At 38.2% G+C, this 144,179-nt stretch overlaps 2 protein-coding genes across 3 annotated transcripts; one reads left to right on the forward strand and one right to left on the reverse strand.

Moving 5' to 3' along the window:
* The first annotated feature begins 1,689 nt into the window (after window positions 1–1,689).
* On the forward strand, window positions 1,690–65,015 carry LTN1 (listerin E3 ubiquitin protein ligase 1). Its single transcript, XM_043593794.1, has 32 exons — window positions 1,690–1,965; window positions 2,844–3,090; window positions 3,172–3,284; window positions 8,119–8,322; window positions 8,824–8,922; window positions 9,430–9,660; window positions 12,037–12,089; window positions 12,803–12,983; window positions 20,750–20,923; window positions 21,493–21,683; window positions 22,429–22,564; window positions 23,636–24,445; window positions 26,419–26,460; window positions 28,978–29,167; window positions 29,654–29,893; window positions 30,703–30,856; window positions 31,627–31,771; window positions 32,267–32,453; window positions 33,941–34,100; window positions 34,967–35,071; window positions 38,382–38,524; window positions 50,637–50,772; window positions 50,971–51,115; window positions 51,987–52,200; window positions 53,060–53,297; window positions 53,633–53,707; window positions 56,024–56,210; window positions 59,308–59,479; window positions 60,552–60,772; window positions 62,145–62,339; window positions 63,027–63,194; window positions 63,688–65,015. Exons 2-32 carry the CDS (start codon window positions 3,057–3,059, stop codon window positions 63,748–63,750), a joined length of 5,406 nt encoding a protein of 1,801 aa, XP_043449729.1. The 5' UTR covers window positions 1,690–1,965; window positions 2,844–3,056; the 3' UTR covers window positions 63,751–65,015.
* A 31,193-nt stretch (window positions 65,016–96,208) lies between these two features.
* Window positions 96,209–116,294, reverse strand: N6AMT1 (N-6 adenine-specific DNA methyltransferase 1). 2 transcript variants are annotated; one of them, XM_043593795.1, is made up of 7 exons: window positions 115,951–116,131; window positions 113,910–113,996; window positions 112,092–112,182; window positions 108,024–108,107; window positions 105,106–105,247; window positions 103,926–104,046; window positions 96,209–96,489 (listed from the first exon to the last, which is right to left on the reverse strand). In XM_043593795.1, exons 1-6 carry the CDS (start codon window positions 116,097–116,099, stop codon window positions 103,928–103,930), a joined length of 672 nt encoding a protein of 223 aa, XP_043449730.1. In that variant the 5' UTR covers window positions 116,100–116,131; the 3' UTR covers window positions 96,209–96,489; window positions 103,926–103,927. The 2 variants fall into 2 exon arrangements, with proteins under 2 accessions (XP_043449730.1, XP_043449731.1); XM_043593796.1 differs by lacking the exon at window positions 96,209–96,489 and having other exon boundaries at window positions 103,696–104,046; window positions 115,951–116,294.
* Between the last annotated feature and the right edge of the window lie 27,885 nt (window positions 116,295–144,179).

Raw genomic sequence — 144,179 nt, forward strand, 5'->3', positions numbered from 1 at the left:
CATATGCTTGTGAGTCCATTTCTGGGTTCTCTGTTCTGTACCATTAACCTATGTGTCTGTTCTTGTGCCAGTACCATACTGTCTTGATGATTACAGCTCTGTAATAGAGCTTGAAGTCTGGAATTTTGAGGCCTCCAGCTTCGGTTTTCTTTTTCGGGATTGCTTTGGCTATTTGTGGTCTTTTCTGGCTCCATATACATGTTAGGAGTGTATGTTCCTGCTCTGTGAAGAATGCTGATGTTATTTTGTTGGGATTGCTTTGAATATGTAGATTGCTTTGGGTAGTATTGACATTTTAGCTATATTTGTTCTTCCAATCCATGAGCATGGAATGTTTTTCCATTTTTTCATGACTTCTTCAATTTCTTTCATAAGCTTTCTATAGCTTTCAATGTATAGATTCTTCATCTCTTTGGTTAGTTTTATTCCTAGGTATTTTATGGCTTTTGATGCAATTGTAAATGGGATCGATTCCTTCATTTCTCTTCCTGCTACTTCGTTATTGGTGTATAGAAATGCAACCTATTTCTGTACATTGATTTTATATCCTATGACTTTGTTGAATTCATGGATCAGTTCTAGAAGTTTTTTGGTGGAGTCTTTGGGTTTTCCACATAGAGTATCATGTCATCCACAAAGAGTGAAAGTTTGACTTCCTCTTTTCCAATTTGGATGCCTTTTATTTCTTTGTGCTGTCTGATTGCTTAGGCTAGAACTTCCAACACTAGGTTGAATAACAGTGGTGAGAGTGGAACATCCTTGTTGTTTTCCTCACCTTAGGGAGAAAAGCTCTCAGTTTTTCTCCATGGAGGATGATGTTGGCAGTGGGTCTTTTGTATATGGTATAAATTTTATTTCAAGCCTTGTTTTTCCATTTTTTAAATTTATTTTTTAAGTAAACTTTACACCCAACACAGGGCTTGAGCTCACAATTCCAAGATCAAGAGTTGCATGCTTGGGGTGCCTGGGTGGCTCAGTTGGTTGAGCTTCCTGTCTCTTGATTTTGGCTCAGGTCATGTGGGATTGAGCCCCATGTCAGGCTGAGTGCTAGACCTGGAGCCAGCTTAAGATTCTCTCTTTCCCTCTGCCCCTCTCCTCCTCCTCTCACACTCTGTCTCTCTAAGAAAAAGAAAAAGAAAAAAGAGTTGCATGCTCTACTGACTGAGCAAGCCAGGCACCCCTATCTTAAACCTTTTCATTTTATATTTGTATTTTTTCTTAGTTCCCAATGGCATTAACATAATTACATATTTGCTTTTTTAAATCAGATAGGAATTTAGATGAAAACTCGTCCTTTTCAAGTAGAATTCTATGAGTTTTGACAAATGCACATAGTTGTAACCATTACCTCAATCAAGATACAGAATATTTTCATCACTTTCCAGAATTCCGTGTATCTTTGTAATAATTACTTATTTGATTTGATTTCACAATAATAGTACTGATACTATTATGCTATTATAATTACTGAAAATAGTTTAAGAATTTTTTAAGTGTTTTTGTCAGGTATATTCCATATAGATATATAGTCAAATAAATGTGCTCTAGAGTCCACTGAAATAATTCCTCTTTGTGTTACAAAGCCATCAACTTTGATATACAGGTGTATTTGTTTCACTTTGCTTTTTTTAGGGACAGTTTCTAAATTTTTTTACTTTTGTGCTTAAATCCTGTGAAGTATTTACTTGATTCTGAATTCCAGTCTACAGAACAAGCTATATTTAGGGAAGTCTGGAGCTCAGAGGAAGTGTCCCACGGAACTAGGAATCAGACGTCTCAGGGGAAGGTTCCTGCCTGGCTGCCACTGCTGGTACACCTGAGGTGCACAATAAGGGTGATAGATTCTTGGAAAAAAGAAGAAGATGCAGAGTGAAACCAACTGCCCCTAAATGAATTGATGCTGGTGGAGCAAAGCAGTACTGTTGGTTTGATGCTAACAGAACGGAGCAAGTCGCTTCTCCTCATGTCAGTATCGTTCTAGTCCCCACTGTTGATGGAGTCTAACAGGAAGCCAGTTGAATAAAGGAGAAATAGTTTGTATAAAGGGGTGAATGTGTGGACATGAGATACAATAACTAGCAACATTGAAAAAGCAAAATCACTTAGTACAAGATCTGTACATTTCAAATTTTTATAGACTTCCAAAAACTGCACTTAACACTTTTGATACGAAAGGGGGGGATTTAGAGAATATTACCTGGAGCATAACTTCTCAAGTTTTGTTTTTTTTAACTTCCCAAAATTTAACAAGACCTGGGAATCATGTTAAAAATGCAAAATCTGGGGGTGCCTGGGTGGCTGAGTCGGTTCAGCTCATGATCTCACGATTTGCGGGTTCAAGCCTCGCTTGGGGCTCAGTGCTGACTGAGCTAGCTCCAAGCCTAGAGCCTGCTTCCATTCTGTGTCTCCCTCTCTCTCTCTCTGTCTCCCCTCCCCCCACTTGTGTTCTGTCTGTATCTCTCTCTCAAAAATAAATAAACATTGGGGCGCCTGGGTGGCTCAGTCGGTTAAGCGTCCGACTTCAGCTCAGATCACGATCTCGCGGTCCGCGAGTTCGAGCCCCGCGTCGGGCTCTGGGCTGATGGCTCAGAGCCTGAAGCCTGCTTCCGATTCTGTGTCTCCCTCCCTCTCTGCCCCTCCCCCGTTCATGCTCTGTCTCAAAAATAAATAAACATTAAAAACTTAAAAAATAATAATAATAAATAAATAAATAAACATTAAAACATGCGAAATCTGATTCAATAGTCCTGAGGTGGATCTGACAGTTTGCATTTCTAATAAATGCCCAGGTGATGCTAATGACTGCATTTTAGAAGGTTTAACATTTTGCTATCTTTCCACAGCCACGACCATGTCATTCTTCTGCTACCATAGGAGAAAAATGTCCTGTTCGTGACTCACACCAGTTTCCTACCCGCTAAATAGGGGACAAACCTAGCCCCCGGACAGCGCGAAAGGCAGGATTTGGAGGATCGGTGCTTGGCTTGGCCTCTTATTGGGCATGGATGACGTCACTCGGCCAGGCGTGGCTCTAGTTGTGACGTTTCCCAAGGCGGATGGTCAAGGACGAGGCGGAAGGCGGGAGCGGAAGTGAGGAGGCGGGAGGGCGGGGTGGGTGGCGGAAGGGGAGGGCCGGGGAAGTCGCTCCAGTGGGTCCTTTTCCGGCGCTAGGGGCCGGAAGTTGTGGCCCGGCGGTGTCAACCTGGGAGCTGCAGGCTGGGAGTGTGGCTGAGACCGCGACTATGGGCGGGAAGAACAAGCAGCGGACCAAGGGGAACCTCAGGGTGAGTGCGAAGTGGCTCGGCCGACCGGGAGGAGTTCTCTCGAAGCGGCTGGCTCCACCACGCGCGCGGCCGGAGGGCTTGTGGAGCGCGGTTGTGGGGAGGCGTGTGTTTGCGTGTCGAGTGTGACCTCCCGGTTATGTGTGCGTCCCCACGAGCGGAATGGGTTGCCTCCGAGGAGATTGGGGATTTGCGAGAGAAAAGATGGTCCATGCCAGAGCTGTCTCCGCCTGAGCACAGACCCCAACAGTTTCCATTAAGAAATGGTTCAGTGTCTATATCAACTGGAAGGTTACCTGGCCGGGTAGCAGGGGTTCGGGTGGGGGGAGTGGCGTTAGGAACAAGGGAGTTGGGTAGGAAGCATTTAAAGTGAGCCTGGTGTGCGGGGCATCTCGATTCATGTCGCCCATTTGCTCAAAAACCTGGGGCTCCCCACATTCCTCGGGGTAAAGGCCAAATCCCCGACGATGGTATGTGGCCTGCCTTTGGCCCCTTCGTGTCTCTGGCACCATCTTCAACGTCCTCCTCCTCGCCCCCTCCATCCAGCCACACTGACCTCGTCACCGACCCTTGACCTTGCCTGGCAGGCTCCCCAACGCTCTTTTGTTAGGTGGCTGCAAATATTGCCGGAGACACCCCATTGAGCTCTCTCATGATCGCCTGTTTTTAAATTGTAGCCCTCCTCGCACTCCCTGTGCTCCTCTCCTGCTTTATCTTACTCCTTTGCACTTAGGACTTCTCACATACCGTGTAATTTACTGTCTCCCTTTATGTACTGTCTTGCTTCCCTGGGATGTAAGTATTATGAAGTCAGGTGTTTTCATGAAGGCTGTTGTTATTCTAGGAGCGTAGGACAAGGATTGGCATAGAGTAGACGCTAGCTAAATACTGTTTAAAGAATACCCACAAGTGGATTAAACCTACATGATTAGGGATGTCATAATGTATTTTTATGGTACTAGGTTTGTTATGGCACAGTCCAATTTTATGGAGTGCTTTTTCCCTGTTTCTGATCAAATTCTAGTGATATCAGTACAACATTGTCTTAGATCTGTCATGTAGTCTGTTTTTGGCAGATAGTACCAACAATAATAGTGACTTGCCTTGTGCGGGTACTGCGTTAAACACTTGCATTCTCATTGGATTTTAGTTTTTTTATTTAAATAATTCTCTTGTTTTATTTTTTAAGTATTCCAAATATGAGGGAAAGTTGCAAAAATATTAGAGTGACAAGCCATATGTTCTTTACCTAGAATCACCAGTTGTTAATATTTGGTGACACTTGTTTTCTCTCTCTAAATATGTGTGTTTTGCTGAACCATATGAGAACTAGTTGCATACATCATGACACTTAGCTCCCGAGTACTTCAGCAGGTATATTCTAAACAAATGCCATTCTTCTACATAACCTTGAGCAATTACAACATGCGGAAAATTTAACTTCAGTAAAATACTATTATCTAATAACATAGAACACTATTTAGATTTCTGTAGTCATCTCAATAATGTTCTCTATAACTTGTTATGAGATACAGCATTTGAAAAAACACTGAAGGTCCAATCAAGGATGGAGTGATTCCATTCAGTTATTTAGTTCTAGGTAGTTTTCCCGTGTTTTTTTGTTTTTGTGTTTTTTTTTTTTTCTTCTGCTGCTGCTTCTTTTTTGAGGGTAGTTCTTCTATAACAGGGACAGTCTGGAAAAGTCTAGGCCACTTGTTTTACTTAATTTAGAATTGTCTAATTGTTCCTTTGATTAGATTCAGGTTAAACAGTTTTTGATAGGAATGCTTCATAGGTGATGTAGCATCATCAGTGGATCGGGTGCACATGATGCTTGCGTGTCTTATTAGTGATGTTATTTAATCACTTGGTTAATGTGATGTCCATTATAAGAGTATCTTTTTCTACTGGCTATTAGCAAATAACACTAGGAGTGGTATTTTGAGACTGAGAATAACCTGTTCTCTCACAAACTTTCACTTAATTGTTTTAGCATCCTTTGTTGATTTCTTGCTGCAATCAATTTTAATGTTTTAAAAACTATATTTAATTTTGACAGTAACCCAAGTAACAGCTTAGTTGCTTTTTTTTTTTTTTTTTCACTTTAAAGATAATGGTTCGGAGGCTTAGAGGAATTAATTTACCTACGTTCATTAGCCAGGAAGATGCATAGTTGAGGTTTGAACCTCAGAGTGGCAGTCTTTCATTCAACAGAAGACTTTGAGTACTGAATGCCATGTGTTCAAAGATGATAGACAGATGTTTCTTATTCTTGAACTGTTAGTCTGATGAGAGACATATAAGTAAGCAAATGATTATAATATATTAAAGAACTATGATACAGGTGTGAGTAGAAAGAAAACAGTGGAACAGAAAAAGAATGGTAATTGACCTGAGGGAGACAAAGGTTGAAAACAAGAGTGTGTTTTGAAAGATGAGTAAGAGTTTGTCAGGCAATGGAAAGAAAGAAAAGGTTTTCAGGCAAAGAGAAGAGATTGCACAAACATCAGATTGTGAAGGGCATAACCTATTCAGAGAACTGTGAATTCACTCTGGGACTGGAACATCAGTGGTGGCAGCAAAATTGGGAGAGGAGGGGAGGACCTGTGACAAGGGAAGAAAGAGTGTTGGGAGATACACCTTGGAGAAGTGGAGGCCAGATGCTGAAAGATCTTGTAAACCTTCCAGAGTTTGGCCTTTAAACTGTAGAGTCAGGATTGCCACCTCAGATACCTCTAGAAGACAGGCACAAAGGAGTGAAGTAGGGGCGTGCCTGGGTGGCTTAGTCAGTTAAGTGTCCAGCCCAACTCTTGGTTCTGGCTCAGGTCACGATCTCACAGACGGTTGTGAGATCGAGCCCTGCGTCTGGCTCTCTGCTGACAGCGTGGAGCCTACTTGGAATTTTCTCTCTTCCTCTCTGCCCTTCCCCTGCTCTTGTGCGCTTTCTCTCTCTCTCTCTCTCTCTCTCTCTCTCTCTCTCTCTCTCAGTAAAAAAAAAAAAATGAAGCGCATGTAGTATAAGGAATAAAATCAAGGTTCTTAATTTTTGAACTGTGGGTATAAGCATTTAATATACAGTAGAGGAAGTAATAAGAAACAGTAACTATTTTAAGCTCAAAGTAAACATTGAATAAAAAGACACAATTAGCCTATTTTAAAAATAATTTGTTACTTTACCATTGGAAATTGGAAATCTCATACCTTTCTTCACTCAGTTACCTCTAGCAGCTCTGGTATTTCAGGTCAGTTCAGAATTTAGCCTTGACTCCTTTAGCTTTTAGCATTAACTAGTTTTTTATACTAGTTCATTATTCTGTTTTATAATAAAACTTTACAAATGGTATTATAGATAAAATTCTGATGTCCCAGTGTCATCATACTTAGTTTTCAACATTGTATTATAATTCACTAACTTCCTTTGTAGCTCTTTATTCATGTACCAATATTGAGAAAGGCAAACTGAATAATGTTAGTTCATTTTAATAAAGTTCCAAAATAGAGAACTTTTTTTGAAATTAGTCTTAAATGCTACTATTTTGAAAAAAAAAATGTAATTCATGTTATCATTTTCATTTCTGGTCATTCAGTTTAGAAAGTAGCCGAGATTATTCCTTGACAAATGAGTTTCCCAAACACAATTTGACTAGGTATGAGCAAATTGAATCACCTTTCAGCCATTCTTTTAGAGAGGTCAGGAACAGATGAATACGTGGGTTGTAACGTCATGCTAGACATTGAACTGAGGCATTTTTCTATTAGCTAACAATGGATATGTTTAGTTTCTTTAGCAGTTTAAATGTTTTCTTTATCGCAATCAACCTATTAACTTTTTGTACTAGGAAGCTACTATATTGTGTATCGATTTAACAAACCACAGGCTATGGTTCAAAGGAATGTATCATATATCCTGACCATTGTATTGATTTTATGTCCATAGTAATATAATTTGTGACCATTATAGCTCAAAGAAGTTAGAGTAACTTTGGGTATGTAGAAATGAGTGTGTCTGTCCTCAAGGAACTCCTAGTCTTAGAAATAGCTATCGTTAGATTGGTCCCATGGTGATTGTTTAATAAATGTTTGTTGAATGGATGAAAAGATATAATTCATTTATGAATCAATTTTATATCATTACATAGTACACATTTGTGTGTATATACTCTTTATACAAATTTGGAAATTAATTTTATAAAGTAGTATTTATTCTTACTGTATGTGATGCATTCTGAGTTTTAACATTTTATTCTATTTTTTTGAAATGCTGTCTTGACCCATTAAGTTAATATCATGAGCCACTAATGGATTGTGTCCAGTTTAATAAATGTTTTTCTGATGTTTAGCAAACCAGAAAATGGTTCCTAGGATAATTATTAATAGAGTCTTAGTGATGGGAACATTGCAGTGGATGAAATCTTAGGCTAGGAGATAAAAAGTTCTTGGGGCTCCTGGGTCACTCAGTCAGTTAAGCTTTCGCCTCTTGATTTCAGCTCAGGTCATGATCTCTTGATTCACAAGATCAAGCCTCATATTGGGCTCTGCACTGTCAGCATAGAGCCTGCCTGGGATTCTCTCTTTTTCTGTGCCCCTCCCCTAGTCGTGTGTGTGTGTGTGTGTGTGTGTGTGTGTGTGTGTGTGTACACTCATGCTCTCTCTCTCAAAATAAATAAATTTAAAAAAACATTTAAAAAGAGAGGCTTTATTAAAAAAAACTAGCAAACAAAACTTTTCAAATAAAAGCTTGTTCCTCTCTGGGAATTGTGAAGGATAAGAACTCAAAATTAAATTTTGAACTCTTCCTAGACTCTGAATCTCCCCCCGCCCCCCACTTTCTTATCAGCCTTCAAACAGTGGCCGAGCTGCAGAACTCCTTGCCAAAGAACAGGGAACAGTGCCTGGATTTATTGGTTTTGGAACGTCACAGAATGACCTTGGCTATGTTCCTGCTATTCAGGGAGCTGAAGAAATTGACAGTCTTGTAGATTCTGATTTCCGAATGGTGCTGCGGAAACTTTCTAAGAAAGATGTCACAACAAAGTTAAAAGTAAGTTTTATGTTGTTTTTATAAAAATGATCAAGAAAATTCTTTTGTTAGAACAACGTGTCAATTGGTATATTTTATGTAAAGCAAAATGAGCAATCATTTATCACTAATAAGTTCTTTTACAATTGTCCTTTTTTCTGACACATAGACTTAAGCTTAGTTTACCATTTATCGTCTGGATTACAAATTTGTCGTTCTGCACTTACTTGAACCATTTTGGAATTCTGGCTGTGCAGTTTTTCCCATTAGAGAATGGGAAATTTGACCTTATAATATTAAATTGAGTTTTTTGTTTGTGTATATTTTATTTTTTTAAAAAATTGAGAAGCTTCTATCATAGTATGCTGTGAAGGAACCCTTCAAATTAGTCCCATATGGCACAAACAGAAGCAGTGCATTCTCCCGTTACATAAAATAGACTGTTTCTAGCACAGAAAAGATCTAATGAGTAGCCAATATTATGGCGGTTGATTCTTAGTAATGTTGCTAATTTACTTTCAGGCTATGCAGGAATTTGGAACCATGTGTACAGAGAGAGACACAGAAGTCGTAAAAGGAGTTCTTCCATACTGGCCAAGAATTTTCTGCAAAATTTCACTTGTAAGTGTTAAAAAATTACACTAGTTTATTTCGTTGTACAGTTTTTGATTGAAGTCATGAGAACTATTACACGTACATGATTCATTTTTGGTGAGGAGTATAAAATGTTATGTCAATATTATGCAATTTGGATCATGTTAAGTTGTATAAAGTGTATTTGAAGTCTGGGTTTTCAAAACTGATGTGATTACTAGAGGATTACCTAGATACTTTCTAGTTATAGTAAATTCTGACAGTTTAACTTCTTTGTATATTTGCTGGAAGAGAATGAGAGTGAATTGCTTAATATTGAAGGCCTAACCTTGAATAGTCCATCTTGAATAGTTTTTATCATTGCGAGAAGGGGAAAAGGAAAGATTAATCAATTTTTTTCACATAATAATTAATTTTAGTTAAGCTCTGCACATAGGTGAATTCTTACTAATGGGTCATCGTAGCATATCTGGAAATGTCTGTATATGTTTTTATGGGTTAGAGCTATTTTAAACCATATTATATTTTCAATAGGATCACGATCGCCGGGTTCGAGAAGCCACGCAGCAGGCTTTTGAAAAGCTTATCCTTAAAGTAAAGAAACACTTGGCTCCTTATTTAAAAAGTTTAATGGGCTATTGGTTAATGGCTCAGTGTGATACTTACACGCCAGCTGCATCTGCAGCAAAAGATGCCTTTGAAGCAGCTTTCCCTCCAAGCAAGCAACCTGAAGCCATAGCATTTTGTAAGGATGAAATTACAAGTGTAAGTTCTTGGAGTGATTCTGTATTTTTTTTCTCAAGTATTTAAGGGATATAGGCATATTATAACAGCAGCTCTTTTGCCTGGCATTATAAAGGAACGAGTAAGTGAAATATTTTTAATGGAAGTTTGCCTTTCAAAAATGGTGTTTAACAAAATTGACCATTTTTGATTTTTAACATAATTAGCATTTTGGATTGGATCTTTCTAAGTTATTTAAATTTTTCATCTTTAATTTATATAAATCCTAGTCATACTACCTAAAAATTTAGGTATATACTTTATGATACATAATCTGAAAAAAGAGTACGTCTAAAAAAAAATCTAAATTTAAATCCTAAAAATAAATGTAAATAAAAATAAATCTATACCCTAAAAAATAAATCTAAATTTATTTTTCCCCATATTGCCATATCAATACAAGTATACAGATATACTTCATTCTTTCTGTTGGTTTTCTGATATTCCTTTGTATGGATGTACAACAGTTTATTTAACTCCTTTTATATTATACATTTGGGTTTTCCCTGTTTTTTATTATAACAAATACTGCGTCAGAGAACATTTTTGAATAGATTTCTTCATACCCTGTCGGAGTGATAGTAGAATTTCAAGTAACCATATATGTTGGGTCAAAGGATGAGGACATTTAAAAATATTTTTATATTGATAAATTGTCCTTCAAAAGGCCATATAAATTTATATTGTCATTAACAGATACGAAAGTTTCTCCAACACTTGGCCAGGGTTCTTGCAACACTTTTGCAAGACTGATATCAGCCATAACTTCTGTGGCCTTCGGTTTGTATCTTATACTGTCCTTCATTTCTTCTCCCTTTATCTGCTATTCCTAATATATGGGTCGGAAAAACCAGACAACTGAGTTCATTAGTATTCTCTCAAGAAATAAAAGTAGACGTACTATGAATGATGGGGAAATTGAGGATTTTAAAAAATTCATGCTGGCATTCATTCCTTTATTTAGTACTTCTGTGTTTCCATAGCACCCTGTGTCTTTTTTAAACACCATCCCTCATTTCAGTTAGTCAGCCTCTCTGTGGCTTCCCATTATACTTACATGTCCAGATTTCTTATCCTGGTCTATAGGGCTCTGCATGGTCTGGTCCCAGCTTACCTATCTGATCTTTTCACCTAACTCTTCCCCTGCACACACACACATGTACATTCTAGTTCCCCATTTAAGTTCTTGGTTCTTCCATTTTTCATTTTCCAAGTTTACCAAGTTTGTTTTTCTAGGGAGAGGGTTTATAGCTTTAATCATATTCTCAAAGGGAGTTCTCAACCCAAGAATCATTGGTATATTTGAAATATCAAGTGATAAGTGTTGTGAGAGTGCAGTGTCATGAGTTTGGACACTAAGAGTTTAAGAAAATGGATTTTGAGACAACCATTTTGGCTATTCATAGTTTTTTGTTTGGTTGGTTTTTTGTTTCTTGACTTTGTTATGGATGGATAACTGATCATTGAATATGTGGATTAGTTCCTGCATTATTTTTCCCTTAGTTGGTTATGTCACAGTTCCTTACAGATATTGGGCTTGAACTTTCCTAAGTTCAAAATCATTTTTTTAGAGAGGGGTTAGGCCATTGAGACCAAAATGTCAGATTTACAGGCATTATGTCATACTGTCTATAAGAACATGGGCTCTGGGTTTCTGTCACATTCTGTCATTAGTTATGCATGACCTTGGGTAAGTTTCTGTGCCTCTATTTCTTTATCTATTAAAGTAGAAATTAACTTGTACTTCATTGAGCAGTTGTGAGGATTAATTTAGTTAACGGATGAAATGTACTCAAAGCAATACCTGGCGTATGGAAAAGTTCAGTAAATGTTAGCTGTTATAGTTGCTGATAAAAGTGATACTAGAATAGTGAGTTCTCTAGTACTGCATGCTGGAAGTAGGCAGACTTACCCACTTTGAATGGAACCTTAGACTTTCCTCCATGATGGAACAGAGCACAATGTGTGTTCTCCCTTATGTGCAGGGAGATGCTCAAAAAGAGAGGAGAGGAAAACAGCCTGAATTTCTCTTCCAAACTTACTAATCGGGAATTCTACTTCACTGCTGTGTACAGGAGGAGTGGAGAGACGAGAGACCAGGAGTATTTAGGGGAAGATTCTTGATGGGTACTGGAAATGTTCAGAAGTACACTCTCTTTCTTACCCCAGTCAGCCTTAGGGATTCATAGGGAAAGAAAAATAGGTAAAATTCAAACCTTTTAGTTTTGCTGCTTAATTTTGCTAATTTTGCGGGGAAGGGGTAAGAGCTTTTAAGTAAGATGAGGTTTATGCTCTAACTGTTCACCATTGACAGTTCAATAAAATCTCAAGGCTCATGGGATTTTTCCTCCTGTGTAGGTGCTACAGGATCATCTTATAAAAGAAACACCTGATACACTCAGTGATCCACAGTAAGTTGTGTTATATCTATGTAAGTCACGTTAAGGATTGGCTTCGCTCATCCGTAACAAGATGGTAATTTCAATGTGACATTTTTAAAAAAGAGATTCTTAAAGTAGATATGAAAATACTTACTATAATGCTATATGCCAGGTGCTATTTTAAGTGTTTTTACTTGCAGTTATCTTGCTATTTAACTTGAATTATCTGGGCATTACACATTTGGTTGTTTAAAAAGAGATGTTTTTATATTTTTCCCACATTTACCGTTTAATTGTCCTAGCAGGAATCATTTTAAGGTCCGGTTGAACTAGTGGAAGAACTCTGAATAGTTCTGTTGAGAGTGGTAAAATCACCCATTTACTTTTGCGTACTAGTCAAACTGTTAGGAGTCCCTAATGGCAAGTAATCCTAGATGCACTGATATCCATTCCCTAGACTCATCCTATTACTTGCTACTGAGAACAGTATATTGCCCACTTTTTTCAAGCCACAGCTTTTCATCTACTTTCCCCTTGTATTAGTTGAAAAATATGTGATTCAAATTTTGTGTTTGTTTGTGTTTTAAGGGAGGAGGGTTGGCACAGGACGAATAGAATGCAGAAATAAAAATAAAGCAACTTTTGTAGATATTTAATGATAAAACATTTAAAATAGAAGTGCCAAGTATGTAGTTTGGTTTATGCTCAATTCTTATATATGTTTATTTTCTTTTCACATCAAGAACGGTTCCAGAGGAAGAAAGAGAAGCTAAATTCTATCGGGTTGTAACTTGTTCCTTATTGGCATTAAAAAAATTGCTTTGCCTCTTACCTGATAATGAGCTTGATTCTCTGGAGGAAAAATTTAAGTCTCTTTTATCACAGAATAAGTTTTGGAAATATGGAAAACACAGTATACCTCAGGTATCTTAATCTTTTATTGTAAACATCTGTGACTCCTTTTTTCCACCCTGATCTTGTTAGTTTATGTTTGTGTTTTATGCTTATTGTTTAGGTTTAAAACTCTGCAAACACATCTTTGTCGTTGGACTGAATTGCCTCTTTTACTGCAATGTTATTGTATTTTCACTTTTTTATTTAGTTATTTAGACTTCAGAGTTGTATTATCACACTGTTCTGTTCATGGTACCTTAAAATTGTTGGTGTGCATGAAGGTCTTCTAATTTCATGCATTTTTTTTTTCTCTTATGTCTCTGTCTCCTTCTCCATCCTCCGCTAGCTAACCATTCTAAATGTGCTTAGTGTATGTCCTTTTGTATGTATAGTTGATTCTTCTTATTCATGGTAATTAGCTTATATGAAGAACCCATGAATATTGACTAAGTGAATACTGCAGCATTACTCTTAGGGGAAATATAGGATTGGGTGCCTGTGAGTCTCTGGTCACAACATTTTTGTCAGTTGGTCAATAAGAAACCTTGTTTTGTGTGTGTCTCTGTAAAGACATCTTATTAATAGATATTGTTGATTCATTAACATTGACAAAGACAACAGCACTAGAAGTCATGCCTGAATGAAGCTTCTGTAACACTTTCTCTATTGGGTACATCACTGCCTTTTGGAATGTATTTTTTACCTGTGCTTTTTAAGAACTAAGTACTTTTTAACTTTATTTTTTTTAAGTTTATTTACTTGGGTGGGGTGAGGGAAGAGAGAGAGAGAGAATGAGAATTCCAGTAGGCTCCATGCTGTCAGCACCGAGCCTGATGCAGGACTCCATCTGCTGAACTGTGAGATTATGACCTAAGCCAAAATCAAGAGTTGGATACTTAACTGTCTGAGCCACCCAGGTACCCCAAGTTCTCAGTACTTTTTTAAAAGTACAAAAATACTTTAAATCTATCATGTCCTCATATGAGTATTTGATCAGGCCTTCTAAATACTATGTAGGATTAAGAAATTCGCATCCCTTCTATTTTACCTCTGCATTCCCTCAGTGATAGATGCACTGATTGCCTTCAACTCCCTGCTGTCACAGACAGTGCAGCAGTGAACATCTTCATTCATGTGCCTTCAAATCTGCAAGGATTTCTTTTTCTGAAATTCTCTTAGCTTTTGAATTGCTGAGTCAAAGAGGATATGCATACTTAATTTTCTGAGTGATGCCAGATTGCTCTCTTGAATGGCTGCATTACTCTACACTCAACCATCATTGCCTGATGAGCCCTGTGTATCCTTATATCCTAGCCAGGACTAGAATCCTTAGTTCCCTAATTTTTATCAGCCTAATAGGGTTTCAAAAAAAAATTTTTTTTTCATTACTCTGCTAACTAGTGACTTTTAGGATCTTTCTATAAGCTTTTTGAATTTTGGTGTTTCTTCTATAAACTACTTGTTTATGTCTTTCTCCCCTTTCTTTTGAAGTTTTCTTTTTTTATTTTACTAGAGTTCTTTGTGTATCCTAAATACTTGTCCTTTTGTTGTTTTTAGGCATTGCAAATAATCTCCCACTTTGTTACCTTTCCTGTGTCCTCTTTAGAAAAACATTGTAATTTTCATGTAATCAAAATCACTGCTTTTGCCATATGAAGGCCTTTCCCACTTTTAAGCCAGAAAAACATTCTTGTATTTTTAATAGTTATATCTTTTTTTAATACCTTTACTTTTCATGTGAAGTCTTTGTTTTTTTAATACATTTTTTTTAAGGTTTATTGATTTTGAGAGAGAGAGAGAACGCAAGCAGGGAAGGGGCAGAGAGAGAGGGAGTCACAGGATCTGAAGTAGGCTCCAGGCTCTGAACTGTCAGCACAGAGCCCAACGCGGGGCTCAAACCCACAAAACACGAGATCATGACCTGAGCCGAAGTCGGACGCTCAACTGACCGAGCCGCCCAGGCGCCCCTGAAGTCTTTAATCCATCAATAAATCTGCTTTTTTTATACAGCATTAAGTAGATACCTAGTCACCTTTCTCTTCATGTGTAATAAGTCAGTATTCCTAAAAATCACCTAGTGAACTATTCATTCTTTCCCTATTGATTTGTGGTCCTCCCAATATGGTACATTAAATTTCCTTGGGGCGCCTGGGTGGCTCAGTCGGTTGAGCGTCCGACTTCGGCTCAGGTCACGATCTCGCGGTCTGTGAGTTCGAGCCCCGCGTCGGGCTCTGGGCTGATGGCTCAGAGCCTGGAGCCTGCTTCCGATTCTGTGTCTCCCTCTCTCTCTGCCCCTTCCCCGTTCATGCTCTGTCTCTGTCTCAAAAATAAATAAACGTTAAAATTTTTTTTAAATTTCCATATGTTCATAAGTTTGTCTCTAAACTCTGCCTTCTGGTCCATTGGTCTTTGTTTCTTCTTATGCCAGTGCCAGAAGTTTGTATCCATTCCATTTTAATATCACATGTTAACGTGACATTATGATGTATCCTGATAACTGCTCAGGTGAATCACTTTTTTTGTCTTCATCTTCAAGATTGACCAAATTGTTTTAGAACTTCATTCTTCTGGGCATCTGGCTGGCTCACTTCGTAGAATATGTGACTTTATTCTTCCCTATAAATTACAGTAAATTTATTGAATTCCTCAAAAAAGTGAATGATTTGGGGAAGCTTGCTCTCTTTATAAAGTTACTGAGCCTGATGTTACGATGAACCTGTCGTATCCCAGTGTATTCAGGTATATAAAAAATATCCTAGAATAATTTTTTTTTTTTTAACGTTTATTTATTTTTGGGACAGAGAGAGACAGAGCATGAACGGGGGAGGGGCAGAGAGAGAGGGAGACACAGAATCGGAAACAGGCTCCAGGCTCTGAGCCATCAGCCCAGAGCCTGACGCGGGGCTCGAACTCACGGACCGTGAGATCGTGACCTGGCTGAAGTCGGACGCTTAACCGACTGCGCCACCCAGGCGCCCCAAAAATATCCTAGAATAATTTTTAAACCAACTTTATTGAGGTATAATTTACTCACAACAAAATGTAACCATTTTAGGCATAGAGTTTAACAAGTTTTGACCAATGTATTTACCCATCTACATGTAGGTACCCATGTAACCACTACAATCAAGATACTAAACATTTTTATCACCCAAAAATGGGTTCTTTGAGTCATCCTTCCCCTTACTGTAGGCAACCAGTGACCTGCTTTCTGTTGCTACCGACATACAGGTGTTCATATAAATGGAGCCAAATATTCTGTCTCAGGCTTCTTTTGCTCACTATAATGTTTTTAAGATTTATTCATTGTTGCATGTATTGGCAGTCCATCCCTTTTTATTGTTTAATCTCTGTTATGGACATGGATTTTCATTTTTCTTGGGCAAGGGGAGGAAATTGATGGTTCATAGAGTACATATGTGTTAAATTTGTAAGAAGGTGTCAAACTGTTTACCAAAGTGGTTGTGTACTTTTGTCAGCGGTGTATGAGATTGATTTTGTATCAATTGTTTTCATTTAGGTCATCTTCATGGGTGTGGGATTCAGGGATCAGCAAACGATATATACAGCTTATGGGTCAAAATGTGGCACACCTGTTTTTGTAAATAGTTTTTTGTATTGTCTGTGGCTGCTTTCATGCTAATAAAGCAAAGCTAAGTAGTTGGAAGAGAGACCATATGGCTTACAAAGCCTAAACTATTTTACTGTCTGGCTCTTTAAAGAAAATGTTTACTGACCTCTGGGGTAGAGATTTTTTCATTGTGATTTTAATTTGCATTTCCCTGATGGCTGATGATGTTGGACATATTTTAACATGCTTCTTGGCCATTTGTATATCTTTTTGAGGTGTCTAAGTCTTTTGCTCACTTTTGAATTTAATATGTTTTTTTTATTTCTAAAGGTTCTACTTGGTTTTTTGTATTTTCTATTTCTTTGATGAATTTTCCTTTTGTTTTTTTTTTTTAAAGACTTTTTTAAGAGCAGGTTTAGGTTCGTAGCACAATTGAAGATGCAGATTTCCCATATATGCCCTCCCATCTCTTCCCCTCCCAGATGCCTAGCCTTCCCCATTATAAGCATCCCCTACCAGAATGCTACATTTGTAACAATTGATAAACCTACATTTTTTTTAAGCAAGCTGTATGCCCAGTGTGGCGCTTGAACTCACAACCCGGACAAAAGTCACATGCTCTACAGACTGAAGCCAACCAGGCACCCCTGAACCTACATTGATAACTGATGAAGTCCAGAGTCCATAGTTTATTTACATTAAGGTTGATTCTTGGTGTTGTACATTCTATTTCTTATTTATTTATTTTTATTCATTGTTCTCTTTTCCTTTACCTCACGGAGTGTAGTTTTAATAGCTGCTTTAGAGTTCATGTCTGATAATAACATCTGTTCTTCTTGGGATTGATCTCAGTTACGGTCTTAGGAAATGGGATCACGTTTTCCTGACTCTTCATATTTCAGTAATTTTAGATCGTATCCTGTTCAGACACTTGGGCTGTACTCTGAAAGTTATGTTTTAGAGACTGAATTGTTTTATTTTGCTCCCAAGGGTGTTGATATTTTTGTGTTGGTAGACCGTTAACTTGGACAGACTCTAACTGCAAACTGTCATGCCTGCTGCGGACAGCATCTCAGATCTCAGCTCAGTTCTTTCCGCCTTAGCTTCGAACTGCTTTCACTTTACCCTGTGCATGGTTCAGGAGTCAACTATAGTTGTTTTAGACCATAAACACAGAAATGTGGGGGTTCCCTTCGCGCCCTCCTAGAGTTCCTGCCACTCTCTTGCCTCGTTGGTTACCCTGGGCTCTTCTTTCTGGTTCTTCCAGTTCCTCCAACGAGGCTTTTTATTGGAGTTGTAGCTGTCCCTGTGCCTTTGCGGTGGTGACCGAAACCACCTTGCAGGCACAGCTGCACAGAATGCAAGCTCTGTTTGTGTGGATTGCCTTCTCCATATTTTGATTTCCCATATTTTGATTTGTCTTCAGTTTTTTGCGTTTTATTCCCAGAACCTATGGTTGTTCTTGGTAAGAAGATCAGTGTATCAGTCTTTTTACTCAATATTCTTTTGCTCACTTACCTATTTATTTATCTCTTTTGCCCATTTTAAAATTGAGTTTTTGGTTTTTGTTTTTGAGTTATGAATGTGCTTTACTTATTGTGGATGTAAGTATTTTGTCAGATAAAGAATCATGAATGTTGTCTTTTAGTCTGTGGCTTAACTTTTCATTTTGTTAATGGTTTTTAGAGAGTAGGTTTTTAATCTTTATGAAGTCCGGTTTGTCAATTTTTTATGGGTCTTGCTTTTGATTTCTTATCTTTAATCTTTGCTTACCTCAAGTTTGCAAAGATTTTCTCTGTTCTAGAAGTTTTATAGTTTAGTTTCATTTAGAATTAATTTTTGTGTATGATGTAGTGGTAAGAGTCAAATTAATTTTTTTTTCATAGAAGTATCCCATTTGTTGAAAGATTGTCTTTTCCTTACTCTGGCACCTTTGTCAAAATTCTGTTGACCTTATATCTTGGATTTAAATTTTAGACTCTTTATTCTGTTCCATTTATTTATATGTTTATCCTTACACCAATACCATATTCTCTTAGTTATTATTTTTTTATAATAAGTCTAGAAACCATCCAACTTTGTTCTTCTTCCAAAATTTTTAGGCTATGTTAGGCCCTTTTCATCTCAGAGTAATATTTTTATAATATGTTCCATCCTGAACGTGTTTATGGTTTTGTTGCTATTGTGACAGTCACTATGTTTTTTAATTACATTTTTTTGTTTCTACTGGTAGATGTATACTATGCTTTTGTATGTAAATTGTATAGTCAGCAACTCTCCCAAACTCTTGTTCTGATAGTGTTTACATCTTTTTGGATATTTTTTATAGCCTGTTATTTTGCTATGATTATAGCTACATGTTTGAGTTACTTTCCAATTCTTTTTATTTTTTCCTTATCTGTGTGTGAATTAGGTCCTCCACTACCATGTTGAGGCATCCTTTTCTTGTTCCTGACTTCAATGGAAATAGTTGTAAACTCTTATGTTGTGATTATGATGCTTGCTGTAGATTTCATAAAGTTTAAGATTGCAGAAGTTTGCTGAGTATTTTTGTCATAAAATAATGATGAAATTTTCTTGATTGCCTTTCTCATATGTTTAAATGATCATATTATTTTCCAGCCTAGTCATGCTATATGTTTATCTTTTTAAATACACTGCTAACATCATTTGGTAATATTTTATATAAAATATGCAGAAATAAAGTACTTTGTGGGGTTAAATATATGTGCATGTGTATTTTTTTTAATCCCAGAAAACATTATTATTGTATTCTCAATCTTCATTTAGATTTATCTTCATATTTGTTGCTTTATTTGCTCATTATTCTTTTTTCCATCTCTTACCTTCCCTCTGGAATCATCTACTTTCAATACAGAAGGTGTCTTTGAATTTCTTTTTGTGTTGGTCTGCTGATGATGGTCTTTTTTTCTCTATCAGAAGATGTTTTTATTTCACTCTTTTTTTTTTTTTAAGATTTTATTTTTTTTTTAAGTAATCTCTACATGCATCGTGGGGCTCAAACTACAACCCTGAGATCAAGGGTCTCATGCTCTGCTGACTTAGGCAGCCAGGCATTCCTTCACTCTCATTCTTGAAATAGATTTTTACTGGGTACAGGATTGAATATTGGCAGTTAATTTATTTTTGAAGATATTCCACTGTATTCTGCTTTACATTGTTGTCGTTGAAGTCATCTTTCAAATCTTACTGTCCTTCCTTTGAAGGAAGTTTGTCTTTTTCTTCTGCTACTTTTATGGTTTACTCTTTGTTCTTGTGGGAGTTTTGTTGTTGTTGTGTTGTGTTGTTTTGTTTTGTTTTGTTTTTTGCAGTTGCACCATTCTGTGTCTCAGTGTGGATTTCTTTTTATGTATCTTGCTTGGGATTTGTTGGAGTTCCTGAATTTGTAGAATGGTGTATTTCACTGGCTCTACAAAATGCTCAGCTGTTAACCTTTTCAGATATTTCCTTTGCTTCGTTCTCTCTTCTCTCCCTTTGGGATTCCGTTTAAATATATGTTAAACCTTCTTTATCTTGTCTCTTACACTATCCTTGGTGTTTTTTTACCTTTTTTTGTCTTTCTGTGCTTCTTGGTGGATAATTTCTTTTGTACCTTCAGTTCACTTTCTCTGCTCTTAAACTGAAAATTGAATTTTAATCTATCATCTGTCTTTCTGCCTATTTTTAGGAATAGGAATTGTGCTTCTTACTTTTTCACATCTGTGCTTTTTCTGAGATCCTTTTCCTTTCAGATTTCTATAAACTTGTATTTCTTTAAATATAATAAGAACTGTTGATAAGGAATTTGTAACTGGTAAACCTAAGATTTAAAGTCTCAGATCTCTGTGTCATCTTTTGTTTCTGCTGATAGTGACTCATGGTTTCTTAGTTTTTCTTTGGCTGTATTTAACTTGGTGTGGCCTAGTATATTAATAGGAATAATATGAGGCCCAGGTGAACGCCTTGGCCATTAGAGAGGATTTGTATTTGCTTCAGCCAGAGAAATTGAAAGTTGAATTCTTTCTGCCTTCACTTTTATGTGGTAATTCCTAATGTCCTTTCAGCCATTTGATACTCGACGGAAGATTTAAAGATATTTTTTCTAGCCCTTTTAGTTTTACTAATGGGAGGGTTAGTATGAATAACCTATCAGCTATTAAATTAAAAATCTTATCATAGCTCTACTAGGCTTTAATTTAATCCAGCTTTTCATTTTTCGTTTTAGATCCGCTCAGCTTATTTTGAGTTAGTTTCTGCTTTGTGCCAGCGTATTCCACAGTTGATGAAAGATGAAGCATCCAAAGTGAGCCCATCTGTTCTACTTAGCATTGATGACAGTGACCCCATTGTATGCCCGGCTCTCTGGGAAGCTGTACTTTATACACTTACAACTATTGAGGTGTGTAAGAAAGGTAACATTTAGTACATTTGAGATACTTGTCTTAGTTTGTATTTTAGAAGCCTTAGATATGATGTGAGACAGAGCCTATCAGATGATAATACCTAAAACTTACTGGAAAATGCTTTCTTGGAAATAAAATACTTAATCCAAAACTTGGTATAAATCTTAAACTGACCATAAAATTAGCATAGAGTTTTTGTTTTACTTTCAGTTTAGCCAGCCAGTATCAATTATTCTTTAAACTTTATGTAGTCCAGTGAAGTCAGTTTATCTGAATCTTATATTTAAGATTAGATATTAGTGTCCCTTTTGGAAAGCAGCTTTTATATAAATCTTTTAAGTTAAATAAGTATTTCTGATCAATGTTGTCCTCACTATGTGGGGTACATGATTACTATATGTAATAAGTTTCTTAAAATTTACAAGTTTAGTTTTCAGTGGTGGTGAGAGATTTTATCCTCTTTAGGTAGAATACTTGATATTTACTTTTGACAGCCTGTGTGTGTCTAAATTGGGAGAAGTATTTTATGATCTCTAATTATTCTTACCATCTTTTCTTTGGTTAGGACTGTTGGCTTCATGTAAATGCAAAAAAAAGTGTGTTTCCAAAGCTGTCAGCTGTGGTTCGTGAAGGCGGTCGGGGTCTGGCTACCATCATATATCCTTATCTTTTGCCATTCATCAGCAAACTCCCTCAGTCCATTACAGATCCAAAGTTGGATTTCTTCAAAAATTTCCTCACCTCTGTAGTTGCAGGGTAAGGAGTTTCAATTCTTGATCTTTAGAGCAGAAGAGATTTTTCTTGGTTTCACAAATGGGTAAAATGACATACTCATTATGGTCTTTCTTATTTAAATTTCTCCAAATTGTTTTGTTGTTCATTAAACACTTTTAATTAAACTTTTCATAGAATTTCAATTGAGATTTTTTTCTTGGGTGCTTTCAAGGCTTCAGTGGTCATGCACAACAGAAAGTGCAATGACTATTGTAAGGGCCTTAGATTGAAATAGACTTTTTTTTATATGAGCATTTTTTGGTATGTTGATAAATACAAATGTCCAAATGGTAAAAATGAACCAGTGAAGAGTTTAAAACTTCCATAAGCTTAAATATGATAGCTATTTAAAGTCACAATTAAAAAAAATTATTTCAGTGTATTTGTTGAACTTAATAAAAGACACTCGCTTTTATTAATGCTTACAGAACTGTTTTTTCCTACACTCTTAGCTTTATTTGGTTAAGTCGTCTCTTTGAAATTTGCAGATGGACTTGTTCCTGACTGGAAAATAAATATGTATTATCTTATTTTGACACCTATTTGAAAATGTGCTTTTTTCCACACCTTTCCAAGTTCCTTTTGTTCTTAGGTTTTAGTTTAAGAATTTTGTTTTAAAAAATCCTCTTCTTTTGGTGTGATGCCTTTTCCATGTGTTTATTTTGGTGTTTCTGAGTTGCTTATTGTTTTGTGAAAGAGTAAGCTGTAGTTGTTTATTATTTCTTAGGCTGTCAACAGAGAGAATCAAAACCAGCTTTTCAGAGTGCTCAGCAGTAATATCAGCTTTTTTTGAATGCTTACGTTTTATAATGCAGCAAAACTTAGGTGAGGAAGAGATTGAAGAGATGCTCATCAGTGATCAGGTATTTATAATGTAGAAATCATCATGCCCCTGCACACTGACTGCAAAGTATCAAGCTCATTGTATCTTGTTGCCGTTTTTAAATTAGGCTTTATAAAAATTTCATTCTTATAATTTACAAATTGAGTAATGTGTACTTCTGACCATACAAATAAAAATTCTGTACTGTTGTTGCTAGAATAATACCATAATGCCTGAGTACTAATTAGTCTCTGGATATGCAAGCCTTAACTTTTATAGAGTCGCAACACAAAACATAATTTTGAAGATGCTATTTGTGATCTTTTTTTGTTGTTGTTGTCGTCGTTGTTTTTTTTTATTTTTGAGAGAGACAGAGCGCGAGTGGGGGAGGGGCAGAGAGAGAGGGAAACACAGAATCCAAAGCAGGCTCCAGGCTCTGAGCTGTCAGCACAGAGCCTGACATGGGGCTTGCACCCACAAACCATGAGGTCATGACCTGAGCCGAAGTCGGACGCTTAACCAACTGAGCCACCCAGGCACCCCATTTGTGATCTTTTATATTAAGTATAAATTACGCAATAATCATCTTGTTACTTCTAAAATATTCAACTACATTTATTTTTTGTGTGTGAACAATTGTGCTTGGTTTTTAGAACCAGTGATGAGAGCAGGTTCTGGAATATGGTTCCTTACGTTAGGAAATTAATGAAATTATATAAGCCTAGATCCTAGTTTATGTCTCAGTTAACTTATCTTTGTAATTTAAGGAAAAGAATTCCGAATTCTGTGGGTTCTGTCTTTCACATTGGTTTAGAAAAAAGTAAAAAATTGGATTAAGTTCAGAAAATGCAAAGAAAACTGTATTATTTGTTAATGATCAATAATCTTGGTTAACTATATCATAAAAAGTAATTTAGGGGAATGCAGTGAAATTATTAACTTCTTTGTATGATACGAAAATGATCTTCAAGTTAACTCTTCAGAGTTTTGGGAGGGAACATCCATGTTTTTCAGTTATTAAATGTGGAACTTTATAATGTTTTACAAATACTTTGTTTAAATTTTATTTCCCCTGAAAACTGAACTTTTATATTTCTGCCTTCTCTTTTAGTTGATTCCTTTTATTGATGCAGTTCTCAAAGACCCAAGATTGCAAGATGGGCAGCTATTTAACCATTTAGCAGAAACCTTAAGTTCCTGGGAAGCCAAAGCAGATGTGGAAAAAGATGATAAAATAGCTCACAGTTTGGACAAAGTACTACTGAATTTTTGGGAAAGACTGTCAGAGATCTGTGTGGAGAAAATCAATGAGCCAGAAGCTGATGTGAAATCCGTGTCAGGTGTTTCTAACCTGTTACAGGTCCTTCAGAAGCCGAAGAGCTCACTGAAGTCAAATAAAAAAAAAGTTGGTAAGGTTAGATTTGCTGACGAGCTGCCTGAAAGTAATAAAGAGAACGAAAAATGTGTCTCCTCCGAAGGCGAAAACAGCGAAGGCTCTGAATTAATGACTGAACTTTCTCTCTCTCATAATTGTTCAGACCTTGTATCGCCACTAAGGAAGAAACCTTTGGAAGACTTGGTCTGTAAACTAGCAGCGATGAGTATTAATTATGTCAATGAGCAAAAGTCAGAGCAACATCTAAAGTTTCTTTCCACTCTGCTCAGCTCTTTCTCTTCAACCCAAGTATTTAAAATGCTACTAGGTGATGAAAAACAGAGTATTGTCAAAGCCAAACGTCTTGAAATAGCCAGACTTGTAGAAAAAAATCCTGCTGTACAGTTTTTATACCAGAAACTGATAGGTTGGCTAAATGAAGATCAAAGGAAGGATGCTGGTTTCTTGGTGGACATTTTGTACAGTGCCCTCTGTTGCTGTGACAATAATATGGAAAGAAAGTATGTCTTGGATGATCTCATTGAGGTATTATTGTTGTATATCTCTTTAAACTATAGTGGCTTACATCGCTACACTAATTATAAGTAAGTAGAATGATTCCTGCATGGAGGTTATTCTTGAGTCGTTTCTTGACTGTTTAAAGAAGAGCAGTATATTCTTTCCAATTTTAGTCTGTGTGCTGACAAAGTAAGCACAGGCAAGCAGTATATTCTTGATTGTGATGGGGAAGTGTGTGAGGCTTATGGGTATGTGTTGAGTAAGTATGGTGAGGTGACAAATGCTCGGCAATGAAAGGCTAAGTATTTTAGTCCATACTTTTTTTTTTCAATTTACATCCAAGTTAATTAGCATGTGGTGCAATAATGATTCAGGAGTAGATTCCAGTGATTCATCCCCTATGTATAATATCCATTGCTCATCCCAACAAGTGTCCTCCTTAATGCCCCTTACCCATTTAGCCCATCTCCCCACCTACCACCCCTCGAGCAACCTTCAGTTTGTTCTCTGTATTTAAGTCTCTTGTGTTTTGTCTCCCTCATTTAAAAAAAAAAATTTTTTTTTTTTTTTAGCATTTATTTATTATTGAGAGACAGAGAGACACAGAGCATGAGCAGGGGAGGGGTGGAGAGAGGGGGAGACACAGAATCTGAAGTAGGCTCCAGGCTCTGAGCTGTCAGCACAGAGCCCAACGCGGGGCTCGAACCCACAAACTGCAATATCATGACCTGAACTGAAGTTGGTCGCTTAACCAACTGAGCCACCCAGGTGCCCCTTCTCTCCCTCATTTTTATGTTATTTTTGCTTCCCTTCCCTTATGTTTATCTGTTTTGTATCTTGAATTCCTCATATGAGTGAGGTCACATATTTGTTTTTCTCCGACTGACTCATTTCACTTAGCATAATACCTTCTAGTTCCATCCACGTAGTTGCAAATGGCAACATTTCATTCTTCTTGATTGCCGAGTAATACTCCATTGTATTGTAATACACACACACACACACTGCGTCTTCTTCATGTATTCATCCATTGATGGACATTTGGGCTCTTTCCATACTTTGGCTATTGTCGATAGTGCTGCTATAAACATTGGGGTGCATGTGTCCCTTCAAAACAGCACACCTGTATCCCATGGATAAATATCTAGTAGTGCAATTGCTGGATCATAGGGTAGTTCTATTTTTGATTTTTTTGAGGAACCTCCATACTGTTTTCCAGACTGGCTGCACCAGTTTGCACTCCCACCAGCAGTGCAAAAGAGATCCTCTTTCTCCGCATCCTTGCCAACATCTGTTGTTGCCCAACTTGTTAATTTTAGCCATTCTGACTGGTATGAGGTAGTATCTCATTGTGGTTTTAATTTATATTTCCTTGATGATGAGTAATATTGAGTATCTTTTCATGTGTCTGTTAGTCATCTGGATGTCGTCTTTGGAGAAGTATCTATTCATGTCTTTTGCCCATTTCTTCACTGGATTGTTTTTTGGGTGTTGAGTTTGAGAAGTTCTTTATACATTTTGGATAGTAACCCTTTATCAGATATGTCATTTGCAAATATCTTCTCCCATTCTGTCAGTTGCCTTTTAGTTTTGCTGATTGTTTCCTTTGCTGTGCAGAAGCTTTTTATTTTGATAAGGTCCCAATAGTTCATTTTAGTCTATACTTTAAAAAAAAATTTTTTTTAAACGTTTATTTATTTTTGAGACAGAGAGAGACAGAGCATGAATGGGGGAGGGGCAGAGAGAGAGGGAAACACAGAATTGGAAGCAGGCTCCAGGCTCTGAGCCATCAGCCCAGAGCCCGATGCGGGGCTCGAACTCACGGACCATGAGATCATGACCTGAGCTGAAGTTGGACGCTTAACCGACTGAGCCACCCAGGCACCCTAGTCTATACTTTTAAAAGCTGGAGTAGCTAGAAATGTTTTAGCTTTTTTTGTGATTACATAGTGACTTCTTTCCTTCTAAAAATTTATTTCTAACTCTTTTTTCTCTTTCAGGGGAATCTGAAATGGAATTCTATTCTTCAGGTCATTGAAAAGGTATCTTAGGGATTTTTTTTTCTTTTCCTCCTTTTTTTGCATTTATGAGTACAGAGAAGTTAAAACTAGTCATATTCACATGCTGGTATGTGGTCAAGTGTCTGTGTTAGAAAACTTCTTTATTATTGTAGCTTTCTTCCCATAACCTGGGAAGGCTTTGGGTTTAGGTGTTTACCTTTCTGTAGTATTATTTTTCTGGTTAGGAATATCAGCAAAGACTGAAAAGGCTCTGGTAAATCCAGTATCTTCCTGGGAAGATAACAAAGGGAGAACTAAATATTTGGTTATCTTTAAATTAAGACTACAGGTTTCTACTCTTATCGTAGTTATTTTTTCTTCTATAGAAGTAGATTGAGAGGTTTTAGCTTTGGCTCGAACACCTCAGAAATTAAATTTGTCCTGCTTTGGAATACTATACAGACAAATTAAAATCTTTCAGACTTTGTCTGATTGCCACTTGACTAAATAAGAAAATTAGTGATGAAAATAATGAAAAGAAATCAAGGAACATAAGCAATTTAGAAGTTTTAAAGTATTTTTTCCCCAATGAAGATGTAAGTGATATAACACTTTTCAACCATAGAAATGGGGGGATTTTTTTTGCACTGTGAAGTTACCTAAAATTCTTTTTTAGCATTTTTTATTATTTTTAAAATTCACATACACAGATAACTCCTTAATTTACAAGTTTCTTTTTAAATTATGGTAAAAGCCCATAACAAAATGTACCATCTTAACTCTTTCTGAGTTTACAGTTCAGTAGTGTTAAGTATATTCTCATTGTGAACCAGTCTCCAGAGTTTATCTTGCAAAACTGAAACTCTGTGCCCGCTGAACAGTGACTCCCTATTTCCCTCAATAGTTTATTTTTACAAAATAAATACAGAATATTAATTTACTGGTTTTCAATGAGAAATAGAACGTATGAAGTACAGCATTTATATTAGTTTACCCAGTACCTTCTCTCTCTGTAGGCAGGTTACATGAAAAGCCAAATTATCAGAAATCTACTTGGTAAGTCTAGAATTAGAGCAAAGGGAGTTAGTAATTTGATAAGAGAAGACTGATACCCATTTGCAACTTAGGAATGTGCCTGCTGGTTAGCTCAAATACTCCTAACCTTTGGGAAGACTATTTTCTTCCTGGGCAGTATTTAGAAGTTCATGGCCAGTGTTTGCCTCCTGTACTTCCATGACTAACTGATGTCTCCATCCCCTTAAAGCTGGTGAGGTTCTTTCTATGGATATGTTAAAATGAGTATTGTACATCATATCTTTCTAATTTGAGAGACATTTTACTCAAAAGTTTATTTCCTAGATTCAATAAAATAAATGGGTTTTATTTAGTAAACTGTGTTAGGAAAACCAATATTATAGCCATCTAAACTCCAGATTTCTTTGTTTTTATGCAACTTTATACTTTATGATCAGAGTCATAAACTCAGCTTCTTTAAAAACAACCTGCATTTTGTAATCAGAAAAGGCCGTTAGTGATTTTCTAGGTTAATCTTCATTTTTAAAATAGGAAATAGGCCCAAATTGGTTAAGAGATTTGTTCAGGATCATAAAGCCAGAAGATTGGAAAAGCTTGGGCAAAATAAAAGCCCAGGTTACCTACAGTTTTTTAATAAAGAACAAACAGTTTTTAGGCACTACCCAATCCGCACTTGGTTTTTTGTTTTTTTTTTCCAGATTGCTTTGAAATGAACCAAGTTGCAAATTCCTTTCTTATCAGCCCTTAAAAGAAGCTCTGGGAACATGGATCAGCATGCTTTTGGGGGTGGATTTACAGTTTTTTGTGTGTTTTTTTTTTTTTTTTTCCTTGCTTCCCCACCCCATGAAAATAAACCAGTTGCTGTTAGCTATCTGGCCCCAGTTACTATTGCAGAGAATTTGGGGAAATATGTCCCATTGTTCATATTGAAGTATTTACCACTATTAAATATTGTTCTTTAATTTTAGTAAAATTAATGAACAAAAATGTAATACATAGAGCATTTTAAAATCTGTCTGCAAAGTTCATCCGTTCGTTATTCATTGAACATATCTGCAGTGTTGATAGCAGGTATCAAAGAAGTTTAAGACAGTCTCTGCTCTCAAGGAACTTACAATCTCATTGGAAACAAGACATACACAGATGAAACATTATAAATAATAATAAAATCCAGTAAGTGCTTTAGAAATTCAGAGAAAAGCAGTTACAAGTATGGGCTTGAGTGGATGGGGGAGCCTTCATAAAGCAGGTTGGCTTTGTAATGATTCTCAAAGAATGGATGGGATTTTGATAAAGAAGAGAGAGAATATTTGTGGTTGGGAAAATAGCCTGAACAAAAGCCTGAAAATGTATGTAAGCAAGGCTTAGTGGGGAACAGAGACGATATCAGCCACCTTAGAACTTGAGGAGGAGTGGGGGCTAGTGTTGGGGTCATGATGACGAAGGGAGGTAATATGGTACAAGTAGTATAGGCAGATATGCTTTTTGATCTTGAAAATGTTTGCTTTAATTTTATGGTTTTAGGCATGTTCTAGTTCAGATAAACATGCTTTAGTAACTCCTTGGCTAAAAGGAGATATCCTTGGAGAGAAATTGGTAACCCTGGCAGATCATCTTTGTCATAAGGACTTGGAATCCACAGTATCTTCTGATTCTTACTTCTCGGAGAGATGGGCTCTTCTAAGCTTGGTATTATCCCAACATGTTAAAAATGGTAAGCAGAAATAGGGCTTTTGTTTTTTAGTAGGCAATAAAGTTTTCACTTTTGGAAGGGATTCCATGTTACAAAGTCTGTATGTTATTGGTTGAGAATAACAAGACTTAATTCATGCAGCTATTTTAATTTTGTAAGCACCCTAAATATTTAAGCCTTGTAGCATGACTTGGAAGACATTTTAATATTTTTAAAAAGTTTTACATTTTAAAGGGTTTTGAGTTTAGCAAAGTTATTCACTAATTGTATAGAGCATTGTGCTTTTTTATTATTTTTTTAACTTAATGTAAAACTGCTCTTTTACATGAGAGTTTTTATATGTGAGAGATCAGATTGATTTGTTGATACAATTTTCTTTTGTCCAATACATCATTTTTTTTTAAACACATGGAAAGACTTAAGTGGTTGTTAACCCAAAGTAAGATTTTAAAAAACACACTGTTAATATTTTTTAATTTTTTGTTTGTGTGAACTTTTTTTCTCTAGATTACTTGATTGGAGAAGTATATGTTGAAAGAATTATTGTTAAACTTCATGAAACTTTATCCAAAGTAAAGGAATTGTCAGAAGCTGAAAATAATGATTCATCAGTGTCTTTTATCTGTGATGTGGCCTATAACTATTTCAGCTCAGCAAAAGGATGCTTGCTAATGCCATCCTCTGAAGACTTATTATTAACTCTCTTTCAGTTATGTGCTCAGAACAAAGAACAAACACATTTGCCAGGTAATAGCCTACTGCTCAAATGTTTTGTTGGGAATCTCCGGCTCTGACCTTCATAGTGTAAGTGCCCAGGCTTTATTAATTGAATCATAATGTACTTGAAAGTTGAAAGCATTTTGAGTAGAGGGCTACAAATCTTAAACACTTTCAGCTTTAGAAACCAAGTCAAAGGTATATGTAGACCTTATGTCTAAATTCTTTCTTGATATCAAAGAAACAGTTTTGGAAGGGGCTATGATAGATGAGTTAGAATCTTAGCCCTTTCACTTAGGAGCTGTTGTTTGGCAAGTTGTTTAATTTCTTGATGCTCCAGTTTCCACATTCATAAAGGAGGGTATATTAATATGTCCTTCTCTTATTCACTCTTGGTATATATCAAAATAAAACTGAAATTGCCTTTGTAAGGACTATATTGCCTTATATGTTGAGACTTAATTATGAAAGGCATTTTAAAAAACACTAGTATCGATAGAGAGCCCTCCTCCCCAACCCTTTCTTTCATACTACTCTGTTCGGAAAAGGTGTAATATTTTTCACATCTCCAAAAGGACAATGCTCTTGTAAATAAGAGTAGAAAAGAGCTAACTTTAAAAATCTTAACATGTTTACATTTATATGGCATGAGCTAGTTTGTATTATTGCATATTTATGACATAGTTATTTTGTTTTGGCAATTAAATGGTAATTTTATATTTTCCATTTTTAACGGTACCTTAAAAATCTCAGGTCTGCATTGAGCTATTTCATACATTTTGTACTGGTTATAGTTGCTTCGCAGGGATTACAAATTACTGTTGACATCTTGATTTTAGACTTTCTTGTCTGTAAACTGAAAAATACTTGGCTCTCTGGTGTGAATTTATTGACCCACCAAACTGGCAGTACATGTAAACAGAGTACCTTCCTATGTTTGTCTGCTCTGTGGCTGAAGAACCAAGTTCAGTCTTCATCTTTGGATATCAAAAGGTAACTTTTTTTGTACTCATTTGCACAGTATCTCTTCAATACCTGATCACTGTCTTTAAATTACAGCCTGTCTATGAAAAATGACTTGTTATGTAAGAAATCTACGGGACTCTTAAGACCCAGACAAAAATATTTTTCCAAAAGGAATTTGTTTTAATGATCATCAATTTAAACTCAATTCAAGAATGATTTGTTATATCTGCTGGACTCCTAATTTATGCTGGTGACGTGATCGTAGTGCTATCCTGTGTCTTGTGGGCTGGTATGGATTATAACCATAACCTCCCATGACTACCACACATCGTGGTTATTCTTCATTGTTTAATTTTGGGGCCCTGGTAGCCTCTGTTTTAAGATGTTGAATTGCAAATATATTTCACACCACATACCTAAATCCATTTATAGAAGTGAAAACGAAGAGAAGGCATCCAGAGACTTTTAGGGTTGGGTCATATCTTTTTCTGATCGTCATGGCTTCTCCCCCCATATAATGAGGTAGTTGTGTTTCTGAAATACCTTTTCCAAAATAAGTCAAGTTCCCTTCATTCTGATACAGAAGCAGCACTCAATTTCAAACTATAAATGTTGTATTAAATCCCCAATTTGATGGTGTGTATGTCAGATACAGGGTAAAGGACTTGCTTAGTTCCATTTTTACTGGTCTTTTTGTTCAGGTAAAGTGTTCCCTGCCATAGTATTTAGTGTATAGCAGAGTGCTCAAGTTAGTCATAGCATAACCATGATTGTCACATTGTTTGCATTATTTTCAGTCTTCAAGTCCTCTTGTGTGCTGTTGATGACTTGCTAAATATGCTTCTAGAAAGTGAAGATACTAATCTTCTGGGAGTTTATATTGGAAGTGTAATGCCAAGCAACAGTGAATGGGAAAAGATGAGACAGTCTCTTCCAATGCAGGTATGTTTGAGATTGGACAGTGCTTATCTCGTTCTGAAGTTTGGACTTCATGCAAGCTTAAACATTTTAATTTTATTCTGGAGAAGGGAAAAAATTGAACAAAATGAATATCTTTTGTTTTATTCTTGGGAGAAAAAAAGGTAAATGAAACGAGTATCTTGCTTTGCCTTTATGTCTCTGAATGCTCACATATTGGATGTTTGTTGTTTGTGAGACACTGGCAGTTGCCACGGTACGAGGTGAATTAGATCTAGTTCTGTCCTGAAGGAGTCTTAAAGAAATACACATGTTGATAATTTCCTGAAGCAAAACCCAAACTTCTAGGCTTCTGTGATTTTATTGATAAACTAGTAATAACTTCATTTTTGAAGTTATTCTAATAACATTGTGAAGATTGATAAGCTCATTTTTGTTCCCTGTCTTACTTGCAGAGATAGTAAATAATTTAGAATATCTAATGATTTTTGTATATAATTGAATGTATTCTTTTTACAGTGGTTGCATAGACCTCTTTTAGAAGGAAGATTGAGTTTGAATTATGAGTGTTTCAAAACAGATTTTAAAGAACAAGATGCAAAGAAACTTCCCAGCCATTTGTGTACTTCAGCATTATTGAGCAAAATGATATTAGTTGCACTGAAAAAGGAAATAGTCCTAGAAAATAATGAGCTTGAGAAAATAAGTAAGTATATATGAGCATTCAGATATAATAGCATTGTTTTGAAATAATTTGTATTAAGTATAATTTTGAAATACTTTTGATTACTCTGCAATTTAAATCTTTAAAAAATCAAGAATCTTCTATTCCTATTAACTATTGTAGTGATGAGAAACTTGAGGTTACTTAAATGATGAATGGTAAATTGCAAATCGGATGAAAACATACTGAAATTTTCTATAATCTTGTTAGCTGTAGAGCAGAATTTGTTACAAGATCAGTTACTTAAGCTGGCGAGACATCAGTACTAGGTCCTATGGCACATAATTCTAAAGAAAATGGTTGAGTTTAGTGTTTCATCATGGATTGTGATTTAAAACACTATACCTTCGTGTTGATAGGGATACATAGGTATGTATGTAGATATATATTTTTTTCCTGGCAAGTGGAGGGCCAAATGTTGAATCCCATGGGGATTTAGGACTTAAAATTCCCCCATTCCAGGAAATGGTGTAGAATTGTAAGTAGCAGTGTGACCTAAACAAAATGGTGTTAAAGGTAGAAGTTTTGCATAATTTCTCTGTCAGTCTTGTTTGTAAAACTTCAGCTGTAACATAGTTACTAGAGGGAAATATATGCCCTGTGGAAGAAAGCTGGAATACTTCTTGATTTGCCAACTCCACATGCAGTAAAGGGCAAGGAGATTAGCCTGCAGTTGCAATAGTGTGTTTTTGTGGCGTGTGTTACTAATTACAAACTGACAACATTATGTATTTAAGCTTCTTATCAACCCTGTCAGATATTATTATTATGGTTTTTGTTACCTGGTTTTCTTAGCTTGACTTGATTAGAGGTACTTAGCTTGTAAGGGATAGGATTAGATTTTTAAACCAGGTCTCAAGTCTTCTGACTCCAAAGTCCATAAATGGCTTTATAAAACAGACTTGTGATAATTGGGTGTTAAAACCTATGATGTGCTAGGTTTTGTGAGAGATTCTTGGTCATTTAATTCTCACAGCAGTCCCTGAGCTAGATTTTAGTATTCTAATTGCTGACTATGCACACAGCTCAATTTGAGTCCAGACCAGTCTTTCACCGAGGTCCATGCCCTGTTTACTATATCATGGTGTTTCCCATTTCTTAACACATTGGCTTGAACTTCTCATCTCAGGTCTTGGGGCCCTTAGTTGTTTGTCCTGTGTGTAACTTGTTACCACCTGTGGCAAAAAGAGTAGGAAATTCTTCCATTATCTCTGGTAACTTAGGCCTGTCACATTGTTCACTGATTAGAAAAGGGACCAAATAAGATTTGGGAGAAGAGTGGCATTTTGTATCAGACAAATGTTCTCAGTTTTCGTTATCACTGAACATCTCAAAGCAGATTTAGAAATCAGTTCACAGATATTTTGAGACTGGCAGGCGTAGCAGTATTTGAAAATGGGGCAGTGAAATGAAAATGATCAAAAGTTCCTTCACAGAGTCCGCTTGATAATGTGTTGTCCATTCTGTAGTTGCAGAACTGCTCTATTCACTGCAGTGGTATGAAGAATTAGACAATCCCCCTATTTTTCTAACTGGGTTTTGTGAAATGCTTCAAAAGATGAATATTACATATGATAACTTATGTGGACTTGGTAATACCTCTGGCCTTTTACAGCTGCTATTTAACAGGTAAGAATCCCTTTCAGCTTCCGTTTTTATATGATTGTTTTACTGGCTTTTGGCTTTGTTTCTGTAAAATGTTAAGCTCACTTCATGCTAATCTTTCAGAGGGTTGATTTAAATTAAACCCAGTTCTTAATAATAAGTACTTCGTGGATTCTGAGTACTTGATTTATTCATCTAGGGAGATATTTGAACTTTGCCTGTGTTCTTAAATCCATAGATTACATTGAGGAATGGGGCAGATGACAATGAAAGACATAGAAGCCTTGTAGAAGTTGTTTTGTCATCTGTGATCCATCCTTCCCGCTACTCTCAAACCTTATACTTTGCATGTTGTTACAGATATGTCTTAAGATTATAAACACAAAACCTTCCCCTTAATTGACGGGAGTTTATTGAAGTTACTGTGTTGAACTGCCTCTCTTTGTTTTTCACTTGCCTGTGATGTTTTGAATATGCTTTGCCTTATCAGAGATCCCAGGCTGAGCTTTTCTCTGCAGTCTCCATCTACATACTCTAGGACACTCAGAACTTTCCCCCAGTAGATATGAATACCTCCTTGGTTCTTCAACATTAACCAGGCTTGGTGTCCTCTGGGATATGTCCTTTTTCTGGCTACCGTCTCTGATCCTCAAACCTGCTCTCCTCTATTAGGATTTGAAGGGCTTTGGGATGAGAGCTCAGTACGAGTTGTAAAGGAGTGTTGGAAAGCTAGGCTCCCAGTCTTTTCAGTAATGGCAGCTATTCGGGGGCAAAAGCCCTAAGTGAATTGATACCCTCACAAGGTGATTGATTTAATTCCGTAAAAGGAATCCAGATAAATGGTAAAAGTTGTAAACACTTTGAAAGTGGATTTTTTTTTCTTTTTTTAGATCCATGGAAAATGGCACCCTTTGGTCTCTTATTATTGCTAAGTTGATCCTTTCCCGAAGTGTTTCATCTGATGAAGTAAAACGGCATTATAGGAGAAAAGAAGGGTATTCTGATTTAAAATGTTTATACTTTGTAATTTGCTGTATTTGGTCACTTTGGCAAGCCCAACTAATGAATAATCTCTATATCAGTCAAGGAAACAAGGTTTAAGAAATGCGGAAATTCGAGGAAATGAGATTAAAGACTTTAAAACAATTTAAATTATTTTAGGTTTGGGACACACCTTCTCATTTATAAGCATTTTAAACTTTATAGTATTTTGTTGTGGAATTTTGTACTTGGTTTAAAAAGGTAGCATTTTGTTAACTTGCTCTCTTTTCCTCAGAAATCTTTTTGGTAGAAATCTTTCTTTTACCTCTCCCTAATATCCTTCTTCTGTTACTTTATTTGCTGTTTGGAAGTGATAGGGAAAGTTACTTACCCTTTGCTTTAGTAAGGATCATCCTATTGAAATATATTCTAGAAATGCAATAAATGTGTTCTTAAGACAAAGAAATAGATTGTGGGGTTGGGCATACTAGAGTTCTAGAGTTGGTCATATTAGAGAGGCTGAACCTCAAACATTTAGTTGAAATTTACCAAGAGGCATTTTGAATTTACTGGTTTACCAAGAAGAATTCTGAAATGATATGTATATGATCTTGTACACTAAAATCATGAAATAAGTTTCAATTTTTTCTTATTTAAAATTTTTTTAAACTTGTTATTTTAAGGTAGTTATAGATTTACAAGCAATTGTAAGAAATAATATAAAGAGATTCCATATACCCTTCATTGAGTTTCCCCTCAGTGGTACTGTTTTGCATAACCTTAATACAGGTTTACAATAAGAAAATGACATCAATACAATCCACTGACCAAGTTTACATGTACTTATTTGTGTGTGTGTTCTGTGTAGATCCCATGTGTGACGCCACCACAGACCAATAGACAGAACAGTGTTACCACAGGGACCTCTTGTGTTACCCTTTCACAGCCAGGCCACCTTTCTTTTTCCCATTCTCATCTCTTGCAACCAGTAATCTGTTCTTTTTACCATTTAGTTAAGTTATATAAATGGAATCATGCAGCATATGATCTTTCGATATTAGCTTTTTTATTCAGCATAATTTAATTTTTCTGATTATGAAAGTAACAGGGAATTAACTGGAGACGTATTAGAATTAATTACTAATATGGATATATATACTTGACAGAAAAATCAGAAACTTTCTTTTTTTTTAAATTTTTTTTTTCCAATGTTTTTTATTTATTTTTGGGACAGAGAGAGAGCATGAACGGGGGAGGGGCAGAGAGAGAGGGAGGCACAGAATCGGAAACAGGCTCCAGGCTCTGAGCCATCAGCCCAGAGCCCGACGCGGGGCTCGAACTCACGGACCGCGAGATCGTGACCTGGCTGAAGTCGGACGCTTAACCGACTGCGCCACCCAGGCGCCCCAGAAACTTTCTTATTCAGTAGTAATAATTAAAAATGTCATGGGAAAAAAGATTCTATTCACAATGACAACAAAACTATACCTAGAAATAAATTTAACAACAAAAATGCAATTATGAAATTTTAGTAAAGATTACAAAAAAGGTAGGAAGCTAAATTGTAAAAATGGTTGTATCGATCTGTAATTGCAATGCAATCTCAATAAAAATTCCAGCAATATATTTTGAAAAACTTGACAAACTGCTCTAAACACAGTATGCATTTGAAGGAAAAAATGCTCAAGAATAGGTAGGAAAATTCTGAAAGATAAAAGTGAAAAGGAATTGTCTTACCAATACAATAATTAAGCAGAATTAAATTGGTGAATAGACAAATCAGTGGATCAAGACACAGAATCCAGAGACTGAGCCATAGGTGGCCTTTCAAGTCAGTGAGGTGAGTGGGGTGCCTGAGTGGCTCAGTTGGTTAAGCATCCAACTTTGGCTCAAGTCATGATCTCACTGTTTGTGGCTTCAAGCCCCACGTCGGACTCTGTGCTGATAGGCCAGAGCCTGGAGCCTGCTTCGGATTCTGTGTCTTCTTCTCTCTCTGCCTGTCCCCCACTTGTACTCTGTCTCTGTCTGTCTCTGTCTCAAATAAATAAATAAATAAATAAATCCCACAAATCGGTGAGGTGAGTGAATATTAGATGATGTTAGGAAAATTGGATATGTGTTTGAAAAAAATAGTGAGGTGCCTCTCTCTTACATTATACACAAGACTGAAGTCCAAGTGAAAGCTAAATGTAAAGAGCAGACCTATAAAAGTATTAAAGGAAATTAAGAAGCTCTGTATAATCTTGATATGGGGAAGATCTTAAGCAAAGCACAAAAACCCAGAATCTATAAAAGAAATGATTTTGTAAAAGTGAAAACTTCTGGCAACCCACGAGCCCAACGACAGATGAATGGATAAACGAAAATATGGTATATACATACAATGGAATATTATTTAGCCTTGAAAAGGAAGGAAATTCTGGCACATGATACAACATGGATAAACCATGAGGACATTATGCTAAATAGAATAAGCCAATCATAAATGACAGATATTATATGGTCCACTTCTGGGAGATACCTAAGGTAGTCCGATTCAGAGAGACAGAAAGTAGAATGGTGGTTGCCAGGGCCTGAGGTGAGAGGAAATGAGGAGTTCTTGTTTCATAGGTAGTTTTTTTTGTTTGTTGTTGTTGTTTTAAGATTTTATTTCTAAGCAATCTCAGAACCTGGTGTGGGGCTTGAACTCACAACCCCCAAGATCAAGAGTTGTATTCTGTATAGACTGAGCCAGCCAAGTGCCCCTCATGGGTAGAGTTTCAGTTTGGTGAAAGGAAGAGACTTCTGGAGATTGGTTGCACAGCAGGTGGAATGTACTTACCACTACTGAACTGTACGCTTAGAAATAGTTCATTTTGGGGGTTGCCTGGATGGTTTAGTCAGTTAAACATCTCTTAGTTTTAGCTCAGGTCATGATCTCACGGTTTGTGAATTGAGCTCTGCGTTGGCCTTTGTGCTGACAGCACAGAGCCTGCTTGGGATTCTCTCCCTCTTCTCTGCCCCTCCCCTGCTCATTTTCTCTCTCTCTCTCTCTCTCTCTCTCTCTCTCTCTCTCTTAAAATAAATGAACAGTAAAAAAAATTTTTTTGATAAATAAAAATTAGAAACATGTAAAAAAGAGAAGCAGTAAAAAATATCCACAATCTCATCATTAAGAATCAGCAGCTGTCAATCTCTTTTCATAGTTTCTTTTTTTTTTCCTATACAGTTATTTTATATAGTGGAGTTATTAGTTTTCTTGAATATTTTGAAGGGCAGGAATTTTGTGAAATAACTGCATATTTAGGATAAATATAATTCATACTTTTCCTTTCCTTTAAACAGGTTTTTCCCACTAACGGAAGGCAATATGCATACCATTCAAAGTCTCTGTCCGTTTTTGTCAAAAGAAGACAAGAAAGAATTCATTGCTCAATGTATACCTCCCCTTTTGGCCTGGACTAAGGAAGATCTTTGCAGTACTAATGGTTAGTGCCTGATAATAAATATTTCTTTAATTATTGCTTAATATCTAAATCCAGATCTAGCAGAGGTAAATTGAATTATAGCTGATTTATTCCTACTTTATACTTTGCTACATAACACGTTGACAGTCAGTAGTATGGGTGTCTTTGGGGAGTGGCTGTTACCACTTTGCAGTACAGAAATGCTACAGCCTTAGGGAAGACTAAAACCACAGGTATCAACAAAAAAACCACCAATGTCCTCTAATTATTTCCATGTATAGCATTTTTAGCTATGCTTAATTTCAATTTCTCCCTAGTCAACCACTGATTGAACATATAAAGGTAACAGAGAGAATAGCTTTCGTTGTAATTTAAACCTTTTTGGGCACTCTGTGCTCTATTAGTTAGTTTGTTTATTAATTTAATAAACATTTACTGAACATAGCTCTGTGGCAGTTCCTTTTGTGGAAAGGACAGACATAAAGTTATATCGTGGTAACCAATGTATCAGAAAAATGGCCTGTGTGTCAAAGCAGCAGAAAACAAGTTTCCCCGCTCTGCTTTGCAGCATCAGTGGCGATTTCACAAAGAGAAAAATTTAAGTGATGAAGGATAGTTTTCTGTGTGGATATAATTGGGGATGGGCATTTCAGGTACACAGAAACAAAAAAGTGTTGAGTTCAGTTTGGCTGGCATTTCAGGAAGAAGGCTGGGGACAAAGGGTGTTAGGATGTACAAGAAGCTGAATTTCGAGAAAATAGTAGGGAAAAGGCCTAACATTGTAGGTTAAGGAGTTTGGACTTTAAGAGGTAGGCACTGAGGAGCTGTTGGCTCAAATTAGGTAGGAGAGTAGTAAGACTATCTCATTAGAAAGATTATTGTAAGGGGCACCTGGGTGGCTCAGTCAGTTAAGCATCTGACTTCAGCTCACGTCATGATCCTGTGGTTCATGGGTTCGAGCCCTGCGTTGGGCTCTGTGCTGACAGCTCAGAGCCTGGAGCCTGCTCCAGATTCTGTGATTCCCTCTCTCTCTGCCCCTCCCCCGCTTGCACTCTGTCTCTCTCTCTCTCTCTCTCTCTCTCTCTCTCTCTTTCTCTCTCTCTCTCAAAAATAAACATCAAAAAAAAAGAAAATTATTTTGAGGGGCACCTGGGTGGCTCAGTTGGTTAAGCATTCAACTCTTGATATCGACTCAGGTGATGATCTCAGGGTCATGAGATTGAGCCCCACGTTGGACCCAGTACTGAGCATGGAGCCTGCTTGGGATTTTCTCTCTCTCTCTTTCTCTCTCTCTCTCTCTCTCTCTCATTCAAAAAAAATTATTTTGATAACTGTGAAAGGTGGATATGAGGGAAGTGAGATTTGGGTTATAAGACAGAAACTGTTGGAATAGACTTAATGAGAGATAAACAGTTTAAATCAAGGTATAGATGGAAGAGAGGATTTGGAAATGAAAGAGATTAAGGAAATAGAATTGGCATGGCTCTGTGATTCTATATCTTAATTGGATAGAAGGAAATACCATTAGTCCTCACAGAAAACCTTTGTTGTTGTTTTTTAAACCGTGCATGAGAGAACCTTTAAAGGAGACTTGAAGGTTGGGAGGAAGATAGGGCAGGGGTATACAGGGAGCCAGTGTTAAAATTTGAAAACATTAGATTACGGTGACTCTGGAATAATACTCAAATGGAGATTGTCTGTTGACTTGATGGAAATACTCCTTTCAAAGCCCACGTCATATAGGTGGTAGTCTAATTTATAAATAAGAATGAGCTTGTCTGGGGAGAGTGAAGAGTGAGAAGAATATCAAGGGAACACCAGTACGTAAATATAAGGGGTGTATGGGTGGATGGAGACTTAAGAATAAGGGCCACAGATAAAGAGAAGCAGAGAAGTTTTAGGTAGTATTCATCACCCGTGTTAAATGCCACAGAGGTTCAAATAAAATTCAGGACTGAAAAGTGTCCATTAGCTTTGGCATTACGGGAATGAAGAACGGTGAGAAAATAGAGCCAGATAGTTCTAAGTGTTCGGTGAAAAGGGATGTAGAAAGAAGGTGAGAACTGGAGGCGAATTCAAGGTCAGAGGGAAAACAGGTGTAGAGGAGGAGGAATAGAAAATAGAGACAGAGTCATTGATGATAGTTCCCACTGAGGAGATGAGAGGGATGGGATCTAGTTAGAAGATGCTGACCTTGTGTAGGTGGAGTGACTTTCTTCTGAGAGAAGTTAAGGAGAAATGTGGGGGCGGGGGGTAGATGTGAATAAAGAAAACATAGGGAACTTCATGTGTTCCTTACTTAATGTCTCTTTGGGCTCAGTCATTTGATGAGTGGAAGCTGGATTGCAGATTTTAAGAAGGTAATGAAAGTTTGAAGTAGTGGATGAAGAATATGCCTATCGACAAACATTTGTCAAAAAGAATTACTTTATGGCACCTAGGGCCAGCTGATGTCAAAAACAAATTTTTAGGGCAGTAAGCTTTATAGTTGCGTTCGATTAAGGCTGGGATTTGCAGTCGTGGAACGGGGGATGCAGTTGGACAGGCTGTGTGGAGAGGAGAAGAATTACCTAATGGGAGTGTGGGTGGTTTCTCCCGCACAGGTTATAACTAACCGAAGGATGGCAGAGGGGAAGCAGGGGCAGGAGACAGGGCTGAGTGTCACACAGACCACAAGGTGCCTAGCTGTGTGGAAGCCCTTGAGGAGGAGGAATGTTTTTGAGATTTGACAACTGGGTTTGCTCTTTCAGCCAAAGTAATGAAACAGAATTAGCTAATGTACTTTTCTCTCTTTAGTTATTAGAAAATCCATTGTTTCTGATTATACTTGAGCTGCCTATTCTATTTTGCCAGGAAGATTAAAAAAAAAAATTCTTCCTCTGCCTTTAAAGGAGGATTAAATACATTATACATTTTTCCCCCTTTTCTTCCTTGGTTCCCTTTTACCTACAGGATAAAAACCTAAGTCCTTAGTTTGGCCTATGGAACATTTTACAATCTTATTGCAACTGATCTCTCCAGTTTTACCTCTTTTTGCTTTCATCCTGGACCCTCGCCATGCTGAAAACTTGTGGTTTCTTTAAAAAAAAAATTTTTTTAACGTTTGTTCATTTTTGAGAGATGGAGAGAGACAGAGCATGAGTGGGGAAGGGGCAGAGAGAGGGAGACACAGAATCTGAAACAGGCTCCAGGCTCTGAGCTGTCAGCACAGAGCCCAACGCGGGGCTCAAACTCACAAACTGCAAGATCATGACCTGAGCTGAAGTCAGATGCTCAACTGACTGAGCCACCCAGGTGCCCCAAAACTTGTGATTTTTTTTTTAACATTTTATACTTTTTTTTTCAGTTTTATTGAAAAATTGATGTACATAATTGTGTAAATTTAAGATGCACAACATGATGGTTTGGTTTACATATATTGTGAAATGATTACCTTGGTGGGTTCAGGTCACATCCATCTTCTCAGATATAATAAAAAGAAAAGAAAGGAAAAGAATTTCCTTCTTGTGATGAGAACTCTTAGGATTAACTTTTACCAACTTTCCTATATATCATACAACATGTTGTACATTACATCCCTAGTACTTCTTTATCGCATAACTGGAAGTTTGTAACTCTACAACATCTTTCCTCCAAGCCCCCTCTCCTCTGATCTTCCACCTCTGGTAACCACAGTCTGATCTCTTTTTCTATGAGTTTGGGTTTGGTTTGATTCCACTTATGAGTGAGATTATATAGTATTTGTCTTTGACTTATTTCACTTTAGCATAATGTCTTCAGGGTTCATTCATGTTGTCACAAATGGCAGGATGTCCTCTTTTTTTGTGACCGAATAGTTTTCCATTCTATATATATCTACCACAACTTCTTTTCCATTTCATCCATTGGTGGACACTTGGATTGTTTCCATGTCTTGGCTATTGTAAATAATACTGCTGTGAACATGGGGGTGCAGATATCTTTTGGAGTTAGCATTTTTGTTTCCTTTGGTTATATGATGACCTTTGAATAATGTGGGTTTGAATTGTGTGGGTCCATTTATATACATGTTTTTTTCAATAAATACAATACTAGAAATGTATTTCCCTTATGCTTTTCTTGACATTTTCTTTTCTCTAGCCTTACCATAAGAATATAGTTAATACAAATAGCATGTAAGATATGTGTTAATTGTCAATGTTATTGGTAAGGCTTCCAGTCAACAGTAGTAAAGTTTTTGGGGAGTCAGCAGTTATATGCAGATTTTTAAGAGCATGGGGTGGGGAGATCAGTGCCCCTAATTCCCACCTTATTTGAGGTTTAACTATATTCCCAGAAATGGAATTACTAGATCATATGGTAGTTCTGTTTTTAATGTTTTGAGGATGCTGCCTATTGTTTTCCATAGTGGCTGTATCATTTTACAGTCCCACCAACAGTGCACACAGAGTCCATTTTCTTCACAGCCATGCTAGCATTTGTTACCTATCTTTTTGATGATGGCCCTTCTGGTAAGTGTGAAGTAATATCTCATTGTAGCTTTAATGCATTTCCCTAATGACTAGTGATGTTGAGCATCCTTTCATATATCTGCTGGCCTGAAATATATTTCTTTGCAGAAATGTCTGTTCAGGTCCTTTGTCCTTTTAAAATGGGCTGTTTTTTTGCTCTCAAGTTGTATGAGTTCTTTATATATTTTGGATATTAATCCCTTATTGGATATATGGCTTGCAAATATTTTTTCCCATTTGGTAGATTGTCTTTTCACTTTGTTGATGATTTCTTTTGCTGTGCAGAAACTTTTTAGTTTGATGTAGTCTTATTTGTCTGTTTTTTAATTTTGTTACTTGTGCTTTAGGAGTCCTATCCAAAAATTAATTACCAAGACCCATGTCAAGGGGTTTTATTCCCCTGTTTTCTTCTAGGAATTTCATAGTTTCAGGTCTTATATTTAAACCTTTAATTGATTTTGAGTTAGTTTTGCAAGTAATGTAAGATATGGGACCAGTTTTATTATTTTACATGTGAATAGCCTATCATCCCAGCACCATTTATTGAAGAGACGATCTTTTCTCCATTGAGTATCCTTGGATCTCTTGTCATTTATTAGTTAGTCATATGTACTTGGGTTAATTTTCGCCTCTCATTTTTCATTGGTATGTTTGTTTTTATGCCCTATTATACTGTGTTTCAGGAAATGTGATGCTTCCTGCATTGTTCTTTCACAGAATTTCTTTGGCTATTCTGGGTCTTTTGTGGTTTTGTATATATTTTAGGAGTGTTTTTTTACTAGTTATGTAAAAAAATGTCATTGCCGTCTTGAATAGGGATTGCATTGAATCTATAGATGGTTTTTGGTAGTATTGATAGTTTAATAATATTAATTCTTCTAATCCATGAACATGGGATACCTTCCCATTTATTTGTTTCTTTGATTTCTTTCATTAATATCCCATAGTTTTCAAAGTAGGACTTTCATTTTCTTAGTTGAATTTATCCCTAAATATTTGGTTTTTGATGCTGTTGTATATGGGATTGATTTACTGATTTCTTTTGCAGAAAATTTGTTGTTATTATATAGAAATGTTACTGGTTTTTATATGTTAATTTTGTATCCTGCAACTTTACTGAATTCATTGATCTAACCGGTTTTTGGTTGAGTCTTTAGGATTTTCTATATATTAAATCATGTCATCTGTAAAGAGACAATTTTACTTCTTCCTTTCCAATTCTGACCTTTTATTTCTCTTTCTTGCCTGGTTGCTTTAGCGAGGACCTCTAGTACTATGTTGAAAAGGAGTGGTGAGAGCAGGCACTGTTGTCTTATTCCTTATCTTAGAGGAAGAGCTTTCAGCCTTTCACCATTGAATATGATGTTAGTTGAAGCCTTGTCATATATATCCTTTACTATTGTGATATGTTATTTCTGTGCCTAATTTGTTAAAAGTTTTTATTATGAATGGATGTTGAATTTTGTCAGATGCTTTTTTCTTTGTGTATCGCAATGATCATATGATTCTTTCATTTTATTACTGTGATATATATATTGATTTGCATATGTTGAAACATTTTTGCATTCCAGGGATAAATCCCACTTGGTCATGGTGAATGATCCTTTTAATGTGCTGCTGAATTCAGTTTGCTAGTATTTTACTGGAAATTTTTCATCTATATTCATTAGGAGCATTTGTCTGTAGTTTTCTTTTCTAGTAGTATCCTTTCCTGATTTTGGTATCAGGATAATGCTGGCCTTATAAAAGGAACTTGGGAGTATTCCCTCCTCTTCCATTTTTTGGAAGAGTTTGAGAAGAATGAGTGTTGATTTTTCTTTAAATAGTTGGCAGAATTCATCAATCAAGCCATCTGGTCCTGGCCTTCTCTTCATTTTTGATTAGTGTTACTCAGATGTTCTGTTTCTTCCTGATTCAGTCTTGTTAAGTTGTATGTTTCTAAGAATTTTTCCATTTCTTCTAGGTTGTCCAATTTGTTGGCATGTATAGTGCATAGTAGCCTGTTATGATCCTTTGAATTACTGTGATATCAGTTGTAAGGTTTCCTTTTTCATTTGCAATTTTGTTGATGTGAGTCCTTTTTCTTTTTTATTCCCTTGGGTAGTCTGTCTAGGGGTTTGTCAGTTTTTTCTTTTCAAAAACTAACTCTTAGTTTGTTAATCTTTCCTATTATTTTTCTCTTCTCTCTTTTATTTCTGCTCTAATCTTTTTTTTTTTTCTTCTGCTAACTTTGGGCTCAGTTTGTTCTTTTTCTAGTTCCTTAAGTCATAGAATTAGGTAGTTGATTTGGAGATCTTTTTTGCTTCTTAATGTAAGCATTTATTACTGTGAACTTCCTTGTTAGGACTGCATTTGCTGCATCCCACAAGTTCTGGTATGTTGTGTTTCCATTTTTGTTTATCTCAAAGTTTTAGTTCTGCTTTAATTTCTTCTTTGATCTATTGGTTGTTTAGGAAAGTGTTAATTTCTTTATGAATTTTCAAATTTTCTTCTTGTTACTGATTTCTAGTTTGATGCCATTGTGGTCAGAGAAAGTACTTGGTATGATTTCAGGGTTTTTTTTTAATTTGCTGAGACTTGTTTTGTGGTCCAGCCTATGGTCTGTCCTAGAAGAATGTGTATTCTGCTGTTGTTGGATAGAACAGAAGCATAAATGTTCTAAATAAATACATATATGTTAGGATATAGGAGTCTGTTTTCTTCTTTTTATGTGTGTTAGGTCCATTTGGTGTTGTTTAAGTCCACTGTTTACTTACTGATTCTTTGGATAACCTATCTTTATTGTTGAGAGTGCAGTATTAAAAGTCCCCAACTGTTACTTCTATTACTGTATTTTTCCTTTAGCTCTGTTAGTTTTTGCTTTATATATGTAGGTATTCCAATGTTGGGTGCATAAATATTTAGTATTATACTATCTTCTTGAAAAATTGACCCTTTTATCATTATAATGTCTTCATCTCTTTTTATCATTTCCAGTCTGTTTTGTCTGATATAAAGTAAAGGCACACCTTGTTTTGTTGCACTTTGCTTTATTGCACTTGGCAGATACTGGGTTTTGTTTGTTTGTTTTGTTTTTTGTTTTTTTGTAAATTGAAAGCTTATAGCAACCCTCATCAAGCAAGTCTATCAGTGCCATTTTTCCAACAGTATTTGCTCACTTCATGTTTATATATTTTGGTAATTCTTGCAGTATTTCAAGCTTTTTCATTATGTTTTTTTCTGGTGATCAGTGATCTTTGATGTTACTATTGTAATTATTTGGAGGTGCCATGTGCTATGCCCATGTAAGACATCTGACTTAATTGATGAGTGTTGTGGTGTGTTCTGACTGTTCCACCAACTGGCCATTCCCTGTCTCCCTCTTCCTCCTTCGGTTTGCCTGTTCCAGGCCAGTTAATAACCCTACAAGGACCTCTGCCTGTTCAAGTGAAAGGAGAGTCACGTGTCTCATTTTGAATCAAAAGCTAGAAATGATTAAAAACCAAAACAAATCAAAAGCTAGAAATGATTAAGCTTAGTGAAGAAATCATGTTGAAAGCCAAGATAGCTTGAAAGCTAGGCCTCTTGCACCAAGCAGCTAAGTTGTGAGTGCAAAGGAAAAATTCTTGAAGGAAATGAAAAGTGCTTCTCCATTGAACACATAAATGATAAGAAAGCAAACAGCCTTACTGCTGATGTGGAGAAGATTTAGTGGTTGGATAGAAGAACAAACCAGCTACAACATTCCCTTTAGCTCCTAACTTTCTGCAATTCTAAGAAGGCTAAATGAGGTCAGGAAGCCACAGAAGAAAAGTTTGATGCTAGGAGAGGTTGGTTCATGAGATTTAAGAAAGAAGCCATTTTTATAATATAATCGTGCAAGGTGAAGCAGTAAATGTTGATATAGAAACTATAGCAAGTTATCCAGGAGATCTAGCTAAGATAATTAATGACAGTGACTATACTAATAATAGATTTTCAATGTAGACAAAACAGCCTTCTTTTGGAAGATGCCATTTAGGACTTTGATAGCTAGAGAGGAGAAGTCAGTGGCTGGCTTCAAAGAACAGGCTGACACTCTTAGGGGCTAATGTAGCTGGTGACTTTAAATTAGAATCATTGCTAATTTACCATTGTTGTTACAGTTTGCAGGTTTTTTTTATATTATATAATTGCTAGATTATTGTGGTTATGGTTATTTTTAATATGTTTTATTTTATTTATTTTTAATGTTTATTTTTGAGAGAGACTGCACAGGGGAGGAGCAGAGAGAGAGGGAGACAGAGAATCCGATGTAGGGCTTGAACTCACAAACAGTGAAATCATTATCTGAGCAGAAGTAGGGCCTTTAACCAACCCTGAGCCACCCAGCTGCCCCATTTTTACTATATTAAAAAAGAAGAAACCTTTTAACTAGAGTTGTAAGTGAATTATGTACCACTGTTGTCATATTGTAGAATTCAACTCTATTTATTTACCATTACCAGTGAGATTTATGCTACCTTGTTATGTTTTATGTTGCTAACCAGTGTACTTTTACTTCAACTCAAAGAACTCCTTTTAGCCTTTTTTGTAAGACAGATCTGATGGTATTGAACTCCTTTTGCTTTTGTTTTATCCAGGAAACTTTCTGTCTCTTCTTTATTTCTGAAGGACAGCTTTGCTGGGCATAGAATTCTTGGTTAGCATTCGTTTTCTTTCAGTATTTTGAATGTCATCCCATTCTCTCCTGGCCTGAAAAGTTTCTTTTGAGCAAACCATTGATACTCTAATGGGAGTTCTCTTATATGAAATTTATCATTTGTGCTATTCTTAAAATTCTTTTGACTTTTGACAATTTAGTTATGATATGACTGAGGGTAACCCTATTCACATTCAATTTATTACCAAGTAATTATCCTCATGGATCTGGATGTGCATTTCTCTCTGCAGGTTCAGGAAGTTTCAGCCATTATTGCTTTAAATACACTTATTGTCCCTTTCTCTTCTCCTTCTGGAATTACCATAATGTGAATATTGTAGTTGTTTTCTTTTTTCATTGTGTCCCATAATTCTTATAGGCATTTTCTTTCTTCATCTTGCTTTTCTGACTACATAATTTCCAGTGTCCTATTCTCAAGGTGTCTGATCCTTTTGCATAGTTCAGTCAACTTTTGAAACTATTGAATTCATTTCATTTTACTGTATTTTTCAACTCCAGGATTTCTAGGGGGTGTTTTTGTTTGTTTTGTTTTTTATTTTTTTTTTTAACATTTATTTATTATTGAGAGACAGAGACACAGAGCATGAGCAGGGGAGGGGTAGAGAGAGGAGGAGACACAGAATCTGAAGTAGGCTCCAGGCTCTGAGCTGTCAACACAGAGCCCATCGCGGGGCTCGAACTCACGAACTGTGAGATCATGACCTGAGCTGAAGTCAGTTGCCTAACCAACTGAGCCACCCAGGCGCCCCTCTGTTTGTTTGCTTTGATGGTTGCTGTTTCCTTACCAAACTTCACATTTTGTTCATGCATTGTTTTTCTAACTTTGTTTAGTTGTCTTTTCTTGTAATTTGCTAAAAACCTTAAGAGAATTATTCTGAATTCTTGGTCTGCCGGTTTAACTGATTTCCATTTCTTTAGGGTCATTTGCTAGAGCTTTAGTAGTTTTCTTTGATGGTGTCAGATTTATCTGATTATTTGTGATCCTTTTTTTCCTTACGGTGGTATCTGCACATTCAGTTGTGCTCCTCTTCCAAACGTTATGATTTGTAGGTTGGTTGTGGCAGAGATCGTTCTTTATCAGTCAGCTCAGTTTGGGTTTTCAGGTGTGTCTGCTGGCACCGTCCTTTTGTAAGTAGAGTCTGCTGTTAGTCTGCTTTTGGACAAGGCTGTTTGAGCTCTGAGGACAGGCTTGGGGAGAACAGTTGGACAGAACTGTGGCTTGGTTCCGTACCTGAGGCTGTAGGAGGGTGCTGTAGTTGCCTGGATTCTCTGGTCAGACTCACTAGATAGTTAGGACTGGGTACTGTATTCGTAGCAGATTGGGCTGTGAATTAGCTTTCCTGCCTTGGCAGGGCAGCAGGACAAAGTCCAGAGTCTGTGCAGCTCACTGCTGGGGGACCTGAATTGGCAAGAATGTGCACAGAATTCCCTTAGGAGGTGACGCCCTGCAGATGGGGGAGGCCGCGGCTTCTGCTTTCTGTCCAGGTGTCACCTTTTGTAACCCAGTGGACGGGTTATGGAGCTTCCCGTGTGCTCTGGTTAGGTTCTCTGGTCATACCGGCCAAAGGCTGTATTTGGCAAAGCGTGGAGCTACATATGAAGATTTTCTGCCTGGGCACAGTGACAGAAGTAGCTCTGAAGCCAGTAAGGCTCTGATTGTCTTAACCCAAACAGAAGTACATCTCAAGTTCCCTGACTGAGCAGGGCCACTGGCTTTGCTCTGTAAACTGTCAGCTCTGCTCGCCCGCCTCTCACTTGTAGTGCTGCTGTGCTGTACAGCTTTCGGGAATTTTTGCTAGCCCTCCGGTCAGATGGGGCCTAAAGACTCTCCACGTGTGGGGCTACGTCTCCACTCCCTTGCCTGGCTGGGACGGAGAGAGGCCGCTTTAGGCTACTCTTCAGTTTCCCAAACACGTTCTGTGATTGGCAGGGGCCAGGGGCTACCCTCAGCCTGTCTGGGAATTAATCACTGTGCTTGTGTATAGCAGGGGAAGCCTCAGGGCACAGTACTGCCTTTGCTCTGGGGCGATTAGCCCTGCTCAGCCCCCTCTTGGCTAGAGTGCCATCGGGCCACACAGCTTTCAGGAGTTGTCTCCGGCCCTTCTGGTCTGATGGGGCTGGAAGATGCTCCACGGTGGGTGGGGCTGTGACTCAGCTGCTTATTTGGGCGTGGGTAAACTGGGCTCTGGGGTGGGCAAAACTTCCAGGATCAGAATCAGGCAGATCTGTACCCCACTGTGTTCACTGGTCAGAGTGCACCCTTGTCCTGGTTCTACAGATAAAAAAACCCACTGGTGAGGATTACAACTGGGCAATGCAGCTGTGAACTTGGTCTGCCAAGATCTATGTGCTGGTTGTTACAGTCACCTCCCCATTCTTTGTCACAGACTCCCCACAGTCCCAGTGGGGCAAGATCAGAGTAGGGGCTCCCAGAAAGCAACTCAAAATAAATGAGGCGTGTTGGTTTTCCCCACTGGGTTCTCTTTTCCTACCGAAGGAGCCAGAGTCTCAGGGGAGACCGTGCCACACGGTGCTGCACTCTCCTGGGAAGGGGCAACGCAGTCAGGGTAGAGCTGCTTCTCTTCCCTTCCTAATGCATATTGTGTTGGCCTCAGAGGTGTAGGGGGGCTTCAGCCTCAAACCCATAGCAGTCTCTCAGTGATGCCTTGTTCTTGAATAGCTGTTAGCTGTTTTTCTTGTGAGGGGGAGCAAAGTCAGGAACAACCTATGTCACCATCCTCGGTGATGTCTCTCCTGTTCTATACTTTTTTACAACTTTGTGCCTTAGCAGGAGTGTCCTACTTGTTTATCCTTTGATAAGAGAGTGATCATCCCTAGTTTTTTTCAAACACCAGTTTTATCAGAGAAAGCAATAATTTCTACATCTGTAAGACAAGACTTTTGTTTAAGGCAATATGTATAGATAGATGTGGGTTAATTTTCATTTTGAATTTTACTTTAGGAGGTTTTGGACATCTTGCCATTTTCAACTCTTGTCTGCAAACCAGAAGCATAGATGATGGGGAGCTATTACATGGTATATTAAAAATTCTAATATCCTGGAAGAAAGATCATGAAGATGTTTTTCTTTTCAGTTGGTAGGTGATATTTTATACTGTGTTCCCCACCCCCCATTACAATGTGTATCTAGAATTGCGTATCTTATAATCACAGTTTTGTACAGTAACAAGATGGTAAACATTTAAACCAGAGTTTTATAAGTAAGGTTTAAGATAAAATAGTTTCTAATTGAATGTGCATATAATTCTTTTGTTTTGCTTTTGTCTTTATCACAGTAATCTATCAGAAGTAAGTCCAGAGATACTAGGTGTGAATATAGAAATAATCCGGTTCCTTTCCTTGTTCCTGAAATGCTGTTCATCTCCTTTGGCAGAGAGTGAATGGGACTTCATCATGTGCTCCATGTTGGCTTGGTTGGAGGTAAATTAACTCGATGTGTCATCACCTCTGTTGGGTCTTCATGCATATCTGTATACTAGAACCAATTACTAATCTTACTCTTCAAGTAATGATAGTAATTAGCTCTTTTGCAAACATTTAAACACTAAAGATGTATTTGTCACCAGGTACTGTTTGATAGAACAGTAAAGTGATAGAGTTTTAATGTCTGCCAGTATCATTGAGTGACCAAATCCCCTGCTATTAAAGTGTTCTCTCCATCAGCTCATTTTAACATAGTATTTGTAGTGCAGCCCTTGCAGGTTTTATCTTTCGTGACTATTCTTTTGATCTTTTTGACTCTTAAATTATTCATAAAATGTACTGTGTCAGTAATAAGTTAAAGATAAAGTAAATTCAGGGGAATTAGTGTTGTTTTTATGACACAAAGCAAGTGTGATGTTTACAGACACACAAAGCAATTCATCAGGGTTAGACTGTTCCGAATCTCCCCTGCGTTTGCTACTATGTGTGTGGCTTAGGGTGTTCAAATCTGACCTGCTTGAGCCTCAGTTTACTTGTTTTAAAGTAGACTTAATAATGCCCAATTAGTTAGACTCCTGAGATTATAAATGTTTTTAATATATTTTACTTGGTAAATGGTAATTGATATTTTCTTTCATAGTTTTAGAAATAAAAAAAGAGTATTTCAGAATAAATTGATTGATTCTGATTCTTAGTACTTAATTAAAAAAAAAACTATTTTGATGTAAAATGTGTGTCTCCAGAGACTCTACACTTCAGCTGCTTTTTATTTTAAAGTTTAGAGAAATGAAAGAGCCTTTTCTTTGTTGCCTTGATGTGTGGTGTTCTGGCAGACGTCTGCTTACCTATTATATTTTTGTTTCTTCAGACAACAAGGGAGAATCACACACTGTATTCTGTTCCACTTGTACAACTGTTTGCCTGTGTCAGCTGTGATTTGGCCTGTGAGCTCAGTGCTTTTTTTGATTCCACAACTCTGGACACCATTGGCAATCTCCCCGTGAATCTAATCAGTGAATGGAAAGAATTTTTTTCCCAAGGCATCCACAATTTGCTTTTACCTCTTTTGGTGACTGTTACAGGCAAGTGGAAGGGGAATCATAGTGAGATTCATTACAAATGACTGGTTGAAAACTTCAAAACAAATACTTTGGATGTTTAAGTCAAACAGTACAGAATAGTTAAGAAAAGAGCCTGAGAAAAAGCTTGGCATCTAGAAGCATCACATATGCTTCTGCTTTACAGTCAAGAATTGAAAAATAACAAATTATCCAAAGTCTATTGCATTAAAATAATAGTAATTCGGATAACATGAATAGATTATTTATAACTCAAACTTCTCTTTTTTTAATTGTTTTCAATTTACTTATTTAGCACAAGTGGGCTAGGGGCAGAAAGAGAGGGACAGAGAGAATCCCAAGCAGGCTCTGCACTGTCAGTGCAGAGCCCCAGGTCGGGCTTGAACTCACTAACCATGAGATCATAACCTGACCCGAAATCAAGAGTTGGGACATTTAACCGACTGAGCCACTCGGGAGCCCCAAACGTCTCTCTTTTTTAATAGAAGTTATTAAACAGTTATGATCACCTGTTAAAATGACAGTTTCTAGCTAGGACAGTACTAATGTTTGTCAATTTTTAACTTCATTTTCTTAAATGACATTTGGGGACGCCTGGGTGGCTTAGTCAGTTGAGAGTCTGACTTCAGCTCAGGTTTTGAACTCGTGGTTCATGGGTTCAAGCCCTGCACTGGGCTTTGTGCTGTCAGCACAGAGTCCACTTTGGATCCTCTGTCCCCATGTCTCTCTGCCCCTTTCCCACTTACACTCTCCCAAAAATAAACATTTTTTAAATAATGACATCTGACATTCTGTGAATCAGTCAAGCTGTATTACTTACTTTGTGTTGGGATGTGCATATTTCTTTCCTTTTTGTCATCAGGAGAAAGCAAAGATACATCTGAAACATCCTTCCAGAATGCAGTGCTGAAGCCCATGTGTGAAACATTAACATATATCCCAAAGGACCAGCTATTGAGTCAAAAACTCCCTTCAAAATTGGTTGCTGGCCAAAAAACAAACTTACCAGAATATCTTCAGACTTTGCTAAATACTTTGGCCCCATTACTCCTCTACAGAGCTCGGCCTGTGCAAATTGCTGTTTACCATATGCTATACAAGTAAGAATTCTTCCAATTGAATTATTGTGGTGGTGGTATAAAAAATAGAATATATTAGTTCTCTTAGTCATTAAAAAGTCAAAGTAAAAAACCAAAAACAAAACACTAAACTTGATCATGCATTTTAATAACAGGGATGCCAAAGTTTTGATCATGTAGGTCACTATTCTCCATACACAGTTTTCCATTTAGATAGCCCTGGCCATTGTTGGTTATTTCAGAAAACAACCATTTAAAAATATCCTCATTACAAAGTAAGTATTGGTCTTTCTGCTCTTGAGCATGATTTAACAATGAACAATTTAATATAATATGAAATATATTCTGACCCGCAGATTGATGCCTGAATTACCACAATATGATCAGGATAATCTGAAGTCATACGGAGATGAAGAAGAAGAACCAGCCTTGTAAGTTTTTTAAATAATTTTTTTAATTCTTATAATCTACCTTGTAACTTCAGAAGATTGATAAATGCAAAAGCTCGAAATTTAGAGTATATATTCAATATATCTTTTAAAGTTCTCTGTAAGATATAAATGAAATCTAGAATTCAGCCAGAAAGATAGTTTCTCTCCTTAATTGTTCCTAAGTTATATTTTCAATTTGCTACATTTTAGCAAAACTTTCTTTGACCACATGATAGGTGTGGAAACTGTATCAATTCCAATATCTATTGAGCACCCACTTTATGCAGAGTAGTAATTAAATGCTAACGGGAGACTATGGTGTTGAGTAATCCTTCTTGTCCTTAAGAAATTTATAATCTGTTATAGACAGTATTCCTCTATGGTAGTAGCCAGTATGTGGCAGGTGGTATGGAAGAGGATAGGCAGCAGGCTGTCAGAGAGACAGCTGCTGTGCACCAGCAGGGAAGACTTTTTCTGGAGGAGGAGACATTGATGCTGGATCTTTAAAGTTAAGTAGCACTTCAGCAGGGCGGGGAAGGCCATGTAAGTTAAGGGAATACCACGTGCAAAGGCATAAAGGCATGAATATTCAGGATATGTTTGGGGGTGTTGAGTAGTTGCCACTCAACACATTTTTTATTGTCCTCCACTGGAGTGGAAGCTCTGTGAAGTCAGGAATTTTGTCTCTTGTTCCCGACTGTATTCATAGCACCCAGAATGGTTCCTGGCCTAAAGCAGACCCATAAATACCGATCATTTGCTGAATAAAAGGATAAGTGAGTGAATATGTAGAGTAATCAGGGAAGATATGGTGGAAAATAAAGCTGGAACGGTACTTAAGATAATAAAAGGGCCTTAAAAATTACATTTTCTGGGGTTGGGGGCATATTTGGTAGAAGATGGGAACTGTACCAGCTGATTCTGGCTATAGTATGAATCAAATTATACAAAGAAGCAAGCAGACGTGGAGACCATCCTAGAAACAGTAACAGTACATGGAGGGCAGTGTGGAAAGTGGAGAGATATCTGAGTTGGTATTTGTCAAATCTAGTCACTGTCGGTGTGGAATAGAGAAGGGTTGGTACATGGGATGGTGGTGTTGAAGGTAAAAACCTAAGGGCAGAAGCTTGAAGAAGACCTGTGTTTATGGGCTGGGAAAAGGAGGCCACAAGGAAAGAAACATTACAGAGGTGAGAGAGAACTGAACTACAGTGTCAGAATTTGACAGGATATACATAAGTATTTCACTTTTTGAGAATCTCCTAAGTTTATCCGAAAGTGTTAAAGAGTGCACTAGTTTAGGAAAGAAGAAAATTAACTTACATTGTCATGAGTTAATTTGAATATTGAATTTACTTTCCTGAAAAGACATACACCGTCTTACGCTTTTTTGCCTTTCTAGGGACCGGGTAGGAGTCGGTATCCCTCATCATTCCCCTTCCTATAGCTGACGGACTTGAGACCAATCATTTAGCCTTTGTGGCTGTGTGAATTTTTTTTTCCCCATCCATAAAACAGAAGGTTGAAATATATCTTTTCTAAAAGGGTCTTTCTTTTAAGTGCTAACTTCTAGAGCCTATATTTTATAGTATATTTCATATATTTTTAAAATATACAAATATGAAAAATATTTTACATGTTTATAAATACAAAACTTATGTTTTATGTTTATATTTTATGTATTTGAGGGTGTCTGGGTGGCTCAGTTCGTTAAGCGTCTGACTCTTGATTTTGGCTCAAGTCATGATCTCTGGAGTCCTGCTTTGGGCTTTTTGCTGACAGTGCAGAACCTGCTTGGGATTCTCTCTCTCCCTCTCTCTCTGCCCCTCCCTTGTTTGTGGTCTCTCTCTCTCAAAAATAATAAAGAAACTTTAAAATATATATATACATCCTATGTATTTGTTAAATAAATATGAAAAAGTATATATGTATTTTATATACATTCATACATTTTATGTCTCCCAAATTCTGTAATTGCCATTATGCAAAATTAGAAGTTAAAACTGAATTATAAGGTGGACTTAAAAAAATTTTTTTTAAGTTTGTTTATTTTGAGAGAGAGAGTGTGAGTAAGCATGAGCAAGGGAGGGGCAGAAAGAGAGAGGGAGAGAGAATCCCAAGCAGGCTCCATGCTGTCAGTGCAGAGCCAGATGTGGGGCTTGAACTCGTGAACTGTGAGATCATGACCTAAGCCGAAATCAAGAGTTGGAAGCTTAACTGAATCACCCAGGAACCCAAAAATGGTTGTGGGAAATCATCAGTTTTTTAAAAGACAAGTTATGGAGGAAATTGTGGTGTTTGACCATTGATTCTTAGGTCACCACCAGCAGCGCTGATGTCTCTTCTTAGCACTCAAGAGGACTTACTAGAAAATGTTTTGGGGTGTATTCCTGTTGGACAGATAGTTACTATTAAGCCACTGAGTGAAGACTTCTGCTATGTTCTGGGATATCTCCTCACTTGGAAATTAATACTTACTTTCTTCAAAGCTGCTTCATCTCAGGTAAATAAAGATACAATAACTTTTGACAGTTCTGTCTTCTATGTGTTTCTTTGTTACTGTCCTAAACCCTTTGTTTCCCCTCCTTTTGAAAAACAGGGGGAAATGCCTCACATTTTAATCTAATCTTATCTGGCTAACTTCAGATATTCTGCTAAATTTATTTCTGTCCCTTACTTCCTGATCTCCCCTCCAACCCCCCCCCCCCCCCCCCGCCAACACACACAGTTTTTGCAAAAGTAATTAATCTCTGGAATGTGCTTGAATCAGTTTTTTTCTAACTGAATGTAGCCACCAAGTCCTTTTATTGCAGGGAACAAGAGTTATATAATTTAATTTTGTATTGCCATGGTAATAATTTCAAAAGAATTCTATCTTGCTGGTTTTTTCTTTGGTTAGCTTCTGACTCTTGTGGAGGTTCTAGTCAAAACATCATTGAGCATATACCTTATTTGAAAATCAGTGTTTAGAGAAAGATCTGTGAAAATGTTACCTGTGTAATTCAAACTATTATTTCTCATTGGTGAAAATATCTGAGAACTCTTTTGCCCAAATTCTAGCAGCCACTAGATGTCTCTCTTGTCTCATGTTTAGGAAGTAAGACCTCATTGTCTAGGAGGGAAGCTGGAAAAATCTACTACAGTTGTGTGTGTGGGGGGGGGGGGGTGGTTTTTTTTTTTTTTTTTCCTTTTCACTCTTTAGGCAGTTCCCCATTTTAAAAGTTTTAATCAAATACTGATTGAGTCAGTTTAATAAACTTAGGACTTTTTAAATATAAACAGTGGCTTTTTGACAGTACGAATAACCGACAGTTTATTACCTCATATTTAAGATGTGACTAAATATGGCATTCTTTTCAAATGTGATTTTTTTCAGATTTCTTAAGTTATAATTTAGGTTGTTGCTGATAGCTCAGATCCTGATACAAATACATGAACAAATGCATCTTTTTATTTTTATATCTAAGGGGAAAGTCAAATCAGAGAAGCAACAGTGATCTAGATATTTAAATCGTTTTATTTTTCTGGGGTGTCTGGTGGCTCAGTAGGTTAAGCGTCTGACTCTGGGTTTCAGCTCAGGTCATGATCTCGTGGTTCATGGGATCGAGCCCCATGTCTGGCTCTGCACTGACAGTGTGGAGCCTGCTTGGGATTCTGTCTCTCCCCTTCTCTCTGCCCTTCCTGCATGTTCTCTCTCTCTCTCAAAATAAATAAATAAACTTTAAAAAAATAGTTTTATTTTTCTTCAAGCCTGCCACTTAATGTTTGTGACTTGAGATAGTTTTATTTGCTGGTGATATAGTTCAAGAACTCCTTGTTGGGCTTTTACATTTGTTTCTTAAAATACTGTTGATCTCTAAAAAGTTGGAGGAAAGTGAGGCTTCCACGTGTAGGAATTTTGTTCTTATTGTCTTATATTCAGAAATTTAGAAAATGGCCATGCACAGGTGCCTGGGTGACTCAGTTGGTTAAGCACCTAACTCTTGATCTCAGCTCAGGTGATGATCTCACAGTTCATGGGATCGAACCCATGGGATTCATTGGGATTCTCTCTTTCTCCCTCTCTGTCTGCCCCTCTTCTACTTGAGTGTACTCTCTCTCTCTCTCTCTCTCTCAAAATAAATAGTAAACTTAAAAAAAAAAAAGAAAAGAACTAGGCATCACTTTTTTCATTAAACCATTGACCTACATGTTTAGGGAAAGCTCTACAAAGAATTGTAGAGCAGTACGTACTGAGCCTGGAACTTGAATTGAGCTGTAGATATTAAACCAGAATAACTGATGTTAATAGCACTAATTAGATAAATTCTAAAACAAGCTGAGGATTTTTTTTTTAAAAACTTACCAGTCCTAAGTCTGGTTTTTTAAAAATTTTTTCTTACAAACAAAACTCCCAGTGAACCAGATTGAACTGGAACAAAGCTATGCGTATATGTGTGTTTCATGGCTTTACTGAGATGTATTTCACATACTATCAAATTTACTTACTTAAAGTATACAGTTTGGTATTTCTGCTATATTCACAGAATTGCGTAAATATCACCACCATCTAATCTTAGAACATGTCAGCACCTGAATTAAGGAACCTTTACCCATTTGCAAACTGTGCCATTTCCTCTCAAACCCTCCAGCCAGCCCCTGGCAGCCACCAATCTATGTTGTATCTCTGTGGATTTGCCTGTTGTGAACATTTCACATATGTGGTCTTTCATTGTGTCTGACTTATTTCACTTAGCATGATGTTTGCAAATTCATGCATGCTATGTATGGCATGTATCAGCACTACATTCCTTTTTTCAGTGTTTATGAGAGAGAGAGAGAGAGAGAGAACGCGCGCACGCACAAGCACCAGTGGGGGAGGGGCAGAGAGAGGGAGATAGAGGATCCAAAGCAGGCTCTGTACTGCCAGCAGAGAGCCTGATAGGGGGCTCAAACTCACGGACGGTGAGATCATGACCTGAGACCAAGACGCTTAACTGACTGAGCCACCCAGGTGCCCCAGTACCACATTCCCTTTTATGACCGAATAGTATTCCATTGTATCAGTATACCACATTTTGTTTATTCATTTATCCACTGATGGACATTTAGATTGTTTCCACTTTTTGGTTATGGTGAATAAAGCTGGTGGAGTGTTTGATATGGTGTGAGGTCAGTCATAAAAATGGGATTAGTTTTAAGCAGGATTTTGAAAGATAAAGGCCTATGGTGCAGAAGGGGTATGTGGAAGACTTGGGAGGGAGAGGGAGAAAATCCCCTGGGGAGTGGGGAGTAGATTTTGAGAGACTCCAAGTAGAGGTGAACTTGCTAACAGGGAGATAGTTTGAGAAAGATGTTGGAAGCATATGTCTAATAATGAGGGGATAGTGAAAACTTCTGCTTGTTTGTGAAGAAAGAAAGGGAGCAGTGCCATCAAATGACATGTTTGGAAAGTACGAATGTGGCACATACTTTGTAGGACTCCTCCATGTAATTCTAAGTGTTCAAATTAATGCCTTTTTCATTGTGTTGTACAATCTATTCTATTTTGGTTTGTTCTTCTCTACTGCTTCTCTTGGTTTAATTGGGTTTACTAACAAAAATTCTTTACTCCCCACCAGCTTCGGGCTCTGTATTCAATGTACCTTCGAAAAACAAAAAGTTTGAATAAATTGCTCTATCACCTGTTCAGGCTGATGCCAGAAAATCCGACTTATGCAGAGACAGCTATTGAGCTCTCTAATAAGGAGCCTAAAACATTCTTTACGGAAGAGCTCCAGTTGAGTATTAGAGGTAAGACGTGTGTTTGTGTTTTTTCGTGGAGACTATGTCCATATTGGGTTGTATTTATTATGCTTTATTCTTGCAAGTTTGGAGAATAACCCCAAATGTGAATTGTGGCCACAAGAATGTTGAAGGACACAATTTTCCATATTCATTTAAATAGGACATACACTTAGATCTTGTGGGTAAGGGTAAGAATTTACATTTTTGAAGCCTAGTTTGTTGAGACTGTTATCTTTTATTCTGTAAGCCAATATTCTGTAAGCAACTATATGATAATGTTTTATAAAATAATAATATATACTTATAAATGAGTAGTCTTATAGACTTATAGTCTTAGATAAGTCTTATAGTCTTAAGTCTGTGGTCTTATAAGTCTTTATAAGTAAATAGTCTATATTTATAAGCATAATATATACTTATATATAAGTAGCCTTCAGTTGGGAAAACAAAGATGAATGAAATTTATTTCTTTCACTCCATGAGCTCAGATTTTAGCTGAGGGGATAGATATACATGCATCTAGTTGTACTATAGTGTTTTAAGTGGTTTCCTTGCAATTGGAATTTTTTAAATGCCTTGGAGATCTGAGGAGGGTACTATGTCTTACGAGTATTGAAGTGGATATTCTAGGATTTTTGTATAACACATCAGTGAGCTTTGGGGAAAGTGTAGGAGCCAAACTCCTTTTCATAATTTATAAGAAAGACAGTCTTTAAACTTTTCCTCCTTTTTATTTAATTTTTTTTCCACCCCCGGGGGCAGGGGGTGGGGGTCCTCTTTTTTAAAATATGAATGTTCCTCTTCTTTTGTGATCTGTCATGTGGAATACAGAATGCTATTTCTAGGCATAGTTTTCGTTGTCAGTTGGAATCTTCCTTCTTTTTGCTTCTTTTTTGCCATTCTAATGGTTCACTTTGAACATATGAGAGAAAGCTGATGCTCCAGAGTTCTGGTTTCTTTGGTATGTTTATTTTATGAGCTCTGGCTCTAGCGTTAAGGAATTAAAAATGATGTTCTAGTCTGTTATTCTATGTAAGAAATACCTGTTACTAACTAAGACTTTGTTTTTTTTCCTCAGAAACAGCAACTCTTCCATACCATATCCCACACTTGGCTTGTTCAGTCTATCATATGACATTAAAAGACTTACCTGCCATGGTTAGGCTGTGGTGGAATAGTAGTGAGAAGCGTGTTTTCAATATTGTAGATAGATTTACAAGCAAGTATGTCAGCAGTGTTCTTTCTTTTCAAGAAATTTCTTCTGTACAAACAAGTACACAACTATTTAATGGCATGACGGTTAGTATTATCTTGAATTTTTTTCCAGGAAAGCTGTTTGAATATTGATTATGTCTGCCATTTGTAGTGTATATCATCACAATATTAACCAGTGGTTCAGAATTATACAAATTGTCTACTTTGTTTTCTGATTCTTAGGTGTCAAATCTCATTGTCATTGTCATTGTCAAAAAGTGTTATGATTTCATATACCCCCATCAAAGTTTTTGAACATTCGTTAGTTCATTCAAAATATATATTGGAAAACCATTCCAGGCACTGTGTGTCAATCAGTTGGGAAATGAATGGTTTAGTAGGCCAGATCCTTATTGTGTAATCACATATAATCTGATAAAGGGGAAAGCGTGATCCTGATAATCTTTTTTGCAACTGGAAACTAAAATGTGGCTCATTAAGAGGAAGAGTGCTCTGCGATCAGGGTGGGAAAGGTTCATCTGGCTGAAGAGATTGGATGCAACTTTATGGAGAAAGATTACTTTGAAGTGGGCAAGACAATGAGGGGAAAGGGATTGAATATAGAAGAAGCAGTATTGCAAAAGCAAAAAGTTTGGAGATGAGAATGTAATTTCTGTGACTGTAAGAAATGACAAATAAGCTGCTATTCATACGCAGTAGGATTCCTGAAAGTAAATAGAGAACCAGCTGCTTCCATGATGAATTAGGCCATATTGGAAAAGGCCTCAAATAATAGTCTAAAATAATTTGGTCCTATTTAGCCACTGAAAACTTTCCTTTGAGGCAAGTGACGCTGTCAGAGTTCTAATCTGTGAAATTGCTCTGACTGCAATGTATAGTACTGGCTGTTGGCATGGAGCTTGGGTTCAAATGCATAGCCAGGAGATACCACTGGTGTAGACATTACGAGTAACAAGGAGGACCTGAGTGAGGTAGTATCAATGGGACTGTTCCATAAAAGGAGAGGAATGTTAGAAATTTTGTGGTGATTTTTTGAACTTGTAGCTGGTTAGTAGGTGGAAATAGTCCAACAGTTGATGGTTGGCTTTAAAGCTCAAGAGAATGCGATGGCAGAGAAAGACTTGGGAGACTTTGAAATAGAAGTGATATTTGATACCCTGTGTGGAAGAAAAGGAATAATTAAAAACTCATTCTGTCATTGGTCTGTTCACAAACTTATGTGATAAGCCAAATACTATAAAACATACATTTTTATGAGCAGAATTTCTTTTGAAACTGACTTTGAATTTCATGAAAATCACTTTAAAGTATAAACCTATTTACTAAATACCTCTTGTCTAATAAACCAACGTGCTTACCTGTGTTGTCTTTGAATGAAGACTGACTATCCTATCAAGATGTTTTTTGAACAAAAGAAAGAAATTTGCAAGAAAGTATTACCTTTCGCATGTTGCAGGTTAAAGCTCGGGCTACTACTCGAGAAGTGATGGCTACTTATGCTATTGAGGACATAGTTATTGAGCTTATTATACAGCTGCCTTCAAATTATCCACTGGGCTCAATAACCGTGGAGAGTGGGAAGAGAGTGGGAGTGGCTGTTCAGCAGTGGCGGAACTGGATGCTGCAGTTGAGCACTTACCTCACCCATCAAGTAAGTGTCTGTGTCCACATTGACCTCCCAGATAGAGCACTGCTGACCTGCTCTTTGAAAGGGCAAACTTAAAATACATCCCTTCTGCTTGAGGCTGAAACCGATACACTGTATTTCCTTGGATCAGCACACATATATGCCTAAATGACTTGAACCTGCCAAGCTGTTTTAATTTTTAAGGTTCTACAATCTCTTTCCTGGTGTTTGAGAGGGATTGACTCTACTCCACTGGCATTGTGGATGACCTGTAACAATATGTAGTGTTACGGAAGTTGTTTGAGAGGGAATCTTCTTGTAAGATACCAGACTGATGAATGTGTTTGGAGCTACTTTTAGTCTAAGATTTCACCTGTCCTTCTGTGATTAGGGAAATCCCACTACTCAGAGATCTTTGACTTTTAAAACAAATTATAGTTGTTTACACATTGATACTATGAAGCTTGATGTATTGGTGCAGAAGCCTTTCTTTCAAGTCTGTCTTTAGTGAAGAGAAATTATATCTGGTTCCTGAAACTTGGGAGGTCATTTTAAAAACCAGCATTCAGAAAACAGGAGGTGTGAAGATAGCCAAGCAGATTCTCTCCTCTCCAAATTAAAATTTAATTTTAAAATTTATGAAATTGAATAAAAATAACTTTTGCACTTCAGGGCATGTTTACTCTCTTTTTCTTTTCTTGTTGTTAACAGAATGGAAGCATTATGGAAGGCCTAGCATTATGGAAAAATAATGTAGACAAACGTTTTGAGGGTGTTGAAGATTGCATGATCTGTTTCTCAGTCATTCATGGTTTCAACTATTCTCTTCCAAAAAAAGCCTGTAGAACATGCAAGAAGAAGTTCCATTCAGCCTGCTTGGTAAGTCCAAAGAGAAATTAGCTTATTTATATTTTTTGTATATTTTATATGTGTGATATCTAATTTTGGAAAAGAAAACCATGTTAAACTCTTAAATGTAGTTAATATTAAAATGATTTTTCAAAATCTGCAAAAGATAATTAGTAGTTCACTGAGACCAGTAGCATAAATGAGACTGAAAAAATTGGAAGCAGGGGCCAGCTGGCATCAGAGCTCTTTGCTCTCTTTCTTTAATCATCAGCTGTGTACAGTTGCTTCATAAGGAGGTCTTGTCTTCCTCACATGTCTCCGTGGCTGTGTGTAGGTAGAAAGCATCATACTATAGCCTTTGGAAGTAATACTGAGTTGTACTGATCTTGGAGATGAATAGAGGAAGCTAGAATTTTGGTATTCTCCCTTTTCCACTTTATCATTGTTAAGCTTACTTTAGATGTATATGTAATACAACAGCTTTGAAAAGTTCTTTTGACATTCAAAACCTTTTCTTTTTCAGTACAAATGGTTTACGTCTAGCAACAAATCCACTTGTCCACTCTGTCGTGAGACCTTTTTCTGAAAATTTTTTTCCATTGGAAGTGATCCCTGAAGTAAATCAAGCAGAGTGTGGCTTTGGATCCACCTTGAAGTATTGATGTGAGGAGGCCAGTGAGCGTTCCTTTTAAATGAGACCTTCTCTGGAAAATTATTTAGGTTAATGTAATGATCCTAAATCAGGTTTACTTATCTTTAGATTGCTTTGTAAATGTTTGGAAACCTTTTCTTTTACATAAGAATATTACATATTTGAGAGAAAATATTTATATTAATAGTTTAATCTTTTTGTATATTTAAAAATAAATACGGAAAAACCCTAATTACAGAATTGGAATTTGTGAAAGCACTGTACAACTATATTATACTAAAAAACAGTTTGTTCATCTATATTCTAAAAGTCCAACTGACGCAAATGAATGGAGAAGGTTGATTTCTATCTACAGATATTTTAAGACTTATTTATTAGTTATGACAACAAAATTAATTAGTATTCGGATATTTGTAGATTATTTTAATGATAAAATGAGGCTAAGCTATTAATATAGCTTATTATAAGCTATTTGAAGCATGCTTTGAAATCCTATAGCAAAGAGTGTAAACTGAACTTTAAGGTGTCTCCATTTATCAAGGGTTATGAAATTCAGAAAATTCACGGCACTGACCTTTTGCTGTGGAAGAATTTCCATGTATTAATGAAATTTGAATTGCAGATCTGTCAGTGACTTTATTATTACTCAGTTTGAGTGAGTCTCCAGAGGGTATGAATTTGAGAGAAGCAAAAATTAGATTATTTCATTCAGGAAGCAGAGTGGTAGTTATCCCTCTATTGAGAGGGAAGAAATAAGTATTTCTGAAATTTAACATTGGTGGAAAAAACAAAAAATTATAAAATGTTGCAGGAGGCTTTCAATTTTGTAAGCAAACTTTGCTATTCTTACTGGCCAAGATTACACTAAATTAGAGATTTGGGGGAGCTTATTTTTTCCAGCCTTTAGAAGTACAAGTTAATAATTTTAGTACTAAGTAAAATTCAGTATAATGGGCTGAAATGAAGTAGGTGGGAACCTGCCTTTTGCCACAGCACTGTTACCCTTAAAACATTGTGCCCAAGATATAAACATGTGGAAGTTTGGAACTTGGAATCATTTTTTGCAGTCTTCCATTACACGGGAAATATTAGCATATCTAGTAGCAAGTTTACTTGAAAGATCAGCTGATCATCTCTGTTGCAAATGTTTAATTGGCAAAAAGCAAGTCATGTTAAATAAAATCACTGCTTACCATCAACTGGGTAAAATGGTTATTATTGAACTAGAATGAATGTGGTCAGAGTATTGTAGTCGAGAGTGAAGTATTATGCGTGAGTTATGGACCCTCTTGAGTTGAATTTGTAGATGCAGTATCCTACCCAGTTTTATCTGTCTCTTGGATTTTTCTCTGTAGTGTTTATTATCTTATAGCCTTGAGACTCAAGGAGTCAGTAAGTGAAGAACAGATAGCAAAATTCTACTACCTCTATTTAATCCCTTTCTTAAAATATTCTTTTACGTCTCTCTCTGACATAGTAATCCCAAAGGATTGTGTTACTCCTCTGTGAAAGTTACACACTTTTCCTTTAAAAATGGTTTTATAATAAGACCTTGTTTATAACTTTTCCAGTATTGGTACTTCTTGGCTTCTGATCCAAACCTCAAGAAGAACACAAAAGGGAATAATGGAGCATTGTTTTTCCACATTTGTATTTAGGGCATCAGGCTCTTGGTGAAACACTATAATAAAGTGGAATACCTACTCTTCATACTTAGGACTCTTAGTCTTTGAGACTTGTAAATATATGTAAAGCTTGTTACTGTTTATATATTACAGAAAAGGCTTTCAAAAATAAGAATGAAATACAAAATATGATTGATTAAAGTTTTGTTTATATAGCTTTAACAACTCTGCAGAGCATCCCTTAAAATTCTAGTGTAAGGACGTTAAAAAATTGCATGAGATTCAAAGCCCATTAGCAAAATTATTAATTTAAAACCCTAGTGTAAATTGCAAATTTTAGAATTTATTTTTAACTCTTATCACATGCTCTAATGTATGTACATAAGTTTCTGTGGCTTAAATAATTAATGTTATTACTTGATAAGTTTTTGTGGTGTGAATGATTAATGTTATTTTATTGTTATACCATATGTGCCCATTAAGATTCTTTTTAATGATAAAATATTTCAAATATACAGAGTAATAATATAAATGCCCTTGTACTCTTCACAAACTATTTTGCCATATTTGCTTCTGATTTTTAAAGAAATAAAATATTCCTCTTTTGTACTCCTCCCCGATGCCATCTCCTCTTTCCCTCCCCAGAGCTAATCTGTTCTGAAGTTGGTGTGACCTTTCCTGTTTTAAGATTTTATACTTTACCATGTGTTTGCATCCATAAGTAATTATATAGCAGTTTTATTAATTTTTTTTTTTTTTTTTTTTTTTTGCGAGAGCCTGTTGTATGTAATCTTTTGTAAGGTTTTTCACTCAACTGTTGTTTAGTATATTAGTTTACCTGCCAATTCCCCCAATGATGGTCATTTTAATTACAACTTTTTGCTTTTTAGAACCGTGCTGCATGTGTACATTCTTGATAACATTTGCTCATGCGGATGTGCTAGGTATTCCAGACATACGTCCTTCAAATGTATTTTTAGCTAGTAGATATGTATACTCTTTGACTTTAGATATTCTCAGATTGCTCTCCAAAGTGGTACGCAAGTTTGCACTCCCAGTGACAGTTTAAGAGAATTCTGGTTTTCTTGTCTTATCACCACTACTTAGTCTTACCAGATTTTTAAAATTTTCTAGTCAGAGCTGTGAGATAGTAGCTTTTTGTTTTAATTTCTGTTTCCCTGGCTACCAGGAACCTTAGCTTCATTTCATATATTTACTGGTCATTATTTTGTGAATTTATTATCTATATACCTGTTTTTCTCTATTACATGGCTGCTTTTAGTATGTGGCTTCATTTTAATGTGGTCTGTCATTAATTATATAGAATTTTGCAGTTAAATTTAGTCAGATTTATCATCCTTTTCCTTTATGATTGAGCCTTTTTTGTGTTAGGTTTTAAAAATTTATTCCTCTCCTGAGTTAAAAGGAAATTCTATTTTGTTTCAAAAGATATAAATTTCAAAATGTGCCTGATTCACCTGAAATTAAATTTTGTGATTGTTATAAGGCACAAATCCTATCCCATATTGATAACCAGTTCTCGTAGCATCCTTTATCAAATAGCATGCCTGTTCCCCATTAACTTTGTAGTGCCTCCTCTCTTATATTACCAAATCCTCTTCCATGTGTGAATTGGTTTCTGGGTTCTGTATTCTGTTCCATTGGCCTACTTATCTGTGTTAATTCTACACAGATTCTTTATTCTTGAAAAAATAGCTTCATAATTAATCTTGAAGAGTAGGTAAGAAGTCCTCTATTCTTGTTCTTTCAAGACTTTCCTTGGAGAGCCATATTCTCTGCAGTTCAAGTACTCCCTTTCTCTTGCTTATTATTGTGGCTAGTTTGTCCTCACTGTAATAAGTTGATTTATGGAAGAATTTGACAAGTGCCTATCTTAAATTTTATCTGTGTAACCAGGTGGCCCTTCTGGCTTTGCCAGATCTTATCCTTAAGGTCTTCCAACTCAATTAGTATCAGTTTGTTTGTTTCAAAATTTGAAGCAAAAATTTTGTGTGTTTGTGACAGAATGCTTGAACCTCTCCATGAATTTGTCTTTTTGTTTTATAAAAGTTCCTTGCAAAAAGACTTTGGGCTCAAAAAGACTTTGGGTGTTTAGCATGGAGGGCTGCTAATTCAATAGCTTTGATAATGTTTGTTGTTGTTGTTGTTGTTGTTGTTGTTGTTGTTTACTGTGGATTTCTTTTTTAAGGATAGCAACTTCTTTGAGGGGCACTGAAACATCAAATAATGTGTATAATTCGTATCCAGATTTTATTAGGGGTATCCGGGGAAATTAAGAAACCTCTGTATCTGTGGCATTCTAAATTGATATGTTATTTCAAATATATACTGGCTGTTGATTTCCTCTTTTATTTTTAACAGTGTGATGTGTCCTATAAAAGACTTACAAAAAGAGACCTTATAAAAGACCACAGGTTTGTTCACTTGAGCCTGTTTGGCTTCTGGTAAGTTACAGTATTCTAAAAGACCGTGGTGTATCGTGTATCCAGGTGGTAGTCTTCCTTTTCATTCTTTAAAACAAAACCCACTAACAAGCAGTATTTGTAAGAATTTACTAGTGCAGTATTCAGAATGTCTTTTCTGGGCATTGACCCTTCTCGAACTGCAGAACCAGGATCATGGGATTCTCTTTTCATTTCTGGATTTGAGAAAGCCGAACCAGTAGATGGTAAAATGAGAAAGAGAAAGTGATAATATACTTTATGTGGTACCATCAGATTTAATTTGCATATTGATCTTCTACCATCCATCCTTGCTAAACTTATTTTCTCTAATAGGTTTGTGTGTATGTGTATGTGTGAATTTTATATGTAAGATCATGTCACTGGCAAATAGAGATAGTTTTTCTTCTTTTCCAATCTGGATGCCTTTTCTTTCTTTTTCTTGCCTAATTGCCTTGGCTAGAACCTTCCAGTGTTGAAGTGTTGAGAGCAGATACCCTTGTCTGATTCTTGATCTTAAGGGGTAGGCTTTCAGCAAATTGTGATATGAGCTATGGTTGATAATCAGACTTAAAGGTGAACTTAGTACACATGTGAAGATGTCTTCAACAACTTAGTCTAGGCTGCAGTTTCTCTGATGTGAGAAAATAAGCTATTGGATCCAAGGATAAGCTACTAAGAGACAATGGTATTTGTTTTTATGTATGCCATGCTGCTGAAGAACAAACAATTAGTTTCTCAACCTCAGTACTTTGGGCATTTTGAGGTGCATAATTCTTTGGGGGACTTCCCTGTGCATTGTAGGATGTTAAGCAGCATTCTTGGCCTCTCTCTACTAGATGCCAGTTCAGCATCTCAGCTGTAGCAACCAGAAATGTCCAGACATTGCCAGATGTGCCCTGGCTGGCAAAATGACCCCTAGTTGATTGCCTTAGAGCATGGACTGATCAAGCACTATCGAATAGAAATATAATGGGAGCCATATTTGTTATTTTATATATTTTTTATTTAAATGTTTATTTTTGAGAGCGAGAAAGGCATGTGTGCAAGTGTGGGAAGGGCGGCGGTGGGGGGGGGTGGGGGACAGAGGATCCAAAGCGGGCTCGTTGGGACAGCAGAGAGACCAGTGTGGGACTTGAACTCTTGAACTGCGAGATCATGACCTGAGCTGAAGTTGGATGCTTAACTGACTGAGCCACCCAGGCTCCCCTTTATATATATATGTTATTTTGAAGTTTGCTAGTAGCAGGGTGCCTGGGTGGCTCAGTCGGTTGAGCATCCAACTTTGGCTTGGGTCATGATCTTGCAGTTCACGAGTTCAAGCCCACGTCTGGCTGTGAACTTGACAGCTCAGTGCCTGGAGCCTGCTTCGGATTCTGTGTCTCCCTTCCTCTCTCCCCCTTCCCCACTTGCGCTCTGTCTCTCTCTCTCAAAAATAAATAAAAATAATTTTAAAAATTAAAATAAAGTTCGCTAGTAGCTACATTAAAAAAATGTAAGAAGAAATAGGTGAAATTAATTTTTAATAGCACATTTTAACTCAGCATCCACAATACTATTTCAACATGTAATCCATATAAGAATTAGTTATTAAATTTTTGAGATCCAGTGTGTATTTTAAATTTACAGTACATTTCAATTCAGATGTGAAATTTTCATCAGAAATAATTGGTCTGTATTTAGATTTCAGAAAATTTGTAGTGCAGGCCCGGCTTTACATGTACATACAAAAAAGAAAGGTTTATGATAATCTAGGATGAATCAATCTGGACTTCTCCAAATACTTCACCTATGTCTTTTTTTTTTAATGTTTATTTTTGAGAGAGACAGAGTGTGAGTGGGGGAGGGGCAGAGAGAGGGGGAGACACAGAATCCGAAGCAGGCTCCAGTCTCTGAGCTGTCAGCACAGAGTCCAACGTGGAGCTTGGACCCATGAACCGTGAGATCATGCCCTGAGCCAAAGTCAGACACTTAACCAACTGAGCCACCCAGGCTCGCCTTCACCTATGTCTTGAAAGTCTTTAGCCTGTAAGAATTCTGGGATCATAGCTTACCATTTGGTTATTTTTTGAATCACACGTATACAGTATGGTTATATGTCCAAATCAGCCATAATTTGATCATATATAAAAAATAATCCTGCTGCAAATTTTACCTGGCAGTTCCATTCGTTAAATAGAACCTTACCTATTACATGGTTGTGTCATGAAGAAAGTACTGTATCCTGATATTGGTCCCAGATTAACCCTTATAGATTTAGACATTTCCACACTTTGGGTGGTTGTAGTACTCTTGAGGGATCTGGTGTTCTGTGGAATTATTAGTGGATAAAGTGACCCATATCTGCATTTTGTCGCCCACCTTTATTTGTAGACCTGTCTTCCTAGTTTAGAAGAAGGTCGGGAAAGTTTTAAGTGCTAATGTCTACTAGAGTGACATTACCGGAGAGATTTTGGATAGTTGCCCTGTTTTTAGCTGCCATAGGACATTAATTTTTCCCATGGCCCTTCTGCTTATGGTATCCTTAATCATAGCTTTCTAATTCTTATAGAACACAGAACATCTTGAAAGCCAGAAATTTGTTAGCTTTTTGAAATGTTAAGTGACATCTTTGAAATTGGCATTTTTAAATCCATTTTTGAAATTAAAAGGACAAGCCCATCTGCCTTACAAATTAGTTCTTGAGGATACCCCAGAATATTGGTTGAAATTTTTCCTGGGTCAGTTTTCGGAATCTGCTATTTAATTCATCTTGTTTGTTTATAATTTTGAATTTTGTCCAATCCATCCATAAAGGAGAGGCTCTTGGAATGGACTTAGGTACTACATTTCCTATTTGCTTTCCCTTTCAAGGTCAGACCTTGAATTATGAAGAACTGGGTTATTTAAACCATCTCCTAGTTTTGGTATTTTTGTTGTTGGTTTTGCTGCCTTCTTTTTAATGTTTATTTTTGAGAGCGTGCACACATACGAGTGGAGGAGGAGGGGGTTGTGGACAGAGGATTGAAGCAGACTCTATGCTGACAGCAGAGAACCGAGTGCAGGGCTCAGATGCACAAACCATGAGTCATGACCTGAGCCAAAGTCAGATACTTAACTGATTGAGCCACCCAGGCACCCTGGTTTTGCTGCTTTTAACTATTTTGTTCCCATCCGAGTGTCTAATAATTAAGTGAACTGGTTGGTACAGACTCCAGGACAATCAATATCTATTAAGTTTTGAACTCTACAGCAGATTTGTCTTCTTAAGATTAAGAAAATCCTTTATTTATTATAGCTCTCTACTTGATTCCAGGCTAAGGATCAAATATTAGTTTCTTTAGATCTGCATTCTGTCCCAGTAGTTTTGAAGGGCTATGATATGATGTAATTGATCTTCCCTAAAAAGAACCTTGAGCAAAATATCACTTCTTTTGGAGGTAAAAGAAGGTGCAGAAGGATAGAAAGTTTGAATGGATGGTAAAGATGAAACTGGGTAGAAAAAAGGTGCCAGGAGGGCAGTCTCAGAACGTTTGAATGGCAGTGAGTCACTGTTTCATTTTGAGGCCTCCACATATTAATCAAAAGTTGACTGTTGCATATTTTGGGCTCCCCCCCCCCCCCCGATTTTTCTAGAGCTCCTTTGAATATATTAATTTTGATGAGAAGGTCCTTATAATGGCTATAAGTAATACGAGTCATTTTGTAGCAAACTTTTGCCAAGTTAAGCACAAGAGTTAGAATTGTAGTGTGGAGACTGTCAGGAGGAGGTTGTGCCTTTGCCATAGACAAATCAATGACAAGAAAAAGACAGTGCATTTATCAAAAGGGTGTTTGTTAATGGTAGATGGGGTTGCCCAGCTAAGCAGAGAATAGGGAGCAGCTGGTGATCAGTTACCCCAAACACTGATGATCCTGAGATACAGACTAAACAAAGTGAACTTGTTTTACACATTGCCCGGCCTTGAGGAATACTCATGAAGATTTCACAGATGACCCAAGACAAAATCTGACCCATCATTTTAGCAGCCAATTGTCATCAGTCTAATGGACCATTAGTCTTTAGGGCCAATTTATACTGATTTGGAGTCTTAGCCTATGCCTCCATCTGTTCCCTATGAAGCACTTCCTTATACATTCAACACACACAAGACAATAAGGGGCAAAACAACACATAATACAAAATTTTGTATAAATTTGTATGAATAGATGAACAAAAATGATGAAAACAAGCGGTGGGAGCATAGGTAGGTTAATGGCAAAAATCTTTACCAAATGGTTCACTTCTAAATCAGAAGGTCTGATTATCATGTGGACAAAACAAAGTATAATAAGTACCTTATCATATGAAGATCTATTTGTTTAGTAGAACTCTTAGATGAAATAAATTCAGCAATAAGAACTCAATGAAACTGCCCAAAGTTCAGATTGTTTTTGAGAAACTCATCTGGCAACAGAATTGAGAACTATTGGGAGTGTGGGGCTGGAGAAGCCACTGATCTTTCCTGTTGGTCCAAGAATCCATTGGAATACTGTCAAGTGAAGTATTGTAACTAATCTTGTGAGAATTGTCTAAAGAAGAGATCAAGATTACCACCTGATAACTAAAGCAAGAACTGGGAAAGGGAGAGTGATGCTGGTTAGACCTTTCATTTTGAGTAACCAACTGCTAATTTCATATGAGGCTTTTGAGTCAGGGATTGTTGTGTTGGTTACAGAGGTGGAGAAAACTGATGTCAGCCTCACAAACATAGTTATTCTGACAAGACATGCCGGTCAGGTGGCTTTCAGCAGATTACTGATAAGTTTATTGTTGATTGGTTGACCTTCAAAGTATGAGACTGTCACTGAATGGCTTCTGATACAAGTTGTCAGTGATCAATTAAGATTAAACTGAGGCAAGTTACACATGATCAAACAGGTTTAAAACTGGTTCCGATTTACTTGTTACTGGCTGTAGAACAGTCTTTTATTCACTTTAGGCTCTTTTATTCCTAATAGATTTGTCAGTTCTATAGAAGTTTTTGCTAGCCTTTTTAAAAAATGAAGTGAAATTCACACGCATATAATTAACCATTTAAAAAAAATTTTTTTTTCAACATTTTTTTAAATTTATTTTTGGGACAGAGAGAGACAGAGCATGAACGGGGGAGGGGCAGAGAGAGAGGGAGACACAGAATCAGAAACAGGCTCCAGGCTCCGAGCCATCAGCCCAGAGCCCGACGCGGGGCTCGAACTCACGGACCGCGAGATTGTGACCTGGCTGAAGTCGGACGCTTAACAGACTGCGCCACCCAGGCGCCCCTAATTAACCATTTTTAAATGGCCGGTTTAGTAACATTTAATACATTAGCAGTTACTCCCCACCCTACCCTAACCACCAATGTACGTTCTGTCTCTACGGATTTACCTATTCCAGATATTTCATATAAATGGAATTGTACAACATGTGACCTTGTGTCTACTTTCTTTCACTTGGCATGTTTTCAAAGCTCATCCACATTGGAGCACAAATCGGCACTTCATTCCTTTTTTATGGCTGAATAGGATTCCATAGCATATGTATACCACAATTTGTTTATCCATTCTTCTCTTTTAAAGAAAATATTTTTTTAACCTTTATTTATTATTGACAGTCAGACAGAGACAGAGCATGAGCAGCGGAGGGTCAGAGAGAGAGGGAGACACAGAATCCAAAGCAGGCTCCAGGCCCCGAGCTGTCAGCACAGAGCCGGACGCGGGGCTCGGACTCACAAACTGCGAGATCACGACCTGAGCTGAAGTTGGACACCCAACCGACAGCCACCCAGGGACCCCTCCATTCTTCTCTTAATGGGCAATAAGAGTAGGTTTCTACCTTTTTTGCTGATGTGAATAGTGCATCTATGGACATTCATGTACAAGTATTTTTATGAGTACCTGTTTTCAATTCTTTGGGGTATATACCTAGGAGTAGAATTGCTGGTAGTTCTATGTTTCACTTTTTGAGGAAACACCAAACTGTTCTCCATATCAGCTGCCACATCTTATATTCTCAGCAGTGTATGAGGGTTCCAAAATCTTCCATCCTCACCAACACGTGCTGGTTTGCTTTTTTCCCCAGTCATAGCCATCCTAGTGGATGTGAAGTGGTGTCTCATTGTGGTTTTGATTTGAATTTCTCTGATGACCGTTGGTGTTGAGCATCTTTTTGTATATTCATTGACCATTTGTGTATGTTCTTTGGAGAAATATCTATACAAATCATTTGCTCGTTTTAAAAATGTTTTGTTGTTGTTGAGTCGTAAGACCTTACATCCACACACAAGACTGGATATTAGAGCAAGATCTACTTTTTATTTAAAAAAAAATTTTTTTTTAATGTTTATTTTTGAGAGAGAGAGAGAGAGAGAGAGAGAGAGAGAGAGAGAGAGAGCATGAGCAGGGGAGGGGCAGAGAGAGAGGGAGACACAGAATCTGAAACAGGCTCCAGGCTCTGAGCTGTCAGCACAGAGCCCGACGGGGGGCTCGAACTCACGAACTGCGAGATCAAGACCTGAGCTGAAGTCAGACGCTTAACCGACAGAGCCACCCAGGCGCCCCAAGATCTGCTTTTTAGAGGGGATGTTGATGCTCTTTCATTTGGGGAGAAGTACTTGAGAACTCAATGAGGTTTGTCTCTGAATGACAAAAAATCCGAAGTAAATGTGCTTTAAACAAGAAATTTCTCTCCTTGTAAATGAAGTCCAGAAGTTAGCAGGTCAGGGCTGTTATAAAAAGCTCTATAATCATGCTGGGCCTAGGTTTCTTAGTTGTTGCTTCACCGTTCTCAAATCGTGGTTCCACTCCACGGTCCGGGTTGGCCAGTGACGCTGTGGCTAGTTTTGAGCACTTTACAGTCAGCGCGAAGGATAGGAGATGAATATGCATGAACTCTCCAATGGCACTTTTGCTCCGTTCTCTCTCTCCTGCCCTACTCAGTGAGGACTTTTCACCATGAAACATGTGTAACATTTGTGTCTTAGATCTTTCCCTGTTTTGTTGTTTTAGTCTTTGTTCTCTTCATGTTTTTATCATCTATGCTCTAGTAGTTAGTTAATAACTTACAAAAAAGTTATTTTTAATACCTTCAGTCCGGTCACAGTTAATTTTTTAAATTTCAATTTACATTCATATGTTGTTACAGTATAGTATTATAGAGGGATAAATAAAAATATTTTAAGCACTGAAGTATACCATAATTCTGTGAGGAAAGTGGAATAAAAATCCTGACCCAATGAACGATGTTAATTAAACGTCTGACTGTTCAAGAGTTTGTTCTCATATTATTTTAGAGACGATAGTGGGAGGCCGGGGTGTGGAATCAGATTGCTATTGTGCTGATCAAATTGTTAGGGCAGCTATCTTATTTAAACTCATGATGGTACATGTTAGTTACCAATTTAAGACTATGTGAAGCGGTACATACTTTCCCAAAATTTGTTCAGAGGTCTGCAAGCAATAAAGTTTGATGACACTGTTCTGGCAGGTGACAAGTGTAAGGTGGGCTGGCAGGTTCCCACACCAGACTCGACAGATCTGTGTCGATAGTTTTATAGAGATTGAAAAATATTTTTAACTTGAGATTTGGTGCTAGAGGATCTGTCACGAATAGCATGTCACACTGTCTGTCTTCTAGGTGAGCCAGTCAAGTTAGGATGCTAGGAAATGTTGAATAAATTGCTTTACTGCTTGGGCCAGATCTTCCAGAGGCTCTGTCACTAGGATTCTAACCACTGACGGAAAAGAGAGAAATCAAACAGAACTCTTTGTTGTCAGAGCTAAATTCTTCCCTAATGACAGAACTGAAAAGGTTATATTTTCTATCAACAGAAGAATATACATCTTGACATGTCTTAGTAGCCGTGGTTTTGTGGTTGTCACAAGATTATAATTAATTAAATTTTTGGAAAGTGCTTTCCTTAATTTAACACCTCCTCACGCCTAATGTGGAGCTTTGTCATAGCCAACTTGCCAGTAGTTCTGAGGGCAGTGCTTCTAGAATTTCACATCTTGTCTCACTGTGCTGGCAGGACCTCTCAGTGAGCAATCTTCCTTGTTTCTTGATTAGCTTTATGACAGAATATTTCAAGTACTAACCACGATATACATGTATAGATTTGGGGTACATACTGTGTGTTGGAAGGTTTCTTTCTGTTCTTTGCTTATATTTTAAAGTCCTGAATGGATGATGAGTTTTATCAAATGTTTTTTCTACATCTGTTGAAATGCAAGGTTTTTTGTTTTTTGTTTTTGCCTTCCTCTGTCCTTGAGGTGGGTTACATAAATAGATTTTCTAATGTTGAACAATTCTTGTGTTCTTGGGATAAAGCCTACTTGGTCTTGATCAATGTTATTATTACTAATAATATATTTGTGAGTTTTAAAAATATTTTTTCAAATTTTGCATCTTGGTTCACAAATAAAATCAACCCATGATCTTTCTTGTACTGTATTTATATTCATAAGTGAGATTAACCTATAATTTTCTTACATTGTTTCTGTTTGGTTTTGCTATCAATGATATACTAGAATCATAAAAACCCTAAAACATTAGGGTTCTTGAATGTTTGGTAAAACTCACCTATAAAATATCTGGTGCTTTTGTGGAGTGAAAGGAGAATGGGCAGGTACTCAACTAATTCAACGGCCTTAAATGTCAGAGACTCTTTAAAGTGTTTGTTCTAGTTTTTCACAAGTTTTATTTTTTTAGGAAGTTATCCATCTGTTTTCAAATTTGTTGCTATAAAGTTATTCATGGTATTTTCTTAAGGTTTTTAATATTTATACTCTATTTGCAAATATGATCTTTTCATCCCTAATATTTATTTGTGCCTCATTTCCTTTCTCTTGGTCTATCTAGTTAATCTTCCCAGAGAACACGTTTTTGTTTTAACTGCTCAGATTCTCTTATGTTTTATTAATTCTGTTATTTCTTTATACTTTCTGATAGTTTATCCTTATACTCTTTGTAACCTGTTGAGTTGAATGTTTACTTATTACTTTTCTTTATTTTTTTTTCTAATAGATGCATCTGGGGGATGTGTTTCTATATACTTCTTGAACTATATTCCACAAGTGGTGATATGTGGTGCTTTTTCACCTTACAGTTTTCAATATGATTGTTAATTTGGCCCAGTTATCTAAAAGTGAGGATTTTTTATTCTTTGTTTCAAAAATATAGGAAGCATTTTGGCTATTTTATTTTCACTTTTTGAAATAAATTTCTACATGGATTTCATTGTGGTTATGATTTCTACTTCACTGTGGTACTGTTTTTCCTCTGGCATACTGTCCTCCTAAGGCATGAATCACTAAGTCCAGCTCACGCTCAAGGGGGGCAGAAGTAGGCTCCACCTTTTGAAGGGAGGGGTGGTAAAGAATTTGTGGACATAACGAAAAGCCCCATGGTGAAGACAACGCACATACAGATTTTGATGGAGCAGGGTTATGCCAAAAACAGTGTTCTTTTGAAGAAAGCTATGAAGCAGAAGTGAATTTAAGTTTGGTTGAGGTGACTATGTAATTTAGGATTACATCCAGACGGTGCTGTGCCATCAAATAGCCTGTAGTTAATTTATACACACACACACTCTTTATACTAAATGATATAAACGCTCCAGCTGATATTAAACAATGTACTTCAGCAGAGCAGTGCGTTCCTTTTCTCTTTGCTGCTGTCATAAATTAGGCTTTAGATACTTTTGAGACTTTGAGCTGCTGTTGTAATTCACTGTGAATGTCCCCGAAAAGCATCAAACCTTTTCTAACAAGTCCTCTACATTTTGGTTGCATTTTACTTACACTCGGTCAGAAAACTAATGAAAGAAAATGGCATTTACCATACACCATAGGAGCCAGGGAGACAGCAGCACTTAGCAAATCACTAAATAGCACCATCTACTTCAAAACTATGATTATTTTAAGATGACTGCTCAAAGATAATGGTTTTATCGCATGGTACTGCAGAAAATACATTTATACATAACTTTGGGAAGCATGACTTTTCATTTGAGCAATTCAAGTGATTATTCTAAAATAATTTCATTTTCTGTTCTAGTTTTTCTGATTTCACATGAAAAGCAAAGCTATAATTGTGGATGTGTTTCATTCGTTAGCAGATCTTTGGAGTTAAACGGTGCCAGCTTTCTATTAATGTCATCAGATATGTCAAAAGAGATCAGTTAAATGAATGCCAAAATTGGTTCAAAATTTTAAAAATTCAGTTCAAGGAACTAGATAAACTTTCTGGAAATTCATTCTGTTGAAGATTCAACATCTGACAATATTGTGCAAGTTACAAATTAAGTTAAAAAGCTCAACACTGAATAGAAACCTGTTTGTTTTGATGGTTTTATTATCTATTACTATACCCCAAAACATAGCAGTTTTTAAAAATGTTTTATTTATTTCTCTAAAAATATGTTTTTAATGTTTATTTTTGAGAGAGAGAAAGCTAGCGTGAGGGGATAGGGGCAGAGAGAGAGGGAGACAGAATGCAAAGCAGGGTACAGGTTCCACACTTTCAGCACAGAGCCTGATGTGGGGCTCAAACTCACGAACTGTGAGTTAATGACCTGAGCTAAAGTCAGACGCTCAACCGACTGAACCACCCAGGCGCCCCTATTTATTTCTGAGGTGGGGGTCGAGGGGCAGAGAGGGAAACAGAATCGGAATCAGGCTCCAGGCTCTGAGCTGTCAGCACAGAGCCTGACGAGGGGCTCAAACTCATGAACCACAAGATCATGACCTGATCTGAAGTCAGACGCTTAACCAACTGAGCCACCCAGGCGCCCCCAAACACAGAAGCAGTTAAAAACAACACACATGTGACACCTATGTATTGTCTAACAGTTTCTGTAGGTCAGGAATTCGAGGATGGCTTATCTGGATAGTTCTGAATTGGACTCATGAAACTGAGGTCAGCTTGTGGCTGTACCTGCAGTCATCATGTGAAGGCGTGATCGGGGGTGGAGGGTCCTCTTCCAGATGATTCACTGACATGGCTGTGGTCAGGACGCTGCTCCCTCACCACATGGACATCTCCATGGGCCATTCGAGCGTCCTCACACTCTGGATTACTCTAGAGAAAGTGATCCAAGACAGTAAGGCAGAAGCTGTAATGCCTTTTATGATCAGCTCTCAAAAGTCTACGTCCTCACTTTCGGAATCTTTATTACCAGCACTCCTAGCTGTGGCACACTTCACTAATGATTACTTGCACCTTAAATAGAATAGGTCCACCAGGCGCTCAAGGACTGACTTAGCCCATCAACACAGGCGATGCCTCCCTCCCGAGAGTATAGACTGCCACAAACTATCAATTCTCTGATTCCTATGGCAGTTACTGTGGTGAGATGCTCAGTTACAGAGCAAGGGATTTCATGGCCGTTGGTTCAGGCTCTCTTCTTGGATCCAATATATGTATCCTTGGGGCCAGTTTAGGGCTAGCCTAGTCCTTGACAGTGTGAAGTGTCCCCTTTTATTTTACTCTGAGACAGTGGAGTTGCCCAGACTTCTACAGCCATCGCTGCACCTGTGAAGGATATGGGCATCCCTTCCGAGAGCCTTTAATCCTGTGGTTATCAATCCTGGCTGCCTATTAGAGTCGTATGGAGAGTTTTGGAAAGATACTAATTGTCAGTTCCCCAGGATACCGATTCAGTGGTCTGTGATGGCACTCCTGGCATCAGTACATTTTGAAATATATTCAGGAGATCATAGTGTGCAGCAAGGGGTGAGAAGCATTGCTCTGTTTCCTTCTTGATTACCAAGTACAGGGGTTGGCAAACTTCCTGTAAAAGGCCAGATAGTAAATATTTTAGGCTTTACAAGAAACTATTCAACTCTGCAAGTGTATCACAAAGGTAAGTGAATGAACATGTGGGCCAATAAAACTTTATTTACAAAAACACGTGGTGGGCCAGATGTGGCTTGTGAGCTGTGATGTGCCAACCCTTAAACTAGATCAAGGAAACATGAATCGCACCCTGAAGCTACAAATGAAGGCTCCAGTAGGGCCACCAAGCTGCAGGAGTCTCACTAGTGGGTCCTGAATTCTGGCAATGGTAAACAGTTTGATTTCCCTGTTCTTCACCCATTTGAACTAGCTGCTTTGGTGTAGACCCAGTTGTGGTGTCCTTCGTCTGGAAAAATAGGACTGAACCCATCCTTCTAACAGAACACCTACCATTACCCTATTGTGGCAGGGTCATGCATGGGAAATAGCTTCTGTGCCAGAAGACCCTGTGTCCAGGTCTCTTGCCACAAACTGTGATACTGCTATGTCTCATGAGTCACATACCCCTCTTGGCTGAAGAGGCATGTTGGAAGAGAATTTTTTTTTTAATTTTTTTTTTAATGTTTATTTTTGAGAGACAGAGACAGTGAGCAGGGGAGAGGCAGAGAGAGAGGGAGACACAATCCGAAGTAGGCTCCTGGCTCTGAGCTGTCAGCACAAAGCCCAACACGGGGCTCGAACTCATGAACTACAAGATGATGACCTGAGCTGAAATCGGATGCTTAACTGAGCCACCCAGGTGCCCCTGGAAGAGAATTTTTCATTGGTCTCTTGGATTTCTTCATGTCTTGCATGCAAGGCACAAACTACCTTTGCTCTAGATTGTATTTTCGAGAATATGTGTGTAGTGAACATCCTTGGCAGATTGGAATAGTCTCTCCAAAGCAAAGAGAAGACACTTCTGGAGCAAAGAGCTCTAAAGAAACATGGTGCCTCTCCAAAGCAAAGGGAAGACATGCTTAATGCCCATAATGAAAAACTAGGATTTCCTAAATTCAGGGTTTCTCTCCTAGAATGCACCCCACTGTGTGTGCAGGTTTTTGTCTGGGTCCATCCATGTTGCTCCCATAGGATTCAGGGGCAAGGAGAAACTGATGAAGATACGCTGATGCGCATACTAATTGCTGTGCTGAGCAATGAAGTTCTTTGTCTCTGACCCAGATACTTTCTTCTGCCAACAGGGAAACTGAGTCAGGCTAACTAGTCACCTTGCAAGTATGGCAAAATTTTAGATCTTTTACATTTCTCGACAGTGCAGTGTCCTTCAGAACCTCCACTAGTACTGGCTTACTGGAGCCGATGGGCCTTCATGTGGTCGTTCACTGCCAGAGCTTTATTATAGCTTGTTTGTGAAAGCACCCCTGTGGTTACCCACAGCAGCTGAGTGCTGTAGGTTTAGAAACAAGCAAGCCTCCCCAGTGACCACGGAGAGGGGTCATCTATATCTCACTCCTTTCCCACTCTTTACTTGAAGTGTGAGGCTTTCTGGCCAATTCCACTAGTGAGCCAGGCCAATCTGGTTGGAGTGTAAAGATGTCTGAGGACAGTGGTAAAACTCAAGTTGTTTCTACTTCGCCATCTCAAGGAAAAATCAAATTCAGGTCATGCTCGGGAAACCATGGCCTGAAGCTAAAGGTATGACTATAATATTCTTTCCTAAGACCTCAGAAAGATCAAAGATGCTGCCTCAGAGCATGTTCAGTCAGAATGAAGGCCCTCTAAAGATTTTACAGATGTGCCTCATAGATGCAGATAATAGGGCCTCTAGGAAGCTTGGCATTGACTTTAAGACATCGCAGCACAAGCCAAGGTTCTTAGTGGAGTTATCTTGAAAAGATTTCTGTGTGTGTTATATACTAATGGAGCTAACCCCCAAAAGATTGTTGGAAGACCTTAAAATTTTAAAGAGGACTATATCAGTGGAAATAGTTTGGACTGAAAAGGACGGAAGAACATACCAACAATGAAAAGAGGTTTTGGACCTCTAAACATCCCTAAAGCAGGAACCAGCCTGAGAAAACTACTCAGATGCAGTCACATGCTACCATTAATGACAAAGAAAAGAAATCAAAGGACAAACCAAGTGCTTAGACAGGTGGACCAGGAGCCATGGAGAGTCATATCTGGGCCACAGTAGCACTGAATCCAAATTGAGGATGTTCAAACATTTGCCCAGCTGAATTTCAGAACTGCTCTGGACCAGTGACACCTTTGTGTCTCCCATTTTCTCTCCTTTTGACCACTAATACTCACAGCACTTACTGTATGCTCGGTCCAGCATTGAACGCTGGATGTGGGGGAGGCAGACAATTGATCTCTTTAGTTGTACTGATCTACAGAGGAAGAGTTGTTGCCCTTGGTATAGTTGAGGAACCACACCTGAGGGGTCTCCTCCACTCCTAGTCCTGAGTTTTTAGCCCCACTCTACACTGGTGCTGTATTAAATGTGCCAGTCACCTCGTCTTGGGTCCTCTGCTTGAGCATACTTATGATGACTTACACATACCTTAAATAGAATAGGGCCAGGGCACTTGGGTGGCTAGATTGGTTAAGCGTCTGACTCTTGGTTTTGGCTCAAGTCATGATCTCATGGCTTCACGGGTTTGAACCCTGCATGGGACTCTGCGCTGGCAGCATGGAGCCTGCTTGGGATTCTCTCTCTCTCCCTCTTCTCTGCCCCTCCCCCAGTCACACTGTCTCTCTCAAAATAAATAAACTTAAAAAAAAAAATAGAATAGGGCCATTAGGTGCTATAGGTTAGAAACAAGATAATGAAGTTCCAGATGCTGAGCTGATGTTGTAATGGGGGCTTCACATGATCAACAGAATGCAGCAGAGGTGATGTTATGTTACTTCTGAGATAAAGTTATGGAAGATCTCAGCTTCCGTCTTGGTCTCTCACTCTCAGATTCTTTGCTCTGGGAGAATCCATGCTGTGAGCAGCCTTTGGAGAGGTCCAAAGTCAAGGAACTGAATTGTGCTAACAACCATATGAATGATTTTGGAAGTGGATCATTGATGCCCATTTGAGTCTTCACATAACTGCAGCCTTAGCTGAACACTTTATTATATAACCTCAGAGACCCTGAGCCTCAACCACCCAGCTAAATTGCTCTCAAATTTCTGACCCTCCAAAATAAATATTCGTTGTTTTATGCTGCTATTTGGTGGTGGTGGTTATTTATGCAGGAATAAATAACTATAATGAAAACATGAACATTAATGTAGTCACCAGTCAGCTTAAAAAAAAAAATTAACAATGTTTGAAGCCTCATCCCTCATGTGCACATCTAATTCAATCTGCATCTCTCAGGCTGAGGCTGGAGCAAGTTCTCTGCTTTCAAAGGCTAATGTGATTAGAGTCTGTCCACCCAGGTGACCTAAGATAGCCTCCCTATGTTAAGGTCCATATCTTTACAACTGTAAAGTCCCCATGTAATGTAATATCCATGGGTTCCAGGGAGTAGGGGGCATGGACACCATTCTGCCTACCATATGTGTGTGTATATCTCTAAGCAATACATAAATGAATTTTTTTACTATTAAATATCTTTTGATATATATTGCAACCTGAGTTTTGTTTAATATTTTGTGCAATTTATTTATGTTGATGAATAATTCACTCATTTTCACTTATATATTCCACTAGTAATTTATCCATTTTTTGGACCAGTTAATTTGGTCAAGGTTGCTTCCGGCTTTTCCTATTATGGATAATGTTTTTGTATTTTGTTGTTGCTGTAAAATATTTTTGTATATGCCCGTTGGTGTTCTAGTATCAATATCTAGAAGTGGAGTTTCTAGATAATACAGTATTATCTTTCACCCTACTTGATAATGCCAAATTGCTTTGCAGAAAAGTTGAGCCAGTTTACATTCCAACAGCAGTAAGTGTTCCCTTGTCGCATATCTTCACTGATACTTGGGATTGTCAGACTTCTTAGTTTTCTAAAATGAGATCCCATTTGAGTCATGATTTGCATTTTCCTAATAATATGGTAATATTATGGTAGTTTTTCTCTATTGTCATTTAAGCATTTTTTTATTAAAATTTTTTTAAAGTTTTATTTATTTTTAGAGATAGAGAGCATGAGCAATGGAGGGGCAGAGAGAGGGAGGGAGAGAATCCCAAGCAGGGTCTGCACTGTCAGTGCAGAGTCCAATGTGGGGCTTGAACACATGAACCACAAGATCCTAACCTGAGCTGAAATCCAAGAGTTGGATACTTAACCACCTGAGCCACCCAGTCATCCCTCGAGTCTTCCTATTCTTGAACATTCTTGAGTAACCCCTCTAAGTCCTTAAAATGTCTTTTAATCAAATTTTTTAAATGTATGCATGCTAGTCTTGTGTGTACGTTAGATTCACTTCACAGTGACTATTTTTTCATTGTAAATGGTTTTATTAAAACAAGTTTTCTTCTTTTGGTGAACTAGTGCATAGAAATACAAATAAGTTTTGAGTATTGATCTTATAGGCAACCACTTTCCTAAGCTCTTTATTATTTTTTTTTAATATTTATTTTTGAGAGAGAGAGAGAGAGAGAAACAGAGCATTAGTGGGAGAGGGACAAAGAGAGAGAGAGAGACACAGAATCTGAAGCAGGCTCCAGGCTCTGAGCTGTCAGCACAGAGCTCGATGCGAGGCCCAAACTCACAAACTATGAGATCAAGACCTGAGCCAAAGTTGGATGCTCAACCGGGCCACCCCACTAAGCTCTTTATTATTGCTAAAAATTTCTCTGTAGCTTTTTTGGGGTTTGCTTGGTAACTGATCATATCACCTGCTAATAATCTCAATTTTGTTCATTTCCTATCCTTTTTCATTTATTTTTCTTATTTTGCTGGCTGGAACTTCCAGTGGCAGTGTTGAATAGGAGTGGTGATAGGTGGCATCTTTGTCTTGTTCTTGATTTAAAAATTTTTTTTTCAACGTTTTTTTATTTATTTTTGGGACAGAGAGAGACAGAGCATGAACGGGGGAGGGCCAGAGAGAGAGGGAGACACAGAATCGGAAGCAGGCTCCAGGCTCTGAGCCATCAGCCCAGAGCCCGACGCGGGGCTCGAACTCACGGACCGCGAGATCATGACCTGGCTGAAGTCAGACACTTAACCAACTGCACCACCCAGGCGCCCCTTGTTCTTGATTTTTAAAGGGGATATTTCCAGAGTTTTTCGTCAAGAATATTTGTCGTAATTTTTGGTATAAAGGTCAAATCAGGTTAAGGAAGTTCTTACTCATCCTAGTTTTCTAAGAGTATTAAATTAAAAAAATTTTTTTTTCCACATCTGTTGAGGTGATAATGTGGTGGGGGATTTGGGGACTTTAATCTATTAGAATGATAAATGGAATTTATAGATTTTTCTATTAAACCATGCTTACACTCTTGGGATAAACTCAACTTGGTCATGGTGTATCATCTGTTTTATATATACTGCTAGACTTAGTTTGTTGAAGTTTTATTTTTTTTTTATACAATCCTTATCTGGTTTTGTTATTAAGGTTATACTTGCCTCATACAATTAGTTGGGAAAGAATCATCTCTTCTTCTTGGGCATATGCTCTTGGTAACAATCTGAGTGAAAACTGGCCAATGGAATGTGAAGTGAGTTAAGCTGTTTCCAGTTCTGGTTCATAAGAATCTCCCATGCATAATCTACCATTCTTTTCTTTCCCTAACCATGTTTACTTAAAAGCTGAATGTGATAGTGGTACAAAATAGAAGAACCCTGAGTCTCTGAGTGGAACAGAGCACTCTCCACCCCCTAGACAAACATGTTACACTATAAAATGAACAAGTAATAAAAAACTTGTATTGTGTGTCACTAATAAAGTACTTGGTACATTGAAGTGGACTGCCATTTTGATAAAATCCTAAGAGATGTCATATTGGGTTAGTCATTTTGGGGTTAGGGAAAGGTGAAGAAACGATAACAGAAACTGAATAGATGGTAACCTATGTTATACTTTGGCAAAATAATGGATAAAACTGTGATTGACAACATTTAAGTACCAGCTGAGCTTTAGGAGAAGCTTTAGGTCACCTGAGCTTTAGGTCACAGTTGGTAAACTGTGACTGTAGTGTATGTTGATCGTTGACTACATTTGGCAGTGTTATAGGAAAAAACACACTGGTTTACAGGAAATAATGGAAAGTCACAGGGAGTCTAAAAATGCAAGGTACTGAATGATTGAAAAGCCTCTAGATTTCAAATAGTAAGTAATAACACAGTCTTATTAAGACTGGATCAAGAGTGCTATCTTTCCATCCAGTTTCCACCACTTAATTGAGAGAAAGGCACAGGTGTAAAGTTAAGTTACAAAGCAGGCTTGAGAACTATGCCTAGGAACAAATAAGTTGGATGTGGTGTTTGGCACAAGGGACTGTCAGCAAATGGATCAGAAACCTATTGTTTGAGGAAATCTATTGTCAAAGAAACCCAGTGTCCCCTCCCCCTTCCTCTCCCTCCCTCCACCTCCGCAAAAACAAAACAAAACCCCTGTGACTCTTGAACTCTTGAATGTGCCTTAGAACAGCCCTGGGTGGGTAGGGAGCCGATGGCAAAAATTTCTTGGCCCCTAAGATGTTCTAACTATTGGAGTGTGAACAGAAGGGATGTACGCTATGCCCATAAAAATCTCCCATGGGTCATCCTCCATTCTCTTTTCCTTCTTCATGGTGACTTAGAGGTTATGTGCTGTATGTGAAGTGGCACCAGGTAACACCTATGTCAAATGTGGCCAAGGGGGAGCACAGACAAGGCAGGACTGAGTCACAGAGAACAACACAGGAGACTTCTCCCCAGAGCCACAGCTGCTAGCTACTGCTCTACCACACCCCTCCATCTCCTCTCCTTCTTGAGATGGCTATTAATTTTGCGGACCTTGGCAATTAGGCTGGGGTCATGTTAGCGTTCTGGCCATGTCATTAAGGATGAAGTGAGGGAAGTCACTTAGAAAACCAGCCCATAATAACCTCCCACAGGTCATCCCCCATCCTTGGAAGTTCATGTTGGAGACGGTGGTGTCACAGGAGGGGCAATTCTGGGCTCCTGCATAATTGCCTGCAACAGAGCTCTGCTGTCCCCCTCCCCCCAACCTTTCTGGACCGTGACCTGAGCAAGCAATCACTTTTATTTCATTAAGCCATACAGATTTGGAGATTGCTACAGCGTTAGCTTACCCTTGCTACTACAGGTGCTCTTTCTCGACTCTCTAGAAGAAATTGTATAAAACTGAAATAATCTTTTCTTTGGAAATTTTGAAAAACTCACCTGTAAAACCATCTGTGCCTGAACTTTTAAACTTTTTTGAGGGGGTGTTCATAATAAGCATGTAATTATTCAGGCTTCTTAGTTCTCATTAATTTTCCTCCAAGACCAGTAGCATCAATGTCATTTGTTTTGTCAGTTTCTTGTGGCTGCTGTAACAAATTATGATAAATGTGGTGGCTTCCCACAATTTATATTCCCTCATAGTTCTGGAGCCCCGGAGTCTGAAATCAGTTTCAAATCTGAGCCAAAATCAAGGTGACAACATGGCCATGCTTTCTCCAGAGGCCTTAGGGGAGGATCTGTTCTCACCTCTTCCAGACAAGGTTGCTGCTGGCATTCCAGGCACTCTGATCTCTGCCTCCATGGTCACAGAACCTTCTCCTCTCTGGTTGTATCTTCCTTTTCCTCTTGTATGGATACTTGGGACTGCATTTAGGGCCCACACAGATAATCCAGGAGTCTCCCCATCTCAAGATCCTTTAAATACATCTTTAGCCTTATAAAGTAACATTCACCCTTCCATCTAGGTACTAATTTACAGGTTCCAGGGATTACAGCCTGATATCTTTGGGGACAATTATTTAAATCTACCACACCTGGGAACTTGTTAGGATACAAATCTCAAATCGTGGTGAATAAGAAACTCCAACGGTGTTTTAACAGGAATCTTGTGGTTTAACAAGGCTCCCAGGTGATTCCAGGTGAGCGCTGAAGTTTGAGAACCATTGCTCTAGGATGTTGTCCATTTCATCTCCATTTAAAAATTATTGGCATCAGGGCACCTGGGTGGCTCAGTAGGTTGACCATCCGACTTCGGCTCAGGTCATGATCTCACAGTTCACAAGTTTGAGCCTGGCGTCGGGCCCTGTGCTGACAGCTCAGAGCCTGGAGCCTGCTTCGGATTCTGTGTCTCCCTCTCTCTCTGCCCCTCCCCTGCCTCACACTATGTCTCTCAAAAAACAAATAATAAAAGAAAAACTTACTGGCATCAAAGTGTTCATAATATCATCTTCTCGTTTGTGCCTTTTCTTTGTAGCAATATAAACAGATTTTCATCTGTTCAAATTTCACCTTTTGACATTTATTGTCTATTAAAATTGATTTTTGTACTTATCTTTATTATAGTTCCCATTTTCTACCTGAACTTATTCTAAATTATCAAACTGGATACTTTGTATATTAATTCTGAGTGTTTCTTTCTCTTTCTTTCTTTCTTTCTTTCTCTCTCGGTCTCTTTTTTCTTTTCCTTTCCTCTCCTCTCCTCTTTTCTTTTTTCTTTTCTCTTTCCTCCCCTCCCCTTCCCTCCCCTTTCCTTTTCTTCCCTTTCCTCCCCTCCCCTTCCCTCCCCTTTCCTTTTCTTCCCTTTCCTCCCCTCCCCTCCCCTCCTTTTTTTTTCCCCTTCCCTCCCCTCCCCTCCTCTTTTCTTTTCTTTTAAATAAGCACTTAATGGGGAGCCTTGGTGGCTCAGTTGGTTGAGCATCTGACCTCAGCTCAGGTCATGATCTCACAGTTTGTAGGTTCAAGCCTGCGTCAGGCTCTGTGCTGACAGCGGGGAGCCTGGAGCCTGCCTTGGATTCTGTGTCTGCCACTCTCCCCCTTGCACTCTTTCTCTCAAAAATAAATGAACATTAAAATAAATTTTCTTAATAAGCACTTAAGGCTGTAAATTTCCTTCTCAGTTTTACTTCCACTGCATTCCCTAAATTCTGATACTGAAATTTTGTTATCATTCAGTAATTTAAAAAGTGCCCATTATTATTGTTTGACCTATGAATTATTCAGAAGCAGATTTTAAATTTTGCAAATGTATGAAGTTTTATATCATTTACTTAAACATTTTAAAATGTCTATTCATTTTTGAGAGAGGGACAGAGTGCAAGAGGGGGAGGGGCAGAGACAGAGGGAGACACAGAATCTGAAGCAGGCTCCAGAGCAGCTGTAACAAAGCACCACAAAGCAGGTGCCCTGGAGCAACAGGAATGTATCCTCTCAGACTCCTGTTGGGCTAGAGATCCAAGTGAAGGTGTCAGCAGGGCCATGCTCTCTGTGAAGCCTCTAGGGAAGAATCCATTCATTTTTATTTTTTTAATGTTTATTTATTGAGAGAGAGAGAGAGAGAGAGAGAGAGAGAGAGAGAGAGAACATGAGTGGGGGAGGGGCAGGGACACAGAGGGAGAGAGAGAGAATCCCAAGCAGGTTCTGCACTGTCAGCGAAGAGCCCAACTCGGGGCTCAATCTCACCATGAGATCATGACCTGAGCCAAAACAAGAATTGGCCACTCAACCAACTCAGACATCCAGGTGCCCCAGGAAGAATCCTTTCTTGCTTGTAGCTTCTGGTGGTTGCTGGCAATCCTTGGCACTGCTGGGTTTGAGGACTCATCACTCCTAATTTCCACCTCATCTTCACATGGCATTTTCCATAGCTGCGTCTCTACATCCAAATTTCCCTCTTCTTACAAGCACACCAGTCATATTGGACTTAGGGCCCAATCTAACCCAGTATGATGTCCTCTTAACTTTTTTAAAATTAATTAATGAAATTTATTGTCAAATTGGTTTCCATAACAACACCCAGTGCTCATCCCAACAGGTGCCCTCCTCAGTGCCCATCACCCACTTTCCCCTCCCCTCCACCCCCCATCAACCCTCAGTTTATTCTCAGTATTTGAGAGTCTCTTATGGTTTGCCTCCTTCCCTCTCTGTAACTTTTTTTTCCCCCTTCTCCTCCCCCTTGGTTTTCTGTTGAGTGTATCAGGATCCACATATGAGTGAAAACATATGGTATCTGTCTTTCTCTGCCTGATTTATTTCACTTAGCATAACACTCTCCAGTTCCATCCAAGTTGCTACAAATGGCCAGATTTCATTCTTTCTCATTGCCAAGTAGTATTCCATTGTATATATAAACCACATCTTCTTTATCCATTCATCAGTTGATGGACATTTAGGCTCTTTCCATAATTTGGGTATTGTTGAAAGTGCTGCTGTAAACATTGGGGTACAAGTGCCCCTATGCATCAGAACTCCTGTATCCCTTGGGTAAATTCCTAGCAGTGCTATTGCTGGGTCATAGTGTAGAACTATTTTTAATTTTTTGAGGAACCTCCACACTGTTTTCCAGAGCGGCTGCACCAGTTTGCATTCCCACCAACAGTGCAAGAGGGTTCCCGTTTCTCCACATCCTCTTCAGCATCTATAGTCTCCTGATTTGTTCATTTTGGCCACTCTGACTGGTGTGAGGTGATATCTGAGTGTGTTTTTGATTTGTATTTCCCTGATGAGGAGCAATGTTGAGCATCTTTTCATGTGCCTGTTGGCCATCTGGATGTCTTCTTTAGAGAAGTGTCTATTCATGTTTTCTGCCCATTTCTTCACTGGATTATTTGTTTTTTCGGGTGTGGAGTTTGGTGAGCTCTTTATAGATTTTGGATACTAGCCCTTTGTCCGATATGTCATTTGCAAATATCTTTTCCCATTCTGTTGGTTGCCTTTTAGTTTTGTTAATTGTTTCCTTTGCAATGCAGCTTTTTATCTTCATGAGGTCCCAATAGTTCATTTTTGCTGTTGTTTCCCTTCCCTCTGGAGACATGTCAAGTAAGAAGTTGCTGTGTCAGAGGTCAAAGAGGTTTTTGCCTGTTTTTCCTCTAGGATTTTGATGGTTTCCTGTCTCACATTCAGGTCTTCATCCATTTTAAGTTTATCTTTGGGAATGGTATCAGAAAGTGGTCTAGTTTCATTCTTCTGCATGTTGCTGTCCAGTTCTTCCAGCACCATTTGTTAAAGAGACTGTCTTTTTTTCCATTGGATATTCTTTCCTGCTTTGTCAAAGATTAGTTGGCTATAAATTTGTGGGTCAAATTCTGGACTCTATATTCTATTCCAATGGTCTATGTGTCTGTTTTTGTGCCAGTACCAGACTGTCGTGATGATGACAGCTTTGTGGTAGAGGCTAAAGTCGGGGATTGTGATGCCTCCTGCTTGGGTTTTCTTCTTCAATATTACTTTGGCTATTCGGGATCTTTTGTGGTTCCATATAAATCTTAGGATTGCTTGTTCTAGCTTTGAGAAGAATGCTGGTGCAATTTTGATTGGGATTGCATTGAATGTGTATATTGCTTTGGGTAGTATTGACATTTTAACAATATTTATTCTTCCAATCCATGAGCATGGAATGTTTTTCCATTTCTTTGTATCTTCTTCAATTTCCTTCATAAGCTTTCTATAGTTTTCAGCATAGAGATCTTTTACATCTTTGGTTAGGTTTATTCCTAGGTATTTTATTATTCTTGGTGCAATTGTGAATGGGATCAGTTTCTTTATTTGTTTTTCTGTTGCTTCATTATTAGTGTATAAGAATGCAACTGATTTCTGTACATTAATTTTGTATCCTGAGACTTTGCTGAACTCATGCATCAGTTCTAGCAGACTTTTGATGGAGTCTATTGGGTTTTCCATGTCATCTGAAAAAAGTGAAAGCTTGACTTCATCTTCGCCAATTTTGATGCCTTTGATTTCCTTTTGTTGCCTGATTGCTCGTGCCAGAACTTCCAACACTATGTTAAACAACAGCAGTGAGAGTGGACATCCCTGTTGTGTTCCTGATTGCAGGGATAAAGCTCTCAGGCTTTCCCCATTAAGGATGATATTAGCTGTGGGCTTTTCATAAATGGCTTTTATGATGTTTAAGTATGTTCCTTCTATCCCGACTTTCTTGAGGGATTTTATTAAGAAAGGATGGTTTATTTTGTCAAATGCTTTTTCTGCATTGATTGACAGGATCATATGGTTCTTTTCTTTTATTAGTGTGATGTATCACACTGATTGATTTGCGAACACTGAACCAGTCCTGCAGCCCAGGAATAAATCCCACTTGATCATGGTGAATAATTCTTTTTATATGCTGTTGAATTCAATTTGGTAGTATCTTGTTGAGAATTTTTGCATCCATATTCATCAGGGATATTGGCCTGTAGTTCTCTTTTTTTTGGGTCTCTGTCTGGTTTGGGAATCAAAGTAATGCTGGCTTCATAGAATGAGTCTGGAAGTTTTCCTTCCCTTTCTATTTTTTTGGAACATCTTGAGAAGGATAGGTATTATCTCTGCTTTAAATATCTGGTAGAATTCCCCAGGGAAGCCATCTGGTCTTGGACTCTTATTTGTTGGGAGATTTTTGATAACTGATTCAATTTCTTCACTGGTTATGGGTCTGTTCAAATTTTCTATTTCTTCCTGTTTGAGTTTTAGAAGTGAGTGGGTGCTTAGGAATTTGTCCATTTCTTCCAGGTATTCCAGTTTGTGACATATAATTTTTCATAGTATTTCCTGATAATTTCTTGTATTTCTGAGGGATTTGTTGTATTAATTCCATTCATGATTTTATCTATTTGGGTCCTCTCCCTTTTCTTTTTGAGAAGCCTGTCTAGAGGTTTATCAATTTTATTTTTTCAACAAACCAACTCTTGGTTTCATTGATCTGCTCTACAGTTTTTCCAGATTCTATATTGTTTATTCCTGCTCTGATCCTTATTTTTTCTCTTCTTCTGCTGGGTTTGGGGTGTCTTTGCTGTTCTGCTTCTATTTCCTTTAGGTGTGCTATTAGATTTTGTATTTGGGATTTTTCATGTTTTTTGAGATAGGCCTGGATTGCAATGTATTTTCCTCTCAGGAATGCCTTCGCTGCATCCCAAATCGTTTGGATTGTTGTATTTTCATTTTCATTTGTTTGCATATATTTTTAAATTTTTTCTCTAATTGCCTGGTTGACCCATTCATTCGTTAGTAGGATGTTCTTTAATCTCCGTGCTTTGGAGGTTTTCCAGACTTTTTCCTGTGGTTGATTTCAAGTTTCATAGTATTGTGATCTGAAAGTGTGCATGGTATGATCTCAATTCTTTTATACTTATGAAGGGCTGTTTTGTGACCCAGTAAGTGATCTATCTTGGAGAATGTTCCATGTGCACTCGAGAAGAAAGTATATTCTGTTGCTTTGGGATGCAGTGTTCTAAATATATCTGTCAAGTCTATCTGATCCAATGTATCATTCAGGGCCCTTGTTTCTTTATTCTCTGTCTAGATGTTCTATCCATTGTTGTAAGTGGAATATTAAAGTCCCTTGCAATTACTACATTCTTATCAATAAGGTTGCTTATGTTTATGTGTTTATGATTAATTGTTTTATATATTTGGGTGTTTCCGAATTCAGTGTATAGACATTTTATAATCGTTAGCACTTCCTGATGGATAGACCCTGTAATTATTATATAATGCCCTTCTTCATCTCTTGTTACAGCCTTTAATTTAAAGTCTAGTTTGTCTGATATAAGTATGGCTACTCCAGCTTTCTTTTGACTTTCACTAGCATGATAGATAGTTCTCCATCCCCTCACTTTCAATCTGAAGGTGTCCTCAGGTCGAAAATGAGTCTTTTGTAGACAGCAAATAGATGGGTCTTGGTGTTTTTTTTAATCCATTTGGATACCTATGTCTTTTGGTTGGAGCATTTAGTCCATTTACATTCAGTGTTACTATTGAAAGATATGGGTTTAGAGTCATGGTGTTGTCTGTAGGTTTCATGCTTATAGAGATGTCTCTGGTCCTTTGTGGTCCTTGCAACATTTCACTCACAGAGTCCCCCTTAGGATCTCTTGTAGGGCTGGTTTAGTGGTGATAAATTCCTTCAGTTTTTGTTTGGGAAAACCTTTATCTCTCCTTCTATCCTGAGTGACAGACTTGCTGGGTAAAGGATTCTTGGCTGCATGTTTTTCTCTGTTCATCACATTGAAGATTTCCTGCCTTTCCTTTCTGGCCTGCCAAGTTTCAGTAGATAGGTCTGCTACTACCCTTATGTGTCTACCTTTGTATGTTAAGACCCGTTTATTCCTAGCTGCTTTCAGAATTTTCTCTTTATCCTTGTATTTTGCCAGTTTCACTATGATATGTTGTGCAGATCGATTCAAGTTACATCTGAAGGGAGTTCTCTGTGCCTCTTGGATTTCAATGCCTGTTTCCTTCCCCAGATCAGGGAAATTCTCAGCTATGATTTGTTCACGTACACGTTCAACCCCTTTCTCTCTCTCTTCTTTTTCTTCTGGAATTCCTATGATATGGATATTGTTCCGTTTGACTGCATCACTTAGTTCTCTAATTCTCCTCTCATACTCCTGGATTTTTTTATCTCTCTTTTTCTCAGCTTCCTCTTTTTCCATAATTTTATCTTCTAATTCACCTATTCTCCCCTCTGCCTCTTCAATCCATGCTGTGGCTGCCTCCATTTTATTTTGTACCTCATTGATAGCATTTTTAATTCAGCATGACTATTTTTTAGTCCCTTGATCTCTGTAGCAATAAATTCTCGGTAGTCCTCTATGCTTTTTTCAAGCCCAGCAATTAATTTTATGACTATTACTCTAAATTCTTGTTCTGTTATATTGCTTAAATCGGTTTTGATCAATTTATTAGCTGTCGCTACTTCCTGGAATTTCTTTTGAGGAGAATTCTTCCATTTTGTCATTTTGGCTAGTTTTCTGTCCCTTACACGTTTTAAAAGCTTGTTGTGTGCTCTGCACCTGTGAGCACTGCTATATTAAAGGAAGGTCATACACTGTCCTGGGCCTGGCCCTTCAGGAGGTGTTTTCTCGGGGATTGTTACTTGCTCTCTGTTGTTGTGACTTTGGTTATTTTATTACCCTACTGGTAGTGATATTTTGGACCCTCCAGCAGGTGTGCTTTGATTTGTTCCTTGGAGTATCCCTGTAAAGGAAAACAGATAGACAAACAGGAGACAAAAACATGCAAACACACAAGCAAATAACACAAACAAACAAATAAACAAAAACAAAAACCTAAAGACTAAAAACAAAAAACCCCCAAACACCGACTACAAGTAAAGAAGAGGGTGGAGGCGGTGCTGATGGAAGAGAACATACAAAGAGAGAAATGACAGGAGCGGGGGAGAAAAGAAAAAATAAACATTGACTAGGCAGAGAGACTAAAAGGCTTGATCCAGAGAGAGAGAAAGGAAAATAAAGAAGGAGGCGGGGAAAACGAAACGAAGATACAGTTACCCAGACAGAGAAACTCTACGGCTTGATTATTCCAGAGAGAAAGGCGCGTAAAGAAGGAGGTGTAGAACATGTGTCAAGACAACGGATTAAATATGTCTGTTTAGACAGACCAATAACCTGAGTAACCAGCCTAGGGGAGGGAAGAGGTAAGGAGGAGAAATGGGCGGGTGGGTGGGGGAGAATATATCTGTATATCCAGAATTGACCTAGAGTTAATCCAGGCAATGCTGCGTCGCTGGTCGCTGGTCGGGAGGAGCTGTCCGCAGGGTCGGTGCCCCTCGGGTGGGTAAGCAGTTACCGGGTGCAAGGGGGCGTGGTTTGGTGTATTCTGAACCCACCTCTACTGTGGGTCCGGGAGTGATCCCTGAGGCCCCGCCTTGGTCGTGGTGGGGGGTGGGGGTGGGGAATGGAATGGTGATCCCCCGTCTCTTCTCCGTGGAGCCCACCCGGTGGACTCCGTTCGAGTCGTCCGCACTGCACTGTGCGGCGGGCGCAGATGGGTCGGTCCTTCTCGCTTGGCCAACTCCCCTGACCCCGCACTTGGCTAGGATTCAAAGTCCCGCTCCGTGCGCTCTGACGCTGGGAAAGCGCCTCTCAGTGCCGCGATGTGTGGCCTGGGCTGGCTTTGTCTGTGCTGCCACACTTCTGGGAGGACCGACTTCTCCTACTGCGGACTCAGGGCCGCTGCCCCCGCGAGCCCCCAGGGTGGCAGACGCAGGTAGTTCTGTGCTATCGCGCAGCCCTCCAGGGAGGGAAGCGCTTTCTCCAGCTGTGGACCGAGCCCCTGACCAACCACCGCACCCAGGCCCAGCTCCCCTCCTCCCCAGGGGCGCGAACAGGGAGCCGGCTCCAGCCCGAAGAAAGCCCCCCAGTTAGAGATGGGATCCCTCTCAGCCTCAGTCCGAGGTCTCTCTCCTGGCCAGATAGGGTCCTGCACTTTTCCAGCCACTCTTTCTCTTCTTCCCTCTGTCTCTCTGCAAAGGGGGTCCCTCCACTCCGTGCCCATGGGGCCTTTTTTATCTCCCCCAGTCTGCAGTTACCCACCTATCTTTTTTCCAGCTTTCCCATTTTCTTCCTAGTAGATTCAGTCTCTTTTCCTCCCAGACTCTGGTGTTCAGAGTCCTTTGGCTTCTACACTTCTTTGTTTGAGAACATAGGAAGCATGGATTCCCCCTACTTCTCCACCGTGTTGGCCCCTCCTTACCTTAATGTCCTCTTAACTGGATTACATCTGCAGAGTCCCTCTTTCCAAATAAGACCGCACTGATAGGTTCTGGTTGGACATGAATTGGGAGCGGCGCGGGGGTGGGGGGTGGTGAGAACTATTCAACCCAGTACAGTCAACTATTAATGTAGCTATCTCACCTTGTGGGTTTGTCTGATGTATCTTCCTCCATCCCTCTATTTCCAGTCTTAAAATGTACTTACACTTCAAGTCTTTTATCATCACTATAATTGAAATTAAAAAAAAAGTCAATCATAATATCTATTTACATAGCTTACTTCCATTATTTGGATAATGGAGGTATTCTAAATTATATCACTTTATCTTTTTTTTTTCTTTAAAGATTTTATTTTCAAGTAATCTCTGCACCCAAGATGGGGCTCGAACTCACAACCCTGAGATCAAGAGTTGCATGCTGTACTGCCTGAGCCAGCCAGGCGCCCCCTATCACTTTACCTTTGGATTTGCCCCCTTTTCTAATTTGTTTTAATTAGGCTTTTTGCTTTCTAATTTGCTGCTTACTTGTCCTGTTTCTACTATTTTCATAGTTGCCCTTGAACTCTGACCATACTGTATTGGTTTCCTAGGGTTACTGGAACAAATTACCACAACTTCAGTGATTTAGAACAACAGATATTTACTCTCTCACGGTTCTGGAGGCCAGAAGTCTGAAATGGGTTTCTCTGGTCCAAGACCAAGGTGTCAGCAGGGCCTGACTCCCTTGGGAGGCTCTAGGGGAGAATCATTTCCTTCCCTTTTTTAGCTTCTGAGCTCATTCCTTGCATTCCTTGGCTTGTGGTCCCTTGCTCCTTCTTCAAAGTCAGCAGCATGATCATAATATCCTCTCCTCTTTTGATTTAAAACCTCCCTCTGCCTGTCTTTTATAAGACACTTGTGATTCTACTCAGGGCCCATCTGGATAATCTAGGGTAATCTCCCCATCTCAAAATCCTTAATCATATCTGTGAAGTTCCTTTTGCCATATAAGGTAACATTCACAGGGCTCTAGGGATTAGAACATGGATATCTTGGGGGCTATTATTCAGCCTACCACACATGCATATCAAAATTAAGTCATATCTTTACCTCCTGAACAATAATACAAAGAGGACTTAGAATACTTTCACCCTTAACAAATGCCCTAGTTAATTTATATGCAACTGTTTTCAGTATTTTAGTTATTATTTTCAAACCACAGAAACCACACTATAATTATTAGTAGTATTTTATATAATGTTTGTTTGCATTTATATACATATTTTCCATTTTATTTGTCATCAGTAATTCTTCCATTTGAGACTTTTGGGATGTTTTTCCTTTCTCCTGATATACGTCTTTTAAAAGTTTCTTTATTGTAGATCTCTTGTTGGTAAACTCTGTCATTTTTATCTCTAAATATTACTTTTAAAAACCATTCATTTGTGGGGCACTTGGGTGGCTCAGTCAGTTAAGTGTCTGACTCTTAGTTCTGGTTCAGGTCATGACCCCAGAGTCGTGGGATCCAGCCCCCCCCCCCCCAACCCCCCATTTGGTTTTGTGATGACAGCACCAGCCTGCTTGAGATTCTCTCTCTCCTTCAGTCTCTCTCCCCCACTTGTGCGTACTCTCTCTAAAAACAAACCAAAAAAACAGCAACAACAAAACTAAACCTTCATTTATGCAAGTTTTGTTGGAACAAAATAGATAGACTGTTAGTCCCAACACTTTGAGGATGTTATCCCACTAGCCTCTGGCTTTCATTTGTTGTGAGGATGTTCAAGAGATCTGTTGTTACTTTATAGTTTCTTCGTAGCAGTGTTGGCAAACATATTAAAGGGACAAATAGTAAATACTTTGTGGTTTGTGGGCCATATGGTTTCTGGGGTCTAAGCTGTAACTACTCAATTCTGTCACTTGAGGCCAAAGCAGCCCCACCCAACACATAAGTGAACTGGCATGGCTGTGTTCTAATATCTTAGTGATGAAAATGTTTGCCAGCCCCTGCTGGAGAGTGAGTTATACCTTCCCTTTGATTAAAGCCTTTTTTTTAAATGTTAATTTTTTTATTTTTGAGAGAGAGAGAGAGAGAGAGAGAGAAACAGAGAAAGAGAGAGAGAAACAGCATGCAAGCAGGGGAGGGGCAGGGAGAGACGGAGACACAGAATCTGAAGCAGTCTCCAGGCTCTGAGCTGTCAGCACAGAGCCCAACGCAGGGCTCGAATTCATGAACCACGAGATTATGACCTAAGCCGAAATCAGACACTTTACCAACTGAGCTATCCAGGCATCCATCCCTCCTTGATTACCTTTTAAGAGCTCTTTGCCTTTGATGTTTTGAAATGTCACTGCTACATGTCTAGCATATTTTCTTTTTGTTTGTGCTTCTAGAATCTATCTTCTTTTTTAAAAGTCAATTCTGGAAAAATATTACCCATGATCTTTCCAAATATTGCCTTTCTTACATACTTTTCGGGACTCTTGTTTTGCCAGACCTTTTCATTCTATCCTTCATAATCATTATTGCTCCTTCATATTTTCCTTTCATCTCTGTGGGTGGCACTATATGAATTTTTCTCCAGTTCACTAATTCTATTTTTAGCTATTTATCCTGTCCATGGTGGGTTTTGATTTTAGGAATTCTGCTTCTCATTTTTAGAAAATAACTTCTGGAAAAACTGTTCTTATTTAAGATAAGATAAACTTGTTGGTATGTATTTATCAGAAAATGCAAACGCATGTGCACTGGAAGATACAAATGTGGTCACAGCAGAAAAAAAGTAGAAGGAATCCAAATGTTCAACAGTAGAATAGATAAATTTTGATATAGTCATATGATAGAAATAATAAGGATGAATATACAAAAAATGAAAATGAACAAATCATTGCCATAGACAACTGCATAGAAGAATCTCATAAAAACACTATTGACTGAAAGAATTCATGACTCATGGACATAGGTTCAAAGGAGGAAGACCTAATCTATAGTATAAGGAACGTAACAGAACTCTAAGATGGCCTGCAAAGTTCACTCCCACTGCTGTACATGCACTGTGTTATCCCCCTGCTCTGACTGTGGGTAGGACTTGTGGATACAACTTGATTTTTCCCCTGTCATTACATTACATTAAATGGCAATGGCAAAAAAATTTTGCAGTTGTAATTAAGGTCACTCAACAGTGGAGTCTGAATTAATTAATTAAAAGGAAGATTGGAGTGCCTGGGTGGCACAGTCGGTTAAGCATCTGACTTCAGCTCAGGTCATGATCTTGCAGTTTGTGGGTTTAAGCCCCGCGTGCGGCTCTGTGCTGACAGCTCAGAGCCTGGAGCCTGCTTCAGATTCTCTGTCTCCCTATCTCCCTGCCCTTCCTCCACTCATGCTCTGTCTCTTGCTCTTTTAAAAATAAACATAAAAAAAATAAAAGGGGGGTGCCTGGGTGGCTCAGTCAGTTGAATGTCCGACTCCAGCTCAGATCGTGATCTCACAGTTCATGAGTTTGAGCTCCGCATCGGGCTCTGTGCTGATAGCTCAGAGCCTGGAGCCTGTTTGGGATTCTGTGCCTCCCTCTCTGCACCCACCCACTGCCCCCCATGCTCTTTCTCAAAATTAAATAAACATAAAAAATTTTTAAAAAAATAAAAGGAAGATTATATTGGGTGAACTTGTCCTATCCAGGTGAGCCCTTTAAAAGGGCCTTTAGGCCCTCATGTAGTTTTGAAGGTAGAGAAATTCTACTGCTGGCCATAAAGAAGTAGCCGTTTTGTGAACTGTGGAGGTGATTATGGTACAAAGATCTGAGAGAAGCCTGTAGGTGAGAATTGTCCCTAGTGGACAGCCAGAAAACAGCAGCTTTAGTCCTATAACCACCTGAAAAAGGACCTTGAGCCCTGGATGAGATCATAGCCAGGACCAACACCTTTACTACAGCCTGGAGAGATTCTAAGCAGTGAATCCAGCTCACTATACTCACGGCCCTGACCCAAAGATACTGGGAGACAATACATTTGTGTTGTTTAACACCAACACCAGTAAAGTTACAGTCGTCAGCTATGCAGAAATAAACTAACACAAAAAGCCAGACGATGGTTTCCCTTGGGGAAATCTCCCATTCATGACTGGGAATGAAATCTGGTGTAGCTTCTGGAATGCTGGTAATGTTCTGTTTCTTGATTTGGGTGTAGTATAAATGGATGTTGACTTTATAAAAATCCATCGAACTAGACACAACATATACAGTCTATAAGGTATGTTCCACCTCAATACAAAGTTTACATAAAAAGAAAAATGAAAACAGATGGATATAGACATTGGTATGTATTGTTATTTTATATGTAAAGTAATTTTAGTGCATGTATGAATCAACTACACATAGGATGATTTACATTTATTCATAAGGGTTCCTAACATGGCTATATTTCTCTTCATCTGTTCCTGAGTCATTTCAGTCCTGTCCTAATTTTTCTTTTTTCAGTCCTGTCTCAATTTGTATTCCTTTTTCTCCCCAGAAAGTTTCTGGGGAGAAAAAGGAATGAGGGAAAGTATGAGGGAAAAAGAAAAAAAAAAAAGAACTACAACTAAATTTTGGAATGGAATATTAACAGTTTTAAAATACACTGTGTATTTTGGGTGAGTATAAATTAACGCTAATGCACTTCCATGTCTCTATTTCTCATTTTTAAAAGTTGACTTCAATTTGTTCTTTCCAAACAGTATCTTCTTGTGAGCTTTTCTTTGATTATGTTAACTCTTTAAACACGTCAAACATTCCACAACCTGAACGTAACAATTCCACTGTTTATATTCCTTAGGTGTCCAATTCTGTTAATTTTTCCTTCTGTTCTCATTGATTGTAGCTTCTCCATGATCAACAGTTTAGATCATTTTAATGTTAGTTTTTTCACGTTAATGTTGCCGCCTCATATAGATATGAATTAAATCCTACAGCAGAGGGTAGCACAGACCCAGGGTCTGATTTCTCATAGATTATTACTGTTTTTCTTTTCATTCAAGGTACTAAGTTTTTTTTTGTTGCTTCCCTTGGGCCAAATGATGCGGTTTTATAGGTCCTCTTTTTTCCTGTATTTAACAGCTCTTTTTAACACAAAAAGAGCTGGATTTGCAACTCTCCTCCTGAAGGCTCAGGGCCATGGTTCTTACTGACCACCAGGACGTAGCATCCACTTTTCACACTAGTATTGCTTTCTCTTGTTTGTAGAAATGCAGGTATTTCCCTGTCTTTAATTATTGTATTAGTCTCCTAGTCACCATGACCCTAGGAGAAATGTATTTTCTCACAGTTCTGGAGCCTGGAAGTCCCAGAGCAAAGCACCGGCAGGTTGGGTTTCTTCCGCAGTCTTTCTCCTCGGCTTGCAGACAGCTACCTTCTCACTGCATCTTGTAGGGTTTTGTTCTGTGTCCAAGCACCAACCACCGCCTGCCCCGGTGTCTCCATGTCCCTACCGGCCCCCACCCCCCGCCCTGGTGTCTCCATGTCCGGATTTCCTCTTCTTATAGGAACCCCAGCCAGACTGGATCAGGGCCCATCCTAACAGCCTCATTTAACCGTAATAACCTCTTTAAGGCCCCTTCTCCAAACACAGTCACATTCTGAAGTACTGGGGCCTAGAATGTCAACATATGAATTTTGGGGAGACACAATTTACTCCATAACAACTATACAAGTGAGGTTTTGGAGTTTTTGAAGTTATTTCTATGTTTCTAATTTAAGCTGACAGAAGTCCTCTATGCTAATTTTAAAGTGTTTCAAACATTATCTGAAAATATTCAAGACCCCACTCCCCAAGCTCACAATAAGGTTCTAAGCTTTTCATAACCTTTTTTTTCCCCCTGGGATACAAGAGATTGGCTGTAAGATTTCAGATGGCACTATTTCTGGGAAGGAGAACAGATTTTTAGATATTAGTTTTAAGTAAATACTAATTTTGGCATCTTTGCTGCTTTCAGCACAAGCAAATGGAAAGAAAGCATCTGGGAATCTGACCTGTGTCTAAGTGCTGCCATACTGGCCTGACCCTTCACTACTGAGCTTCTTTGAACAAGTTATTTAACCTTTCTGAACATCAAAGGTAATTTCACTCCTTCTGTGGATTGTCCTAAGGATTAAATAAGAATGCTATTTAAAACAGTAGTTCTAAAATTTGGTGGGCTACCTTAAGTAACAGGGGGAAGCACATTTTAAACGGTACAGGTTTTGGGTCTGCTCAGCAGAGGGTTCCACGGGTGGTGGGGTTCAGGAATTTATAATCTTAAAAAGCTTCTCCAAGTGACGCTAAACGTAGCCGAATTAAAAATTAATTCTAGATTCTGCTCACTCAGATCCTATAGTCCTGTTCTTTGATTTTGATAAATATTATTTTAAATGGTATAGAAGTTATGGAAGAAGAGGTTCCTAAACTTAGTAAAGGTAATTTGACATTTCCTAAAAGATGCATGTCAGTTTTTAAATTTTGTTTTCATGTTTTTATTTATTTTTGAGAGGCAGAGCCTGAGCAGGGGAGGGGCAGAGAGAGAGAGAGAGAGAGAGAGAGAGAGAGAGAGACAAAATCCGAAGCAGGCTCCAGGCTCTGAGCTGTCAGCACAGAGCCCGATGTGGGGCTTGGACACACGGGCCATGAGATCATGACCTGAGCCAAAGTCGGGCGCTTATCCGGCTGAGCCACCCAGGCACCCCTTTGTCAGCTTTTAAAAGTGTGATTAACCTAAGAGTTGTGAGTTTGTTTATATACAACTCTCCTTGATCTAAGAAAAAATGTATAGCAGTTTGCAAGATATATGCAAGAAGAAGATAGAAGTATATGACAAAAGTATAAAAGGTAGGAAAAATCTGACCAGTGAGAAACATGGAGGCTGGAGGCGTTCTAAATAATAGAAATAGAATGGAGACAATGAGCAAGTGAAAGTAAATTAAAAAAATTTTTAATAATGAAAACCTTCTTAAAATTATACAAGTAACTGGGGTTGTGCAAATAACCCATAAAAGAGTGAAAGTCCCTCTGTTCCTTCCTGCCATTTCCCTTCTGAGACTTCTTTTTTTTTTTTTTTTTTTTAAGAGCATGTGAGCAGCGGGGAAGGGTAGAGGGAGGCAAGAGAATCTCAAGCAGGCTCCAGGCTCAGCACAGAACTCAACATGGGGCTCAACCCCACGATGCTGGGATCATGACCTGAGCCAAAATCAAGAACTAGACTCTCAACCAGCTGAGCCACCCAGGCTCCCCATGAGACTTACTTACATAGACATATAGACATGCCCTCTCTGTTGGTTTTTTTAAAATTATACATACAGGATAATTCTGTTTTGTAATTTGCTCTTTTTCACTTGATGGTACATTATGAACCCCTTGAGGTTCAGTGCACACAAACCTAACTCATGTTTAGTTTGAGTTAGGCTGGATAGGTGACTCATGTTCAGGTTTTATATGTAAAATACACATAATATATCTTGGATATGCATTTACTTGCACTTATGCAAAAATTTCCATAGACTTGATTCCTGGGTAAAAGGGAATGCTATATCCTTCTACCTTCTTCTATATAACCTGACAATTCTATACTTGTTAACCAAGAAATGACTTCAGTTTCACAACATGCTGAATATATTCCGCTTCTCTCTCTCCATATATTCATACATACATTCAACATCATCTGTATTATCAATATACGCACATTCAGCACAATACACGGCACTTGGTGAACTTCAGGACTGAGAGGGCTTCTCGGCCTGCTTGCCTGGAAAGTGCCACAGTCCCTTGTAGACCCTTTGTTGTCATTGTTTTCAAAATTTCTTCTAAAATGAAAATTAAAACAAAAGGTAAAATCCAATTAAAACCATCTGGTGAAGACGGTATGATCACTAAACAGTTTAATAAGATGATAAAGACAGACAATGATTTACAAGTTCTACTCATCTGCGAAAACAATGTATTCCAAGTAAATTTCTATTAAAATGGACTTGAGTCAGATGGGAGCACTCTGTATTTTCAAGGTGTCGCTGAGAGTCTCAATCAGACTGAAAGGCCCTGCCCTGCAGTGGAAGCTACTCCGAACTCAACAGAAACATGAACTACACTTGTCATTACAGCAAGTGATTTGTTCAGCTGCTTGGCTCCAATCTTGGCCTCACACGCTTCCTCTGGGATGAAAAAAGTCAGTGAAGGTGGGCAAATGTATAGTGACAGTACACAGTGGAAGGAAGTAGCTTATCTCTTTGGGCACATTGAAAAAAGCAACATCTTCCCTTTTGTAAATAAATAATACTAAAGACTGAGTTAAGAAAATGGAGCTACAAACAAACTGAAACAAAACTTAGTCATCATGATGTGATTTAAGGGGCTGAGAACATAAGGTAAAGATAAAAATCAAACTTGTGTACAGAAAGAGAAGAAGGACTCAGGTCAGTTTAGTTACACAGTAATCTAACCAAGATCTCAACATCCATACCATGAGATAGCTTTCATGATGGAACTTCACCTGAACTGAACATTACGTGGCACAACTTGTCAAGGGCATGAAGATTACAAGGGGGAGACAAAATTCAAAATATTCAGGATGAGGTGTTAAAAGAAGAAATTACAGATTTTGTGTCTGAATATTAATTTATTAATGGGGGGAAAATGGCGCCCCCCCCTTAAAAAAAAAAAACAAACAACAGTACTTTCTAAAACCAAAAAAAACTATCTCTTAAAAATCTCTCTCTTCTTTCAAGATGAATGTTATGTTTGTATGAGCTGTTGTCAGTGATTATATTGACAATATTTCAGGTTACTTTATAAATTATACTCTTTAACATGATTAAATTACGATTTCAGCAAAGTCAGTGGTTAAAAGATAAGCTGGTCTGTATTACCTGGATTATTTTCTTTAATGGTAACTAAATAGAATAATCCTCTTGGTGACAGAAGATCTGCAGCCAGTGGGAAGAACCTGTCCATGACTTCTCGACCATTTCTGCCACCGGCCCAAGCAGCCTCTACTCCGTGACTTCCCACCTGTGAGCATTTAAAAAAGACTTTTGTATCTATTCATTTAGAATCATTTAGAATCACAAACAGAATCTTTTTGACAAGGAACATTTACCAAACAAGTACTGTATACACTTTGTATTTTACTGCTGTCCAGGAGGCAGTAAAGTTGAATCTGAGCCCCACCATTTCCTAGCCATGTGATCTTATGTAAATTTGTAATTTTTATGAGTTTCCTCCCTTATCTATAAAACCAGGAAAACAATAGTTTCAACAGTAAAATTATAAAAATTATTTTTTTCCATTTTTGGGAATAACTGAAGAAATATATTTAAAGTTTGAAAACAGGGCCCTGTACATATCAAGTGCTTAGTAATAGCTGTTACTATTTCTGCAATGCTTATGTTGATAGACATAGGTAATTCTTGTACTTAATATAGAACAATCAGGAAGAAACTAAAAGAGAGATCCTATATTATAAAATATCTACTTTGCAGGAAGTTAGTTTCAAAATGCCCCACTGCATCTGGCTCTTTTCTAGATTAAAGTATGAATCGTATAGACCTTTTTTAAGGAATCCATTTAATATATAAAGGCTCACCAAAGCATTTTCTTCCTGTAACAATCTAATTCTATTATAGAAGCAAAACCCGTGAGAGTTCATACAGTATTAAAAATCTTTAGATTCTTATTGTATATTGTTTCAAAACTAAAGAATTCAAAAAATATTTTAACCCTATTATTTTCTTTCCATATCTATAGTTTAAATTAATTGTATAAATCATGCCTGTTGCTCTTATTCATATAAAATGTCATGTTTCTCCATTAAAATACATTTCTTTATGCCTATAACTATATACATATATTATTTTGTAAATAAGGGAAATATGTTCATATACCTGCCTTAGAAAGAACTGCACTTTCCCCTTTTACTGTTTTGCTGGTCTGTTCCTCCCTCATCTTATATACACACGTTTTTCCTTTTTGTCCATGTTTTACAAAGACAGGATTATGTTCTACATTCTTGCACCATATCTTGCTTTTGTCAATCATCAACACTTTATGGAGAGCTCTTCATGTGCTCAGGTATGGTTCTAATTTACTCTTTTAATGGCTGTCTACGATTTTATAATGGAAAAGTTAGCATATCTTAATGTAGCTATTGATGGGCAGCCAAAGTGTTCATTTACTTACTTTTTTTTGTATCTAATTTAAATTATTCCCATATCTACCATACACTTCTCAATACAATTTCCACAAAGTTAATCATATTGGGAAATTTATCAGTTCCTTCCTCCTGGAGATGTCCCCTTCCTGGCATTCCTAGAATCACCTCTTTTTCTGGGGCTCGTGTGTTCCTCTTCCTTGGTTTACCCCCTTATTTTGGTGGAGCCCATTCCCTGGACGTTTTATCAGGTAAAGTGGTCTGTGGACAGAGTGCATGGTGAATGACAGGTTGTGCCAAGCCTGTCTCCTGTCATTCTCTTCCAGAATGGACCAGGATCTCTCTGTGCTAGACCCTGTTCATACGCCTCCCCAGGGATGCTCAGCCAGGTGTATCTGCTTGCATTAGAAATGCTCCTACAGGAAGGTCTCCTGGCACCAGGCACATTCTTAAGGCCACAAAGGGAGGGTTTCCACCTTTACAGGGAGGAGTCATGTTTGGTGGTCTGCTGTTTGCCTGCTACCTGAGCCTTGCCAGACCTGCTCCTGTTTCTTTAGAGCTCACAGGTACAAGCCAGAGGTTCCTAACCTCGTGTCTCTAGATATACTATTAAGCATAGCCAAAATTTTTTATAGACACAAACTTAACTATTATTTTTATATCTCCTGGATCTAACCTCTAAGTCTCTTATCTTTTACTTTCATGATTTCCTTCTTTTTATCTTCATGCTCTATGCACTGAAATCTTTCATTTGGTTTCCAGAACCAATATGGTCTTCACGGAGACCATATTCTCTTTTAATTCCTTTCCTAAGGTTTTATTTTGTAAAATATGTTTTTAGGCTCCAGGAGATCTTCGTTGTGCTGCACTGTGATTCTGCTCCCCAGCTAATAGCTCAGCTCACGGGAATTATGACACTAGCTCTCTCTGTTGGGACTGCAAAATAGCCCAAGGTGCTGTCTACACTCAATTATCTGTATGTCCCAGCAGCTGTAAGGCTCAGGAGAAGCAAGTACGTAGCTCAGTCATGGGAATGTGGAAGAAAGGAAGCCTGTTTGCATCCCCATGTTTCCAGAATCTCCTCTGCATTCACAGTCTTGCCAGAAATTTGTAGACCATGATTTAGTTAAGCTAGCCTTAGTCCATTACTAAACTTTGTCTGCCTTGACCATTCTCTCTTTAAATTGGGAAATGGTTGATTTACCTCTTCATTATTGAAGATTTCCCAAATCATCTGTTCCAAGATGATTTCTTTTCCCTACCTGAAATAAGAATCCTCCCCCACCACCTGTGAAAGGAGGAAAACTGAGACTTTCAGAAATAATTACTATATGAATTTAAGGATGATTAGAAATGCTCTTTTGCAAATTTGCCATTTGTGATAAAAGACACACATGAGCAAATTTAAACACACGGCCTGATTTCAATGGGAATTTTAAGGATGAATATGGGTCACTATATTTCATTAGTTTTAGATTCCTTTCCTACGTCTCCCGACATACTCAATTATTGACAATTGTGAGTAATCAGAGCAGTCTGTGTTAATCAGCAGTTGACTAATGTCATAATGAAGTTCATTTGATTTTATAAAGAAAATAGCTGAAAACATTAATAATTAAATTTTGTTCCACGTCTTACCTCTTCAGGTGGAGTCACTACATAGGGGGGATTAAACACCAGAAGATCAACTTTTTCCTTCAATCTTGGTAGCAAGCCTTTGACCTAAATGTTCAATAGTCAGAATGTTAAGCTGGACTCGGAATTAAAACAGATAAATAAATATATCTTTAAAAATACTCTCCTCCCATGTAGAGAAAAATGTGTAAGAGGGCCAAAAATGTAGACAGAGATAGAGATAAATATTTTTACATTTTAATTCATGCATATAAAGATTATATGCATTTACCTAAAAATATGAAATTAAACTATTTATCAGAATGAACAGAAAATGTTCAAGAAAGCCTATTTTTCAACAGCTAATGCTTACACACTGGGTTCACTTTTAGAAGATTAAATAAGAAAGCGAGCACTCCTATGTTCTACATAGATATGCACACACTTTAAGGCTATAGCTGTAACTTAAACATTTTCTATCATCGAGGTGTAATGTATTATATATATATATATATATATATATATATATATTTACTTTCTACTTCTTTAATGACTCATAAATGTATTGGCTGGAACAATTAGAGACCAAAGAAAAGACTGAAACGAGTGGAAGAGACACTGAAAACATTAATTGTTTGGCATTTTGTAAATCTTTAAACTGGGTTCCAATTTTCTGTGAAACCGCAATAAAAATGTCTTTTTTTTTTTTTAATAAAAATGTCTTTTTAGGGTATTTTTCAGGGTAAGATGTGATTTAAAGTCTTCTTCCTTTGACTCCTCTGATGATTGAATTAAGTAAGTATTTAAAAAAAATCGTGTCTGGTCGTGTCACCCTGCACCTTCACAGGCACAGTAAAGTGAAAACACGGTATCTGGGTGGGTTCTCACCTCTAAAGCCATTTCCTTCAATTATCACTTTGTACAGACTCTCACCCATGACTTCTGAGGTTGTTTCTTGAGATGGAATAGCTCAGGTACTTCACGGCAGTGTCCAAAGTGTTAGCTCTCTTATTAACATTCTTGCAATTTCCCCATTTATGCACACGCGCTTACCATTTTTTACTATTTTTCTTTAAATGGGCTTTTTTTTGTTGTTAAATAAATTTGCTGTAAAGCGAAATCACTATTAATTTCTGGAAATAGAAATGACTACAAGGATAAATGAGATAAGAATTAAAAAAAAAGTTACAGTTAATCATTACTGTTGCCAGGCTGAGAGTGACCCAAGCCATCTGTCTCTATTAGAGAGACATCTGTAAGTGTTTAAAAGGTGTTAAATAACAACAACAAACTGAGACCTTCTCCTGGATGTAATCACAATGGCTGAAAGAGAATTAAAGAGGAAACAGCTTTGACATTATATGATTCAAAGTTATTTACAACTCAGCCATACCTTCTAATGTTGGGCACATCACTGGCCTATTATTTACATACATTATGAAACACTGCCTTAGAGCTTCCATTTTACCCTGTTTCTAAAAGAAATACTACTTTTATCATTTTTAAGCCTGTTAACTATGTAGTTCAAAGAGAATACTGGAACAGTGTCTTTGAGGAGATGTTGTAAGGTAACTTTTTTTTCTCCATTCTTTTCAAAAGAGAAAAGTGCCATTTTTGAGGAAAGTAATGAAGATGCATCCTTGTCTGCAAGTAGAAGATGACTAAGGTTAATCTGCTGTTCCCTTTAGGAGCAACACTGGAGAGTGAGGAAATACAGCTGAAACAGCTGAGAGCTTTATTTTCAATTCCATAAAGAAATTAAGCTTCTCACATTGTAAAAAGAAGTCCGGAAGGTAATTTTCCAGAAATGTTCAGTAAGGAAACTAGAAAAGAATTTGCTTTGCAATTGTTTACAATGGCCCTGAGGTACTATATACTAATAATCATTGCAATACTGGATTTTAAATAAAGGAAAAAACTGATGGATTTAAATAAAGGAAACAACATGGAAAATAATGTAGTTTAAAAGAAAATGGATTTAAATGAGAAAATTACTGATATAAAGTCTAATCACAGGCATCCCTCACCCACTCATATTCAGCTTTTGTGTGGTCTCAGGGCATTAGAACAGATCCAAGAACTGGGAAGTAAGCAAAGAGGCCTCTGACAAGAAGTTTTAAATCCGTATAGCAAAACATGTGCTATTTATTCATGAGAGGTACTTGTTCAGAGCCCCTGAACTCTTAGTTTAAATACAAGTCTAACTAAATCACTTGTTTGGTATTCTAGCACAGAGCACATGAAGAGAGAGAGGAAATGCCACTAACAGACAGCAGTAAAATAAGACAGCATAAAGCAGGTAAAAGGAGAAGATGAGGAGAGGAAATAAGAACTCAAATCTCTGCAGGCTATAGCCCCTCAGCGTGAAGGCAGAAACACCTGAATAAGCCTCTTTATCACAGCACAGGATGATAAATGATGTGCATATTAACGGCCCTGAGTCAGTAAAAGGTAGTTACGTTTAGTTTGTTTTAGGAATGTAAGGAAAGGCATACGATGTATTTGAAAAAGTCTTTCTTCTAAAACTAAAAACAGAAACAAAGCAAAAGTACTACTTTGTAAACAGGTAAGCTTAGTTACACAAAACAATGATTTTATTGTGATAATCTATGCCTAGTGTTCTGAATATAAACAAACGTAGAGTTTTGTATATTGATCATAATACCCATGTTCATGCTCACCTCTTCTTTCTTTGCCACACGTCAGCATGAAGAGCTGACTCCGGCATGGGCTACCACGAGCCATGTCCTGAAAGTTGTGAGACACCTACATTTAGATTCCCAAGATCTGGATTTAAATTCTGGATTTATCGGGGTGCCTGGGTGGCTCAGTCGGTTGAATGTCCAACTTCAGCTCAGGTCATGATATCGCGGTCTGTGAGTTCGAGCCCGGCATCAGTCTCTGTGCTGACGGCCCAGAGCCTGGAGCCTGCTTCGGATTCTGTGTCTCCCTCTCTCTCTGCTCTTCCCCGACTCATGCTCTCTCTCTCTCAAAAATAAATAAAGCTTAAAAAAAAAAACACTTTTGGAGCACCTGGGTGGCTCAGTCGGTTAAGCGTCTGACTTCGGCTCAGGTCATGATCTCACAGTCTATGAGTTCAAGCCCCGCGTCGGGCTCTGTGCTGACAGCTCAAAGCCTGGAGCCTGCTTCAGATTCTGTGTCTCCCTCTCTCTCTGACCCTCCCCCATTCATGCTCTGTCTCTCTCTGTCTCAAAAATAAATAAAACATTAAAAAAAATAAAAATAAATAAATAAAAATTTAAAAAAACACTTTTTTTAAAATTCTGGATTTATCACTTTATTAGTTATGTGACTAAAAAATGAATCTCACCTCAGTTTCTACCTCTGTTTAAAAAAAAAGATATTCTGAATTTATTGTATCTCTAAAGTTTTATTATTATATCAAAAACATATTTAATACTAATTATGGACACATTAAAGAAACAAGTTAAAATTTTAAAGGGCAAAACCACCTCAGTGATCCCATGCAAATCACTGGGCCTAAACCAGTCGTCTCCATATTTCAATCCTTCTTGGCCATAGTGAGAGATTGAGAGATGGCATATGACCCAAGGTGATCTAAGCAATACTCATTCTGGGACTTTTGTCAGACTAACTGAATAGAAAGAGCTTCTTACCATGAGGGGGGTTGGGGGTGGGTGGTGGCGAAGAAGCTGTTTGCTGAGGAATAAGATACGGACACACAAGTATCCTGTTACCATGAAATTAAAGACTACCTAGAAATAGAACCAATAGAGAGAGAAGGTCAGAGCTAAGAAAAAGATGCCTGTCTTATCATTTGAGTTCCTGGAGCCAGCTGTGCCTGAAGCCACCCACTCTTTTTACTTAAGTTTGTACTGGATTCTCTGTCACTTCTATCCAAAACATGACTGATCCATAAAAACCAGTAGAAATTCCCTTTGAACTGTGGACAAGATGGACTGCATCAATCAAGAATTTACTTTGAAAATGATGGGGTATACTATTTAGTGGATTAGAAGTTAATTATGACTCAAGCTTCTTTGACCTAAATCATCTTAACATTATTTGAAAAGGAAATGAACTATTATTAGACAAGGATTAACAGCTTACCAAGTCTGTAATCACTGGCTGAATGTGGACTTTGTTACAGTGTGCTGTCTCCAGAGTACAAGCTGCTGCCTCAGGGTTGATATCAGTGCACCTATAAACAGAAAAGAAAGAAAACTGTATCTTACATCCCGGAGGTACATCTATTACTGAAAAATTTTAAAATGTTCCACTGCTTTTACATAAAGCAAATATAGAAAAAAATGAAAATGATTTAATAATGGTGAATGAAAAGAACAAAGACTTGTCATATTAATGAAAAAGATTGTTATATTGACATAAATGTGCAAGAGTAGAAAAATATACATGCATACACATCTGAAGGAATTTATTAAGTTATGAATCCAGGAGCGTCTGTGTGGCTCAGTTGGCTTAAGTGTCTGATTCTTTTTTTTTTTTTTTTTTAATGTTTTATTTATTCTTGAGGGAGAGAGAGACAGAGCATGAGCGGGGATGGGGCACAGAGAGAGGGAGACACAGAATCTGAAGCAGGCTCCAGGCTCTGAGCTGTCAGCACAGAGCCCGACGCGGGGCTCGAACCCACGAACCGTGAGATCATGACCTGAGCCGAAGTCGGATGCTCAACCGACTGAGCCACCCAGGCGCCCCAAGTGTCTGATTCTTGATACTGGTTCAGGTCATGATCTCATAGTTCGTGAGTTCAAGCGCTGTGTCAGGCTCTGCACTGGTAGTGTGGATCCTACTTGAGATTCTCTCTCTCTCTCTGCCCCTCCCCTGCTCTTTCTCTCTCTCAATATAAGTAAATAAACTTTAATAAATAAAACATCGAGGGGCGCCTGGGTGGCTCAGTCGGTTAAGCGACCGACTTCAGCTCAGGTCACGATCTCACCGTCCGTGAGTTTGAGCCCCGTGTTGGGCTCTGGGCTGATGGCTCAGAGCCTGGAGCCTGCTTCCGGTTCTGTGTCTCCCTCTATCTCTGCCCCTCCCCTGTTCATGCTCTGTCTCTCTCTGTCTCAAAAATAAATAAATGTTAAAAAAAATTAAAATAAAATAAAATAAAATAAAACATTGAGATTGACGATGTAAAAATAAATAAATTACGAATCCAATGAATACTATGCAGCCACCAAAAATGAAATATTTAAGATTAAAAAAAAAAGTTTATCTATTTATTTTGAGAGAGCGTGAGAGTGAGTGAGAGAGAGAGAGAGAGAGAGAGAGAGAGAGAGAGAGAAGGCAGCAGAGGGGCAGAGACAGAGGGAGAGAGGGGATCCCAAGCAGGCTCCATGCTTAACTTGACTTGGGGCTTGATCCCATGACCGTGAGATCAGGACCTGAGCTGAAATCAAGAGATGGATGTTCAATTAACTGAGTCACCCAGGTACCCCCCACAAAATGAAATTTAAAAGGAATTTTTGAAAAACATTCATGATACAATATTAAATGAAAAACATAGAAAATGAGGAAAAAAAGAAGGAAACACATTTGGACCATGATAAAATTTTGAAGTAATTTTTATTTTCTTCTTTATAGTTTCCATACTCTCAAATTTTCTTTAAAAATTTAAGTAGCTTTCTTTTTTTTCCAGTAATCAGACTGTTTACCTAAAAAAAAATTCAAATTTAGAAATGACCTAAAATTGTTTTGTTGCTTCTATAATTATGTAGCATGATGGAACAGTTTTGAACATGCAGTTACAATTTTTAGGGAAGAATAATTTACAATGAGTCCTTACTACACTTAAATAGACCCTTTCAGATATATATTATTTATTTACAAAAATGATTCCATTCAAGTAGTCACACCCCTAGTGAATTTCTTAGCGGAGGATGTGGATAAATTTGATATACTTACACTTACATGTACAAGGCCTGAGGACCTATCAGAGAGGCTAGGAATGCAGATACCACTCCAGACCCTGACCCTACTTCAAGGCATATTTCCACTCTAAAAAAAGCAAAATAAAATAAATATTAGTGTAGTAAGATTAAAACACACATTACAGGAAATTACTCTCATCCTACTTTTAATGTGTATTTCTCCAGCATCATCAGTTGTCTGCAAATATATGGAAATATAAAAAAAAAAAAGATAAACACGCTAATTTCTGACAACTGCTTTCTGCATATTTAGTGCTATTTAACTCAAAATTGGGGTGTGTAATTTGAGTTCATAATATAGATGGCTTTCAATTAATTTCTACAAAACATTACATAAAAACTGTGGAATAAAACTGAGGATTGAAAATATTAACATGAAAGACATCAGCCCTTCCCACAAGGAGCTTCTGGTTTAGTATTTCCTAAAATGACAGGGTCAGTGTTATTATAATATTTATTTATGAAAGAGGTTTTCTCTATCATTTAAAAGTACCTAACATTCATAAATTGATCAGCATATCCTAGGGAAAAAAAGTTCCCCCTTTCTACTAACATTTAGAGCAGCAAAGAAATTCCATATTTGCACAGCTATATGCTGAACCGGGAAAATACCAGAGTATCTGGTTTTAGAATATTAACAATAATCTTTAAAATGCTTTTGAATAAATTGTTATATTTTATCCTTCAATTGAATTTATTTCCCTATGATCTTATATATGCATCAAAAGCACCAATTATCGCCATCACAGAAATGGGTTTGATTAGACTTAGGGAGCCTTTCTAGCACCTAACTCCTCAAGTATCCAACAAAAAATGCTAGCTGCTTCTAACTTTTGGAACCGTCCACATCATCTGACAAACCTTTATTATTCTGTGGGAAGGTCTGTTGAATCTTACCAGGCGGCTTTTATTTGAAAATAACTATCATGGTTTCATAAACAATTAGAATTCCAAGACCAGAAGTAATCCCGCTTTATAACAAAATCAACTTCTTTCACAGCATACTTTGCAATGCAATTTGTGCTTGTAAATCTTTCTGGGATATCTTGAGACTAAAAGACAAGTTATAAAAACAGTACTTTTCCGTTCTATATTCCAGTAAATCCAAAAGTTCCATCGTTTACAATGAAAAGCTAGTTTAATAAGAGTTGGGACATTTTATATCTGACCAGATTTAAGACAGATAAATAAACACAATATAAATCTTTAAAGCCTAACAGCTGTTTCATCTTGAGAAAACCAATTTCAAGTCTTGATCTTTACATAAATCTAATTACTCAAATACCTTTCATTTAAAAAATTACAATATAGGTATTCATTTTTTAATGTTACTTAAAATTTATGGGGGCACTGCAACAAGCCAATTTTAGTATTTATAAAGTGCTCTAGGAAAAATTCTATAGGCTGCTAGCTATGTAGCTATTTACATTTCTGACAATTAAATGAAAAATTAAGTTCTGCAGTCGCACTCGCCACATTTCAGGTGTTCGGTAGCCACACGTGGCTAACAGGCAACTGCTGCAGAGCATGCTCTTCAATGCGTTTAAAAATACTTCCCCAAGCCAGTATCTCACTTCATTTCATTTTTGTGCTCTTCCATTGCTCGAGGGTGCTTCTGTGTATTGAGTAAATTAAGTGCCGCACGGCTTTTAACATTTACTAAAAAATGTAATATTAAGCAATGTTGGTTTTTGGACGTGTCATAATATCGCTGCGCTCGGGGGCTTTGTGTTCTGCATAGTAACAGCTGGAAGGAAAAGATCCATCCTAGCGTGGTAGGGAGCTATGGAGCTCCAGAGACCAAAACAAATGGCAAAAGCAGACAGATCCCTGGCACGCTCATTACATGTATCTACAGGCAAATCCTTAATAACGGCGTTCTGGTCTCAGTGTTCGCCAAGTGGGCTGACACTGCCTCCTCTCCCGGCAGACAGCGTCGGTCCTTTCCTTGGCCCTCCTTCGCTACCGCCTCTCCAGGACGCCCGAGCCCTCTCCCGCTGGGACCCTCGCCCTCCTCGCACCCCATGAGCTCGGCCGCTGCCGCCTCGAGCGCGTCCAGCAGCAGGAACGTATCCTCCGCCGGCTCGTACACATTGCTGAAGGCGCCCCGGCCCACATGTCGGTGCAGCGGCGTCGGGAGACCCGGCGCCGCCAGACCCGGCGCCGCCATCTCGCTTCTCTCACCGTCCCACGCGCATGCGCCAAAATTGCGCGTGCGCAAGCTCGGCAGTGGGGGGAGGGGCTTCGGAGGCGGAGAGGCAAATCGGGGCTTCTTTCTAGCAGTCTCTGTAAATGCTTTTGGAATTTGTAAGTGAACAGTTATATAATCTGCAACTGCTGATATTTGCTTTCTTATTTCGAGTATTTAAATTTGTTTCATTTTATGGATTAGCAGTTGATGCAGGGCATCCTCGATTGTTTTTGACTAAGGGGGGGGTGGTTTTTTTTTTTCTGCATTTGAAAGTTTTCTTCTGTTCTTGTTTGCAAAGAATTAAAAAAAGACATAATGATTACTAAATTTTACCTTTGTTACATCAACTGAACACTTAAGCTTTTTTTCTCATTTAATTTTTTTACTGTTGTATATTATAAAAATGACCTTCCTGATGTTAAATCATACATGCACTCTTTTTATAAACCTCACTGAGGCAAGATGATTTTTCTTTTAATACCCTGCTGAATTTGGAATGCTTATAATCTAGCTCTGTTTTGATTATGCTATCCTCACGGGATGAGTTAGGACATTGTTTCTGGAACATTTGGTAGAACTCATCCATAAAATTGGCTGGGCTTAGTGTTTTTATTAGTGGGTGGTTCTCTGATGTTTTGGATCATCTTCTATAGGTTATTAGACTATTCAGGCATTTACATTCTTTTTGAGTCAATTTTTGAAATTTCCCAATGAAACATTTTTACATCTGGTTTTTAAAATTTGCGTAATAAATATACAGAAAAATATAGTTTACATTTTTAAAAACCCTAAGTACCTACCACCTGGAATTTACAATTAATAGTACTTTTTCATGTTTCCTTAAAAGTTTTTATTTTACCTTTTTAAGTACATATTATATCATACTATATGTTATTATTTAATATGTGTGTTAAATATAATATTTATTATAGGGAATTAGCTCACACGGTTATGGAGACTGGCAAATCAAAATCTGCAGAGCCGGTTTCCCATCCTTAAAAGAGTTTTTAAGAGTGTTACTGTTTTTGTTTTTGTTTTTTTTTAATGTTTATTTATTTTTGAGAGAGAGAGTGTGATACGGAGATGGGCAGAGAGAAGAAGACAGAATCCCAATTGGGCTCCACGCTGACTAGGGAGCCTGACGTGGGGCTCGAACTCAGGAACTGTGAGCTCATGACCTGAGCCAAAGTCCGATGCTTAACTGACTGAGCCACCTAGGCGCCCCAAAAGAGTTTTTAAATATAAGAACTAAAATATTACAGCTGAAGTGGATGTTCGCCTTCAGTTCCATTTTGTAACCCTTCCTCCAACGTAACTGCTGTCATGAATTTAGCAAGTATCTCTCTAGTCAGTGTTTTTATGCTTTTACATTCAGATAATCATGAGCAGCATATGGTTTGTGTGTTACCAGATTTGTTTCACTGGTAATGGGTTGGACATACGGTTCTTCACATTTTTTTTCACTCAAAATTTTCACTCTATGTTTTCATATATATAAAGTTAGTTTATTCCTTTTAATTGCCAGAGAGAGTATTACATGAAAATATAAATATCCTATCTGGAATGGATAAATATCTATTGGTAAACATTTAATCCTTTCCAGATTTTCACTATTATAAACAACACTGTAATTAACTTTCTCAAACATGGTTTTTTTCTGGGCCTGTACGAAAGTTTCCTAGGATTGAAGCCATAGTGGATCAATCGTGTTGTATACACATTGTCAATTTTACTAAACATTTTCAAGTTTCCAGATTTCTCTGCAACTAATTGTGCTTAGTTGGTGGCAGATTTAGTATTTGATTTAATATTATTAGACTTACTTATTTATTTATTTTAAATGGAAATGGTCTAATTGCTAATTAAGTTTAGGCATGTGTTCTATATGTTGTTCATTTGAGTTTCTTTCTGAATTGTCTGTTCATTTTTGCTTATTTTTCCTTCTTAATTTTGTTTTTATTTTCATCAAAGTTGATACATGCGTAATTTAATAGGCCAAATAATTCTACATGATTTCTTACAAAAACCAGTCCACTCTCGTACACCAGTATCCAGTTTCTCACGTGTCTTGCTCCAGTGGTGACCATTTTCAACTTTTAGCTCTTTCTTTGGCTATTTATCCATGTCTCTGCATACCAAGCTTATAATGATATTACTTCATTTCTCAATTTTTGCATTATCTGTTGAGTTCCCATGATAGAAGGTAAAGTTTGCATGATAGAAGGCAAGCATTTGATTCTCCTGCCTCCAGTAAACAAATGTAATTGCCAGGTCCCCTCTCCCTATCTGCCCAATAAGTTTATATCATGATTTATTTATTTGTTTGTTTGTTTATTTATTTTTACATTATTCTGTCTGTAGAAATGCTCCCTGGAACAGAAATGCTCCCTGGAACTGATATCTGTATGACACCAGTTACTTTTGTCCTTGTGCAACTTTTTGCTTTCCTTAAGGCTAATAATCATCTGGTATATGAATCTCCGTGATCTGCCATAACAAATGACCACAAACTGGATGGCTTAAAACAACAGAAATTTATTCTCTCACTTCTGGAGGACAGAAGTCTGAAATCATGGTGGCGGGAGGGCCATACTCCCTATGAAGCCTCTAGGGAAGAATCCTTCCTTGCCTCTTCTATCTTCGGGTGGTTGGCCGTAATCCTTGGCATTTCGTGGCTTGAGGCATTTTTGCCCTGGTCTTCAAGTAGACTTTTTTATTGTATGTCTGTCTGTCTCCAAGCCTCTTTCTTTATAAGAGACACCAGTCATTGGATTTAGGACCCACCTCATTTTAACTTGATTATGTCTGCAAAGACGCTACTTGCAAATAAGACACATGTATGTATATAGGGGCAGGGTGGGGGAGAGTTTAGGATTTCAGCATATCTTTTTGAGGAATGTGACTTAACCCACAACACCTAGTAGTAACTATGCTGTCATTTGCGTAGGTTTTTCTAATTGATCACCCCCTGTCTGCCCTCTACCCCATCCCAATACATTTAAAGATTTTGAAGGGCACCTGGGCACTCAGTCTGTTGAGCGTCCGACTTCAGCTCAGGTCATGATCTCACAGTTCATGGATTTGAGCCCCACATTGGGCTCTGAGCTGACAGCTTGGAGCCTGCTTGGGATTCTCTCTCTCCCTGTCTTTCTGCCCCTGCCCAGTTCGTGAGTGCTCTCTCTCTCTCAAAATAAATAACCACTTTTTTAAAAAAGAAAAGTTTGGGGCGCCTGGGTGGCGCAGTCGGTTAAGCGTCCCACTTCAGCCAGGTCACGATCTCGCGGTCCATGAGTTCGAGCCCCGCGTCAGGCTCTGGGCTGATGGCTCGGAGCCTGGAGCCTGTTTCCGATTCTGTGTCTCCCTCTCTCTCTGCCCCTCCCCCGTTCATGCTCTGTCTCTCTCTGTCCCAAAAATAAATAAAAAACGTTGAAAAAAAAATTTAAAAAAAAAAAAAGAAAAGTTTACTGGACTTTGGGAATGACTCAAAATTCTTAAGGACATAACCCTGGGCAAAGTAGCTCTCTTTCCCAAGGGCAATTCCTGGAGAGAGACTTACCTGTGAGCTGCCAGCAGCCAACAGGTGGCAGCACTGGTGCCTTGGCCCCCAGGGGGAATCTGGGTAGTGCACCACAGTACCCATTATACCATTCTGCCATTTTGAGAGAAATTCAGGCTTCCAACTAGCATATCCTCTCTTCAGTTGAATATATTCTGCTTTTTGGCTTATCTATTGAGAGTTTTATTTGGTAAGCATTTTTTTTCTAATATGGGTTTTGTTTTGTTTTGTTTTGTTTTGTTTTGTTTTGTTTTGTTTTAAGTAGGCTTCACATCCTGTGCGGAGCCCAACACAGGGCTTGAACTCATGACCCTGAGATCAAGACCTGAGCTAAGATCAAGAATCGGATGCTCAACCGGCTGAGCCACCCAGGCGCCCCTCTAATTTCTTACAATTAATCTTTTGTTTTATGAATGCAGCATCGGTTCTCCTCCCTCTGAGGTTTTCAGTTATACTCTTTTCAAAGTTTCCATGTGTTTGCTGTATAAATTCTAATCTGGTGACCTTTCCTTTGTTCCTTAGCTTGCATGTTACTCTTTCATGGTATTTGCTTACTTTAGATGTTTACTTTCTGGTTGCGTGCCCATCTTTGTAGTTGAGATTGGGTTAGCCTACGCGTGAAGGTGGTATGTGCACCACAGCCAGCCACAGGGATCGTAGAAGAGGGCGCCTTTAGCTGCCAGAGAGTGCTATACGGCAGCTTCTCTTTGGAAACTGGAGCTCTCCCCTCCTCCGGAGCTTGGCCCAGCCCAACATTCACACCCAGTGCTCCAGTCCCTGCTCTGGTTGTGGGTTGATGAAATCAGCCACCCTGGTAGTTACTCCAGCATTCCTTCCAATAACTTGCGTCCACAGCCTCTACACGTGGAGTTCTTCTGGAATCCCTCCCAGCTTTCCTTTGACAATCCCATGCCTTGTACTCTCTTTTCAAGATAGATGGGATACTGTATCACCTCACTGAATATCCTTTCCATCTTTCTTTTAGTATGCCTTCCTGAAATACTGAGGCCGGAACCTTCAGAACTACATTTTTTAGATTTCCTTGAAGCTCTAGTTTTGGATGTGATTTAGGTCCCACTAATCATTTACAACATAGGAGTTTTAGATTTTATTTATTTATTTTGAGAGAGAGAGATTGAGAGAGAGAGAGAGAGAGAGAGTGCATGCATGCACTAGTGGGTGAGGGGCAGAGAGAAAGGGAGACAGAAGAACTGAAGCAGGCTCTTTGGACATCAGAGAGTCCAACACGGGGCTCGAACCTATGAACTGTGAGATCATGACCTGGGCCAAAGTCAAGAGCCGGACACTTAACCAACTGGGTTTTAAGCATTGCATGAGTTTTAGAAGGCACACAGGCAACACGCTGAGGTAGAGGTTGACTTCTGTTGCCTCTTATTTCAACTGGCAAGATAGGTTGTAGAGGAGCTTGATTTTCCTGCAATGACTGTGGCAGGGCTCTCAAAGCTCTAGCTTCATAGGTGAGAAGCAGGGCATAGCTTCTTTATTTTGATGCCGTGGATGGTGTCATAGGTGGCCTGGGTCTGGAGCCAACAGCTGCAGCAGCCAATTGCTTCTGGCAGGGCCACAAGCTCAGTTCTATAACGTGGCTTTAAGAGGTATTCCCTGAAGCTCAGCCGAGAGCTGATCTTTTTCAGACCTCCCAATGACTATGATACCCATTAGATATCCTGTAATAAATTCCTTTTAGCTTAACCAAACTGGAGTGGATTTTGTATGCAATAAAACCCTCACTGATACATGAGGATTCGTGGCATTTTCTGGTATATTACAGTACTGCTTTCTTATTTCAGAGATGTTTTAGATTTTAGGGGTATTGCTAGTGGTTTTGGCGGTATGGTATTAGGATCATATGTTTAGGCATTTTGATTTCATCTTCCTAGTGAGGATTCACTTTACTCCGAGACAACAGAGTTTAATAGCATATTGTAACAAGAGATGTTTACTCTTAAAACGATTTTGGTCCAAGCCTCTTGCAGTATAAAAGGTAATATCTTTCTTCTCCTCCTCCTCCTCCTCCTCCTCCTCCTCCTCCTTCTTCCTCTTCTTCCTCTTCTTCCTCTTCTTCCCCTTCCCCTTCCCCTTCTCCCTTTTTTTGGCAAGAGTTATTTAGCAGGTTCTTATCACACCTAAGCCTGGCTTGCATTTTTAAAAATTTTAGAGTGTGTGAATGGGGGAGAGGGGCAGAGAGAGAGAGAGAGAGAGAGAGAGAGAGAGAGAGAGAGAGAGAGAATCTTAAGCAGGCTCCATGCTCAATGCAGAGACCGATGTGGGGCTTGATCCCACAACCCTGGGATCATGACCTGAGTTGAAATCAAGAGTCAGATACTCAACCGACCGAGCAACCCAAGCATCCCATGGCTTGTGTTTTAGTAGAAACCACAAGTTGCAGCTGGAGCTCTCCATGAATCCAAGAGTGGCCCAAATCTTAATTTGATTACAAGTCTCCTCTTGATATAAGGGGACTTTGTAGGGGGTGTTAGTTAATTCTACCATAGTCTAGTAGTTAGTGAAATAATTCATGAGCCTAAAATAGCTAATATTAAGTACATCTTTTAAAAATTATTCTAAGTTTTTACAACCAAAGAATTCTTTCTAAATTTTTTTTTTACATTTCCATGAAGCATCAATCCTTCAAGGTTGATCATTACACTTACAAAACACTATTAACACAGAAGTGCCTGGGTAGCTCAGTTGGTTGAGCATCTGACTCTTGATTTTGGTTCAGGTCATGATCCCAAGGTTGTAAGAGCAAGCCCTGCTTTGGGCTCCATGCTGAGTGTGAAACCTACTTAAGATACTCTCTCTCTTTCCCTCTGCACCTCTCTCCCACTTGTGCTTTCTCTCTAAAAACAAAAAAGCAAACAAACAAAAAAACCAAAAACACAGTATGAGACAAATTGGGAGAAAATATTTGCAAAAGACCCAACTGATAAAGGATTCTTACCCAACATATACAGAGAATCTGAAAACTCAACAATAAGAAAAAAAAAACATATTAAGAAGAAGGGCAAAAGATCTGAACAGACACCTCACCAGAGAAATTATACAGATCCCAAATAAGCATATGAAGCTATGTTCAACATTATATGTTATTAGGAAATCTCAAGTTAACAATGGGAGCAGTAGGAACTCTCATAGACTGCTGGTGGAAATGCAAAATGGCAGTCACTTTGGAAGACAGTTTGGTGGTTTCTTACAAAATTAAACATACTCTTACCATACAATCCAGTAATTACACTCCTTGGTATTTATTTACCCAACTGAGTGGAAAACTTCTGTCTACACAACAACCTGCACACCGATGTTTATAGCAGCTTTGTTCATAATGCCCGAACTTGGAAGCAACTAAGATTATTTGGTCCTTCAGTAGATAAATGGATGCGTAAAACAGTGATATATCCAGACAATAGACTATTTTTTAGCCCTAAAAAGAAGTGAACTATCGAGCCAAGAAAAGATATGGAGAAAACTTACATGTGTATTAATAAGTGCAAGAAGCCAGTCTGAAAAGGTTATATATATCGTATGATTCTAATTGTATGACATTCCAGAAAAGGCAAAACTATAGAGACAGTAAAAAGATCAGTAGTTGCTACGGGTTAATGAGGAGAAAGGGATGAAGGTGAGGCACAGAAGATTTTTAAGGCTGTGAAATTATCCTGTATGATACTATAATGGTGAAACATACATACATTTGATAAAACCTTTAGAATGTACACCAAGTGTGAGCCTTAATGTGACCGATGGACTTCAGGTGATAACAATGTATCAGTGTAAGTTCACTGATGGTAACAAATGTTGCGTGTGTGTGTGTGTGTGTGTGTGTGTGTGTGTGTAGGAGGTATATGAGAACTCTTTATTTTACAGTCAATTTTGCTGTAAATCTAAAACTGCTTTAAAATATAAAGTCTATTTATATTTTAGGAAACATTAGGACAAATTAAAAAAATATTTTTTAGGGGCACCTGACTGGCACAGTCGGTACAGCATGCATCCATTTGTGGGTTTGGCTTTTGGCTTTGTCCAGCAGACAGCAGAAGAGATTACTCAAGACTCCATGCAAGTTAAGTGAGGTGAGAGGGAGGCTAAGGGAGGTCTCCCCCAGCTGCTCTCAAGCTCCCTTATTTATTAAGCATACATTCAGGGAAACAATGTGCAGTAGGTCAGTGGGCTATGTGCCAGAAAGAGTATTGAAAACGTGCAGAAAAACAAGTTAAGACAGGATAAAATATTCCATGCGATAACGTGGTCTAAGGAATTTATGAGCACAAGCAGTACCTAACCCCTAGATATATATTAACTAGATAAGTGAAACATGACCCACTGTTTTCAGCAAGGCCAGAAAGCAGTATTCTGCTTTGCAATGTGTTCCCTATAATTTCCTAACCCAGGACATAGCTTTTTGATTTTCCACAACTATTGATCTTGGGGTTATGAATTTGAGCCCCTTGTTGGGTGTAGAGGTTTCTTTAAAAAAAATATTAAAAAAAATTTTTTTTTTTTACGTTTTATTCTTATTTATTTTTGAGACAGAGAGAGACAGAGCATGAATGGGGGAGGGTCAGAGAGAGAGGGAGACACAGAATCTGAAACAGGCTCCAGGCTCTGAGCTGTCAGCACAGAGCCCAATGTGGGGCTTGAACTCACGGACTGCAAGATCATGACCTGAGCCAAAGTCGGACGCCCAACCGACTGAGCCACCCAGGGGCCCCAAGAAAAATTTTTTTAAAGTTTATTTATTTATTTTGAGAGAGAGAGAGAGCAGGGCAGGGGCAGAGAGAGAGGGAGAGAGAGAATCCCAAGCAGGCTCCATGCTGTCAGTGCAGAGCCCGATGTGGGGCTCGAATTCACAAGCTATGAGACCATGACCTGAACTGAAATCAAGAGGTGGATGCTTAACCGACTGAGGCACCCAGGTGCCCCCAAAATAAAATCTTTAGCATATATAACATATATTGTTGTTTGGTTTTGTTATATGGTTAGACTTACAGGGTAATTTTAAGCATTTTTATTCAAATTATACTTAAAGGTAGAGTTAAAAGATAAGCATGTTAGTTGATAAAATGCCTCTTACTATCACTATTATCATAATAGTTATTATTTTACTTAAAAAATCCTCAATAGGCTTTAGAAATTTAGAGATCAGTGATGTTCATGTTGAGAAAAAACATATCTATGCTTGGAAACATTGCTTTTTGTCTTCTGATGTTGCTATTATTAATATTTTCATGCTATAATGACCTCAGTTAAAAGTGTGGAAAAGAATACCTCTAATGCAGCATTGACCAGTACAGTAAAGCTGTATTTACAGCCAGTCGAATTGTCAAGAGGGTTACTCATCCACTGGGTAATTTCACAACCCTCTTCTTAAATTTGGTTGCTTTGGACACATCTTGTCCTGGAAACAAAATCTAGGCTCCGTAATACATTCAGAAATAGTGGACTCATGTCTTTTTTTCCAGCTGGTCCTGGTAGGGTTTACACATTTACTCCTACACCATAGGAACAGCTGTTCGAAGAGCTGAAGGGTGCATTCAATTCCATTACTTTGGCACAATAGAAGGTCACATAAAAGAGAGACTCTCTCAGCCTGTCCATAGTTGGAAAATTAATTCTTTTAAGTGCTTTTAAAAAATCTCTACAGGTGGTCAGATCTTATGAACTTAGGACCAGCAATGACCTCATCACCTTCAGCTGGTCTAAAAGTTATCTTTGGCTGCTGAGTACTTTATGAAATCTTGTTAATTATGATTGTTTTTCCTAGTTATAAGTCCTTCTGGATAAATTTTTATAAAACATTTATTTTTATTGCTTACATAACTACATAAAATATTTTCATTGGTGTCAAAATGTCATGTTATTGCCAAACAGATTCCATTTCAATTTCTAGAAATTATTGGAAAGTTAATATTCACATTTTAATGGCACCCTTGCTATAGTATTAAGTCATGCTTTACTGAAATTTACAACAGAAGTCATAATTACATTGTGTTTATACAGAATAAAGCACAGAATAGACAACCATTCCAGTTAATCTCTATGGTTAATAATTATATTTTCCTTTCTCTTAAAGATAAATCATGAATGAAATTCAGTGTCTTTTTGAAACTGAGTTTTCACGGAAATGATTTTCATGGACACTCATCCTTCACTTCTCTTTACAGCACAGTGGTGTTTTAGTTTAGGAATCATAAATTAAACCTTTCTCCTGGTTTGGGAAACCGTACCCTATCCATTTCTATGTCAAGAAAAGAGAACATATTTTTTTAAATTTTTTTAAACGTTTATTTATTTTTGAGACAGAGAGAGACAGAGCATGAACAGGGGAGGGGCAGAGAGAGAGAGAGAGACACAGAATCTGAAACAGGCTCCAGGCTCTGAGCTGTCACCACAGAGCCTGACGCGGGGCTTGAACTCACGGACTGTGAGATTATGACCTGAGCCGAAGTCAGACTCTTAACCGACCAAGCCACCCAGGCGCCCCGAAAAGAGAAAATATTTTAAAGAGTAAGATTAGGTAGGAAAGTCTTAGTGCTACCTAGGCATTTGGTTTCTCCTTAGAGATGTCATTTCAAGAAAACTCAACCTCCATATAGACATCATTTCAGGATGTAACAGTTTGGTTTTTTTTTTTAATGTTTATTTTTGAGAGGGAGAGTGAGCACGAGTGGAGGAGGGGCAGAAAGAAAAGGGGACAGAGGATCCAAAGAGGGCTCTGCACTGACTGCCTGAGGTGGGGCTTGAACTCACGAACTATGAGACCGTGACCGGAGGTCGGATGCTTAACCGACTGAGCCACCCAGGCGCCCCCAGGATGTAACTGTTCAAGTGCAGAGCTACACTTTTGGGTGGAAACGTCCTTTGGAGTTACACATTGAGGCTCGTTTAGTCATCCTGAGTAATGAGCTTTCAGCAGTAATCATGTTCACTCTTGGTTCCCAGTCTGGGGGAATCCCCAGGAGAGCTGGAGAATAACTAAGGGGCAGACTTGAATCAGGTCTGCCGGAGCACCTGCCATCATTCTGCAGGTCTTCTTTGCCTGGATCTTGCGTCTCTTCTCCTGTGGACTGAATTGTGCAACCTCCCTGCTTCCCCCTTCATTTGTTGAAAACCTAAACCCCAATGTGATGGCGTTTGGAGGTGTGGCTTTTGGGAGATAAGTAGGTGTATATTATGTCACAAGAGGGCATGCCTTCATGATGGGATTAGTGTCTTGTAAGAGGCGACTTCAGAGAGCCTGCTGCTTCTCTCTCTCTCTGCCATGTGAGCACACAGTGAGAGGTCAGCCGTCTGCAAGCCAAGAGGAAGCTCTCAACAGAACTCAACCATGCCGGTCCCCTGATCTTGGGTTTCCAGGCTCCAGAACTGTGAGAAACAAATGTCTGCTGTTTAAGCCACCCAGTCTACCATGTTTTGTTATGGAAGTGGCTGACTTATCCATCCTCCAAAGACAGGAGATTTGAAGCCTGAGTACACGGGAAAGGTGCAGTGGGGAATTCAGATGGTGGTCTACACAGTTCAGGAACACAATGTTTTAAAAGTTTAGCTATTGGTTCAGTATTCTCTTCTAGTGTATCAATAGAACCACAGAAGAAGATTCAGTTGAAGAGATGGCATTAGAAGGACAGCATTCTGGTGGGATCAATTAAGAGTTTGTAAGTCAATTACCTTTCTGCCTGTACTGATTTTTGATAATGAAAGGAAATTTAAAAAGTAGACGTTATTTATGGGGTGCCTGGGGGCTCAGTCGGTTGAGTTTCCAACTCTTGATTTCAGCTCAGGTCATGATCTCACAGTTCATGACATTCAGCCCCTGACAGCACGGAGCATGCTTGGGATTCTCTCTCCCTTTCTCCCTCTGCTCCCCCAACCCGGCGGCTCATGCTCTCTCTCAGTTGGTGAAGTGACCGACTTCAGCCACAGTCTCCCGGTTCATGAGTTTGAGCCCCGCATTAGGCTCACCACTGTCAGCACAGCCTGCTTCAGGCTATGTCTTGATATCTCAGAGCCTGGAGCCTGCTTCAGATTGTGTCTCCTCTCTCTGCCCCTCCTCCACTCACACTCTCTCTCTCCCTCTCAAAAATAAATAAACCTTAAAAAATTTGAAGAAAGTTGAATTTATCAGTTAAGTTATGGAATATCCTGAACTGGATACCATGCCTTCCTGATAATATTCTTATTAAATATTTGTTGATTTGACATAAATATTTGTTGATCTACTTTATGGCATAAATTTAGCAAAGAATAGGAGTCCTATCAAAATCTTTATTACATTTTTGTGAGAAAGTATACCTTTATGACTCACTCATACTAAATGTGACACTAATTACTTGGGAGTGAGAGTGAAGATTTGCCCTGGCAAATTTGGAAACACAGCTTAAAAGTAGGTAATACACACCTGGAGACCCTTTCTCTCCAGCCTTGACTCAGGTACCTATTATCATGACTTTCCCTAAGTCATCAGAGCATATATTTAGTTTGCTTCTCCCCCCTCCCCTTTTTGAGATTTAATTGCCATATAACCCTGCAGTGATCACCACAACATTGTTAGTGAATGTCCATCACCTCACATAGTCACAATTTCTTTTCTTGTGAGAAGAACTTTTAAAATCTACCCTTGTAGCAAGTTCTAAATATACACGTCAGTATTATTAACTATAATCATTATGTTGTATGTTACATTCCCAGAACATATTTATCTTACAAATAAAAGTTTGTATCCTTCAACATTTTTGCACCTTTTGAATTGGGTGAGGCTGGCCAAAGGTACAAACTTCCAGCTTAAATTGCTTCTAAAAAATGCCAAATCCTATTGAATAAAAACAAATGCATATGTTTAATATTTGTCATACTACATTTTTATTTTTATGGAATATTGCTTCAAATAAGCAGGGATTCATCTAGGACATAGGACATAGCTCTTTTTTTTTTTTTTTTTTTTTTTTTTTTGGTCATATGCAGATCTGTGTTGTGACTAAATGTTACTAAATGTGACAGAATTCTGCCTATAGACCTGAGTAGGACATATTCCATTGTGATAGATAGAATAAAGGTCCCCAAAGATATCCACATCCTAATCGCCAGAATGGGTGACTATGTTACCTTATCTGGCAAAAGGGACTTTGCATATGTGATTAAATTAATAATTTTGATAGGGGAAGATTATGCTGGATTCTCCAGGTGGGTTGAATATCATCATAAGTCTCCTAAGAGAGAAGAAGCAGAGTCAGGGTAGAAGATGTGATGAAAACAGAAGTCAGACTGAGAGGGAGAGAGAGAAAAAGAGAGAAGGGGGGAGAGAAACAAAGATATTGAGATAAAAAATGTTTATTTTTTAATTTAATTTTATTTTTTAAATATCTTTTTAATGTTTGTTTATTTCTGAGACAGAGACAGAGCATGAGTGGGGGAGGGGCAGAGAGAGAGGGAGACACAGAATCGGAAGCAGGCTCTGGGCTCCGAGCTGTCAGCACAGAGCCCGACGCGGGGCTTGAACCCACAGACCGCGAGATAGTGACCTGAGCCGAAGTCGGTCGCTCAACCGTCTGAGCCACGCAGGCGCCCCAAAAAATGTTTATTTTTGAGAGACAGAGGCACACACGTGTCAGCTGGGAACTGACCCTGCTGACAGTAGTGAGTCAATACGATGCGGGGCTCAAAAGTCACAAACTGTGAGATCATGACCTGAGCCAAAGTCAGATGCTTAACTAACAGAGCCACCCAGGCTCCCAAAGATGTTGAGATTTGAAAATGCTAGGCTGCTGGTTTTGAAGCTGGAGGAAGAGGACAAGTTAAAGAATGTAGGTGCCTTTAGAAGCTGGAAAAGGCAAAGAAATGGATTCTTCCCTGGGGCCTCCAGAAGGAACATAGCCTTGCCAACTCATTTTAGACTTCGGACTTCCTGAATTAGAAGAAAATAAATGTGTGGGGTTTTTGTTTTCAAGTAATCTCAACACCCAACATTGGGCTTGAACTCACAGCCCTGAGATCAAGAGTCACATGCTGTGTGGACTAAGCCAGTCAGGCACTCCTGTTTTGTTTCAAGCCACTAAGTTTGTAATTTGTGACAGCAGCAATAGGGAAATAGTGCATCAATCACCACTGATTTCATTTTCTTCACATGGTACAGCTAACACCAATTAAAAGCAATTTACACGTTAGACACTAGTTTTAAAGTCTCTAAAGAAACAGGTATGCTGGACATAAGACTGGCTAATTTACCCTTCTGACATGTACTCGAACATCGAAAGCTGGGAGAGCTGGTAGTGAGCACACAGTACCTGTCCATTACCGCTCAACACGCTTCAGATTCACACTGTTCACCCACCTGGGGCTACTGAGTGCTGGAAATGTGGCCAGTGTGAAAGGAGATTTGTGCTGCACGCCTAAAATACACCATGGATTTTATGAAGAGGAATGTAAAATAGCTCACTAATAATTTTTTAATATTGACCACATTATCATTGAAATGATACTATTTTGGATAAATTGGGTTAAATAAAATGCATTACTAAATTAAATTTCAATTTATTTTTACTTTTTGAATGTGAAATGAAAACATTTAAATTACACCTGTGGGTTGCATTATGTTTCTATTGGACAGTGCTGCTCTAAACAGGTAATTCTAGGGGCGCCTGGGTGGCTCAGTTCATTGAGTGTCTGACTCTTGATTTTGGCTCAGGTCGTGATCCCAGGGTCATGGGATGGAGCCTTGCATTGGGTTCCACGCTGAGCATAGAGCCTGCTTAAGATTCTCTCTCTCTCTCTCTCTCTCTCTCTCTCTCTCTCTCTCTCTCTCTCTGTCTCTCTCTCTCTCTCCCTTTCCCTTCATCATGCTCTCTCTGTCTAAAAAAAAAAATTAAGCAGATAATTCTATGTAGCGATGTAATTAACATAATATAGATTATTTACCATGTTGATTAATATATTATTGAATAATGGGGCACCTGGGTGGCTCAGTTGGTTAAGCATCTGACTTCAGCTCAGGTCATGATCTTGAGGTTCATGGGTTAGAACCTCGAGTCAGGCTCTGGGCTGACAGCTCAGAGCCTGGAGCCTGCTTTGGATTCTGTGTCTCCCTCTCTCTCTCTGCCCCTCCCCCTGCTCATGCTCTTTCTCTCTGTCTCTCCCTCCCTCTCTCTAAAAAATAAATAAACATTAAAAAATTAAAAAAATGTATATTATTGAGTAATGAGTATAACAATGCAGCTGAGTTAATGGATTTATTTTCATACATTTTACACATTTTAAAACTAATTATCTACATTTTTTATAGTCCCATCCTCCTAGAATCTGATCTCCACAATCTCAAGTTAAATTGTGGTGAGTTAAGTCAGACTTTAAAGAAAATCTAGACGGAGAACCTGAGGGATGTGGGAAATACTATGAGCAGTTCAAAGGTAGCATTTTTGCATGAGGAAAGGCATTATTTTCTGTGGTGGATGAAAGTGATCTTTGCACATGTTTTGTTGTTGTTGTTTTTCCAAGAAAGGAAAGGTGTGTGTTAAATTGAAGACATTGTTACTAGGAAAGCCTCAATTTTAGGTGATGTTTCTTGTCACAGCTGAAACATGTTTTTCCTCTGATATAGGAATACTCACAGCGAAGGTTTAGAATTAAAAAGAAGGGGCAGGTTGCCTGGATAAAATAATCCAATTGAAGCCATTCAGAAAAAGCTAAATCCTCTGAGCTCAGGAACACAGACGTGTCTGGATGAAAACAGAACAGGCTGTCAAATGAGTGATTAGGTTAGAGATGCCTAGACTATTGGTTGATTTCTATATAGTTTAGGAATATGGAGAAAGCCAGTGTAACTGCTTCAACATTTGGGATACATATGCCTTTTTACCTGCAGATAGTATGAGTATTTCTGTCTTCATGGACATCACATCTTTCTCTTCCTGAAGAAATACAATTTCTTTTGAAATCCAGTTAATGTTTCATGAAGGCATCTAGCCAGTGTAATTTCCTGGAACAGATTAATGTTTGTAAGATCAAGAAATCTTAGGAAACTAGACAGAATCTGTAAGCAATTATATTTGGGGTGATGATTACCTTAGAGTTCAGAGAGGAAAAAACTATATATGTGTATTAGGAATATATATATATATATATATATATATATATATATATATATGGAATATATATGCTTGTATATATAGAATATGCGTATGTTTTAGAATTAAGTATACATATATATCAATGCATATATATCATGTATATGTACAATATATGGGTATGCGTATATATATATGTGCACTTGCATATGTATATGTATATATATAATATATATGTTCCTAACACATACATATATATGGTTATATAAGTTCAAAAGCAAAGTGATGAACATTTGGTAAAAGACAAAGACAGATTTTGCCTCCTGGGTCCTTCGTGCCATATTCAGAATGCCAAATATCATGTAGGATATGAGGATCATGCTTTGACCTTCAGCATGAGCAAATCGATATATTAAACTATTCCAACTTTAAAATTTCAATAAGTGAGTAAATGTTATAAGTCATTCTCAGTGGGAGGATTTCTCTGTAATTTCTTGGATCAACCTCCCTCATCCCCATTTCACTGCCTTATTGTGTAAGGGCTGCCTCACCCAGTATCTCCCATGTGGTGTAGGTATCGACCATCTCAAGTGGCCTATTATGAAGCGGTAGCCTTGGAAAAGCTTTCCCTACTTCCTGATAATATCCCTGTGTATATATGTCATTGTGATACATGTACAGGAAAATTATCAGGGAGTAGGAAAAGCTTTTTCAAAGACTACTGGCATTGGATGGAAGTCAGCTATCAGAGGCTTATATCCAAGCGGACTCCCATCGGCAAATGTCCTTGTTTTTTCCCTCGTTGGGAGTGGAGTGTAAATTTCCTGGCTTGCCAAGGATATTAAAACAGCCCATTCATTAAAATAACTTAGTTTTCAGACTTGAAAGAAATAATTTTTCTGATTTCTTAGATAAGATACCCTTAGATATATATGCCCTTAGGCAGGACCTCTTGCCAGTTGTCATGCCAAATCCAGAACTGTTTATGTTTGCAAAGCAGGCACTTCAAAACCTGAGTACTCTTGGTTAAAATTGTCAAGTTATGAGGCTGAGTGAGGACATACCAGATTTACCTGCCTTGGGGCCCTACTAAGACCGGTTGGCTCTCTCTGAGCCATAAAACTTTTTATTATTTTTTCTGCATATATTATGCCATGGAACCGTGTAGCCTTCTGGGACTTCTGCTGCTTGTAAAATGGCCCAACATTTTTGTTGGCTCAAGTGCAGGGTGAGAATTGCTCATCACCCTTGCAGAGCAACTGGAGACCTCTTTCGGAGTTCATTGGTTAACCTGCACTGGAGAGCAGTTAATAAGCCAGGGAAGGAAATGTTAACATTAAATTAAAATATGTGAAAGAGGATCCCTGTAAGCGTCAGATAGGCTAGATGCAGTAGGTGCACTGAAAGTCAGAATTCAGGGAAAGAACCAAGTGCTTTGTTCTTTTTTTTTTTTTTTTAATGTTTTTATTTATTTTTGAAGGAGAGAGAGAGAGAGACAGAGCATGAGCGGGGGAGGAGCAGAGAGAGAGGGAGACACAGAATCAGAAGCAGGCTCCAGGCTCTAAGCTGTCAGCACAGAGCCCGATGTGGGGCTCGAACCCACAAACTGTGAGATCATGACCTGAGCCAAAGCCGGGCGCTCAACTGACTGAGCCACCCAGGTGCCCCCCAAGTGCTTTGTTCTTTTCCAAGGCATGCAGAAGTCTTTATTGTTGATGGAAATGAAATCCACAAGGCTGAGTGCCTCAAATAAGTCAGGGGTTGGAAATCTTTGGCTCAACTTTTTTGGCCAAAGAGTTTCTCTAAAGAGAAGCTTGCTTACCCCACTGCGAGAACATTCATTATAAATCATATATAAATAAATAATATTTAATAAATATTATAATTATTTCATAAACAATCACCACACATCTTTCTATATATGGTTTTATCACATTTTTCCAAATCTGGCTTCTTAATGGTGAAGGTATGGATGGATTAAACCCAAATGCTTCAAACTTACTCCCAGAGAATATGGAATTGGTCTTAGAAGGAAGTAATCTTTGGGCTGATAGGTAAGTCATGGACTAGACGTCTCCTCTTGGTAGATCCTATTGAATTCTTAAGATTCTCAATGGTTATAATTGAGCCAGTTGGAGTAGCCAAAAGGGTGACAGAAAGTATAATATAGCAATGATGAATCAGGCCTTGTAATCTGCAGACCATGTGCCAAATCCCCATTAACTTCAGTCTTATTTGAAAAATAAAATTTAGTGGTATATAGTATAACAAAATGATTGTGCAGAGTTTTATTTAGCTGTTTGTGTTGTAAAGACTAGAGTCATGTATTCCAAAAATTTTTTAAAGGTTTAATGTAGCAGTAGCCATATATTTCTTGGGAAGATAGTGTCTCAGAAACCCAAGAACAGGGTTCAGAGTAGAACAATCCCTGTGGAAAATGGAACAGGAACTAGAAAATGCTTTGGGATCAAAGACAAGTCTGAGGTTCTCAAAAGTAGGAGCCTATTAATTTCACTCTGGGTGTCCGACTTTAAGGTGAAGTCATTATGCATCCAGTGTCTTCTCTATGACTACCAAATGGCTGGCCTTTTCTGTATATTACTATTCCGATTCCTGCAAGAGGCATTCTGGTCTGTTTGGGTAAGCATTTATGGGCAAGGCCAATAAGTCTGCTAGTCCCCGGGAATTTGTTGTGGTTGGGTTTGATCTATATGCCCAACATTGATCTAAATGTTGTGATTACATTTCTCCACAATCACTGAGGCACAGGTAGAAAAAAGACAAAGACCCTCTTTATTGGAGAGCACATCTTTTGAATGTCTGTGAATGTCTGAAACTCAAGATGCCTTCTCTAGGTCAGACTCAACCTATTAACCTGTCTACCTCACAGTTGAAAACCATAGATTTCCTACAGGTAAGTGACAGAGCAGAGCCAATCTTAGGCAAAGGGTCAAGCAGGCAATGAAGTTTTGTTTTCAGCGTCATTCTTCTCAAACCCAGAGCCATTTTGTATCGTAGTAAATTAAAGGCAGCTGTAGTTTTCTAGGAAGAGGATTTGACTTAGTGTCAGGAGATACCCTTACACCACACCTTTGCCCATATTCAGTAGCCTTGGGTAAATCAACAAGCTTCTCTGAGCCTTAGTTTCCTCATTGTAAAATGTAACTATCATATAAAGTTGTTTTAAATGATGTATGGAAGAGATGGGGACATGGTAGATCATCATTTAATATCTACTTAACAAAAAACAGAGGTGGAAGGAGTACCTCATGCTCCATCTTCCAGATGTGGAAAGTGGGGCCCAGATTTCACTTAAGTCAACACGAAAACCCAAATCTCTTGACTTCTGCAAGTTCCCTCTAGGTTTTTACGTAATTCTCAAAACTTGCTCTTTAGAAAGTACGTGTGTATGTGTGTCAAGTTAAAGCTTTCAGTTTCTTGGAATGAATAAGACATATTTTTTTAAAAGGACATCATCCCTTTTTTTTTTATGTTTATTTATTTATTCAGAGAGAGACAGATAGAGACTGAGTTGGGGAGGGGCAGAGACAGAGGTAGACAGAGGATCCCAAGCAGGCTCCATGCTGTCAGTGCAGAGGCTGACTTGGGGCTCGAACTTATGAACCGTGAGATCACGCCGTGAGCCCAAACCAAGAGTCAGATGCTCAACCAAGCCACCCAGGCTCCCTAAGACATATTTTTGTAATTAGACTAAGAATTCCTAAAGTTCTTTTTTTTTTTTAAAGAAAGAAAATATCTGATTCTTATTTGCTGTGAAGAGGGAATGAAAATTAAATTGGCTGCATTACTAACTGTCCTTGAGGAACATGTGTAATTCAAATCTTAAAGGAGTGTAACTCTTCAGCTAGGTGTCTCTGGGCCTCCCGCAGTCACTCTGGCCACATTTTTGCCTCCTGTGGCTCTAAGGTTGAGAGCAAAGCCGAGCCTCCTAACTGGCAGTCAGATGATACAGACTGAATGGCCATGAAACCCAAGGTGATCTGGGCTCACCTGGCTGAACCCCACAATCCAGAAGTATGCTCCCTGCCACACATTCCTCTGCCTTGTGAGCAAAACATGGCATGGTGCACTGGAAACTTTGTGTAATCCATTCAAATACCAAGCAGTTGACTTTTAAGAAATGTGAAAACATTAGATTCCAGATCTCCTTAGCAGAATACCATTGGTTTGTCCACATAATTACTTAATTTGCCCAGGGGTGAAGCAAGATTGTCGAAGCATGTCTTCCTTCTTCCACTCATTAGGATTCCTTTACAAATACCTATTGTCTCTTTTGTGCAAAGCACCCTGGGAGATACAAAATGGTATCTGGTGCACTCTTTCCTAGCGGAACCCATTTTCTTATTGAGATGAGAGTGGAGGCTCCTTGAGGTCTGGAAACTTGTTGATCTTATTCACTGTTAGGGTACAGAATCTAGAATGGTATCTGACACAGACTAGGCACTCAGGAAATACTTGAGGAATGCAGTAATAGATATACCTATATGAGACATTAATCATAGCTAACATTCATGCTCAATAGTTTTCTCAGTGCTGCCTCATTGATCCTCACAACTCTGTGAGGTAGGAAGTATTAACATTCCCATTTTGGAGATGGGGAAACCAAGGCTTAGGGAATTGAGTGACTTTCCCAATGGTGACCTGGAGCTTTGTACCAAAGTCATCTGGCTCTGAAGTCCATGCTCTTAGCCACTAGGCTCTGTTGCCCTGTGTGTTATGCTGCCATTTTGCTCGGGGCAAAAGGGACTCATTCCATGGTTTTAGAACTAAAATCAAGGAATGTTTACAATGGAATCACATTTGTGGTATAAACAACAAGAAAGTTAGAAAGTTTTGTAGAGTCTGAAACAGATGTGGGACCAAAACTGCCCGGGAGGGATAGGAAGGACTTAAAAGGTAAAAAGTAGAGTTCATCTCCATTTGGTTTCTAGGAGATGACCTTGAAAATCCTCTTTGTAATATGATTATATTATAAATGTATACAACATTATGATATTATTTTTTCTTCTTTAACCCCATTTCATCATCTTAAAAAATTTGTGTGGGAGAGAATCCAGTCTTGTTTATACTTCTATTCACCCTCAGTACATGCATGGCACCTATCCATTGATTTGAAAGGAACTGAATTATCACTAGGATGGTGAGCTTGATGGACTGGGGAAGGCTAATTACACCAAAATATCCTAGCCAAATTTGAATTCTGATAAGCTTGCCTCTTTCATGCATTTCTCCAATTTATCCCCTTCTTTTCAAGAAGTCCCAAAGAAGAAGAAGAAAAAAACCCACAATTATTCATATGAAATCATTTTTGACGTTTTCAGTGATTTCTCTAGGTTCTGGTCCAAGCCAGACTATTGTTCAATTCTACCTACATTCTTCCTACACTTGAGAGATTTCAAAAAATGTACTTAATGATTTGGACTTGTTTTAATTTTCTCTAAGTTATTTGTTTTCTCTTGGGGTTAAGAACATTTTGTAAATTTGCAAATACCAAAAGTATTTTGCACACAACGAATAGGCTTAAAAAAACAATCGGATCAGATTCAGAATATTTCCCCATGGAAAGGAAGTGCACAAAATAGGCAAATGATTAATTGAAAAACAAAGCAAAGGAACTAAAATATCTCCCTGAACTAGTTCCTAAGGTATGCTCTTTTTCCATTATGAAACACTAACTAGTCTGCACTGTTTGTTTTTTGAAGTAAAACTTTGATGGAAAAATTAATAACTGAATCCACTGTGTATTTCACACTAACATTAACATTCTTTTTCTTGCCAAACATTTTGCTATGAGCTCAGGCATTTGTGCTCAATACGTTTTCCAGCCTGTTCAGGTGTTCATCTTTCTTGTTCCCATAAATACTCTACTAAATTTTCAAGTGAAGCTCCTTGAAAGTTAGAACACTACCATATTTTTGTAGAGATTGATAATAAAGGCAGATTTTCTTTTGTTGTCCATAAGAAATAGAAAACTCCTGATTTGAGTTTCATTCCATTAAGTAGGGTCTCCACAGTATGAAGATCTGATGTTGATAAACAAATCATTTTTGGAAATGCTTGGTATCCGGAGAAGAGTGACAAACTAGGCATGACTTAATTGATAAGTTGATCAATTGATTAAAATTGCTAAACTGACAAGATGACTAAAGTTGATAAATGTTTCTTGAGCACTATCTGCAAAGCCAACTTCAAATTTTTCTTTTTTAATGTTTATTTATTTTTGAGAGAGAGAAAGAGAGAGAGAGAGAGAGAGAGAGAGAGAGAGAGAGAGAGAGGCAGAGAGGCAGAGTGCAAGAGGGGGAGAGGCAGAGAGAGAAGGAGACATAGAATCCAAAGCAGGCTCCAGGCTCTGAGCTGTCAGCACACAGCCCAATACGGGGCTCAAACCCATGAACTGTGAGATCATGACCTGAGCCAAGGTCTGACACTCAACCAACTGAGCCACCCAGGCGCCCCTGCAAAGCCAACTTCAAATTGAGATTTGCTATTTATTAAAAGAGGTGAGGATGGAGGGTCTTGAGATACAGACCTAGTTAGGGATGTGCTTCCTGGTAACTTGCCAGCAAATCATGGACAAGAACCAGCTCTTCGTAGCTTGTTGTTCTTTCTAACTTACAATGACTGGGCAAGAATTTGACTTTCACACCCAAATCAGTTCCTCAGTGTAACTGACACCTTCAAATGGCAAGCAGTGCCACCATAGAATATTACTCTTGGCTTATGTTGGAGTTAACACAAACTTTTCTTTCTCTGGATCTCATCTTGCTAGGGAAACATTCCCCATGCCTGAAAGATCTAATTATGTCTATTTGCATAAGTTAAACTGAAACATGTTAATAGACTTATTATGAGTCCCTTATGTCAGGGACTCAGGAGACTGTAAAGAGATACGACCAACATTCACAGAAGCAGCAGTAACAATAGTAGTAAAAGTAACAAGAATGATGAAGGTGCTAGTCAGTATTTGCTGAATGCCTTCTCCCTGGGCACTGCAGTAAGCACTTTACATGCAATAAGGACTTCATTTTCTACAACAAACCAAAACTCAGGGAGGTGAAATAACCTGCCCCCAAACTCACACAGTCCTGGGGTGGACCTGAGAAATGATTTTTCCATGAAGTTGAGCAGAACTTATCATGTGGGAATGTTTTTTTTTTAAGAGGGGAAGTCTATCACTTCAATATCCCACTTTTTATTGGATAGATTTTCTTCTCTGGGTTTAAAAGCTATACACTCGAGGGCACCTGGGTGGCTCGGCTGGTTAAGCGTCCAACTTGAGCTCAGGTCATGATCTTGTGCCAACTTGAGCTCAGGTCATGATCTTGTGGTCCGTGAGTTCGAGCCCTGTGTCAGGTTCTGTGCTGACAGCTCAGAGCCTGGAGCCTGTTTCAGATTCTGTGTCCCCCTCTCTCTCTGCCCCTCCCCCACTCATGCTCTGTCTCTCTCTCTCTCTCTTTCAAAAATAAATAAACATTAAAAAAAATAAAAGCTATACAATCTATTTTTTATTTTTACTGTGGTTGCTCTTCACTGAAACCCATTGTCATATTTTTTTTTCTATTGAGTTCTGAAATTCTTTAATGTCCATATTCTCCCTGAACCAGATAAGTAATTCAGTATATTCTCCTGTAACTTTGTTTTCTTTCCCCACCATTACCCCACATCTTATGCTGATATTTTCTAGAATAATTCTGGGTCACTGAGGGCATATATTATCTTTTTCTTTGCTTTTGTCCTACCTTTTTGAAAACCACTTTCATGATGTTTAAATCCTCTACACCTTTATTGATTTGCTTTTGTCATTTTGCTCTATCATACAGAAAGAGATGTGCTAAAGTCTCCCACTAGGATTGTGAATATTCTGGGTTTTTTCTTTCAGATTTTTTCATTTTTGCATTATAGATTTTGAACCTCTGTAAACAGAGGATCACATTTGCAAATAAATATGTATTTCCAGTGAGTTGAATTGTTATCACTGTGAAAGGTTTCTTTCAGTAAAGCTTCATTTTTAAAAGACTTTTAAAAATATTTATTTTTGAGGGAGAGAGAGAGAGAGAGAGAGAGAGAGCAAGCAGGGGAGGGGTAGAGAGAGAGGGATACACAGAATATGAAATAGGCTCCAGGCTCTGAGCTGTCAGCACAGAGCCCGGCATGGGGCTTGAACTCACAGACCACAAGATCATGACCTGAGCTGAAGTTGGATGCTTGTTCTGTGTGATATTAGTATAGCTAAACTAGGCTTTCTTTGATTGATGTGTAGCATGTTTTGGCTTTGTCCATCATTTCACTTTGAATTTTTTTGTATTTTTTTTTTAGCTTAGGTATATGTTATAGATTGAATGTTTCTGTCCCCCACCAAATACATATATTGAAGTCTTAACCCCCAGTGTGGCTATATCTGGAGATAAGGCCTCTAAGGAGTAATTAAGGTTATACGAGGTCATAAGGGCGGGGGTCTGATCTGATAAGATGAGTGTCCTTATAAGAGACACACTTTTTGCTTGTTTATCTATTTATTTTGAGCGCGCGAGAGAGACAGAGTGTGTGAGCAGGGGAGGAGCAGAGAGAGAAGGAGAGAGAGAATCCCAAGCAGAATCCCCTCTGTCAGTGCAGAGCCCAACATAGGGCTGATTCCACAAACCACAAGATCATGACCTGAGCCGAAGCCAGGAGTTGTCCACTTAACCCACTGACCCACCCAGGCGCCGCATGTTCCAGTGTCCTGGGGAAGGTAGAACTTGTGAGCAGTGAAATTGGATATTTAGCGGAGGAGATGTCTAAGCAAAGTGTTGGAAGAACAGCTTGGTTTCTCTTTACTGCCAATAGTAAAAAAAAAAAAAAAAAAAAAAAAAAAAAAATAGAGAGCAGAGAGATACATTGAAGGAACTGTTAAGCAAAGTACAACTAGAACTTGGGGCACCTGGGTGGCTCAGTTGGTTAGGTGTCCAACTCACAAGTTTTGTTTTAGTCATGATCTCACCATTTGTGAGTTCAAGCCTGACATCAGACTCTGCACTGACAGTGTGGAGCCTGCTCAGGATTCTCTCTCTCTCTCTCTCTCTCTCTCTCTCTCAAAATAAACAAACATACAAACAAAAAAAAAAAAAAAACAAAACTAGAACTAGAAAATTTGGAAAGTTTTTAGCCTATCCATACTGCAAAAAGTGAGGAAGTGTGTACTAAAAGAACAATAAGGGTATAGCTGAACAACCATTTAATAAAGAGATTATGTGTGCTTCGCGGATTTAATCAACCATCTCTGGAGAAGCCAGGGATAAACATGGGATTATACCAGTCAGACACTGCCAGTTCGAACTAGAGGGGACAGAGAGGGTGGAAAGGAATATAGGAAGGCTGCCAGAACTTCTGGAATTCTACAAGCTGGGGAGATAGAACTCTTCAGCTGCAAATACAGTTTATTCTTCAAGAAAGGTGAAGTGTAATCCTGAAGGCTATTCAGAGAAGTCAGGGCTGCTACTCCACCACAAACCCTGGGGTAATACTGCTTCCTCCTTGACTTCGGAGAGTTTGGCCCCCTGCTCAGTTTTGGCAGGCCAGTTGTGTGAGCCTTAAATTCAAAGACAAGTGTTCTTAAATAGTGAGGCACCAAAGATTACTCATTGAGACACAGAGGAGAAGGCAAAGTAGCTACAGCAGCAGATGTTAGACTGATGCGGCCATGAGCCAAGGAAAGTCTGGAGCCTCCAGAAGCTGGAAGAGGCAAAGAATGGATTCTCCACTAGAACCCTCAGAGGGAGCATGGCCCTACTGATACCTTGATTTTCAACTTCTGGCCTCTAGAATTGTGAGACAGTAAGTTCTGTTTTTTAATGACACCAGGAATTTGGCAATTTGTTGTTAGCCCACCACAAGAAACTAATATGCCCCACAACCCTTCCTGAAGTGATTCTCCCCTCTCCCCTAGCCATCTTGTGATTCCATTACCTTTTTTTCCCCGCTAATTTTTGCATGTACTTGTTTTATTTTATTTTATTTTTTTTCATTGCAATAAGTGTGCTGTCTTTAATCCCCATCTCCTACTCAACAAACCCCCCACCCCATCCCTCTGGTAACCATCAGTTTGTTCTTTATAGTTAAGAGTCCGCTCCTTGGTTTGTCTTTTTTTTCCCTTTCCTTGTTTGTTTTGTTTCTTAGGTTCCACATATGAGTGAGATCATATGGTATTTGTCTTTCTCAGACTGACTTATTTCGCATAGCATAATACTCTCTAGTACCATCCATGTTGATGCAAACTCGTTATCTTGTTTATCTCACCTTGAACATGACTTACTTCTCTGGGTCTTAGCTTCCTCCTTTATAAACTGAGGTGGTTGACTTAGATGTAGTGCAGTAGGAATTTGCCTGTTAGAAGGCATAAGCCCAAATACATGACCTCTTCCAACTGTTTCTATTTTATCAGAGTATTCTACCCCCAAATTCAAACAACCTTACAAAAAGCCCATTAATTTCACATGAAGCAGTTCTTTTGTTTTTATTTTTAATTTTTTAAAGTTTATTTATTCACTTATTTTGAGAGAGAGAGAGAGAGAGAGAGAGAGAGAGAGAGGAGGGGCATAAAGAGAGAGAGAGAGGGAGAGAGGGAGAGAGGGAGAGAGGGAGAGAGGGAGAGAATCCCAAGCAGGATCTGCGCCATCAGCACAGAGACTGAGGCAGGGCTTGAACTCATGGACCATAAGATCATGACCTGAGCTGACATTAAGAGTTGGATGCTTAACTGACTGAGCCACCCAGGTGCTCCAGGTTTTTTTAATTTATACTTTTCATATGAAAGAAAGTGCAGGTGATCCTTGAATAATGTGTCAGGGGCATTGACCCCCCTGCACAGCTGAAGAGTTGTATACAACTTTTGATTCCCCAATAACTTAATTAGTAATAGCCTACTGTCAACTGGAAGCCTTATCCATAGCATAAACTGTAGATTAACACATGTTTTGTATGTTATATTATATATTGTATTCTTACAATAAGATAAGCTAGAGAAAAGAAAATGTTACTAAACAATAATGAGAAATACATGTACAGGATTGTACTGTATTTATTGAAAAAAAGATCTGCAAATAAGTGGACCTATGCCATTCAAACCTTTGTTGTTCAAGGGTCTGTTGTAGTAGGAAAAACAGTTCTGTGTTCTCAGCCTCTGTTTTTGGTCTCCAGTTTTTGGCTCAAGGACCATCAGCCTCTAAAGCCCCAAGGATCACCTTTTAGGAGTTTTTTGGTATTGCCAAATTCTCCTGGTGAGCTTATTGTACAGACCAGGATAATGGGAGAAAATTTGGGAAAATAGGAATTGGCAAAAGGAAGGAATAATTCATAAAAGAGATAAAGGAGAGAGAAGTAAAAGAAGCCAGTATAGGGAGGAGAATGAGATTGGAAAGTAGTATTTTATGAAAAGAAACATGTGATGACCCTACTTCAGGTGTGTGGATTACCCCATTAAAAACAGCACCACTGTATTAAATTATGTTATGAAAAAAGGGCATTTCAGGAACATCAGGTTGTTGAATCATGAGAGGCACAACTGGCTTAACTCTTAAGGGGCATGGGTTGTGTGAAAATCTGCTTCTTCCTGGCTCTGTAACCTTAACTTCTTTAAACCGTCATTTCCTCGTCTGTAAAATGAGCACCTTAATAGAGGCCACCTCATAAAGTAGTTCTGAAGATTAAATACAAGATTCACAGTTGAGATTTTGGCACACTGTAAGTCCTCAGGAAGTGTTACCTGCTTTCAACGTTGTTATTGTTAGAACTATTATTGTTGACATACTAGGTCAGCAACACAAAGTTACAGGCCTGTTTTAATTCAGCCCTAACTAGAGATTATAACTCACTCTAGCAGCTACGAGTGTCAGTGAGCAGTGTAATGAAGAGCTAGTTGTCATACAATTTAAATTGTATCTCTTTGTATCTAGTTTCTCCTTTTTTTTTTTGCCTAAGTCTGCTAAGAATGGAGAAGAGCTTTCCTGAAATAATAAGTTTTGTTTAATAGTTTTCAGGACCATTGATTTCTACCTTTGAGATGTTCTGACTTTAAATGTGGTTGTAGAATATAACCTGTGGGCTTGCTATAATTGTCTTTTATGCGAAGTTGCACTGGCTTATTATATGGTTAAAGTAAATTATATTTATTAGAATATATTAGATTAGATTATATATAATTATATATTATACACAATTATTCATAATATTTTATATTATATTAATTATATAGTATATATTAATTATAATATGCTTCTAATAATTATATTTATTAGAATTATTATTTATTAGAATGAGTTTGCTATAGGAATTACATTTGTCCACCAAGTCTTAAAATATTCAAACCAGCACTGTAATCTTTAGCTTCACTATCCATAATTTCTGATTTGAATCTGGGACTTCATTAGA

Source organism: Prionailurus bengalensis, chromosome C2 (genome assembly GCF_016509475.1).
Source record: "Prionailurus bengalensis isolate Pbe53 chromosome C2, Fcat_Pben_1.1_paternal_pri, whole genome shotgun sequence".
In the NCBI taxonomy this organism is placed as follows: domain Eukaryota; kingdom Metazoa; phylum Chordata; class Mammalia; order Carnivora; family Felidae; genus Prionailurus; species Prionailurus bengalensis.

Excerpts from the sequence above, each read along its gene's own strand:
- N6AMT1 (XM_043593795.1), bottom strand. The coding sequence starts at position 116,099 with ATGGCGGCGCCGGGTCTGGCGGCGCCGGGTCTCCCGACGCCGCTGCAC. Across the intron at positions 113,997-115,950 it reads GCAGCGGCCGAGCTCATGGG|AGTGGAAATATGCCTTGAAG; the intron begins GTGCGAGGAGGG and ends TGCTTTTTTTAG. Across the intron at positions 104,047-105,105 it reads CATTAAAGAAAATAATCCAG|AAGAAATTTTGAAAACAATG; the intron begins GTAATACAGACC and ends TTTTCATTTTAG.
- LTN1 (XM_043593794.1), top strand. The coding sequence starts at position 3,057 with ATGGTCAAGGACGAGGCGGAAGGCGGGAGCGGAA. Across the intron at positions 22,565-23,635 it reads AGATGCTCATCAGTGATCAG|TTGATTCCTTTTATTGATGC; the intron begins GTATTTATAATG and ends CTTCTCTTTTAG. Across the intron at positions 60,773-62,144 it reads AACTATTTAATGGCATGACG|GTTAAAGCTCGGGCTACTAC; the intron begins GTTAGTATTATC and ends CGCATGTTGCAG.